General features: G+C 43.6%; 2 protein-coding genes across 9 annotated transcripts; both read left to right on the plus strand.

Moving 5' to 3' along the window:
• The first annotated feature begins 9,292 nt into the window (after positions 1–9,292).
• On the plus strand, positions 9,293–112,778 carry YIPF1 (Yip1 domain family member 1). 8 transcript variants are annotated; one of them, XM_077453295.1, is made up of 12 exons: positions 9,314–9,400; positions 17,027–17,370; positions 20,750–20,809; positions 25,373–25,527; positions 36,809–36,889; positions 38,223–38,310; positions 43,991–44,107; positions 55,171–55,311; positions 59,829–59,995; positions 103,011–103,193; positions 104,506–104,604; positions 110,621–112,778. In XM_077453295.1, the coding sequence occupies exons 3-11, from the start codon at positions 20,779–20,781 to the stop codon at positions 104,596–104,598; spliced, it is 1,056 nt and encodes a 351-aa protein (XP_077309421.1). In that variant the 5' UTR covers positions 9,314–9,400; positions 17,027–17,370; positions 20,750–20,778; the 3' UTR covers positions 104,599–104,604; positions 110,621–112,778. The 8 variants fall into 8 exon arrangements, with proteins under 8 accessions (XP_077309419.1, XP_077309422.1, XP_077309423.1 ...); XM_077453293.1 differs by lacking the exon at positions 17,027–17,370 and having other exon boundaries at positions 9,293–9,400; XM_077453296.1 differs by lacking the exon at positions 17,027–17,370 and having other exon boundaries at positions 9,293–9,400; positions 59,829–59,914.
• Positions 112,779–126,278: 13,500 nt separating this feature from the next.
• LOC143928382 (uncharacterized) lies at positions 126,279–127,720 on the plus strand. The gene has a single exon (XM_077453302.1). The coding sequence runs from the start codon at positions 126,377–126,379 to the stop codon at positions 127,127–127,129; it is 753 nt and encodes a 250-aa protein (XP_077309428.1). The 5' UTR covers positions 126,279–126,376; the 3' UTR covers positions 127,130–127,720.
• The last annotated feature ends 16,459 nt before the right edge of the window (positions 127,721–144,179 follow it).

Consider the following 144,179-nt stretch of genomic DNA (forward strand, 5'->3'; position numbering starts at 1 on the left):
TTATGCCCAGGCTTATCCAACAAGAGATCAACGAGCTGTCACAGTCGCCAAAGTGTTAGTGGAGAAATTCTTTGCTCATTATGGATTACCTCAGAGAATTCACTCTGACCAAGGAAGAGACTTTGAAAGCAGGCTCATTAAACAGCTATTGGATCTTCTGAGTATCAAAAAATCGAGAACGACACCTTACCACCCTCAAGGGGATCCTCAGCCAGAGAGGTTTAATCGTACCCTCCTTGACATGCTTGGAACCCTTCCATCTGACAGAAAACAGCATTGGAGCAGGCACATTTCCGCTGTGGTTCATGCCTATAACAGTACTGAAAATGACGCAACGGGTTACTCACCATATAGACTGATGTTTGGAAGAGAAGCACGTCTGCCAGTGGACTTGGCCTTCGGTGTCTCAATAGACAGAACTTCCACTACATCCTACAGGGGCTATGTGGATAGGCTCAGAAAGAACCTAAAGACAGCCTATGAGAAGGCACAAGAAGCTTCTGGTGTTAGAGGTCAGCGGAACAGTAAGAATTATGATTTGAAAGTTAGGATTCATGATTTACAGCAGGGTGACAAGGTGTTGCTGAGGAATCTGGGTCTTTCTGGAAAGCATAAGTTAGCTGACCGTTGGAGTTCTCAACAATATGTTGTCTGCAAGCAACTGCCTGGTCTTCCTGTATACCAAATTCGGCCTGATGGAAAAACGGGTCCCCTGAAGACCTGGCATCGAAATCATTTACTACCTCTGAGTGAAACCGTCAGGGTACCTGTGAGAACAGAGAAGTCATTACCCAAACCATCTTCTTTCAGGCAAGTTCCAGTTACTAGGTCTCAACCTCTACTGCCAGATGAGGCCACAACAATAGAGGATGACAGTGATGATGAGCTTGAGGTAGGATGGTTGTGGCCATCTGAGCCCATGGATGCCACTCCCTCCACATCAACTGCTAATCAGCCTTCAAGTGTTCTCCGGCCTGATGCATCAGAATTTGTGCCCCAGGTGCAAGGAAATTCAGAGCTAGTAGAGCAAGCTTACCAGTTAGTCCATAAACCCGATGAAGGGTTTCCGGATGGGAGTTCCTCTGAACTTGCAGAAAAACTGTTTGAGGAAAGCCACCTTGAACCGGATGGAGAATCCAGTGCAGAGACTAGTCTTCAGCCCAAAGAACAGAGAGCTAAGAGAACAGTGAGACCCCCACTTAGATTAACATATGATACCCCTGGAACAAGCTCAGAAGAAGCTATTCCCACTGTTCACAGACTTCCTGATTCTCAGGCACATTCTATGGTGGTACCAGTGACCGATGTCCCCAACCCATCGCCTAACACACTTTGGTGGCAGGTCTCATTACCTAATGCATTTGTTAGGAAATGTCATGAAATCAGCCTAAGATCATAGGCCTAATTTGTTGGTCCATGTGTAAGGTTACTGTAAAAATGCTATGTTATTATTAACTGCACTCATCTCTCTCTTTGGGGGACCAAAGATTTTTTTAGAAGGGGGTGGATGTAGTATTGCCTCTGTAATATATGCAGAATATTGCTTTCTGAAACATTGCATTGCATTTTCTGGCTAAGCTGATTGGGTCCTGCTGTAGCTAAGAAAGAAGCCCACCCCTAACAACAAAAACAATGAAAGACAGGATTGGATAGCTACTCAGGAGAGCTGTGATTGGGGGAGAAGGAGAAGGACACAGGAGGAGAGACAGACTGGCATGGTGGCAGGCAGACAGAAGAAAGTATCCCATGTGTTTATCTCTTGAACACTTGCAGAGCCTGTGACTCTCATAAGGAAGGTGCACACTTGAGAGGGGAGTTTGCAGTGTGTTATTCTGCCTGATTACTGAAGATGTGCTAACAGTGCAGAGAAATCTAGAGACCAGTTTCAGTGCTGCAGCAATTATCATCATTATCCTGTTTGGAGGTTTCTGTGCCATGTGATGCTCACATCACCATCCAGTCAACTGAGACAGCAATCAATCTACCAATTGCTGGAAGGAAGATATATCAAGTGCATCTAATGGTGAGAGATATTCTGCCACCCTTGTGTATGTGGATCTAGCTGCTAGGTCCTATTTACTGTTAATGCAGCTTTATCTGAAGGTGGATCTCCACATCTGTTAATCTTTGTGACACTTTGTGAAGATACCCTTTTCCATTCTGTGGATTACAAATTTACTTCACAAAAGTCTGAGTACTCAAACACAGGATTTAAAGGGCCCCAACGCTGGCAGACTCTGTGTGTGTGTTTGTGTGAATAGAATTCCCACTGGCCAGTGGTTAGCTAGAACCTACAAGACTTAGGTAGGATCTTATAGTCAGTAATATCACTTTTGGGAAATTATTGAACGTTATTCTTTGTATTGTGTTGTACAGTTTGTTCACCACTTGTTCAGTGCATTTCAGGCAAGGCCTCCCACTGGCGGTTAAAGTGAATGAACACAAATCCTGTTTTCCTTTACTGAGAAGTTGTAGTATATTATTGCACTTAATATTTGTATTCTGTTAATCAGTTTATCTCTTTTCAGGGCTTTTTGCTAGTTCTAATAAAGCCCAGCTAAAAGTTTAACCACTTCCCGACCAGCGCACGACGATGTACGTCGACAGAATGGCACGGGCAGGCATATTGGCGTACAGGTACGTCCAATATTCGATGCCGCCCTGCCATCGGGAGCGCGGCGCCGGCGGCGCGCTCCCGCGCTGGTCGGGACCCCCGTGAGTCCGGTCGCGGGACCCGCGGACTCGATCGCCGCGGGCATCCCCGCGATCGTCTCACGGAGCGGCCGAATGGAGGAAATGCTGTATAAACAACATTTTTCCATTCTGCCTAGCAACTAGTGACGCTGATCTCTGCTCCATGTGATTGGAGCAGAGATCAGTGTACACTAAATGAAAGCCCAACCCCCCCACAGTTAGTAACACACCCCTAGGAACACTTAACCCCTACACTGCCACCCACTGGTTAACCCTTTCACTGCCAGTGTCATTTACACAGGAATCACTGCATTTATATAGCAGTGATTACTGTATAAATGACAATGGTCCCAAAAATGTGTCAAAAATGTCCGATGGGTCCCCGACAATGTCGCAGTCACAATAAAAATCGCAGATCGCCGCCATTACTAGTAAAAAAAAAATAATAAAAAATTATTAATAAAAATGCTATAAAACTATCCCTATTTTGTAAACGCTATAACTTTTGCGCAAACCAATCAATAATCGCTTATTGCGATTTTTTTTACCAAAAATATGTAGAAGAATACGTATCGGCCTAAATTGAGGGAAAAAAATGTTTTTTTATATATTTTTGGGGGATATTTATTATAACAAAAAGTAAAAAATAATGCGTTTTTTTCAAAATTGTCGCTCTATTTTTGTTTATAGCGCAAGAAATAAAAACCGCAGGGGTGATCAAATACCACCAAAAGAAAGCTCTATTTGTGGGAAAAAAAGGACGTCAATTTTGTTTGGGAGCCACGTCGCACGACCGCGCAATTGTCAGTTAAAGCGACGCAGTGCCGAATCGCAAAAAGTGGTCTGGTCTTTGACCAGCAAATTGGTCCGGTCTGAAAGTGGTTAAACAGTGTTTTCGTGTTACTGAGATCCTGGGGAGGGTGAGTCATCACTGGTGTGGGACAGAAGACCCGTATATTACAGTGGCCCCTGCGGGGGTGGCGCTACATAATAATAATAATAATAATGTATATAATTGAGCACATGTACGGTATGTAGCTGAGTGTATATGTATGTATGTATCTGACTGTGTATATATCTGAGTATATATACACAGTATGTGTAGGCATTTATCTGAGTATGTATATATATATATATATATATATATATATATATCTCAAACGTGCAGTTCATGCAAGACAGCCCAAGAATTTACAGGAACTGGAGGCTTTTTGCCAAGAGAAATGGGCAGTTTTAACATCTGAGAAGATAAAGAGCCTCATTGACAAATGGCACAAAATACTTCAAGCTGTCATTGAGGTTAAAGGGGGCAATGCACGATATTAAGAACTGGCGTATGTAAACTTTTGATCAGGGTCATTTGGGTAGTTTCTGTTGCCATTATGATTTAAAAAGAGTAAACACAGTTGAGTGATAATAAATGGCTTCAGCCAAGCCCTAACCATCAGTGAAAGAAAAGTTTTTGTGTTGTCATTCATATTCTCTGAAAAATGGCCAAGAAATCATAAATTCTGCCAGGGTATGTAAACTTATGAGCACAACTGTATATCTTACACTGAAATCCTGGCATAACTGCCTCAAAAGGCTGCCACCCCTCAGGTTGAAGGAGCTTGCACCTGTTCCTGAGCAGAAAGGCCTACTTCCTGCATGCCAATCTACTCACCCTGGCAAACCAATAGAAGATGACTCGAGAACCTGACGACAAAATGAAAAGATTGTCCACTTTTCTCACGTCGTTTGACCTTTGCATGTACACTGTTAGCAACTTGTCCATGTGTAAGGAACTGAAGTCTTCCTGCTGTGTACTAATTGACTCCATGTGAATTGCTTGGAGGGACTGCCCCTAGTTTTCCTGGAAAATGGATACCACTTTAGAATTGAGCTTTGGAAATGGACGTAGTATCACTATTTCTGTTAAAAAGACACAAAAAGGATCTTTGCCTGAAAGTGCTGCAATCTCCAACATCCTTCTGTCTGAAGCAACTGCTGTCAGAGGAACTAGTTTTACCACTAAGAACTGAAATGGAAATTAAATAGGTGCACCGAATGGAGATTTTGGTGCCGAAACTGAAAATGAAGGATGCATTGCTCAAAATCTGAAAACGACAGTTTTTAAAAAATATTTATATTTTTATATATAATTATATGGTATTTTATTCAACTTTTTAATTAATATCATCAATTTAAATTAATATGAATTTATTGTTGGCCATTGATTGTTGGCCATTGACTTTTCTTGGCACCTTTAGTGCAAGAAAAGTCAAGAAAAATGCAGTCTGCATTCTCTGACCATCTCTTGTATCATGTTCTGACCATCTCTTGTATCATGTCCTCGGTCTCTGACCATCTCTTGTATCATGTCGTCAGTCTCTGACCATCTCTTGTATCATGTGCTCAGTCTCTGACCATCTCTTGTATCATGTCCTCAGTCTCTGACCATCTCTTGTATCCTGTCCTCAGTCTCTGACCATCTCTTGTATCATGTCCTCAGTCTCTTTCCATCTCCTAAATCATGTATAAAATTGCTTAAACCTAAACATATTGCTAAATAATATTAGCAACATTTTTGGTGCACCTCTATCAGACATGATACAGGAGATGGTAAGAGACTGCAGACATAGTACAGGAGATGGTTAGAGACAGCAGACATGATACAGGAGATCAATGCAGCCTCTCCAGTGCCCGTCATATGCAGCCTGCCAGTGCCCAGCAGCCTCACCAGTTTCCATCATATGCAGCCTGCCAGTGCTCAGCAGCCTCACCAGTGTCCATCATATGCAGCCTGCCAGTGCCCATCATATGCAGCCTGCCAGTGGCCAGCAGCCCCACCAGTGCCCATCATATCCAGCCTGCCAGTGCCCAGCAGCCCCACCAGTGCCTGTCATATGCAGCTTGCCAGTACCCAGCAGCCCCACCAGTGCCCGTCATATGCAGCCCGCCAGTGCCCATCATATGCAGCTTGCCATTGCCCAGCAGCCCCACCAGTGCCTGTCATATGCAGCCTGCCTGTGCCCGCATCAGCGGCCAGACAATTGAGCTCTGTGAAACATGGAGATTGCGGCGAGGAGGAGGAGGGAGTGGAGGACTGGGCACGCCAGGATGACACTCCTGCAATGGGCAGCACCCATGGCGGGGCTTTCAGTATCGGCTGTTTTTCTCTTTTGGCCTAATGAAAAAACACCTTTTTCAGACGATAATTTCCGCCAGCCGAATTTTCAGTGCATCTCTAAAATGAAGCTATTTAAGCGAAGGATGCCTGTACTTGTGCTTTCAGAACCAAACCTAAGTCCCAACAAGGATTTCCTTAGTGGTTGTATATGGATTACTGCCTGCATGAAGCATTTGTTCAATGGCTCTTCCACCAATCTTCAGCCTGAAAAAGAGCATAAAGGCAGGGACCTGTACTTTATTGGAGTTGTATGCCAGACCAACCTCAAGCACTGATTGAAAAAATGTCCAGGATATTGGCTAGAGCTGTGGACATAGGCGGGCAGAGTGGCGTGTCAGTCTGACACACTGCATCTCCGATCGTGGTAAGGAGCCTCTGACAAAACCAGGGGAAGTGCTGGTAAACGTCTTTCCTCAGTTCACGCTGACTGGGAGAGCCGACCAGGGGGGGGGGGGGGTCGGTGCTGATAATCAGCACATTGATTATCAGCACAGCCCCCATCAGATGTGCCCAACAGCTGCCAGTCAGTGCCCCTCAAAGTCTCTCAGTACCGAACAAAGTGCCAGTCAGAGCCCACCACAGTGCCCAGCAGTAACACCTGTCAGTAACTGTACCTGTCATCAGTGCTGCCTATCAGTCCCATCTATTAATGTCCATCAGTGCCATCTGTCAGTGTTGCCTATCAGTGCCCATCAATTTTACATATGAGTGGCCATCAGTGTCACCTCATCGGTGCCAGTCAGTCAAGGAGAAAACTAAATTTTATGACAGGAACTAAGAAAACCCTTTTTTTTCAAAAATTTTGGTTTGTTTAGCAAAAAATAAAAACCCGAGAGGTGATCAAATACCACCAAAAGAAAGCTCTATTTGTGGGAAGAAAATTATAAAAATGTAGTTTGAGTACAGTGTTGCATGACCGCGCAATTGTCATTCAAAGTGCGACAGTGCTGAAAGCTGAAAATTGTCCTGGGCAGGAAGGGGCGAAAGTGCCTGGTATTGAAGTGGTTAAACAAAAATCGTACGATCTGGCTTCAGGTGAACTGTCGTGATCGACTCTTGAAAGCTATGTAGTTACAATCGGATTATCATACGATCGCTTCAAAAGCGCTATTTTTTTGTCTGATTGTGTGTATGGGCCATTAGGCTTCATGCAGACATGTGTACAATGTGCAGAGCCTGGATAATGCCTCCCCCAGGACTCGCTGCCATCACCTATTCAGATGAATGGGAAGAGGCGGCTGTATGCGGTTCTACGTCAGGGTGGGCATAAAGCTCCTGCACACTATCTGCATTGGAATCATATGTCAGTGCGCATGCGGTTGCAGACATCCCAAGTCTCCCACGAGGTGTGGAAGTCTCCCACATTTCCGTGGCGGCTCCCGCACACCCGCAGGCGCCTCATGATCTCCCGGGAATGATCGGGGGGGGGGGGGGCGGGGAACAGCTGTGAACACCGATCTCCTTTGTATCGATTTTTAGCTGAAAGAACGCTCCTCCTTCTCTCCCTCCCGCGGCTGTCAGCTAAAAAGCTATACAGGGAGATCGGTGTTCATGTCCCTCCTGCTGCACCGATCATTCCCAGCTGTTCTTTGTGCTCCTCCCCCGACCCCTCCGTGTCCTTCTCTGCCCCCCTGTTCTCCTCCGGCCCACTCCATGTCCCTCTCTGTCCCCCTGTTCTACTCCGGCCCACTCCATGTCCTTCTCTGCCCCCCTGTTCTCCTCCGGCCCACTCCATGTCCTTCTCTGCCCTGCCCGTTCTCCTCCGGCCCACTCCATGTCCTTCTCTGCCCTGCCCGTTCTCCTCCGGTCCACTCCATGTCCTTCTCTGTCCCCAGTTCTCCTCCGGCTCACTCCCTGTCATTCTCTGCCCTGCCCGTTCTCCTCCGGCCCAATCTATGTCCTTCTCTGCCCTGCCCGTTGTCCTCCGGCCCACTCCATGTCCTTCTCTGTCCCCCTGTTCTCCGGCCCACTCCATGTCCTTCTCTGTCCCCCTGTTCTCCGGCCCACTCCATGTCCTTCTCTGTCCCCTTGTTCTCCTCCAGCCCACTCCATGTCCTTCTTTGTCCCCCTGTTCTCCTCCGGCCAACTCCTTGTCCTTCTCTGTCCCCCTGTTCTCCTCCGGCCCACTCCATGTCCTTCTCTTCTCTGCCCTGCCCGTTCTCCTCCGGCCCACTCCATGTCCTTCTCTGTCCCCTGTTCTCCTCTGGCCCACTCCATGTCCTTCTCTGTCCACCTGTTCTCCTCCGGCCCACTCCATGTCCTTCTCTGCCCTACCCGTTCTCCTCTGACCCCCATGTTCTCCTCTGCCCCTCCTGTCCTCCTCCTCCACCCCCCCGCAGCTGGCTCCTTTCCTATTCCACCGGCTGTGGGGGGGGGGGGGGGGGGGGGAGACTGTCAGAAATAGGACCCAGTGAGTGAGATCGCTCCTGGGTCCTGTGTTAACTGAGCAGAGTAAACTAGGTTTTCTTTGCTCAGTTTATGAATGGAGAGGAGCCTCTGTCTCCTGTTTATTCATCTTCAGTGCTGAGAAAGGGACTGGGGAATCTGTGTCCTCAGTCCCTTTGTCTGTCTCAAAGGGGAGATGTCAGGGGTGTGTTTAGACATCTCACCAAAGCCCCCCCCCCCCCCCCCCCAAAAAAAGTAAAAAAATACTGTAAAAAAATTCAAAAAAATTAAAAAGTGTAAAAAAAATTAATAAACTACTGACACCACTCTCCTCTTCCCTACCAACACTGTCCACTGCCCCAAACCCCCCCCATAAAGAATTGTGCAAAAAATAAAAATAAAAACAAATTAAAGTGTAAAAAAATAAATTAAAAATAAAAAAACGACTGACACCGTCCACTGCCATATACCACCCCCCCCCCCCCATCCCAGGAAGCACTGTGAAAAAAATATTGAAAAAGTAGGGTGGGGTTGCGGGTGCAAAATGCCACCTCCCTGAAATTAGTTTTTGCAGGTTGGGGTGTGTGCGGTTGCTGTATGCATGCCCCCGTGGGTGCTAATCCGCCTGTCCACACTCATCTCAATGGGTGGCTGTAGCAGGTTGTGAGGTAGGTATCATGCAGGCTCTGTACAGCCGTGTCCATGAAGCTGAACAGCCGGGGAATTATCATTTGTAAAGTGAGAAGCCAGCAATGGCAGCTTCCATGTTCCTCTCAGAACTGGTTTCTGATTTAGCAAAGTGGAATTCGTTTTGGTACATTGCGTCTGTTACATAAACCAGAGACACAGATTCACAGCCTGGACGTGGCTCTCAGTTTCAGATACCTTGCAGTGCCTGTGTGCTATGACTATATGACTGTACTGCTATAATCGCAGTCAGTCACACTGTGATTTATACTGAGCACACGCTGCTCTTCCCTCACTGGCCAGAACAGATTCACGTGGCGCAGATCCTGCTTCTTTCAGGATACACACCGGACCTCCCCGGAGGCGTGGTCTCAGGACCCCATTGGTCGCAGACTGTCAGACTCAGTTGAGTTCTGCTTCTACTTCCGGCAACAACTGGAGCTGATTGGTGACGTGATCCGAGCTGTAAGTGAGTGTGCGGCGCTCCCTCCAACCCGACCTAAGCCTGGCACAGAGACCCCCGCCTCCTCCCGGGTGTACAGGGCACAAGGGGTGGGAGAGCTCCATTGTTCATGTGCTCACGGCTGCTGCTATCTTCCAGTGCATTGTATACAGGGGCTCAGTCAGTGACAGACAGTGCTGATTCATTGTAGTGACATGCTCAGGAGCTGTGTGCATTATAATATGAGAGGTAGTCTTAGGTCCCTGCTTTAAAGTGTTACTAAACCCACAACAGTAAAATCAGTCTGTATATGCAGTAAAGCATGCTGGTTATACTCTCTTTGGAACCTAAACCCACTTAAAAAAAAAAATCTGAAACCTACAAGACAAAGGCAGAATGAGCTAGTATGTATAGCATACTAGCCCATTATGTAATACCTGAGAGCGAAGCCTTTGCTGCGGTACACAGCACCGGCCACCGAAATTACTTCGGCTCCAGTGATGCGATTGGCTGGAGCTGCAATGACATCACCCCTGCGCATGCCGCCGGTAATTACCAGTAACGGCACACTCATTGAAGCAACAGCACACGCGTGCCACTCCTGCAATGCGTGTGTGACTAGGGGTGCAACGGGTCACCCCGCTCGGTTCGGCACATGCCGCGATCCGCGGTCTCGGCCTTAGGAAAGGCAGCGGCTTCGGCCTAGCTCTGAAGCTGCGGCCATCTTTCTACACCCAGGCCGTTTACACTGTGATCGCTCCGACAGAGCGATCACTTGTAACAAAACCTGCGTCATGTCATGTCGCAGGTTCCTCTCTCCCCTCTCTGTACTAATCTGTACAGTGGAGGGGAGAGATCCAGAGATGGAAGCAGCCATCCCTCCATACCCTGCCAACACTCTAGCAATACCCTGCCAACACTCTAGCAATACCCTGCCAACACTCTAGCAATACCCTGCCAATACTCTAGCAATACCCTGCCAATACTCTAGCAATACCCTGCCAATACTCTAGCAATACCCTGCCAATACCCTGCCAATACTCTAGCAATACCCTGCCAATACTCTTCAATACCCTGCCAATACCCTGCCAATACTCTGCAATACCCTGCCAATACTCTAGCAATACTCTGCCTGCCAATACTCTAGCAATACCCTGCCTGCCAATACTCTAGCAATACCCTGCCAATACCCTGCCAATACTCTAGCAATACCCTGCCAATACTCTAGCAATACCCTGCCAATACTCTAGCAATACCCTGCCAATACTCTAGCAATACTCTGCCTGCCAATACTCTAGCAATACTCTGCCTGCCAATACTCTAGCAATACTCTGCCTGCCAATACTCTAGCAATACTCTGCCTGCCAATACTCTAGCAATACCCTGCCTGCCAATACTCTAGCAATACCCTGCCTGCCAATACTCTAGCAATACCCTGCCTGCCAATACTCTAGCAATACCCTGCCTGCCAATACTCTAGCAATACCCTGCCTGCCAATACTCTAGCAATACCCTGCCTGCCAATACTCTAGCAATACCCTGCCAATACTCTGCAATACCCTGCCAATACTCTAGCAATACTCTGCCTGCCAATACTCTGCGATACCCTGCCTGCCAATACTCTGCTGTACCCTGGCGATACTCTGCCGTACCCTGCGATACCCAGCCTTACCCTGCAGTACCCAGTCATACCCAGCCATACTCAGCCAATATTTCAGTGAGGGAGATGGTGGATATTACAGTGGAGACTATATGGTGGTGGAATTTTCACAGGTTTTTGCAAATTAAATTATTATTTGCTGATCTGAAAAATGATCCAATCCGTGACTCTGATTTGAGGAACGATCTGATCTGTGGGTGTTTTGATCCGTCGCACCCCTAGCACCGACTCAGTGTGAAAGCACTCGGGCTTTCACATTCGGGCAGCATGGGAGGCAGTTTTCAGGCACTATTTCTAGGGCTAAAACGCCTGAAAACTGCCCAAGTGTGAAAGGGGTCTTAGAGCGGTCATTATTGCCCAACCGCTAATGAGATTCTTGCTTTCATTCATTTTCTAATGCAGGTTTGAGTTTTCTTTACAAGTCTTTTTAAAATTAATTCATAATTTTGGAAAACAAATGAGTAAAAGGGTCAGGTCTGAGAATGTAGGCCCTTTACAAAATAATCTGGAGTGGGTGACTGGGGACAAAGAGCAGGCAAATTTATTAAATACTTTCTTCAGCTCTGTGTATACAAAGGAGCACGGGGGGAGCTCATGTCCATAATGGGGATGGTAGTGACACAGCCCCAAATGATCCATAATGGCTCAAAAGTGATATGATCCAGAGATATTTAGATTGGATAAAGTGGAATATCGCTGTTATGGCAGCAGCTAGCTGCTATAACTCCAGTATCCTCTTCTTCTTCAGCTGGCGGTCCGCTTTCCAATAAGATTGGTCTCTGCGGCGGTTTTGCTGCAAGATCACTTTTATCAGCGGTGGTGCCCTCCACTGTTTACCAGTGCAGTGGCGGAGGCGATTGGACCTTCACCCTTGCTGGGCATGGAGATGATTGAGGGGATGATGGCCCCCACCCGTCTCCATAACATTGCAGGGCGGAAGCAACGTCAAAAAGTCACTTCCGCCCATAGCTTTTAAAGGGCCATTTTAAAAAAACAAACTTATTTTTTTTTATTTATTGCATTTTAGTGCAAATATGAGATCTGAGGTCTTTTTTTTTTTACCCAGATCTCATATTTAAGATGTCCTGTCATGCTTTTTTTTCTATTACAAGGGGTGTTTTCATTCCTTGTAATAGGAATAAAAGTGACACAATTATAAAAAAACTATTTAAAAAAGTTTAAAAATAAAAGGTAAAATAAATAAGAAAAAAAGTTTTTTTAAATGTGCCCGCCCCACGAGCTCGTGTGCAGAAGCGAACGCATACATGAGTAGCGCCCGTATATGAAAAAAAGGTGTTCAAACCACACATGTGAGGTATCGCCACGATCGTTAGCGTGAGAGCAATGATTCTAGCTCTAGACCTCTTCTGTAACTTCAAGCATGCAACTTGTAGAATTTTTTTAAACGTCGCCTATGGAGATTTTTAAGGGTAAAAGTTTGTCCTCATTCCACAAGCGGGTGCAAGTTTGAAGCATGACATGTTGGGTATCAATTTACAAGGCGTAACATTATCTTTTACAATATAAGAAAAAATTGGGCTAACTTTACTCTTGTCTTATTTTTTTATTAAATTGTATTTTTTCCAAAAAAAGTGCACTTGTAAGACTGCTGCACAAATACAGTGTGACAGAAAGTATTTCAACAACCTCCATTTTATTCTCTAAGGTGTTAGAACCCCCAAACATTATACATTTTTTTTCTAAGTCATTTTCTAGCAAAAAAAAAAATGTTTTTAACTTGTAAACAACACATCTCAAAAAGAGGCTTGGTCCTTAACCCCCCTAGCGGTAATCCCGAGTCTGGCTCGGGTTAGGAATTTACTGATAGAAGCGGTAACCCCGAGCCAGACTCGGGATCGCTTCGCTGGATGCAGGGAAGGCACAGGGAGACTTACTTACCTTGTCCCCTGGATCCAGCGATGTCCCCCGCGCTGTGTGATCGAGCTGTCCTCGGCTCGATTCACAGTGCCGAATGCCGCCGAGCTCCGCTCCCTGCGACGTTACGGTGCACGGGAGCGGAGAACGGCGGCAAATTCAAAAAAGTAAAAATACACAAAACACACACAGCACTGTAATCTTACAGATTACAGTGCTGTATTAAAAAATACACACCCCCTTTGTCCCTAGTGGTCTGTGCAGTGCCCTGCATGCACTTTTATATTATAAATACTGTTTTTTTCTGCCTGGAATTTGGAGATTGCCCATAGCAACCAAAAAGTGTCCCTTTTTCAGTGTTTTTGGATTTGATTACATTATTGAATAATTTTTAGTATTCTTTATTATATTATAAACTTTATCATATCCGGGATGTCTGCTAGACTCTGGTTTGAACAGATTTAAGAGAGTTATTCCTAAGAATTACAGGACTACAAAATAAAACGCCAAATTCCCATGCAAAATAATTGTACTGCTTTCAGCGCCTAAAACCGGACTGAATCATACCGCCAGGGAGGTTAAGTGGTTAACCTTAAACTGCTCGGGGGGTTTTCACTGTCAGGGCAATAAGGATGTGTAACTCTCTTCCACAATTGGTGGTGGAAGCAGGGAGTATGGATATTTATAAAAGATTCTTGGATGTGCATCTTAAAGAACACAACATATAGGGATATGGGAAATAATTATAGACACTGACACACATAGACGCACAGGTTGAACTGAATGGACTATTATCTTTATCTTTATTCAACCTTGCTTCTATGTAACATCCTTACAGGATGTCTCCAACTTACAAGCCGACCTCATTGCACTGTTTAATTGGGTGACTATGTAGCAAATGAGGTTTAATGTTGATAAATGTAAAGTTAGGCTGAGAATATGCATGCATCATACATGCTAGGGGGAGTACAACTGGGGGGATCCATAATGGAGAAGGATCTGGGGGTTTTGGTAGATCATAAGCTTAATAATAGCATGCAATGCCAAGCTGCGGTCTCCAAACTGAGCAAAGTCCTTTCTTGTCTTAAGTGAATTATGGACTCCAGAGAGAGAGACATCATTTTGCCCCTGTACAAATCATTAGTAAGACCTCCTCTGTAATTTGCAGTTCAGTTTTGGCAGCAGTTCTCAAAAAGGATATCTGCAAACCTAGAGAAACTGCAGAGAAGGGCAACCAAACTAATAAGAGGTATGGAGGAACAAGCAGAAATTAGAGAAACTGCATTTGTTCTCTCTTGAGAAGAGGAGATTAAGGGGGGATATGATCACCATGTATAAATACATTAGGGGTGCATATAGTGAAATTGGTGTTGAGTTATTTACTTTAAGGGCATCACAGAGGACAAGGGGGCACGGTTTATGATTTCATTTCCAAATACAGAAAGGTTTCTTCACAGTAAGAGCTGTGAAAATGTGGAACAGACTCCCTCCAGACGTGGTTTTGGCCTGCTCCATAGATTGGCCTGGATTCTTTCCTAAATATACAAAATGTAAAAGTGTACTGACATTTCTTGGTAAAGTTGATCCAGGGAATATGCGATTGCCTCTCGGGGATTCAGGAAGAAATGTTTCCCTTGCTGTATTAAGTTGGATACATGATCTGCTGAGGTTTTTTTGCCTTCCTCTGGATCACCTGTGGATATAGAATTGGGTATATGGGATTGTGTTGTGTGTTTTTTTTATTTATTTTTTTAATGGTTGAACTAGATGAACTTCTCTTTTTTTCCAATCTGACAAACTATGGTTCCTTGTAAGTCTGATCGGTTTTCTAAGCCAACGACATGCCCCGAGGCAAACTCCAAAGCCCAGGAATGTCCCTGGCAAGTCTGCACCTGGCATGCTTTGGTAACTCCAAGTGTATTTCTACTTTTGCAGCCAAACTGAGATAATATCTTCTTTTATATTTGTATACTTTGTTCCCATTCTCATACAGTTCCTTGAAAAAGTATACATATGCCTTTGAAAGTTTCCACATTTTGTCATGTTACAACCAAAAATGTAAATGTATTTTATGAGATAGACCAACACAAAGTAGAACATAATTGTGGTGCGGAAAGAAAATGATAAATGGTTTACAAATAAATATCTGAAAAGTGTGGCTTGCATTTGTACTCAGCCCCCTTTACTCTGATACCCCTAACTGAAATCTAGTGGAACCAAAATAGAGTCCACCTATGTGTAATTTATTCTCAGTATTGATACGGCTGTTCTGTGAAGTCCTCCAGTGGTTTGTTAGAGAACCTTAGTAAACAAACAGCACAATGAAGGCCAAGGAACACTCCAGACAGGCCAGGGATAAAGTTGGGGAGAAATTTAAAGCAGGGTTAGGTTATAAAAAAAAAAAAAGCCCAAGCTTTGAACATCTCACCTAGCACTGGTTAATCTATAAGCTTTAAATATTCAATCCATGAATATTTAGCACTGTTCAATCCATCATGAGAAAATGGAAAGAGTATGGCACAACTGCAAACCCACCAAGACATGGCCGCCCACCTAAGCTGACAGACTGGGCAAGGAGAGCATTCATCAGAGAAGCAGACGAGGTCCATAGTAACTCTGGGGGAGCTGCAGAGATCCACAGCTCAGGTGGGAGAATCTGTCCACAGGACAACTATAAAGCCTCGTACACACACTTCGATTTTCGGACAACCGAACGTCCGTTTTTTTTGGCATGCTAGTCTCATGTCGAAAGTGCAGAGGTTACTCGCAATATGAAAATTTTCATATGACAGAATACGTCAAAAGTGATGTAATGTGTTGAATAGTTTTGTATGTATTCTTTTGTTTCTGGGCATGCGTAGTCTTGCTCTTAGGTTTTGTTTTTTTTTTGCACGAAAACCGTACTTATGAAATGAAAATCCGACGTTGAGTTCACATCTGACAAAAATGTTATAGTCTGCACATCCATCTTTTGTCTGACGAAAAAGTTGAAAGCATCGCACTAACGATCCGAAAATCGGCAGACAGCCCGTCGTACGAATTTTTCCATCCAATTTTTGTATTGTGTACAGGCCTTTAGGCCTGCATTCCACAAATCTGGCCTTTATGGTAGACTGGCAAGAAGAAAGCCATTGTTGAAAGAAAACCATAAAAAGTCCTGATTGCAGTTTGTGGTAAGTCATATGGGGACACAGCAAACACGTGGAAGAAGGTGCTCTGGTCAGATGAGACCACAATTCAACTTTTTGGTCTAAAACCAAAATGCTATGTGGTGGGGGGTAAACTAACACTGCACTTCACCCTGAACGCACCATCTCCACCGTGAAACATGGTGGTGGCAGCATCATGTTCTGGGAATGCTTTTTTTCAGCAGGGACTGGGCAGTTGGTCAGAACTGATGAAAAGATGGATGGAGCCAAATACAGGGCAATCTTAAAAAGAAAAAACCTGTTAGCGTCTGCAATAGACTTGAGACTGGGGCTTAGGTTCACCTTCTAGCTGGACAATGACCCTAAACATACAGCCAGAGCTACAATGGATTGGTTTAGATCAAAGCATATTTGTGTTAGAATGGCCCAGTCAAAGTCCAGACCTAAATCCAATTGAGAATCTGTGGCAAGACTTGAATATTACTGTTCAGACGCTCTCCATCCAATTTGACAGAGCTTGAGCTATTTTGCAAAGAAGAATGGGCAAAAATGTCACTCTCTAGATGTGCAAAGCTGGTAGAGACATCCCTAAAAAGACTTGCAGCAAAAGGTGGATCTACAAAGTATTGACTCGAGGGGCTGAGTACAAATGCAGGCCACACTTTTTCAGATATCCATTTATAAAATATTTTGAAAACCATTTATCTTTTTCCTTTAACTTCACAATTACAGTGCCTTGCAAAAGTATTCCCCCCCCCCCCTTGGCTTTTTACGTATTTTGTTACATTACAGCCTTTAGTTCAATGTTTTTTTAATCTGCAAATATTAATACATATCGGCTTAAACTGAGAAAAAAATTAGCTTTTTTTTAAAAATTGGGATATTTATTATAGCAAAAAGTACAAAATATTGTGGTTTTTATTTTTAAATTTTTTTCAAAATTGTCGTTCTTTTTTTGTTTATAGTGCAAAAAACAAAAACCGCAGAGATGATCAAATACCTCCAAAAGAAAAGGGAGAAAAGGGATGCCAATTTTTTTTGGGTGCAGCGTCGCACGACCGCTCAGTGACGAATCGCAAAAAATGGTCCAGTCATTCAGCAGCCAAACATTCGGTGCTGAAGTGGTTAAGCTGGGGACAACTAGTCCTTGAGGAAGTCTAGTCCACACTTTCACAGCTACTAGACCCCTTTCATGCGGGGCGAATCCGATTTGCTCAGTAGGGGATCTGTCCACGACGAAGGGGTCCTGCGTGGCTCTGAAGCGTTGCACTTGTCTCTGTGACCTCTCTGCAATAAACCTTTTTGGATGGTGATTGTTGATCCATGGTGTACTGCCACATACAGTGCCTTGCGAAAGTATTCGGCCCCCTTGAACTTTTCAACCTTTTGCCACATTTCAGGCTTCAAACATAAAGATATAACATTTTTATTTTTTGTGAAGAATCACCAACAAGTGGGACACAATTGTGAAGTGGAATGAAATCTATTGGATTTTTGAAACTTTTTTAACTAATAAAAAAAGAAAAGTGGGGCGTGCAAAATTATTCGGCCCCCTTGCGTTAATACTTTGTAAAGCCACCTTTTGCTGCGATTACAGCTGAAAGTCACTTGGGGTATGTCTCTATCAGTTTTGCACATCGAGAGACTGAAATTCTTGCCCATTCTTCCTTGCAAAGCAGCTCGAGCTCAGTGAGGTTGGATGGAGAGCGTTTGTGAACAGCAGTTTTCAGCTCTTTCCACAGATTCTCGATTGGATTCAGGTCTGGACTTTGACTTGGCCATTCTAACACCTGGATACGTTTATTTGTGAACCATTCCTTTGTAGATTTTGCTGTATGTTTGGGATCATTGTCTTGTTGGAAGATAAATCTCCATCCCAGTTTCAGGTCTTTTGCAGACTCCAACAGGTTTTCATCCAGAATGGTCCTGTATTTGGCTGCATCCATCTTCCCCTCAATTTTAACCATCTTCCCTGTCCCTGCTGAAGAAAAGCAGGCCCAAACCATGATGCTGCCACCACCATGTTTGACAGTGGGGATGGGGTGTTGAGGGTGATGAGCTGTGTTGCTTTTACGCCAAACATATCGTTTTGCATTGTGGGCAAAAAGTTTGATTTTGGTTTCATCTGACCAGAGCACCTTCTTCCACATGTTTGGTGTGTCTCCCAGGTGGCTTGTGGCAAACTTTAGACAAGACTTTTTATGGATATCTTTTAAGAAATGGCTTTCTTCTTGCCACTCTTCCATAAAGGCCAGATTTGTGCAGTGTACGACTGATTGTTGTCCTATGGACAGACTCTCCCACCTCAGCTGTAGTTCTCTGCAGTTCATCCAGAGTGATCATGGGCCTCTTGGCTGCATCTCTGATCAGTCTTCTCCTTGTCTGAGCTGAAAGTTTAGAGGGACGGCCAGGTCTTGGTAGATTTGCAGTGGTCTGATACTCCTTCCATTTCAAAATGATCGCTTGCACAGTGCTCCTTGGGATGTTTAAAGCTTGGGAAATCTTTTTGTATCCAAATCCGGCTTTAAACTTCTCCACAACAGTATTATGGACCTGCCTGGTGTGTTCCTTGGTCTTCATGATGCTCTCTGCACTTTCAACAGAACCCTGAGACTATCACAGAGCAGGTGCATTTATACAGAGACTTGATTACACACAGGTGGATTCTATTTATCACCATCAGTCATTTAGGACAACATTGGATCATTCAGAGATCCTCGCTGAACTTCTGGAGTGAGTTTGCTGCACTGAAAGTAAAGGGCCCGAATAATTTTGCACGCACTACTTTTCAGTTTTTTATTTGCTAAAAAAGTTTAAAATATCCAATAGATTTCGTTCCACTTCACAATTGTGTCCCACTTGTTGGTGATTCTTCACAAAAAATAAAATTTTTATATCTTTATGCTTGAAGCCTGAAATGTGGAAAAAGGTTGAAAAGTTCAAGGGGGCCGAATACTTTCGCAAGGCACTGTATGTACACTTGTTTGATATTTCCAGGATCCAGCTGGTAATCGCTGCAACACCCACCACTTTATGAGCCTTATTTGCTAGGAATGTGTGTGATAGGAATATAGATAAGACTTCTCTATGGGCAGTCTGGTGTAAACGGACTGGCTGTCTGTGTACACCCGCTATAACACTGATCCAATCTACCTACACAGAGAGGAGACACCCTGTTACATTTGTAGCGGACCGGATTGGAGGTCCGTTTACACTCGCTGGTCCATAGAAATGCATGGACCATCCATCCGGTCTGCTTGAAAAACCTGACAGGTGAACCTGATCGGATCACTTATGTAAAAGAGGCCTTACTGTGAAGAAGCCTTTCCATATGCAGATGTTAAATCTTTTTTTCCCCTCTCTAATGGCCTGAAACTGAAAACTCAACACCAAGTTCACTTTAACCACTTCCCGACCAGCGCACGGCGATGTACGTCGACAGAATGGCACGGGCAGGCATATTGGCGTACATGTACGTCCAATATTCGTTGCCGCCGTGCCATCGGGAGCGCGCCGCCGGCGGCGCGCTCCCGCGCTGGTCGGGACCCCCGTGAGTCCGGTCGCGGGACCCGCGGACTCGATCGCCGCGGGCACCCCCGCGATCGTCTCACGGAGCGGCCGAATGGAGGAAATGCTGTATAAACAAAATTTTTCCATTCTGCCTAGCAACTAGTGACGCTGATCTCTGCTCCATGTGATTGGAGCAGAGATCAGTGTACACTAAATGAAAGCCCAACCCCCCCACAGTTAGTAACACACCCCTAGGAACACTTAACCCCTACACTGCCACCCACTGGTTAACCCTTTCACTGCCAGTGTCATTTACACAGGAATCACTGCATTTATATAGCAGTGATTACTGTATAAATGACAATGGTGTCAAAAATGTCCGATGGGTCCCCCACAATGTCGCAGTCACAATAAAAATCGCAGATCGCCGCCATTACTAGTAAAAAAAAAAATAATAAAAAATTATTAATAAAAATGCTATAAAACTATCCCTATTTTGTAAACGCTATAACTTTTGCGCAAACCAATCAATAATCGCTTATTGCGATTTTTTTACCAAAAATATGTAGAAGAATACGTATCGGCCTAAACTGAGGGAAAAAAATGTTTTTTTATATATTTTTGGGAGATATTTATTATTACAAAAAGTAAAAAATAATGCGTTTTTTTCAAAATTATCGCTCTATTTTTGTTTATAGCGCAAAAAATAAAAACCGCAGGGGTGATCAAATACCACCAAAAGAAAGCTCTATTTGTGGGAAAAAAAGGACGTTAATTTTGTTTGGGAGCCACGTCGCACGACCGCGCAATTGTCAGTTAAAGCGACGCAGTGCCGAATCGCAAAAAGTGGTCTGGTCTTTGACCAGAAAATTGGTCCGGTCTGAAAGTGGTTAAGGACCACTTATGTATTTATACATGGTGATCATACCCCCCTTAATATCCTCTTTATGGGGGAAATCCATACATTTACCGTGGCTTCTAATTGAGTTACTTGCGATTTATTAGTCTGGACAGTCTCTGTTCTCTGTACCTGGCAATCTTTTGTAATATTGAGTATGGCAGCTTTTAGGTAGGGTTGTGGGTCAGGTTGAGGTCTCTTATTTGCAGCTTCTTCTTAAATCATCTGTATGTATAGTGGATGGTAAGATTTGCTAAATGATATTTTGTGTATTTTGCAGCAAAAACTGGACACCACCGAACTGGGTTAATGGCAGGCACCAATGACCTTACATTTCAAGGTAAATCCTAAGCTTCATATCAGTTTTGTTCAATCTCTATTATAGTATAAAGACTGTATATTACACAGGTAACTGTGTGAAGATCACACTTGGCTTGATACTATTGAGACCTCTTCCCTGGAATGAATAAAGTGTCATAGATAATCTTTAGATATCTGTCTAGCGGTAGTGGGACAAATGGCAGAGCTTGTGACAGATTCATGTACATGTTAATAAGATGTACAGGAGGTCCCCGAGTTACAAACCTCCGTCTTGCGAATGACTCCTACTTACGAACAGGAGGTGGCGTGATGTTCTGCGCATGTGCGACCACTTTTCGATGGCGGGCACATCGGAAAACGTTGTTTGCACATGCGCGGTTACTTGTAATTTTCCAATGTTTTCCGATGTTCTGTCAAGTAGCCGTGCATGCGCAAATGTCGTTTTCCGATGTTTTCCAATGTTCTGTCATCTCTGCTGTTCTGCGCAAGTGCTTTCGACTTGCGTACAAATCCGACTTAAGAACAAACCGGCAGTCCCTAACCCTTTGTAACTCGAGAACTGCCTGTGTATGAATCTGTCTCAGCTCTGACAGAACTGCCACCAGCATCTCTCTTGTGAGGTGATGGAGGTTTACAGGCAGAGAAGCTAGTTAGAGAAGTTTGGAGAGTTATGCCGCGTACACACAACAGGACTTAAGTCCGGCAGACTTTCGACGGAGTTCTGACGGAGTTCTGACAGAGTTCTGACGGACTTTCCGAATGAACGGACTTGGCCACACACAATCACACCAAAATCCGACGGATTCGAACGTGATGACGTATGACTGGACTAGAATAAGGAAGTTCATAGCCAGTAGCCAATAGCTGCCCTAGCGTCGGTTTTAGTCCGTCAGACTAGCACACACACGAGCGGATTTCTGGGTCCGGCAGAGTTCTGAGGGAAAAATTTGAAGCATGTTCCATTTCTAAAGTCTGTCAGACTTTTGCGAAAAGTCCGTTGCAGCCCACACACGATCGAATAGTCTGCCGGAATCATTCCGTCAGACTTTTGATGTTGAAAAGTCCGGTCGTGTGTACGGGGCATTAGGGAAACGTATGAGAGGATCTAAAAGAGATTTTTTTTTTTTCTCAGTGAAAAATAATTGCACATGCCACACAAAATGCGCAATTTACTTCAACATGGAAGAAGTCTTATTTACCTCCCCTTTCCTTCCTACTGACATGGCATTATTTCTGTATAAATTTGTCAGAACAGTAGCACCATATAGTAAAAGCACCATAAATAAGAACTATCAACACATGCGTTAATGCTTGCACTGAAAACGCTGCAGGGTTTTCATGAATTTGGTGCAATGCACATCACCAGAAATTTGTCATAATATATCACTATTGTATATTCATTTTTCATCCAGATGCTTCTGTTTAGCATAAGGCTCTCCCATGCTGATGATGAAACAACAAAGTCCTTTGCACTATGGACAGTCCACCCATCAAGCAGTTAGGACTTGTTCACATGTGCTTTGATCTCTGAAGAGGGATCCCCACTGCCTGCTTTAACCCCTAGAACTCCGCACTAGCGCCATGTAACCATGTGCACTGCACGCAGTTTTGGGGTGCTTGCAGAGTGGCCACATTCACTTAAATGGGTCGTGCTTGGTGATATACCCCACCAAACGTGACAGGGGGTATATTTCCTGCCATGGCCATTAAGCAAAACGGCATGAGTGTGGCATGTGTACAGCCACTGCCTCTGCAGTTAAAGGGGACAGTAAAAAAAATTACCGCCCCTCAACCGCTAGCATGAATGAACGAAACAATATAATGTAGCGCTAAAAAAGTGCCGTTAGAGTACGTGTAACAAGCGCTTTAACAGAAAAAGGAAGACTAATAAAGTCCAAATATTAAGTAAATACAATAGTCCTTGAAGTTCACGTGGGACACAGAATGTGGTGTTTCACACGGTGTAAAAACTAGAAAGTGGTCTTGGAGACATCTCACATCAGTGACATCTAGGTAGGTAAAAAGAAGATGGGTACTCTTACCGAAACCACCGGACCTGTGTATATACACAAGGTCATGCATGCATATATTTATAGATGAATCCCCGCAGGTCTATCTGCCACTGGAATTGCTGTGGGTCCTCTGGTCAAAGAAGGAGTAGTCTGTATCATCCACGAAATTCCAATTCCTCAAAGGTCCCGATGGAATGGACGAGAAGGACCAACTCCAACCCAAAAAACGGGGTAACAAACGAGGCCAAACTGTTGTACTCAGCTACTGGGAAAAGATTTAAAGGGTTGCGCCACACCTTGCACTCTGACAAAGCTTGCCTGCTGGTTTCGCTGCCTGTAGTGTTGGAAAAGAAACCATCTGCAGAGACTCCTGGATCGATTCCTCCCATCAGCAGCCGTAAATGGTTTACCGACACTTGCTCAATGAAAGATGTTCCGTATTTCCGGACGTAACACCACTCAAAAATCAGTATTATTCCAGATATCAGGGATGATGCGCCAGTAAGAGCAACATAGAACTTTTGAGTCAATGTACTGCTAAAAGCAGACACGGCCAGCATGGTCTCGTACAGGCGGAGCGGCGGTCGGAAATGGTAGAGAAGAAGCAGACCCGCCAGCAACAGCAACAGCCACACGTGTGAATGAGCTGTGCCAGACTTGCACATATCTGTATGAGTCTATATATCTATAGATTGTCCTTTTTTTAAAGCTATTTCATTGTAATGGTGAAAAGTAGTAGCAGTTTTTATAAACTGGAAATAAACCTTTTATTTTTTATTTTTTTGTGTAACGAAATCTGTTTAGCCACATCCTACAGTGGTGCCATGATTATTTTACTGCATATACTTTAACCACTTCAGCTCCGGAAGGTTTTACCCACTTCCTGACCAGGCCATTTTTTGTGATGCGGCATTGCGTTACTTTAACTGACAATTGCGCGGTTGTGCGACGCTGTACTCAAATAAAATTGATGTCCTTTTTTCCCCACAAATAGAGCTCTCTTTTGGTGGTGTTTTATCACCTCTGTGTTTTTTTTTTTTGTTTTTTGCGCTATAAAAAAAAAAAAAAGGTCGATCATTTTGACAATTTTGAATAATATATAACAATATTTTTTACTTTCTGCTATAAAACATTGGCAATAAAAAATTTTTAAAAATCAAATTTCTTCATTAATTTAGGGCAATATGTATACTTCTACATATTTTTGGTGAAAAAAAATACCAATAAGCGTATATTGATTGGTTTGTGCAAAAGTTATAGCGTCAAAAAACTATGGGATAGTTTTAGGAACTAATTTTTTTATTTTTTATTGTTTTTACTAATAATGGTGGTGATCATCGATTTTTTTTTTTTTTTTTTTTAGCAGGAATGCAACATTGTGGTGGACAAATTTGACACTTTTTGGGGACCAGTGACAGCAGTACAGTTATAAGTGCTATAAAAATGCACTGTCACTGTATAAATTACACTGGCAGGGAAGGGGTTAACACCAGTAGCACTCTGTGTGCCTGGGAGGTGATTTCTAACTGTATGGGGGATGGATGCACTGGAAGAAAAGAGAGATCGTGTTTCATCTTAGCTGAAACACTAAGATCTCTCCTTTGCTCCCTTACAGATCAGCAGTTTGCCTAGTTACATAGGCACACCGCTGACCCATCTCTCCACAGAACGATTGGCTCCCGCTGTGTCCAATCACAGTGGGAGCGCCGCTCCAGCAGGACACGTGCATGCCCCCTACACCGAATGCACAAAATCACATACAGATACGTGATTTCGCACACCCGGGTATGATTTTGCCACAGTATATGTATGTGTGGTGGTCCAGAAGCGGATAAAAATGAAGAACAGGATAAGAAAAAAAATGAACACACATTCTCACCTATGTGGAGAAAGCATTGATCCACTGCTGCAGTTGTCCCCTGCCAGCTCTACAGCGAGGATTGAGCAATCAAAGACCGCTGATCACTCTTGGGTCAGTTCTTGGGTCCAATCTGAGATAAGGGCTTTGACTGTCGGTCACCGTTTTGTGCAACGCCCCTCCAATGCTCAGTGGAGCACCGGACTGTGGAGCAGGCCGGAGCAGCTAGCTCAACCTCTCGGTGGCAAGTTGAGAGGCTAAGCCAGCTCCCAGTCAAGAATCTGGGTGGATCCTGACATTTATTCTCGGGAGCCCTGCAGAACTTGGGCCAGCTCTGTGGCATTAGCCCGCTGTTGGCTGAATCCAGGTCACAGGATTACAGGTCAAAGTGCTCTTTTGTGACCCACGGGAAGTATGGCAAAATAGAAATATAGTGGTTCCTATTATTGCCCTTGTAATAAAAATGATAATTGCCTCACTGTTATAAAGTATTAAAGTCACTAGATACCTATAGGTCATTGTTTTGCAACACGTTTGCATGTCTGGACTTATTGTTTCACTTGATGTATGCTTGTACTGATTCCGAATTAGCCCTTTCAGAAGATGGTCAGCAATGGCACCCATGTATTCCTTTTATAACATGTTTTCTGTTTTATTTATGTCATTGGCTATGGGGTTTGCAAAGTGATTTTGCTTTTGTACTGCTTGACAGAGTTTGATGATGCAGCCAATTTATTAGCTGCCAACCCTGATGCCACTACTGTGAATATCGGAGATCCTGAAGATAGCAGTGGGAGGAAGAAAGGGTTGCAATCCAGAGAAGAGGAGGATGACTTGCTGGGAAATGAAGATTCTGCTAACACAGAGGTGAAATACAGGGAAAGTCACGGAGATTACATTGGGCCTCGTTTATCAAGCTAACTGGACTTATAAATGTAGCATTAAAATGACAGCCAACAAATTAACATTTTCAGAAGGAAAGGTCAGGGATGGCAGCCTCCAATATTTCTGTCATGACAGGTTTTTGACTTTGATCTTTGAGTATTATAGGAAAGGGCTATTATTTCACTCCATGGAGATCAGCACTCTGAGAAACCAAATGCTGAATGTCTTTTTTTACTGGAGCTTTAAGATCATGTATATCAGTAGTTGTAACTTTAAAACCTGATTCATAAACATTTTATGTAGAGGCTGATGAGAAAATTTGTTTGACTATTAGGGAAGAGTTCAAAGTATTTGGACTGAACTTTGGCTGTTCAACATTCATCCAAACTCTGGATTATTTTACTTGTTTGGCAGGAGCCGAATGTCCTGAATAGTAACAGTTTCTACCACTAATGTATATGACAGCTTCCTTCCAGTTAACCACTTGACCACTGGGCACTTAAACACCCTTAACCACTTCAATACAGGGCACTTAAACACCTTCCTGCCCAGGCCAATTTTGAGCTTTCAGCGCTGTCGCACTTTGAATGACAATTGCGCGGTCATGCTACACTGTACCCAAATGAAATTTTTAGCATTTTTTTCCCACAAATAGAGCTTTCTTTTGGTGGTATTTGATCACGTCTACGGTTTTTATTTTTTGCGCTACAAAGAAAAAAATACTGAAAATTTTGAAAAAAATAATGTTTTTTTTTGTTTCAAAACTTTGTAAATAAGTACGTTTTCTCCTTCACTGATGGGCACTCATAAGGCGGCACTAATGGGCACCAATGATGTGGCACCAATGAAGTGGCACTGATGAGGTGGCATTGATGGACACTGATATGTTGCACTGATAGGCGGCACGGATGGGCGACACGGATGGACACTGATAGGTGGCACAAATTGGCACTGATAGCTGGCACGGATTGGCATGGATGGGCGGCACAGATGGGCATGGATAGGCGGCACAGATGGGCATGGATAGGCGGCACAGATGGGCACGGGTGGGCACTGATAGGCGGCACAGGTGGGCACTGATAGGCGGCACAGGTGGGCACGCATAGGCGGCATTGGTGTTATACTGTACTAATGGATGCCAATCAGTGCCAAACAAAAATGCATGCCAATCAGTGATGCCCATTGTGGGCACTGATTGGCATCCATTATGGGCACTGATTGGCATCCATTGTGCTTACTGGCATCCCTGGTGGTCTAGGGAGGATTACCTTTTCCCTGGTGATCTGGTGGCGTCCCTGGTGGTCTGGTGGCGTCCCTGGTAGTCCAGTGTGGGCATCCTCAGGGGGGCTGTGCTGATAATCGATCAGCACAGACCCCCCCTGTCAGAGGAGCAGCCGATCGGCTCTCCTCTACTCGCGTCTGACAGACGCGAGTGAGGAAAAGCCGATCACCGGCTCTTCCTATTTACACTGTGATCAGCCGTGATTGGACACGGCTGATCACGTGGTAAAGAGTCTTCGTCGGAGACTCTTTACCAAGATCGTAGTTGCCGGGTGTCAGACTGACACCCCGCAACAACGATCGCCGCGATGCGCGCCCCCGGGGGCGCGCAGTGGCTCATAATCCTGATCCCGTCATATGACGTCCGATCAGGATTATGAAACCACTTTGCCACCGTCAATTTGTAATAGGGCGGGCGGCAAGTGGTTAATAACCAGACCAATTTTCAGCTTTCGGTGCTCTCACATTTTGAATGACAATTACTCAGTCATGCAACACTGGACCTATATGAAATGTTTGTCCTTTTTTTCACACAAATAGAGATTTCTTTTGGTGGTATTTAATCACCATTTTTTGTGCTATAAAATAAAAAAGACCGAAAATTCTGTAAAAAAATGAATTTTTCATTGTTTTTGTTATAAAATTTAGCAGATTAGTAATTTTTCTTCATAAATTTGGGCCAAAATTTATACTACTACATATCTTTGGTAAAAATAAGTGCAAATTGGTGGATATTATTTGGTCTTTGTGAAAGTTATAGAGTCCACAAGCTATGGTGCCAATATCTGAAAATTGATCACACCTGAGGTACTGACGGCCTATTTCAATTCTTGAGACCCTAACATGCCAGAAAAGTACAAATACCCCCCAAATGACCCCTTTTTGGAAAGGAGACATTCCAAGGTATTTAGTAATAGGCATGATGAGTTTTTTGAAGTTGTCATTTCTTCCCACAATTCTTTGCAAAATCAAGATTTTTTTTTACTTTTTTTTTTTTCACAAAATTGTCATATTATCAGTTTATTTCTCACACACAGCATATGCATACCACAAATTACACCCCAAAACACATTCTGATATTACTCCCGAGTACGGTGATACCACATGTGTGAGACTTTTACACAGTGTCGCCACATACAGAGGCCCAACATGCAGGGAGCGCCATCAGGCGTTCTGGAGAATCCAGGCCAATTCTGACATTTCTCTCCTACATGTAAAAATCATAATTTATTTGCTAGAAAATTACATAGAATCCCAAAATATTATATATGTTTTTTTAGCAAACACCCTGGAGAATACAATGGTGGTCGTTGCAACTTTTTATCTCGCACGGTATTTGCGCAGCAATTTTTCGAATGCTTTTTTTTGGGAAAAAAAACAATTTTGTGCTTAAAAAAAAAAAAAAAAACAGTAATGTTAGCCCAATTTTTGCATAATGTGAAAGATGAAGTTACGCCGAGTAAATGGATACCTAACATGTCACTCTTCAAAATTGCACATGCTCGTAGAATGGCACCAAATGTCGCTACTTAAAAATCCCCATAGGCGACGCTTTCAATTTTTTTTTTACTGGTAACATGTTTTGAGTTACAGAGGAGGTCTAGGGCTAGAATTATAGCTCTCGCTCTAACGTTCGCAGCGATACCTCACTTGTGTGGTTTGAACACCGTTTTCATATGTGGGCGGGACTTACATATGCGTTCGCTTCTGCATGCGACCACATGGGGACAGGGGCGCTTTAAAAAAAAAAAAAAATTCTTATTGTTCATTTTACTTTATTTATTTTAGTTTGACATTTTTTCCCCCAAAATACATATTTTGATCACTTTTATTCCTATTACAAGGAATGTAAACATCCCTTGGCATGACAGGTCCTCTTTACAGTGAGATATGAGGTCAATAAGACCCCGCATCTCACCTCTAAGCTGGGAAGCCTGAAATAAAAAGAAAAAAAAAAAAAGATTCTGGCTTTGATCATATTGGCGAGTCGGTAGAAGCACCGGAGGGCGGCTGGAGGTGGGGGGGGGGGGGGATGTCTATGGCTGGGTATTGCAGGGTATCACCGAGTATGGCTGGGTATTGCAGGGTATGGCAATTTATGGCAGGGTATTGGCAGGGTATTGCAGAGTATTGGCAGGCATTGCAGAGTATTGGCAGGGAATTGAGGGGTTAATTTTCGGTGAGCAGCGATGTGGGCACTGTAGATGCAGCCCACAGCGCTGCTGACACCGATCTCTTCCCCCTCCGCTGTACCGATCGGTACAAAGAGGGGAGGGAGGAACCGGCGTCATAACATGACGCCGGTTTGTTTACAAGTGATCGCTCCGTCATTTGACGGAGCGATCACGTGGTAAACGGCCGCCAGGGGGCGTGCGAGAGCGGAATTCTGGGAGGACGTCATATGACGGCCTCCCAGAGTTAAACAACTGCCCTGTAGCCATCATTCGGCTATGGGCCGGTTGTTAAGTGGTTAATTGTTGCTAAGAAAGCAGTGCATGCTGGCACCCAGCATATCCTTAGCAACCAGTGACATCACCCAGCCCCATTCATTTATTTGCTAGGAATCACTGGTCATGTAAATAGTCAGTCGATGACATTGACTAAATATGGCTGTGGTCATATTTGCTTAATTACATCACTCGAGAAGCACACCCCTTTATTTGCCTTTAGCAGTGGGACCTGGAAGCTATCATTTGATATTAGCTGGTTCTTTTGGCAGCAGTCATTCATTATAATTGAGGTGGTTCTGTATCACTGCACAACATGATTAACAATGTTGAACAACATAAAGGGTTCTTGCTCATTCACATGGGGAGACGGTATCACGGGGCCCCTATCATTGTTGAAAGAGGCTTTCAGATTCCTATTACAAGGAATGTAAACATCCCTTGGCATGACAGGTCCTCTTTACAGTGAGATATGAGGTCAATAAGACCCCGCATCTCACCTCTAAGCTGGGAAGCCTGAAATAAAAAGAAAAAAAAAAAAAAGATTCTGGCTTTGATCATATTGGCGAGTCGGTAGAAGCACCGGAGGGCGGCTGGAGGTGGGGGGGGGGGGGGATGTCTATGGCTGGGTATTGCAGGGTATCACCGAGTATGGCTAGGTATCACCGGGTATGGCAATTTATGGCAGGGTATTGGCAGGGTATTGCAGAGTATTGGCAGGCATTGCAGAGTATTGGCAGGGAATTGAGGGGTTAATTTTCGGTGAGCAGCGATGTGGGCACTGTAGATGCAGCCCACAGCGCTGCTGACACCGATCTCTTCCCCCTCCGCTGTACCGATCGGTACAAAGAGGGGAGGGAGGAACCGGCGTCATAACATGACGCCGGTTTGTTTACAAGTGATCGCTCCGTCATTTGACGGAGCGATCACGTGGTAAACGGCCGCCAGGGGGCGCGCGAGAGCGGAATTCTGGGAGGACGTCATATGACGGCCTCCCAGAGTTAAACAACTGCCCTGTAGCCATCATTCGGCTATGGGCCGGTTGTTAAGTGGTTAATTGTTGCTAAGAAAGCAGTGCATGCTGGCACCCAGCATATCCTTAGCAACCAGTGACATCACCCAGCCCCATTCATTTATTTGCTAGGAATCACTGGTCATGTAAATAGTCAGTCGATGACATTGACTAAATATGGCTGTGGTCATATTTGCTTAATTACATCACTCGAGAAGCACACCCCTTTATTTGCCTTTAGCAGTGGGACCTGGAAGCTATCATTTGATATTAGCTGGTTCTTTTGGCAGCAGTCATTCATTATAATTGAGGTGGTTCTGTATCACTGCACAACATGATTAACAATGTTGAACAACATAAAGGGTTCTTGCTCATTCACACGGGGAGACGGTATCAGGGGGCCCCTATCATTGTTGAAAGAGGCTTTCAGATTCCAATAAGCTCCCTCCCCCCCACCTGCAGACCCCTACAGCCACTGAGCCAAGGGTATAATATGATTTTCTCAAATCGCCTTTCAGGACAACCCCGGAGAGAGTGTAGCTCCACCTTGTCATTAGGAAACACATGCCCACTTTAAAAACACCTCCTCTTCCTCCATGGCTTCAGTTATTGTGTTTCCTCCATGGAGGAAGCATGTGCCTGAACCAGGGGAGAGCTACACTCTCTACAGGAGAGTAAGGCTTACCTTAGGTACTGGTTGTTTTTTCTTTTGACCCCCAGCAGCATCTCCAGTGGGAGAGGACTCCTGGAGCGCCTGGTCCCGCCATCTCAGGGGAGTAAAGACCCTCGGAGTGCCGGCGTCGGGTGCCCGGTGTCCGCTGGACTAGCGCAGGGAGGGCTCTGTCGCTGGCGGAGGTCGCTGCAGGTCAGCGGCGTGGCTCCGTTTTCCGCGTCAGGTCCCGGGCGGCGACAGCGTCGTTTACGGTGACGCGCGGGCGCTCTGAGGGGGCGTGGCGCCATGGTTCAAGCGCCTGGAACGCAGGGATCATGGGGCGGGTCAGGTGACCGCGTGCTTCCGCTTCCGGCCGGCCCTGATGACGCGCCGGCCTGGGAAAATTTAAAAAAATGGGCGGAGCTGTTTGTGAATGCTGCCTTACTCGGCGATGGAGGAATGTAAGCCAACTATGGCGGAGACAGGCGCCCCAAGCACCGGTCCAGCCCAGGTATGTAAGGTGCAGTGGCACCCTCTGCTTCACTATTGGGCTATGTCTTTGTCTGTTCCCCCCTCTTGGGGGCCTGTCGCTGCAGGTCAGAGGTGACTTCGCTCTGACCCTTTGCAGCCTAGTTCTGGGGTCTCACTAGTGGTCTGTTTGGTGGTGGGTCTCTGCACTGGCTTGGAGTTAAGCAACTGGTTGTTGAGAGCTTTTAGTGAGTTAAGCCTGCATGTCGTTTCAGGAAAAATCACTAGGAAAAGCTAGACCAGGTCAGAGAAAATGTCCTTCTTGCAAGACCCCCTTTAGAGATTCATAGCAGAAGGCAATGTGCAGAAATTGTATCAGGAATTTGTGGAAGAGGAAACATCCCAGCAGTATAAGGATTTGTTTTTCTTCGGTTAAAGAGCTGACAAACTCCTTGAGTTCAGTCAGGTCCATCCTGATACAAAACCCTCCCGCACAGACCAAGCCTCAGAACTTGCCGCCCAGCCCCAGGGCGTCGTCATCCAGACAGGTGGAGACCGAGGATTCTGGAGACGAAGGGGGTAGTACTCTCATCTCCTTCAGGGACTCTGAGGAGGAGGAAGAGGAAGAAGATAGCAGGGGTTCTAAGTACAAGCTATCACTAGAGGAAGTAGATGACATTCTTAAAGCAATCTACACTACTCTAGAAATTCAAGAAGAAAAAGTACAGCTGTCAATTCATGACAAAATGTACCAAACAAAACGGAGAGATTTTCCAGTCCACAGGGTCCTCTCAGATTCGGTGAGAAAGGAGTGGAAGGACCCAGAAAAAGCCCCTTTCTTCTCTAAAGCTCTCAAGAGAAGGTTTCCCTTCGAAGATAAAGACTCAGAGGTTTGGAACAAAAAACCCAGAGTCGATGCAGCTTTCTCGCAGGTATCCAGACGAACGGATCTAGCCTTTGAGGATATGGGGATCCTTAAAGACCCAATGGACAAAAAAGCTGACTCCATCCTTAAAAAGGCTTGGGATGCTGCGTCAGTCAGTCATAAGCCAGCTATGGCAGCTACGGTAGTGACCAGGAACCTGAAATGTTGGGTAGAGAAACTGAAGAGCCATATTGAAGCAGGGACACCCGCAAGGATCTCTTATGCCCCGTACACACGAGAGGACTTATGTCCGACAGACTTCCAAAGGAGTTCCGCCGGAGTTCTGCCGGAGTTCCGACGGAGTTCTGACAGACTTTTCGGCCGAACGGACTTGGCCACACACGATCACACTAAACTCAGACGGATTCGAACGTGATGACGTACGACCTGACTCGAATAAGGAAGTTCATAGCCAGTAGCCAATAGCTGCCCTAGCGTCGGTTTCAGTCCGTCGGAGTAGCATACACACGAGCGGAGTTTTCGAAGGGGACCGGGTCCGGCGGAGTTCCTTCGGGAAAATTTGAAGCATGCTTCATTTCTAAAGTCCGTCAGACTTTGGCGAATCAAAAGTCCGTTGCAGCCCACACACGATCGGATAGTCTGACGGACTCGGTCCTTCGGACTTTGGATGTTGAAAAGTCCGCTCGTGTGTACGGGGCATTAGAGTCCTTTCCACTGATCCTGAATGCTGTCAAATATATGGCAGATGCATCAGCTGAATCGGTCAAACTGGCCGCCAGGTCTTCGGCTCTTGTAAATTCAGCCAGGAGAGCAGTTTGGCTGAAAACATGGTCTGGAGACACGGCCTCTAAGGTCAAACTATGTGGTCTGCCCTTCTCGCGTGACTTGCTCTTTGGACCCGATTTAGAGTCTGTGCTGGATAGGACGGCTGATAAAAAGAAGGCTTTTCCAGCTAAGAAAAAGCAGGTTGCCAAAAATAATTTTCGTGCTTTTCAGCAGTCCCATAAAAAAAGACCAGGATCGCAAGAGCAGATGGGGTTCGCAGAAGGGCAAAGGCAAGGGTGGAGTCCTCTTTAGATCTCCCCCAGAGCAGACCCCCAAGAACAAGTGACATTCTCTCCCCAGTGGGGGGGGAGACTGTCAGCCTTTCGTGAACAATGGGACAGGCTGTCTCCAAATCTGTTCGTGAAGAGCATTGTCGATCAGGGGTACAGGTTGGAATTTTCAGAACCACCCCCGAGCAGGTTTTATGTGACAACATTGCCAAGGGATCAGGAGAAGGCCTCTGCAATTAAGCTTTTATTACAGGAGCTGATACAGCAAGAGGTTCTAATTCAAGTCCCAATAAACCAGCAGGGCAGGGGTTTTTACTCACATATTTTTCTAGTGAAAAAACCCCCAGGGAAGTACCGTTTAATCCTGAATCTGAAAGTTCTGAACAGGTTCATTCGGTACAAACATTTCAGGATGGATACAATTTTTTTCCATCACAAAGTTGTTGACCCCAGAATGCTTCATGGCATCCCTGGATCTAAGGGATGCCTACCTTCATATACCCATTCATCAGGCATCGCAGCAGTTCCTGCGCCTGACATTGAAGGTGGGGAGTTCGGTATGGCACCTCCAATTCAGGGCTCTGCCATTTGGACTCTCGTCCTCTCCCAGGGTCTTTACAAAGATTATGGCAGAGGCTCTGGAGCCCCTGAAGTTGAAGGGGATTTAAGTTGTCCCTTATCTGGACGATCTTTTTTGTTTTTTGCAGACTCCAGGGAGCAGGTCCTAGTCAATCTCCAGAGGGCCCAGTCTCACCTCGAGGGCCTGGGGTGGCTTCTAAATCTAGAGAAGTCGAACCTGATCCCCTCACAGGAAATGAAATTTCTGGGGTATACGTTAAACTCGATTCTCCAGAAAGTTTTCCTGCCGCTGGAAAAACAGGAAAAGTTGCAGCTAGCTGTGCAGCGCATACAGAGCAACCAGGCAGTCTTGGTCAGGGCGGCTGTGGCAGTTCTGGGCCTGCTTACGGCAGCAATCCCGGCTGTTCAGTGGGCCAGGTTCCATTCCAGATCCCTTCAGAGAGAGGTTCTATCAAGCTGGTCCTATTGGGATCCTTTGGAAAAGCTGTTAAGAATTTCGTCAAGGACGAAAAGGGCTCTTTGGTGGTGGAGAGACCAGGTAAACCTCTCAAGGGGTCTGACGTGGACTTTTCCCTTGGACAGGCGTCTAACAACAGACGCAAGTGCCTGGGGCTGGGGGGCCCACCTGGATGGTCAAACATCTCAGGGGGTTTGGTCCAAGCAGGAAGCTCAAAGATCATCCAACTGGAGGGAGTTGAAGGTGATCTTTCTGGGTTTGGTGGCCTTTCAGCAGAATTTGTGAGGTCACCATGTCCAGGTGTTGTCAGACAACACAACAGCGGTTACCTACATAATGAAACAAGGGGGAACCAGGAGCAGGAGCTTGATGGAGTTGGCCAATCCGTTGTTAGCCTGGGCAGAGCAGAACACAGCCTCACTATCGGCAGTGCATCTGAAGGGCTCTCAGAATTTGTTTGCGGACCTCCTAAGCAGGCGGAAATTGCTAGAGTCAGAATGGAGCCTGAATGAGGAGGTGTTCCTGATGATCTCCGAGGCTTGGGGGGTTCCACAGGTAGACCTTTTTGCCAGCCAGCAGAACTCAAAGGTGGACAGATTCTTTTCTCTTCACCGAGGAGATGCAGCAATAGGGCTGGATGCATTTGCTCACCCCTGGCACTACCAGCTGTGCTACGCCTTTCCCCCCTTTCCTCTAATTCCACTAGTGCTGAGGAAATTCAGGGAAGAAGGGACGGACTTAATACTAGTCACTCCTTTTTGGCCAAAAAGGCCTTGGTTCGCGGGTCTTCGAAGCCTAGCCTCGAAGCCCCCATGGAGGTTACCACTCAGAAAAGATTTGTTATCCCAGGGGACAGTAAATCATCCAGAGGTGGAACTTCTACAGCTAACCGCCTGGTTTCTGAGGAGGACCTCTTAAAAGCCAAAGGTCTCTCAGATAAAGTAGTAAAGACCCTGCTGTCTAGCAGGAAGGCAGTTACACAGGCAATTTACATGAAGGTCTGGAAGAAGTTCAACTCCTGGTGTAGTTCTAGAGAGCTCAAGGTCAAGAGCACGGTGTCCGTCTTGGAGTTTCTCCATGAAGGAATGCAGAAGGGTCTAGCAGCCAGTACCCAGAAGACTCAGGTGGCTGCCTTATCAGTTTTCTTTGAAAAGTCTTGAATTTCTAGATTTTTTTAGGGCTCTTGCTCGAAGTAGACCAGTAGCCCTTAAAGACTTTCCCAGTTGGGATTTGTCTACAGTTTTGCAGGGTCTCTCGGGAGCACCGTTTGAACCCTTACAAGAAGCTTCTTTACAGAAGGTGGTTTTAAAAACAATCTTTTTGGTGGCCATCACCTCGGCCAGGAGGGTCAGCGAGCTCCAAGCTCTAGCTATTACAGAACCCTTACTTAGAGTTTATCCGGACAGAGTAGTACTGAGGACGGATCCAGCATTCCTACCGAAAGTATCCTCAGCTTTTCATTGATCGCAGGAAATAGTGTTACCTACATTCTCTGCAACCCCAGGTAATGCAGGAGAGGAAGTTTTTCACACATTGGATGTGAGAAGATGCTTATTGCACTTTCTGAAGATGACTAAAGACTTTAGAAGATCAAACGCCCTTTTTGTGATATTTTCTGGGTCACGCAAGGGGGAGAAAGCTTCTAAGAGTACGCTGGGTAGGTGGCTTAAGCTGGCTATAACAGAAACCTATAAAGCAAAAGGAGAAATACCTCCCTCAGGTATTGCTGCTCACTCTACTAGATCCACGGCAGTTTCCTGGGCTGAAAGGGCCGGTGCAACGCCTGAACAAATCTGCAAGGCTGCCACTTGGTCCAGTTATTCGACATTTCTCCGGCACTACTGGTTAGATCTACTGTCTGCAGCAGATCAGGCCTTCGGCAGGAAGGTACTGCAGGCAATAGTGCCGCCCTAGGGTAAGTTTCTCGGTTATCCTTTCCGGGGTTGTCCTGAAAGGCGATTTGAGAAAGACTAAGTTAGACTTACCGGTGACGGTATTTCTAAGAGCCTTTCAGGACAACTGTTACTTCCCTCCCTAGGTTATGCTTAGTAAATGTATTAAGTTCTACCATGGTGTTGTGCTTTCTGTGCTTTGTTTTCCAGTGTCGGAAGGCCACAATAACTGAAGCCATGGAGGAAGAGGAGGTGTTTTTAAAGTGGGCATGTGTTTCCTAATGACAAGGTGGAGCTACACTCTCTCCGGGGTTGTCCTGAAGGGCTCTTAGAAATAGAGGTAAGTCTAACTTAGTCTTTTTTTGGCAGACCCTATGCTTTTTTTTTTTTTTTATTATTTTTAAGTTATTTTATGTAGGGTACCCCCCCTATAAAATACATACCATACATCAAGAATAAATATCGCTCTGGTGTATATTTTTAGAGGAAAGGCCTTTGGCTGGTTTGTATAGCAAATATCTTTTTACTTTTCAGCTTCTTGCTGGACAGAAGAAACTTGCCCCCTTCTGGACGTTTGAATATTACCAGACTTTCTTTGATGTTGACACTTACCAGGTAAGAGAAATGGCCAGAGTATGTAATGTAAATATAATATGGAGTACTGTACTCATATTGGTGTGTATATATAAGGCAAAATATAGTATATTTTCAATGAGCACATATTTTGTGGTTGCAATGTGAAATCCAAAAATCTAAAATTACACCAATGAAGGTAGTTATGGTATGTATTCTGTAAAAAAAAAAATATATATAATAAATATATATATATATATATATATATTTTAAATGCAGCTAGTGTAGAAACTAAATTTGACTTGCTATCAGTACATATGTGGACAAGGAATATGATGGAGGAGAGAGCAGAGTGAGTAGAGAAATAAAGAGCTCTTTCACATGTGCAGACCGATCCGGTCCGCCTGTCAGTTTTACAGGCAGACCCTTCAGTCTCCTCCATGGAACAGTGGTTGTCAACGGACAGGGAGGTTAATTTGCTTAAGGCAAATATACTGTGCACTGCAAGTGCTTTTTGAAGTGCATTTGCTCTAGATCTGAGGGAAAGCTCTGCTGGTTTCTATATTCCAATTGTGTGCAAACAAAAATGCTGTTTCTGATTTTCCTTGCATGTTATTGAGTATTCTTTATAAAGTGAAATTTTACCTCATTTACTAAGCTCAGGAGCAACTGGACTTGCAGTGCGCAGTATATTTGCCTTTAGCAAATCAACCCCATAGTGTAATAGTTATAGCTAATAGTAGATTAGTCACTAAAGAGAGAGTAGATGGGCCTCACAGTTGAGATAAGATCTCAGCCACACAGGGAGGGAATTGACAGACCTATACAATTGCATTGTGAGAAGAACACTAAAGGCGGGTACACACTATTGATTTATTTTCGTGCAACCCCCCCCCCCAGCCAGAACACTCCGATCAGCACTCTCTGCTATTGGCTGGGAGCGCTGATCGGCAGTCGATCAGCTGCTGGTTTTCTTGCATGAACATCCCTCAGAAGCCGCCCGAAAAGACAGACATACACAGGGGCAGAATGTCAGCGATTTTTTTTTTTTTTATTAATTTTTTTTTTTTTTTTTTGAACCGGCAAATCTCTCCTGATATTCTGCCCATTTTGTATGGGGCTTTAAACACAACCAGTGTTCCTGGGAGAACAAGCCAACCCTAGGAACATAATGAGTCAGTATGGCTGCCCCTTTGTATGTCAGCTTACAATATACATAATTACAAACTAAACACAGAAAAAAAGTAATAATAAAATGAAAACACATTGATAACTCTATTTACATTAAGCTGATCTTTGTATAACTAAAAACACAGAAAATTCCATATGTTGCCTTTTAACAAAAACTGAATGTTTTGCTTTCACAATGCCACAGGTTCTGGATAGGATAAAAGGTTCTGTCTTACCAATACCAGGAAGAAATTTTGTAAGATTGTATGTCAGAAGCAATCCAGATCTTTATGGTGAGTTTTAATTTTGCTATTGTAGCCCTCTGTGCCGAAAACTTCCCAAAGTAGGAGTAGACTTTAACCACTTGAGGTCCAGGCCATAGCCGAATGACGGCTACAGTGCGGACCTCAATTTCCAGCAAGCTGTCATAGGACGTCCTCCCCTGTGCATGCTCCCTGCACGCGCCATGATCACTGAGTCACTGAGACTTGGGTGATCACTGATCCAAGTAAGGAGCCGGTCCCAGCCCCTTACCATTTGATCAGCTGTCACATGATGTAAACAAAAGCTCAGTAATCTTTTTTTTTTTTTTTTTCTGCTGTCAGCGTGAGGGGAAAAAAAAGCCGATCACTGGCTTATGTTAACCAGTTGCCGACCGCCGCACGCCGATGTACGTCGGTAGAATGGCACGGGCAGGCATAAGGACATACATGTACGTCCCTTGCCTCCCGCGGGTCGGGGGCCCGATCGGGCCCCCGCCCGGTGCCTGCGGCGGTCGGTTTTCGTCCGGGAGCGATCCGGGACGAGGGGGCGGCCATTCATTCATGGCCACCCCCTCGCGATCGCTCCCGACGAATAGAAATCCCCGGTGACATCACTTCCTCTCCTGTAATGTAAACACAGGAGAGGAAGTGATGTATTCTCTCCTCCGTGTCGGTATTTTTCGTTCTGACACGGAGGAGAGCGGATCGGTGAGTTGCACCAACACTCTACACACACAGTAGAACATGCCAGGCACACTCACACCCCCCCTTTACCCCCCGATCACCCCCCCAATTACCCCTGCCCCCCAGTCACAGTGACACCAATGTCATTTTTTTTTTTTTTTTTTTTTTTTGCATTGGTGTCATTTGTGACTGTAATAACTGTTAGGGCAGTTAGAGTTAGCCCCCTTTAGTTCTAATGTACCCCCCTAACCCCCCCAATAAAGGTTTAACCCCGTGATCACCCCCCGTCGCCAGTGTCACTAAGGCTGGGTTCACATTGCAGCGGTTTATGAGAACGAATGTGATTCGCACCGCACTGCAGTGCAAATCACATCCGATCTCTGTGCGATTCGAGTTCAGCCATTCGCCACACCCGCCGCAAATTCGCACGGGACCCTTTTTTTGGCCCGCAGCAGAATCGGATCGCATGGGTGTTCACACCATGCGATCCGAGTTTGCAGATCGCACTGCGATATGCGAACTGATCTGGGGGTGTCAGTAACATTTCACTGACACTCCCAGCAGTTCGCATAGGGCAGTGTGAACTGCCGCCGGGAGGCATGCGATGCGGGAACCCGCCGCGGATTCGCGGCGTTTCCGCATCGCTCCAGTGTGAACCCAGCCTAATAAGCGATCATTTTTCTGATCGCCGTATTAGTGTCACAGGTGACGCTAGTTAGGCAGGTAGGTATTTAGGTTCGCCGCAGCTTTTTATAGCGCCAGGGACCCCCATATACTACCGCATAAAGCCCCCTGATTGCCCCCTAGTTAACCCTTTCACCAGTGATCACCATATAACTGTTACAGGTGACGCTGGTTGGTTAGTTATTTTTTTATAGTTTCAGGGCACCCGCCATTTATTACCTAATAAAGGTTTAACCCCCTGATCACCCGGCGGGTGTCATTTGTGACTAATAACTGTTAGGGCAGTTAGGGTTAGCCCCCTTTAGTTCTAAGGTACCCCCCTAACCCCCCCAATAAAGGTTTAACCCCGTGATCACCCCTCCGTCGCCAGTGTCACTAAGGCTGGGTTCACATTGCAGCGGTTTATGAGAACGGATGTGATTCGCACCGCACTGCAGTGCAAATCACATCCGATCTCTGTGCGATTCGAGTTCAGCCATTCGCCGCACCCGCAGCAAATTCGCACGGGACCCTTTTTTTGGCCCGCAGCAGAATCGGATCGCATGGGTGTTCACACCATGCGATCCGAGTTTGCAGATCGCACTGCGATATGCGAACTGATCTGGGGGTGTCAGTAACATTTCACTGACACTCCCAGCAGTTCGCATAGGGCAGTGTGAACTGCCGCCGGGAGGCATGCGATGCGGGAACCCGCCGCACATTCGTGGCGTTCCCGCATCGCTCCAGTGTGAACCCAGCCTAATAAGCGATCATTTTTCTGATCGCTGTATTAGTGTCACAGGTGACGCTAGTTAGGCAGGTAGGTATTTAGGTTCGCTGCAGCTTTTTATAGCGCCAGGGACCCCCATATACTACCGCATAAAGCCCCCTAATTGCCCCCTAGTTAACCCTTTCACCAGTGATCACCATATAACTGTTACAGGTGACGCTGGTTGGTTAGTTATTTTTTTATAGTTTCAGGGCACCCGCCATTTATTACCTAGTCTCACTAGTGTACCCCTAAATTTAGGGGTGTCTACTTTCCAAAATGGGGTCATTTGGGGGGGGTTTGTGCCATCTTGGCATTTTATGGCCTTCAAAACTGTAACGCCCTTAGAAAGCCTGAAGGCGGTGCTTGGTTTTCGGGGCCCCGTACGCGGCTAGGCTCCCAAAAAGTCCCACATATGTGGTATCCCCGTACTCAGGAGAAGCAGCAGAATTTATTTTGGGGTGTCATTTCACATATGCCCATGGCATGCGTGAGCAATATATCATTTAGTGACAACTTTGTGAGAAAAAAAAAAGTTTGTAATTTTCCCGCAACTTGTGGCAAAATATAAAATATTCCATGGACTCAACATGCCTCTCAGCAAATAGCTTGGGGTGTCTACTTTCTAAAATGGGGTCATTTGTGGGGGTTTTGTGCCATCTTGGCATTTTATGGCCTTCAAAACTGTAATAGGTAGTGAGAAGTGAACTCAAAAATTTACGCCCTTAGAAAGCCTGAAGGCGGTGCTTGGTTTTCGGGGCCCCGTACGCGGCTAGGCTCCCAAAAAGTCCCACATATGTGGTATCCCCATACTCAGGAGAAGCAGCAGAATTTATTTTGGGGTGTCATTTCACATACGCCCATAGCATGTGTGAGCAATATATCATTTAGTGACAACTTTGTGTAAAAAAAAAAAAAAAATTTTTTTTTGTCATTATTCAATCGCTTGAGGCAAAAAAATAAAATATTCAATGGGCTCAACATGCCTCTTATCAATTTCCTTAGGGGGTCTACTTTCCAAAATGGGGTCATTTGGGGGGGTTTTGTACTGCCCTGCCATTTTAGCACCTCAAGAAATGAGATAGGCAGTCGTAAACTAAAAGCTGCGTAAATTCCAGAAAACGTACCTTAGTTTGTAGATGTGACAACTTTTGCGCAAACCAATAAATATACAATTATTGACTTTTTTTTTACCAAAGACATGTGGCTGAATACATTTTGGCCTAAATGTATGACTAAAATTGAGTTTATTGGATTTTTCTAATAACAAAAAGTAGAAAATATCATTTTTTTTCAAAATTTGCGGTCTTTTTACGTTTATATCGCAAAAAATAAAAATCGCAGAGGCAATCAAATACCATCAAAAGAAAGCTCTATTTGTGGGAAGAAAAGGACGCAAATTTTGTTTGGGTACAACATTGCATGACCGCGCAATTACCAGTTAAAGCAGCGCAGTGCCAAAGTGTAAAAAGACCTCTGGTCATTTACCAGCAAAATGGTCCGGTCTGAAAGTGGTTAAAGGGACATCGGTCCCGAAGATTAAGGAACACAGGCAACTCATCTGTGCCAATCACTACCCCCTGTCAGTGCCACCTGTTATTGCCACCTGCCAGTGCCAACAGTGCGCACAAGTGCCACCTATCAATGCCCACCAGTGGTGCCAATCGGTGCCACCTATCAGTGTAAGCAATCAGTGCCCGTTATTGCCGCCCATCACTGCCACCTATCGATGCCCATCACTGCCGCCTCATCAGTGTACATCAATGAAGGAGAAAAATTACCTGTTTGCAAAATTTTATGACAAATGATAAGAAAAAATATATCTTTTTTAATTTGGTCTTTTTCAATTTTTTTTCATTTGGGTACAGTGTTGTATGGCCGCGCAATTGTCATTCAAAGTGCATCAGCGCTGATAGCTGAAAATTGGTCTGGGCAGGAGGAAGGTTTAAGTGCACAGTTATCAAGTGGTTAAAGAGACAGTGTAACCTCCCTGCCCTCTTTTCAGGGTTAAGTGACTCATGGATCCATGATCCCGAGCACTGTAACGTGGGAGGCCACATACATCCCCACAAGCCCCACTCCATTAACCACTTGCTTACTGGGCACTTAAACTCCCCTCAGTCCCAGACCAATTTTCAGCTTTCAGCGCTGATGCACTTTGAATGACAATTGTGCGGGCATACAACACTGTACCCAAATGAAATTTTTATCTTTTTTTTCCCCACAAATAGAGCTTTCTTTTGGTGGTATTTAATCACAGCTGGGAGTTTTATTTTTTGCTAAACAAACAAAAAAAAGATGCAAAAAAAAAAAAATCATGTTTAATAGTTTGTTATAAAATTTTGCAAACAGGTAATTTTTCTCCTTCATTGAAGTGCGCTGATGAGGCGGCACTGATAGGCTGCACTGGTGGGCACTGATAGGCTGCACTGGTGGGCACTGATAGGCTGCATTGGTGGGCACTGATAGGCTGCACTGGTGGGCACTGATAGGCATAGTTAAGGCGGCACCGATGGGCACAGATAAGGCGGCACCGATGGGCACAGATAAGGCGGCACTGATGGGCAAAGACGGGCACAGATAAGATGGCACGGATGGGTGGCACAGATGGGTGGCACTAAGGGGCACTGATAGGTACCACTGATAGATGGGACTGATGGGCACTGATAGGTAGCACTGATAGGTAGCACTGATAGGTGGCTCTGATAGGTGGCACTGATGGGCGGCACTGCTGGGCGGCACTGCTGGGCACGGATATGTGGCACTGGGGTGCAGCACCTTTGTTGAGGCAGACTGTGGGCACTGCTGGGTGGCACTGTGGGCACTGCTGGGTGGCACTGTGGGCACTGCTGGGTGGCACTGTGGGCACTGCTGGGTGGCACTGTGGGCACTCCTGGGTGGCACTGACGGAGGGACACATTTTTTATTCAGGCAGGCAAAGCAGGGGGCAGGTGGGCACTGGCAGGGGGCAGGTGGGCACTGGCAGGGCTGGCCGTGATCGGGACTGATGTCCCGATCACGGCCGCCGGTGATCGGCTTTTTTTTTTCTCCTCGCGCTGTCAGCGCGAGGAGGAATAATAGCCGATTACCGGCTCCGTTATATCACATGATCAGCTGTCATTGGCTGACAGCTGATCACGTGATAAGGGGTCGGGATCGACCCCTTGCACGGATCGGTGATCAGGCGAGTCTCGTAGACTCGCCGATCACAGAGCGCGCCACGCGCGCACGGGACTACGTCAATAGACGTAGTCCCGGAAAAGGAGATCCACGCTGTAGCCGTCATTCGGCTATAGCGCGGGTCTCAAGTGGTTAAAGAGGCAGAGCATGGGCTCAGAGAGATCAGCTGATTATACTTTGCTGGGGGCTATCAGGAGGTAATATTAATTTGTCTGGTAAGAGTGACTTTTTTTATTATCCACTCTCTTGGAAAGCTTGACTTGACAGATCCCTTTACATTTTCCTTGTTATAAACAATTCCATTTTAATGTAATTTTTTACACTAGCTATTCCATCAAATGATTGGCTTTTTCTTTCATTTACTATGTATTACATGTCAAAATGTAGAGAGTAACATTTATTTCCTTTTAAAAGGTCCTATCTGGATATGTGCCACCCTGATTTTCACCATAACCATAAGTGGGAATCTTTCCAACTTCCTGCTGCACAAGGGAGAGCCACAATACCACTATGTGCCTGAATTTAGAAAAGGTTAGTGATTGATGTATTTTTTTATTTACCTAGACTGGCATTCCTTATTGGATGTTGACATAGAGTGTTGACTAACTTGGGCTTTGTAGATTTCCCTGGGGTTGGCAGTAGTTATATACAGTGCCTTGAAAAAGTTTTCATACCCCTTGACATTTTCCACATTTTGTCATGTTACAACCAAAGATATGTATTTTATTGGGATTTTATGTGATAGACCAACACAAAGTGTCATGTAATTGTGAAGTGTAAGGAAAATGATAAATTGTTTTAATTTTTTTTTTTTTTTTACAAATAAATATCTGAAAAGTGTGGCGTGCATTTGTATTCCGACCCCTTTACATTGATAACCCTAACTAAAATCTAGTAAACCCAAATCTAGTGGAACCTTCAGAAGTCGCCTAATTAGTAAATAGGGTCCAGCTGGTTATAATTGACTCTCTGTATAAATACAGCTGTTCTGTGAAGCCCTCAGAGGTTTGTTAGAGAACCTTGGTGAACAAACCGCATTATGAAGGCCAAGGAACACACCAGACAGTTCAGTGATTGGGGAGAAGTTTTAAAGCAGGGTTAGGTTATAAAAAAATATAACAAGCTTTGAACATCTCACAGAGCACTGTTCAATCCATTATCTGAAAATAGAAAGAGAGTGGCACAACTGCAAACCTATGAAGACATGGCTGTCCACCTAAACTGACAGGCTGGGCAAGGAGAGCTTTAATCAGAAAAGCAGCCAAGAGGCCCATGGTAACTCTGGAGGAGCTGCAGAGATCCACAGCTCAGGCCAAATCTGGCCTTTATGGAATAGTGGCAAGAAGAAAGCCTTTGTTGGAAGAAAGCCATAAGAAGTCCTGTTTGCGAGAAGCCATGTGGAGGACACAGCAAACTTGTGGAAGAAGGTGCTCTGGTCAGATAAGGCCAAAATTTAACTTTTTGGCCTTAAAGCAAAAACACTATGTGTGTGGCGGAAAACTAACACTATGCATCACCCTGATCACACCATCCTCACCGTGAAACATGATGGTGGCAGCATCATGTTGTGGGGATGCTTATCTTCAGCAGGGACAGGGAAGCTGGTCAGAGTTGACGGAAAGATGGATGAAGCCAAATACAGGGAAATCCTGTTAGTCTGCAAAGACTTGAGACTGGGGTGAAGGTTCACCTTCCAGCAGGACAATGACCCTAAACATACAGCCAGATCTACAATGGAATGGTTTAGATCAAAGCATATTCACGTGTTAGAATGGCCCAGTCAAAGGCCAGACCTAAATCTAATTGAGAATCTGTGACAGAGCTTGAGGTGTTTTGCAAAGAGGAATGGGCAAAAATGTCACTCTAGATGTGCAAAGAGAGAGATATCCCCAAAAAGACTTGCAGCTGTAATTGCAGTGGAAGGTGGTTCTACAAAGTATTGACTGTGGGGGGCTGAATAAAAATGCATACCACACTTTTCAGATATTTATTTTGTAAAAAAATGATTTTCCTTCCACTGCACAATTATGTGCCACTTTTTGTTTGTCTATCATATAAAATACATTTTACGTTTTTGGTTGTAACATGGCAAAATGTGGAAAATTTCAAGGGTGTGAATACTTTTTCAAGGTACTATATCAGCATATTCTCAGCAATAACTTTGAAGGCCATACCTGGCCCCCGCTGGACTGATGTCCTTTGGGCACTGATCTCTGCAATTTTCAGACCTTTGTGTACTGTGTTGGTTAGCCGTAGAAACGCTTTCTGGGTCCAGTCTCAGGTGTGACCCTGTTTCTGGAGTATCACATTGTGAGTTGGCTGGTCAAGACAAACAGGCCTCTTCAGCAGGCAGCTCCTGGAACTGGAGAAGTGATCCCTACACCCAGAGGTGTTCCAAGACGTGTCACAGTTGGGGTATGCTGCTGAATGTAGAAAAGTGATGGTGCAGCGCTAGTAATAATTTGAAATTTTAAATGGGTGATCTAAAGTGCATAGATAACCTGATACACATCTAAATGTATCAAAGTTAGAATAATTGTGAAGATATCAAACTAACAGTATACATGTGCAATATTGAAATAATGATATCAGGTGATTAAACCAATGTATACCATACATATAAAATACCGTGAACAACTTATTATAAACTTGCGACAGACCTAGCCGGGACCGAGGCTGTTGGAGGGGACAGAATGCGAGCCTCTTGCCTTGCGATTATGGCATTTGGGGGAACGGTGCTCTTTGTGAGCTGCATACCTGGGGACCCCTGTTACTTGGATTCAGATCCATGCCCCCCCCCCCAAGACACACAGACTCTGGATATGTATTTGCCATATTAGCACTAGACTGAATCACACTGTTGGGACACAAAATGTTAGATGCTAATATCATCAACTCCAGCCACCTGTCTGTTGTGTAAATGAGTCTAGTCTGGCTTGTAAGAGTATTCCACGAATTGTTGTTTGTGCTAATTAAACCTGTTTATGTTTATGGTAATGTATATTGAATAGTCAATCAGTGAGCTAGGAGACAAAGTCTTACCCTGAAAAGTCCTATCTCTCAGACAACTAGTCTGGGTCAATGATTCTTTTATAACCAAGTTTATTATGTCAAAGAAAAATAAAACAAGAAAAAGTGCATACATATTATTACATACAGCCAAAGTGTCACTGATATCAGAAGGGTGTACAGTAAGTAGAGTACAGCCGGTTCAAAACCGGTGTCATGAATAACAAACATTTGTAAAAAGGATCAAAAACAGGGAGAGAGCAATAGTTGGTCCCGACCATGTGGGTCAGCTAGACCTAAACCAAAACACACAGTAAGGGGCAAACCATCTAACTAGCAACATAGATTCAAAATGCCTTACGTACAAGTATCAGAGTCTTGTGACCAACGATCCCATATTCTATTGTATTTGGCCGGGCATTCCCTGTTAATATACTTAACCTTTTTATATGGTAAATTATTATTGACCTCTGCCTTCCACTCCACCAGCCCAGGGGGTGCGGGCCGCATCCACTTCCGGGCAATCACCTTCCTCACCGAGATCAAGGTCTCATGCAGGAACGTCTTGGTGTATTTGTCTATAGTATCTGGAAGCACCCCAAGTAGGCATTGTTTTGGGTCTAATGTGTCCGGAGAGCCCATGTGATCGTGTAGGAATGTTAGAACTTGCGCCCACAGGCCTTGTATTTTAGGACATGACCAGATTAAGTGAAAGAACGTACCCACCTCACTCCCACACATCTGACAAAGGGTAGATTGAGTGCTTCTATATCTGGCAACCCGAAGGGGGGGTGAGATATGCCTGGTGGATAAAAAACAATTAGTGTATAAAGTACCTCTGCGCCAACCACCTTGACAAGGGGAATAGAGGGATGCTGCAAACACTGAAGGGGGCTTCACCTACTCCCTGAGCAATATCAATTAAGTGGTTTTAGTGTTGCGCAAATAGGGGAATACAAGAAAGGAGGGGAGAGGGAGGGGGGGGGGAGGGGGGAGAAAGAGAGGGAAGGAGAAAAGAAAAATGGGAAGGGGAAGAAAGGGCAGGGAGGGGGAAGGGGAACAGATGAGTATGCAGGTAAAGGATAAAAGGGTAAAGGTCAAAAAGCGCTAGTGTAAAATTATATGTGTCTGGGTGTGCACAAATCCTTGTTCGGTACGTGCTAAACTAAAATAAATGTTAGAGAGTGGCAATCAAATATAGATTCTGATAGAGTGCCATACAAATAAAAACTCACAGTAATGGATGAATGCCTGAAACAATAGACATACAAATCGTGGGTGCTGTGCAAAACTGCAATAAAATATGCTGACAATAAATGAATATATAACTTAAGGCGATAGTCCAAAATATATGACTAAAAGTGTACAGTGAGAATAATCACATAAGCACAATCCCATGTGACATGCCAAGTGGAAAAAACACAGATATCAATCAATCCAATATAACAAAATGCATGTTCCATGCTGTGTTTATAAAGTGCAAATAGTGCTAGCAGTAAAAAAACGTTACAACACAGGTGAAATGATAAACACATAAAAATAAGGTGCTGGTAATCAGTCTGGGATATTCAGTCCTGTGGACGTGCTGTGTTCTAAGGGGAAGCACTAGCTTTGAACTTCAGTGATCCATGCAGGCATACATGTGCAGTGACTTAATCCTCCTATTTATCCAATACATGGATGGATGTGCCCTTACCTCACGGCTGTGAGGTTACAGCCTTAATAGTATAGGTGGGTAACTGGCTCCTGTTCCTGGGATAGGTATGCCTCACGGCTGTGAGGTTACAGCCTTAATAGTATAGGTGGGTAACTGGCTCCTGTTCCTGGGATAGGTATGCCTCACAAGATAAAGAGATAATGTCCCATAGTGTAGTAGTTTCAACCAATTGAATTTTATTTAAGTATAGTGACAGGGTACTCACATTCTGAGTGAATAAAAACTGCAGTAATAGAGCAACAAGCAGAGTAACGAACGGTGCGTTCCAATGTCCTTCCTAGTGTCTCTCTCACTTCCTTCCTTGCGCATTCGTCATCGTCGCGTGACTTCTTCAGGGAAATGTGTTTTTTCCACTTGGCATGTCACATGGGATTGTGCTTATGTGATTATTCTCACTGTACACTTTTAGTCATATATTTTGGACTATCACCTTAAGTTATATATTAATTTATTGTCAGCATATTTTATTGCAGTTTTGGACAGCACCCACGATTTGTATGTCTATTGTTTCAGGCATTCATCCATTACTGTGAGTTTTTATTTGTATGGCACTCTATCAGAATCTATATTTGATTGCCACTCTCTAACATTTATTTTAGTTTAGCACGTACCGAACAAGGATTTGTGCACACCCAGACACATATAATTTTACACTAGCACTTTTTGACCTTTACCCTTTTATCCTTTACCTGCATACTCATCTGTTCCCCTTCCCCCCTCCCTGCCCTTTCTTCCCCTTCCCCTTTTTCTTTTCTCCTTCCCTCTCTTTCTCCCCCCTTCCCCCCCCCCCCCCTCCCTCTCCCCTCCTTTCTTGTATTCCCCCATTTGCGCAACACTAAAACCACTTAATTGATGCCTGGTGGATAATATAAATTTGGGTCAGTCTGTCGGCAAGTTTGGGTGAGACAGCCTTGCAGGATTCCAAAGCCTCCTCCCATTCCCCATCCTCCAAAGGGCCTATCGCTCTCTCCCACCGGGGCCTGAGATTATGTGCCAGTTTGGTGGAAACGGGGGTAGTGAGCATGTCATAGAAGAACGAAGTTAAATTGTGGCGGTCAGTACTCTTGATTATGGTCATTAGTGCATAAGCAGCTGACTGTGGGGTGGATTCCGAAAACTGAGCCCGGGCCGCGTGTCTCGCCTGTAAAAATCGGAAGAGCATGTATCTGGGGAGTGAAAATTCTTCTCTAAGCTTGGCAAAGGTTTTAAGGGTTCCGTCAACAAACAATTGATGCATATAGAGAATACCATGTGTAGACCAGAGGTCTGCATCGGGAAGTTGTAAAAATTCTGACAGTTTTATTATGCCATAATGGGGTGTAATCATTATAGAGTGGTATCCCTAACTTGACAGAAGCTAAGTCCCATATGCGTCTGTAATGGTATAACAAAGTCTGTCTGTTGTCCCCCAGGCCCGCCCCGCTAAGGCCCATCGTCAGTGCGTAAATTGAATCTTCGTGCATCGAGCCCACCTCGGGCATAGCAATTGGAGAAACCGCCCTCTGTCCGTTTTGTCTATATTGTACAGTTGGGATAATTTTGCCGCAATGTAATAGAGATTGAAATCGGGAAGGGCCATGCCCCCCAGGTTCGTGGGGTTTTTAAGCGCCTGCCAAACTAATTTGTGTCTGTTGTTTCCCCATACAAAGAGTCTGGGTCAATGATTAGATAATTAGCTCATGCTAATTAGGTTAGGTTTTAGTCATCCTACTGTATATATTTGTGGGAGATCTCAAATAAAAGTCTATTTCTGGTGTACTTCAAGACTGGTGTTGTCTAGTTCTTGGGGGTTCCTATAGCCAGATCCATTGGACTTGTGGTCCAGGACTTAGGAAGCGGTATACTGACGGAAGCACTCAAGTGGAGTGTGGGGGACGTTCCGTCACAAAACTCAAAAGCAATAATAGAAAAAATGAATAAAGGAAAAAGTCCACTGAGTGAGAGTGTTTGATGAAATGGAAATGTCCAAAACATATGTATCTTGACGCCCCACCAAAAATAGTAGAGCCCGGATGGATATAGGCGTTGATACAATTTGGATAAAATAATCTTCTCACAAGGACCACCGTTCAACAAGAAAGGAAGCTCCAAGCTATATAAAACGTCATGTGGATTCAAACATATAGGGCCAAAAAGGAATAAAAACCGCACATAGCATGAATCCGCATAACACAAAATTTATTATTAAGAATTAAAGATTTACACTCACATTTTGGAAGAGGTAAAACAAGCGCTTGTTAATCGATAAAATGGCGCAATGGGAACAGCAGGCTTGACCCTATGCGTTTCATCCACGAAGATATCGCCTGGGTCCTCAGACGATATCTTTGTGGATGAATCGCGTTGGGTTGAGCCTGCTGTTCCCGTTTTGCCATTTTATCGATTTAACAAGCGCTTGTTTTACCTCTTCTTTGGCTCTATATGTTTGAATCCACATGACGTTTTATATATCTTAGAGCTTCCTTTCTTGTTGACTGGTGGTCCTTGTGAGAAGATTATTTTATCCAATTGTATCAACGCCTATATCCATCCGGGCTCTACTATTTTTGGTGAAGAATCGCCGACAAGTCTGTTTGATTCATAGGGCGTATGTCCTACTGAATCCATACTTTCCGGTAAGCCTCGGTGTTATTGGTGGCGGTGCTCCATCTCCCCTTTTCATGTATGTTCAGAGGTGGCTTGCAAATTACCATTTGGGATGTCAAGATACATATGTTTTGGACATTTCCATTTTTTTATAAATTTTTTTCTATTATTGCTTTTGAGTTTATAATACGTTGTTCACTGCATTGTATGTGTATGGTATACATTGGTTTAATCACCTGATATCATTATTTCAATATTGCACATGTATACTGTTTGATATCTTCACAATTATTTTAACTTTGATACATTTAGATGTGTATCAGGTTATCTATATGCACTTTAGATCACCCATTTAAATTTCAAATTGTTACTTGCGGTGCACCATCACTTTTTCACTTTTACTGTTTTTGCAATTTTTCATTTGCGGTGCTGACAGCTACCAAACCCACCCCGCCCCCCTTTTTTTTTTTTTTTTTTTGGACAGCGTGATATTTAGCACATTTTTTTGCACATGCTGCTGGATGTAGACCTCCTGGGCTCTAGATTAAACTGCAAAATGGGCAGGTTTTTCTCCAGATGCAGAGATCTCTGATGGAAACAGTGGATGTGTTAGTGGCTCCATGGGGTTAGTACAGCCTGATGCATGCCTTTTTTTCCTTTTTAAACCCCTTCCTCATCTGCTGCAATTGATTGGGATGAAGGATATTCCAGTGATTTTCATAGCTCCAGACAGGCCCAGATAGATGAAGTACTCCAAGCCAATCAGACTCCTGGCAGATGCTTCAAGGACTCTTTCAGATTGTCCAGATTTTCTGTCTCAAGGAGCAGTTTACCAGCATTACTTTTATAGGTCAGGGACAGGAGCATCTATGAATCAATGATTTTCATGATGCTGAAAGCGAGGAAATCCACTTTCCACAAGGTCTATCATCACATGTGGAAGGAATACTTTGGTGCAATGAGAGAAACTTTTCGCTCAGAAAATTCTCAGTGGGGCCTGGATCAATATATGGCACTGAGTACCATCAAGGACCAGATCTTTTCGCTTATAGTCTTGTTTCAAAGACCACTACCTTCCCATTCCTTGATTTAAGATGGTAATTCGAGGTGGCTCTCCATGTGTCTCCTCCTGTGAACTTCTCAGTGACCTGCGTGCGTTTTGAATTTGATTCAGGCTCAGAACTTCTGTAAGGTGTTTTCATTCTTTCACCTTAACCAGGACATTGTTCTTCCATCCATCTGTCTGGCATCAATTCATCAGGAGATCTCCCTTAATTGCCTGGATGTAGTTTTTAATGCTTTCACTATAAAGACTGACTTTTTTTCTTTGTCGTTCTGCATGATCCCCATGAAGGGGAAGCTGCCTGTCTTTCCACCATTACTCAGTGGTTTAGAAAAATCTTAATTTAAGCCTATAGGCTTTAGGATTAGGTTTCCCCCTTTTGCTGTCAAGGTGCACTAAGTAGATCTGTGAGAACTTTGCTGGCTTTTTGGCATCCGGCTACTCTTTCCCGGATTTTCAAGGCTGCTACTTGGTCCTCTGTTCACATGTTCTCCAAGTTTTACCAGGTGGATGTTTTGGTTCTAGAATTTTTATTCATGTAATACCAAGTAACAGGAAAAAGCACATAATTCGCCCACGCAGGGGCTAGAACTAGCAACATGAGTATAGGCAGGCCTACGTGGTGCTAGCAAAAAGGGAGAAGTAACCTCCACAATCGATCATAATAGACATGAATACAAAACAGGAAAAGTCCATGGAAGATCCCCTTAGTTGGTGGTTCAAACCTGGACATATGAAATTCCAGCCAACGGTGCAGTATGTTCTGGATGCATATAAATACCGGAAGAGGGCACAGAGTACCGTCAAGAAAGGAAGATCAAAGGAAAGTGAAACAAGAAAGAGGAGAGAAAGCAAGGCCAAGTGGAGGAAGGGGAGGCAGGGGCTCGGGATCTTCAAGGGCGCCAGTCAAAGCTGGCCCACACTAGTCAGGGGGAGAGTAGGAAAGGCATGCGCCAACCATGGTTCCCAAATCTTAAGGAACTTGGCATAGGACTCCTTAAGGATCTGTCCACTGCCCGCTATAATACTGATGCCACTGATCGCTTGTTACTAATGGCTCCCTAAGCCGAGAGCTGGTGATGGTCAGTCACCACTATCTGCTCTGGCCCCCCTCCCCCCGCGCTCACTGGAACGCTGAGCTGTGGAGGATATGGGAGCGAGTGGCCTGCTGAGAGGCTGAGCTGGGTGCCGGTCTAGGCATGTGGGCAGGACCCGACTTCATTGTCGCAATTTTGCCTGAGCCTGGACCGGCTTCAATCCCCGCTGTCTGCTGAAAACTGGTCACAGGAGTGCAGACCGAACTGCACTCCTATGATCCACATGAGATGTACAGCCAGGCGAGATGTACAGATGTACAGCCTTTGACTGTACTTCTCTTTTAACCACTTGCTTACTGGGCACTTAAACCCCCCTCAGTCCCAGAGCAATTTTCAGCTTTCAGCACTGATGCACTTTGAATGACAATTGCGCGGTCATACAACACTGTACCCAAATGAAATTTTTATCATTTTTTTTCCCACAAATAGAGCTTTCTTTTGGTGGTATTTAATTACAGCTCGGAGTTTTATTTTTTGCTAAACAAACAAAAAAAGATGCAAAAAAAAAATCATGTTTAAAAGTTTGTTATAAAATTTTGCAAACGGGTCATTTTTCTCCTTCATTGAAGTGCGCTGATGAGGCGGCACTGATAGGCTGCACTGGTGGGCACTGATGGGCTGCACTGGTGGGCACTGATGGGCTGCATTGGTGGGCACTGATGGGCTGCATTGGTGGGCACTGATGGGCTGCATTGGTGGGCACTGATGGGCTGCATTGGTGGGCACTGATGGGCTGCATTGGTGGGCACTGATGGGCTGCATTGGTGGGCACTGATGGGCTGCATTGGTGGGCACTGATAGGCTGTACTGGTGGGCACTGATAGGCATAGTTAAGGCGGCACAAATAGGCACAGATAAGGCAGCACCGATGGGCACAGATAAGGCGGCACTGATGGGCAAAGATGGGCACATAAGATGGCACGGATGGGTGGCACGGATGGGTGGCACGGATGGGTGGCATGGATAGGTGGCACGGATGGGCACTGATAGGTACCACTGATAGATGGGACTGATGGGCTCTGATAGGTGGCTCTGATAGGTGGCTCTGATAGGTGGCTCTGATAGGTGGCACTGCTGGGCACTGATGGGCGGCACTGCTGGGCACTGGTAGATGACACTGATGGGCACGGATATGTGGCACGGGTGCAGCACCTTTGTTAAGGCAGATTGTGGGCACTGCTGGGTGGCACTGTGGGCACTGCTGGGTGGCACTCCTGGGTGGCACTGTGGGCACTGCTGGGTGGCACTGTGGGCACTGCTGGGTGGCACTGACGGGGGGCACTTACTTTTTTTATTGTTGCACTGACAGGGTTGCAGGTGGGCACTAGCAGTGCTGGCCATGATCAGGACTGATGTCCCGATCACGGCCGCCGGTGATCGGCTTTTTTTTTTTCTCCTCGCGCTGACAGCGCGAGGAGGAATAATAGCCGATTACCGGCTCCGTTATATCACATGATCAGCTGTCATTGGCTGACAGCTGATCACGTGATAAGGGGTCGGGATCGACCCCTTGCACGGATCGGTGATCAGGCGAGTCTCGTAGACTCGCCGATCACAGAGCGCGCCGCGCGCGCCCCTCAGGGGGCGCGCAGGCCGCTTGTGCACGGGACTACGTCAATAGACGTAGTCCCGGAAAAGGAGATCCGCGCTGTAGCCGTCAATTGACTATAGCGCGGATCTCAAGTGGTTAAGTGTTTAAGCCTTTTTGTTGTTCTGTGATTTTTATTTTATTTTTTTTGTCCATCCCTGCAGGGCTGTTAACATAGGTTTTTGAGGATTTTGTGTATAGGTCCACTTAATACTATGTAGTGTACATACAAACGATACATAATTGAGATACAGTGGGGAAAATAATTATTTTATCCCCTGCAGATTTGAAGGGGCTATCCTTTTTATCATAGGTGTATTAGAGGCAGAATATCAACCAAAAATCCAGAAAAAATCACATGATACAAATGTTATAAATTGAGTTACAGTTCAGTAAAATAAGTAGTTGATCCCCTACCAGCCAAAAATAAGTCTGGCTCCCACAGACTGGCTACAGTATGTGCTCATGTGGTACACAGAATAGTCCTGTCAATTTTAAGAAGATGCTCCTAACGACAACTCATTATGTGTATAGGACACCTGTCAACAGAATCTTTCTTCCATTCAAACTTCGCTATCGCGGGGAAGACCAAAGAGCTGTCAAAGAACATCAGGGACAAGATTGTAGACCTGCACAAGGCTGGAATGGGCTACACAACCATCAGCAAGAAGCTTGGTAAGGAGACAACTTCTGGATAATTATTTGCAAATGGAATAAATACAAAATAACCATCCATCGCCCTCGGTCTGGAGCTCCATACAAGAATTTGCCTCATGAAGTAAGGATGATCATGAGAAAAGTGAGGGATCAACCCTACACGGGAGGAGCTTGTGAATGATCTCAAGGCAGTTGGGACCACAGTCACCAAACAAACCTTTGGTAACACAATACACCGCCGTGAATTGAAATGCTGCAGCACCCGCGAGGTCCCCCTCCTCAAAAAGGCACATGTATGGGCCTTCCTGAAGGTTGCCAATGAATATCTAAATGATTCAGAGAAGGATTGGGAGAAAGTGCTGTGGTCAGATGAGACCAAAATTGAGCTCTTTGGCATTAATGCAACCAGCTGTGCTTGGAGGAAGAAAAATGCTGACTATGACCCTAAAAACACCATCCTTCCAGTCAAGCACGGAGGTGGAAACATTATGCTTTGGGGCTGTTTCTCTGCTAAAGGTACAGGCCTACTTTGCTGAATTGAGGGGCCATGTATTGTAAAATCTTGGATGAGAACCTTCTTCCCTCAGCCAGAACACTGAAGATAGTTCATGGATAGGTCTTCCAGCATGACAATGACCCAAAACATACTGTACCACCAAGGCAACAAAGGAGTGGCTCAAGAGTAGCACATTAACCCCCCTGACGGTATTCCCGAGTCTGACTCGGGGTGGATTTTTTATACCAAAAGCGGTATCCCCGAGTCAGACTCGGGACTGCATCGCTGGATCCAGGAGGAGGTTTACTTACCTTCTCCCTCAGATCCAGCGTTGTCTCCCCGCTGTACGAGCGAGCCGTGTCTCGCTCAATGCATTACATCGCCGATCTCCGTGCCCTGCGAGCGTTGCGACGCACGGGCATGGAGATCGGCGCCAAATTCAAAAAGTGAAACAAATAGTAAACATACAGTATAATGTAATCTTACAGATTACATTGCTGTATGTAAATATTTCACATCCCCGATGTCCCTAGTGGTCTGCCCAGTGTCCTGCATGCAGTTTTATGTAATAAAAACTGTTCTTTATGCCTGGAAACTGGAGATTGCCCATAGCAACCAAACTGTCACTGTACATCAAAAATGATTTTAGACCAGCTAGAAAACAGCGATAATAAATTAGAATCACTCGCAGAATTAAGCGATAGCGATTTGTGGGGAGATCCGTCATCAAATACTGAAAAGTAATGACAGTGACAATTCTGCAACTGAGCAAATTTCAGTGTTTTTGATTTGATTACATTATTGAATAATTTTTATTATTGTTATATTATTATTTGGTACAATTATTTATAATTATTTATTATATTATAATTTATGATTTAATTTTTCAAACTTTATCATACTCGGGATGTCTGCTAGACTCTGGTTTGGACAGATTTAAGAGAGTTATTCCTAAGAATTGCAGGACTACAATATAAAACGCCAAATTTTCATGCAAAATAATGGTACCGCTTTTAGCACCTAAAATCCGAAATAATCGTACCGCCAGGGAGGTTAAGGTCATAAAGTGGCCTAGCCAGTCTCCAGACCCTAATCCTATAGGGAGCTGAAACTTCAAGTTGCCAAGCGACGGCCAAGAAATGGTAAGGATTTAAAGAAGATCTATAAAGAAGAGTGGACCAAAATCCTCCCTGTGATGTGTGCAAACCTGGTAACCGACTACAAGAAACGTCTTATCTCTGTGCTTGCTCTGTGTTTGCACCGCTTTTCGGCCGATAGCGGGGCGCTCTTAACCCCATAAAAGGGTATACAGCGCTCTCAACGCGTCACAAAGATACTGCTTGTAGGACTTTTTTTCCTGTCCCGCAAGCGCCCCTGTGTAAAAAGACACACTGAAATGAATGTGTAGCACTAAAGTGCCTGAAAACTGCCCCAATGTGAAAGGGGTCTAAGTCATGTTTTGCTTATGCCGCGTACACACGGGCGGACTGTATGGCCTACTTAGTCCGCCGAAACACATTTCAGCGGACAGTCCGCTCGTGTGTGGGCTTCAGCGGACTTTTTCAGCGTGCAGTCCGGCGTACTAAGTATTTCGTATTTTTCGAAATACTGTCCGTCGTACTCGCATTTCGGCGGACAATCCGCCTGTGTGTATGCCAGTCCGCCGTACTTTTGAAATGAGCGGACTTTTCCCGCCCGGAGAAAAGTCCGCTCATTTCGAGCGGGTATCCAGGTAGGCGGGGCCCGCGAAGGAGACGTCGCTGGCCCCGCCGCCTGGTATGGACTTAAAGGGGAACCCCAACGCCGAAAAAAATCGGCGTGGGGGTCCCCCCCAAGTCCACAACAGACCCTTGTCCGAGCACGCTACCCGGCCGGCCAGGAAAGGGGGGCGAGCGAGCGCCCCCCCCCTCCTGAGCCGTACCAGGCCGCGTGCCCTCAACATGGGGGGGTGCCTTGGGGAAGGGGGGGGGCCGCGCCCCCCACCCCAAAGCACCTTGTCCCCATGTTGATGAGGACAAGGGCCTCTTCCCGACAACCCTAGCCGTTGGTTGTCGGGGTCTGCGGGCGGGGGGCTTATCGGAATCCGGGAGCCCCCTTTAATAAGGGGGCCCCCGGATACCGGCCCCCCACCCTATGTGAATGAGTATGGGGTACAATGTACCCCTACCCATTCACCTGTAAAATAAAAGTACAAAAAAAACACAACACACGAGATAAAATACTTTATTGCACAGCTCCGGGGGTCTTCCGTCTTCGGGGGTCTTCTCGCCGGACTCCTCCGCTATCTTCTTGTAGCTCTTTTGCTAGCGGAGGAGTCCGGCTTTCTTCCTCGCCGCCGGCCTCTTCTCCCGACTTCAGGGGTCTTGTCCCCCTCTTCGGTTCTTCTGCCGGGCCACCGCGCCTTCTTATAGCTCTTTTACAGGCGGTGGCCCGGTCTTCTGTCGCCGCCGCCGCCGCCTTCCGTTCTTCTTCTTCTTCTACTTCTTCTTCTTCTTCTTCTCCAGGAGATGTTGCCTCGACGATCTCTCCAGCTGGAATGCCAGGGATGCACTGCGCGGCCACTTATATAGGGATAAGGGGCGGTGTCACATGGCTTTATGTCACATGGGTTGGTGTCACATGGTGACCCCGCTCCCTTACGATGTCATAGTCCCCATGTGACATCAACCCATGTGACCAACCCATGTGACATAAAGCCATGTGACACCGCCCCTTGTCCCTATATAAGTGGCCGCGCAGTGCGTCCCTGGCATTCCGGCCGGAGAGATCGTCGAGGCAACATCTCCTGGAGAAGAAGAAGAAGAAAAACGGAAGGCGGCGGCGGCGGCGACAGAAGACCGGGCCACCGCCTGTAAAAGAGCTATAAGAAGGCGCGCTCGCCCCCCTTTCCTGGCCGGCCGGGTAGCGTGCTCGGACAAGGGTCTGTTGTGGACTTGGGGGGGACCCCCACGCCGATTTTTTTCGGCGTTGGGGTTCCCCTTTAAGTCCATACCAGGTGGCCGGGCCAGCGACGTCTCCTTCGCGGGCCCCGCCTACCTGGAGACGCGCTCGAAATGAGCGGACTTTCCTCCGCGTGTGTGGGCGAGTCCGTTCATTTCAAAAGACTTAGTACGCCGTATTAGTCCGCTCAAAAAGTGGTGTGTGTGGTCAAGTCCGTTCATTCGAAAGTATGACGGACTGTCCGTCGGATTGTATGACGGACTAAGTAGGCCATACAGTCCGCCCGTGTGTACGCGGCTTTAGGGATCAAATACGTATTTTACTCGCTGAACTGCAAGTCAATTTATAACATTTGTATCGTGTTTTTTTTTTTTCTTTGTGAGTTTTTGGTTGATATTCTGTCTATATCATTTAAAATACACCTATGATAAAAAATTATAGACCCTTAATTTCTTTGTAAATGGGCAAACTTGCAAAACCTGCAGGGGATCAAATAATTATTTTCCCCACTGTAACTATCACATTGTAATTAATATGTTGTATACTAAATATATACCAGTGTATATATGACTGTGTTTTCCTAGTTTGTATTTATTGAATGCCCTTTTGAACTTCTTGATGATTTAAAACATAAAATCTCCATGCTATACAGATGTCACATTCCAATGCAATCACTCCCTGGAGTTGGGACCCTCCTGTTTTATATTTGTTTTACAAAGTATTGGGTGGACAGGTCAACCAACATCTCTTATGTCTTCAATTTGAGAGTTTTATTGGATTAAAGAACTCTGTGGTTCTGCTTGCACTTCCTAGACACAGACTGGGACCCGGCTGTCCCTGCAGTTTCCATTTGCACAGAGGCAAAGGCAAGTGAGGAGAGACAGAGCAAGGTACACCCTTTAATGAGCATATCTAGTATGCTCAGGGTATGAAGCTGGTTAAAGGCTAAGCTCACTAAGAACTGATACAAATTACTAGTGTCTGTTCCACATAGATCACAGCTAATTTTGCTCTCCAGGACCCCAGTGGCAAATTGTCCCGTAATCATTTTTCCTCTGTCCATATCCATTTACCATTTGTGTGTTTTTGTTTCTTGCAGTTTCCATTGCTGCCACTGCCATTTATGCATATGCCTGGTTGGTACCTCTGGCTCTCTGGGGATTCCTATCGTGGAGACACAGCAAAGTAATGAGTATGGTGTCCTACTCTTTTTTGGAAATAGTGTGTGTTTATGGATACTCGCTGTTCATTTACATCCCCACTTCTGTAAGTCCATCCGACACCCATTCGTGAACATGTTAACCTGTTCTTGTTCTTATAAGCATTAATTATAGAAACAAGGAGCTTCATTTAGACACAGTACACCTAAAATATGCAGTAACCTTTTGCCATAGAGAAGGAAGCACATGATATGGTAAATTCTTGTCTGCCAGCACAAATGCCAGGCTCTGCCAAAGTACAGAACATTCCTGTTTACATAAAGAAGGAAATATTTGTTAACAATAAACATAAGGAAATATTCTGAGCCCAAAATTTTCCATTAGTATATTATATAGAGTCCTTTTGTTTGTTTCTTTAACCTTTTCAGCTCCAGAAGATTTACACCCCCCCCCTCCTGACCAGGCCATGTTTTGCGATGCGGCACTTCGTTACTTTAACTGACAATTGCGCAGCTGTGCAACGCTGTACCCAAATAAGGTGTATGTCCTTTTTTATCAAAGCGTCTTTCAGGACAGCACCCGGAGAGAGCGTAGCTCCACTCAACTTCCCAGGAAACACTGCAAATAAAACCTTTGAAGGCAACCCACTTCCACCATGGCCCCAGTTGTTGTAGTGTTTCCTCCGCCATGGTGGAATTGCTGCGAGGAACTGTGGGTGGGCTGCGCTCTCTAGGCAGAGGTACTGAGTGTGGTGCATGGCTCACCTTTATTATTTTTTTTTATTTTTTTACTTTGGACTTTGTGATCCTTTTAGGCCATCCCAGCATCCTCCCAGATGTGTTGGGAATGCTCTCAAGCCCCCCCTTCTTCCCTGCTTAGCGAGAGCTTGGGCCGGCCGGGAGAGTGCATCCCATTCTTGGAGCATGGAGTCAGGGGCTTCCCGGGTCTCAGTTCGTTCCAGGTCTGGATGGTGGGTGACATTATTTCTGGAAGGGGGGCGGAACTTCCGGTCGGGCACGTGGCTTCCGGGTTCCGGGCTGTGGAACGCAGGAAGGCAGGAGGGTGGGCCCTGTATGGCGTAGACTTCCGGGAGGCCAGTAGTTTTGAAAAAAAAGGACAGGGAGCTGCTACCCCCGCAGCATGGAGTTGGCAGAGCTGCCAGCAATGGTGGGAACAGAAGCCACAAGCGCCAGCCTAGCCCAGGCAAGCTGGGGCAGAGGCTCCAGATCTTTTACCTTGGGGTTTTACTTCTCCCTCCACCCTTCCCCTGGTGCGAAGGTAATTGGGGAAGGGCAGGAACCTATTCCATGCTCCTTCAGTTACCCCTTGAGGGGGGCATGGGTTGGGGTTCTCCCCCTTTTCTTTCTTTTTTCTTGGGGGTGTTGGGTAATTTAGTCGGGGGGGGGGGGGGGGTTAGGGATAACGCTTGGGTCCTAATTGGGTGCTTTTCTGTTTATAATTAAAGAAGGCAAGGGAGAAGACAAAGCATATCCCTTCCTCGTGTAAGAAAAGGTTCCCTTCTAGCAAAGTGTCCCTTAGGGAGAGCTGGACCAAGATCCTGTGCAAGAACAGTATAGCTGACCAAGTAAAGCAGCCGCAAAGCTCAGATCTTTTTGTCTCCTTTTCAAATGGAACTTATGGATACGTTCCAATCATTCCGCTCCTTTTTGGACAAGCCCCCGGCACTCCATTCAGGGAGTCAAGCTAGATCATCCAGAGAAGATATTGCCTCTGGAGGAGGAGGAGGCCGCAAGCAAGGCCAGTTCACCTCAAGCCTTACGGGATGAGGATAAGGAGATGTCAGATTAAACATCATCTAGATACAAGTTATCCTTGGACGAGGTGGATGAGTTGATTTAAGTGATTTAAGACCATTAATTGGACGCTTGGCATTCAGAAGATAAAGTTGATCTGTCCCTGCATGATAAGATGTTTGAGGGCCTGGGTGAAACTAAAGTTTTTCCAGTGCACAAGGTTCCTCTTAGAGGCTGTCAATCGAAAATGGAAGGAACCAGAAAGGGCTCCGTTTATCTCGAAATCTCTTAAGCGTAGGTTTCCTTTTTGAGAAAGATGAATTGCATGTGTTGAACAAAAGGCCAAAATTATTTGCGGCCTTTTCCCAGGTTTCTTGCAATACTGACTTGGTCTTTGAGGACATAGGATGCCATAGATAGCTGTGCCGTTTTCCTTCTAAAAAAAGCATGGGACTCGTCTATGGCAAATTTCAAGCTGGCCATGGCCTCAACTGTGGTAGCCAGAAACTTGGAGCATTGGCTAGAACAGTGGAGGAAGCACATCAAAGGAGATGCTTCCCGAGAGGATCTGTTGGATACCGTTCCAGTTCTGATAAAAGCAGTGGTATATTTAGCGGATGCCTCGGCAGAGTCAATCAGAATGTCCGCTAGGACTTCAGCCCTGGTGAATTTGAGCGTAGGATGCTATGGTTAAAGACTTTGACAGGGGACCCCGCTTCTAAAGTGAAGCTCTGTGGTCTCCCTTTTTAATGGGGATCTGCTTTTTGGTCCAGACTTAGAGGCCATTTTGAATAGCACCGCAGATAAGAAAAAGGCTTTTCCGGCAAAGAAAAAGAAGACACCCTTAGTCAAAAATAATTTTTGTCCTCTTCAGCAAACTGACTCCCAAGGAAATGGGTCATAAGAAACCCTGGGGTGCACAGAGGGGGCGAGGTGGGGCTGCTGTTCTCTTCAGACGTCCCGAAACGCTAGCTAAAAGCCAGTGAACGGTGGTCCTGCTGTGAGAGGGAGACTTCTATCCTTCCTCCCTCAATAAAGGGCAGTAACATCCAGTGCATTTGTCCTTAATGTAATCTCCCAGGGATATGGACTGGAGTTTTAGGAGAAACCTCCAAACCGTTTTTTTGTGACTTAGATACCCAGAGCACAGGAAAAGGTCCTAGCTTTAATATCCCTGTTAGAGGATCTGAGTTGGCCTAGGGTTTTATTCTCACAGTTTCCGAATTAAAGAAACCCTCAGTGAAATGTTGCTTAATTTTAAACCTAAAACTCCTGAATCGGTCCATTCGCTACAAGAAGTTCTGCATGGATACGATCTACTCTGTAAAGGAAACTGCTTATGTGGGGGTGTTTTTATGGCCTCCATTGATCTCAGTAATACTTACCTTCATATCCCAATAGCGATAGCATCCCAAAGGTTTTTGCGTCTGCTAGTCAACTCAAAAGGCAGGATATTCCATCTGCAGTTCAGAACCTTGCCCTTCGGTTTGTCCGCAGCTCCGAGGATCTTCACCAAGGTCATGGTGGAACCCTTGGCGCCTCTGAGGATCCAGGGAATCATGATAGTTCTGTATCTGGATGATCTGCTTCTGTTCGCCAGCTCAGAAAATCAGCTGCTGGAACATCTGAACAGAATAAAATGCCAGGTTGGATCCTGAACGAGGAGAAATCATACCTAATCCCTTCCCAAGAGATAAGATTTTTAGGGTACAGCATTGACTCTATCCAACAAAAGATCTTCTTGCCGGAAGAGAAAAAGGACAAGATCCTGGGGGCGATAAAACTGATCCCGGTAAGCTCGCTAGTAACGGTATGGTCAGCGATGTCGATATTGGGTCTCCTAAAATCCTTCATTCCGGCCATTCAATGGGCCTGCCTCCACTCAAGGGATCTGCAGCAAGTAATTCTCCAAAATTGGAGGCACGAACAGTCCTTAGAGAAACGGTTCGCGATTCCCGTGCAAGTGAGAAAATTATGGTGGTGGAGGAACAAGTTAAACCTAAGTGAATGCCTACTGTGGGTATTCCCTGTATCAAAAAGGCTAACGACAGATGCAAGCTCCTGGAGATGGGGGCACATATGGGAGATCGTTTTACCCAAGGAATCCGGACAAGCTCAGACACAAAGAGATCATCCAATTGGAGAGAACTGAAAGCAATTTGGATGGGCCTCTCTTGGTTTCAGGAGGAGATCAGGGGCCAACACGTTCAGATCCTGTGCTACAGTGCCACGGCAGTCGCCTACGTGGCAAAGCAGGGAGGTACCAAAAGCAGGGCTCTCCTGTCCTTGGCTCGGGAGATCTTAATCTGGGCAGAGAAAAATCTTGGGTTCCCTGTCGGTAATACACCTGAAGGGCAGTTTGAATTGGGTAGCCAACTTCCTGAGCAGGAAGGCAATTTCCGAATTGGAGTGGAGTCTAAATTCAGAAGTTATCTAGATGGTGATAAACAGGTGGGGCAGTCCTTAGGTTGACCTGTTTGCGACCCTCTCAAACACAAAGCTCCTGACTTACTTTTCTGAACAGAAGGGTTCAGGCAAGAGGCTTGGATGCTCTGGCTCACCCGTGGGACTCCCATTTGTGTTTATGCTTTTCCCCCCTTCTAGTTAATACTGTCGGCCCTTTCAGGAAGTCCACAAATCTAATACTAGTGGCTCCCTATTGGCCCAGAAGGATATGGCTCCCAACGCTTCTGGCGGCAGAACCCCATTGGATGTTACCCCTTCAGGATGATCTACTGAGTGGGAGACCCATACGGCATTCAAACATAAGCCAGCTCAAGTTAGCAGTCTGGTTTCTGAGGAGCAGATTCTAAAGAAAAGGAGTCTATCAGACAAATTTGTTTCTATGCTGCTAAACAGCAGGAAAAAGTCACAATAGATGTTTATTTCAAGGTTTGGAAATGCTACAACTCCTGGTGCGGGACAAAGAAGTATTTTCTGCAGGAGACGATTTCTATCCTGGAATTTCTTCATAATGGAATGGAGAAGAGGTTAGCAGTTAGCACCTTGAAGACACAGGTGGCAGCGTTATCAATTTTTTGGAAGTAAAATTATCAAAAGATCCATTAGTTATTAGATTCTTTAAGGCAGGTATCACTAAATGGCGGACCGCGGTCGGGTTCATGCCCTTGTGTGAATAAGGTAGGGCTCTGTGGGGAGGGGGGAGTGCTGGACAGGACAGGAGTCTACTATCGAGGGGGGGTCTGTAATGGGGGGGGTCAGTCTCGTGGGGGTGGAGGGAGGGGGGGACGCACAGGCAAATATTTGGCGAGGCTGCGGTCCGGGTTGTATGGCTACTGGGGCCGGAACCAGACCACAGTCAGCCATTTAGTGATGCCTGGAATATAAGATGTTGGATTAAATCCCAGCTCCAGACAAAACTGTATTAGTTGTGGTCATAATGGTAAAAGACTAGGACATCTGTGAGGTTTTAAATGTTGTCTGTCTCTCTGTTAAGAATACTTCCCTTCCTGTTCTGATATCCATCACAGGACAGTAAGTCAGGTGAAACTTCCTTGGTCAGATACAGTCGGCAATGAAAACTTGACAAACAGCAAGTTCCTGCAGTGCTAGAAACTGTCAGTCATATGTGGAGATATGTGGATAAAACTGATACCTAGTGCAGCTGCCAACCACTGGAGAAATGGGGAGCAAGAATCAAAAGACCGGTTTTAATTTTAATGTAATACAGTTGCATTGCTATATGCTTTTTATTATCTGCTGCAGATAATAATTATTGTACCAGCACCAACAGCCTTTGTAATTTGCTGAGTAACTGTCTACAGTGCAATAAACTAAGTCAGAATCCAGTCCATGGTTCATATACGGTACATATATCTGTCCTGCAAATGTGCAAACCACAAGTTGAATGAAAAAAAATTGATCGGTTCATGGTGGACTTAACGTCACTATTGGAACACCACCTCCTCCTTTCTTTTATATTTTTATTTTATAGATTTAGAGTGGGGAAGGGTCAGAAAATGACCTACACTTTTTGCACTTATTATTTGACACAATTGATCAAACAAGAAATTGAGGGAGAAATTTCCCCAAGAGGTACAGTAAAAATAGGTTAATCCTGGCGTTATTAGGCTTTAACACATCATGCACTGCTTTTTCCTCTGTAGATAATGTAAAATAATTTGGCAGAAAGAACTTTGTTTGGATCAGCTGGATCAGCCCGCTATGTTCTGATGGCAATCCTAATGCAAAACTTGTGATATTTGAGCAGTGTTCTGCCCAAGTTCTAATTGCCCACCCTAGCAGGGATGCTTTCTGGGGCAGACAATATAAACCAGTTCTCTGTGGAACATAAAAGCATCAGCTCAGTACAGTCTTTGTTTGCACTGAGTGCTTGGAGGTTGTTTGGCAGGAATTGGCGTTTAACCGTTCCAGATCGTAGCCTAAGGCTTGTTGGGCATGGTTTTTTGGCTAGTCCTGATATATTTGTTTAATTTTGTAGGGAGCATTGCTGTTCAAAAGGCTTGAAATGTTTTTTTTATTAAAGGTAACTTTTATTTTACAGTGTATAAAATATACACGTATACATAGAAAACAAAGACAAAAACAAAAAGAGAATTGAGCAGTCGCAGCTCAAGTATCGCCATACAATGCAAACCAGATGTCCACTTAATACACTGATAATATATAATGGAAGGACAGTTATACAACATTAGTTCAGCAACTGAAATAAATATGAGGTGGTTTATATAACTTGTCTAGTCCTATAGTCAGCTAGTCTATCAAAGCTCTGATAAAGTTAATGGTGATGGTACAACAACAATGCTAGCTATAAAATGAACACTGCTTAAATAAGCTAATTTATTATAAAGAAAGTAGAAACGCTAACTTAAAATAACTAAGAAAAATATTACAGAGCATATAAAACAAAAGAACATAGATGATACTTTTCGTAAGGACATCCTCTGTATTCGGTATCTCAGCTGGGCTCAATGGGCAAGAGCCAAGAGAGAGAACTTTAGGCTGATCATTACTTTTAAAGCCCACTCAGACACCACCCACACTACACCCACTGTCCACCTATCTATCCATTGAAAAGTCCATAAAAGGCAGTCCTTCCTAATCTCTTCCTCTGCCCATCCTCCAGGAAGCATGCTGTAGGGGCAGCATTCGTCCATGAATCACTGCTATTTGATCCGGAGTTTCATCAGATTAGGCGACCCATCAGACTTTGTAACAGAAGTGACGTTTCGTCGTTGCCATCTTGCTACACCCTGCACTCCTACACGGTAGGGATACAGTGAGAAAGCGGCAAGTGGACATCTTGTTACACCCACCGACTTGTTGCATTTCACACTTATTTTTAACAGTAAACTGAGCTTTTATTGTCAAATTGACTATTTTGAAAATCATCTGACTTTTTTCATGTTGATCTTTCAAAGCAGCGGTGTGCTGTCAGATCCGCAAACCTGTGAGATCTGCAGGCTCGCCACTTCTTTTAAAATTCAACATCTAAACAGTCAGACGGATTTCAAAATACTTCATTTGACTATATAAGCTCTGTATACTGTTAAAAGTAAGTGTGAAATGCAAAACTCCGGTGGGTGTAACAAGATGTCTGCTTGCTGCCTTCTCACTGTATACTAACTGTGCAAGAGTGTGGGGGTGCAGCAAGATGGCAGCAATGAAACGTCACTTCCATTACATATTATGACGGGTCGCCTAATCTGACGAAACACCGGGTCATCCTTCAGTAACAGCTGGTCTTTCATGCTTTGTAGTCATGGTAATAAGGCACTTCAATCTTCATTACACCAGGTGGTTTGAAGCCAAGTTCTTCTAACCCATACTCCCCCGCCAGGGAATCGACAATAGAAAGAAGGATCCACCGCTACAGGCTGATCCACCAGGAAACTGGCCGCTCCAAACAGATAGGGGTCCCAGGTGCAGGCTGATTGCACTAGTCAAATGGAAGAAACTAAAAAACTGTGGATAGCCACACTCCGGATCAGGTAAAATAGATTGTGCCTTTATTAATTCCACTAAAAAACCTTCACATCAGCTATGAGTAAGCGCTAATTTCAGCGTGAAACGCGTCAGTATTTCCTGTTCTACATTCCCTTTGCTGTTGTGACTCGTATGATGTGAAGGTTTTTTAGTGGAAGTAATAAAGGCACAATCTATTTTACCTGATCCGGAGTGTGGCTATCCAGAGTTTTTTCGTTTCTTCCACTCCCCCGCCAGGGGTTATGCGTGACTCCTTTCTTCCAGATGAAGGTTCTGATAAGCATTCTTCGGTTACATAGCCCTGTTGGGTAAACCTGCTGTACTGGCATTCCAAGAGGACAAATTCTAACTTGGGCCAAATGGCGATATCAACCAGGCAGTAAAACTCCAGAAATATGATATTAAACCATGTTGCCTTACAACATCGAATAAAAGAAGCAGCCGGAAACTCCATAACATCAAGCGTATTTTTTTTCAAGCCTTCACAGTGAGTACAGTTCAGCAGCAGACTAGTTTCGGTGATAAGCCTTGTTCACAGCACTGTGCTGTGAACAAGGCTTATCGCCGAAACTAGTCTGCTGCTGAACTGTACCCACTGTGAAGACTTGAAAATATATACGCTTGATGTTATGGAGTTTCCGGCTGCTTCTTTTATTCCATGACCGTTTGTCTATTGGTGTGTGGGAGGACACCTCAGCTTGGACACCCTGACTGCAAACTTCCAAAGTAAGACTTTGTTTCCCACTGCTCTGAGCCATACAAGCTTTGATAAAAGCCTTCCAACATCAACAAACAATTTATATAGGCAGCAGAATAATTTTAAAGCAAGTAAACCCTAGGTCCAATTGGCAATCAACCCACAACAGTAAAATCAGTTTGTATATGCAGTAAAGCATGCTGGTTATACTCGCTGTGGAACCTAAGGGGTTAATCCTCTGCATTGTGTAAAAAGGCTTTTTGCTCTTGTATGCACAGATCCACCCCTCCCTGCAGTGCCTGCACTGTCCCCTTGGACAAGTCTGGATAAAACAGCGTCTTTGGGGTTAGGCTGCACATGCTCAGTTTGGTGGGTATTGCTAGAGAGTTTTTTTTTTCTTGGGAGAGTGCATGTGATCAGCACAGGGACAATCAGCACTGCCAAGACAGAGAGTCAGAGGTCCTGCAGCCTTATAGAACAGCTCAGTGCAGTTTGGAAACTCCACCTACAAGCTTCACCAGGAACTGATAGAAACCACAAGACTGCTATATACTGCTGATGAGAAAAAGGTATTTAGCTGCTGATATTTACTAAAAATAATTGCATTTCCATGTTCTGTGTACTGTGGGAGACCAGATATAGTGAATGCAGAGTCCTGGGTTTAGTAACACTTTAAGTATCACCTGACGTATCCGGTGGTATAGTGCAGCTTGAGGTCACCCAAGGGTCCCAAATTTTATTAAAATTTTCTGGGGCAACAGGCTTGCAAGCCATGGTGCATTTGAGTGGCTTCTGTGCAGATTGTCCGAGGTGTTGGTCACGAGTAAAGATGTGCTGTGCTGAGCTCCACTGGAGAAATCCTTGCTGGGGCTAGCCATGCAGCGGGATCCATTCAAAGTGTTTTTTTGGCCGAATTGAATGGTACCCGGGCCTCATGTCCGAAGAAACAAGGTTTTGCCTGTAAACGCTTCTTTTTTTAGAGAGCTGGACCCCAGGATCCAGTACTTTTGGTATTAAGGCCATAAAGTTTTACTAGCGGTGGTACTATTACAGGTCCAAGATCGTGGGTTTCACCAAGGGTCCCCAGCTCCTGAAGGTTTGTTAACGGAACCCACCATGAAGGGTGAAGATTGGGTCTGTCAGTTTTACCACAGAAAATCCTGTGTAGGTAGATATGGCGCTCCCCTCTAGACCCCAGAACAATATATGCTTGAAAAACTATATGTTGAGAGAGGGAAAAGGGTCAATTATACCATAAGATTAAACCAATCCTGTTGAAAAATCAGTTACATCAAAATGTGAGTGGTGTCCTGTCCACCAGAAAGTTTATATCCTAATTACTTAGTGAACTGTATGAAACTTATGCGACCACATAAAATGAAAATAAAAATATATGTACTTAATTTGGGTGTTAGAACCCCTGTATAATATTAATTCCACTAGATTATACTGAAAAAAAACTGTGAATTCAGGCGGTGTCAATATAAAACACCATATATACTTGTGAGAAAAAAAATAAAAATAAAATTTAAGTGAAAGTGACTAGTGCCCAACAAAGATAGATACAATTCATTTATCCACAAATATAACCCAAAACCAAAGTGTGTAGTACTTGTGATAGTGATAATAAATAAAAATGTCCATAAAAAACATTAATAATGTCTGGCACGGGGGTGGGAATTTTATACCAAAAGTGGTAGCCCCGAGCCAGACTCAGGACCACATCGCTGAATCCAGGGGGAGTTTACTTACCTTGTCCCCTGGATCCAGCGATGTCCCCCCCACTGTACGAAGCCGTGCTCCGCTTGATCGAGCGTTTCGACGCACGGGGACAGAGAACGGCGCCAAATTCAAAAAGTGAAACACACACATTACATACAGTATAATGTAATCTTACAGATTACATTGCTGTATGTAATTATTTCACATCCCCTTTGTCCCTAGTGGTTTGCCCAGTGTCCTGCATGCAGTTTTATAATATAAAAACTGTTCTTTATGCCTGGAAACTGGAGATTGTCCATAGCAACCAAAACTGTCCCTTTACATCAAAAATGATTTTAGACTAGCTAGAAAACAGCGATAATAAATTGGAATCACTCACAGAATTGAGGGATAGCGATTTGTGGGGAGATCCGTCATCAAATACTGAAAAGTAATGACAGTGACAATTCTGCAACTGAGCAAATTTCAGTGTTTTTGATTTGATTACATTATTGAATAATTTTTATTATGGTTATATTATTATTTGGTATAGTTATTTATGATATTATAATTTATGATTTAATTTTTCAAACTTTCATACCCGGTATGTCTGCTAGACTCCTAGACTGGTTTGGACAGATTTAAGTGAGTTATTCCTAAGAATTACAGGACTACAATATAAAACGCCAAATTTCCATTCAAAATAATTGTACCGCTTTCAGCACCTAAAGTCTGAAATAATCAGGGAGGTTAATTTAGTGAATGTTGTCATGCCTAATGTGTCACTGCTGGGGGCTGTATAGAGCTCATACCTTCTCATGCTTCCTCAGAGAGCTCATGTTGTGTCCGGAACAGCAGCTTCCTTCCAGCCAGCAGCAGACCTCCGGTAAGTCTGGGGGGGGGGGGGGTTTCCTCCCCACCAGACGCCCCCCCCACCTTTGCTGTTTTCTCCCCCTCTTCATGATGAAGAAGTGCCAGGAGAAAAAAAAAAATAAAAAAAGTCACGCCGCCCTACTTTGCCATTTTTCCCCCTCACTGTACGATCCCATAGGATCAGAGGCCTGCACTGGCATGGGAAAGCACTTTTTTAAAAAAGAGCGGTGGGGAGAGTAAGCAGAGGGGGCGGGGCTTAGCGCGGCGTTGGCGTCCTCCAACGCCCAGCGCAGAAAAGTGTGTTTTTAAAAGCACCATTGTTACTGCTGCATGCTGCGTGGGGACACAAGCAAGAGGGGGTATGAAAGGGGTTTGGTGACACAGGCATTCCCTTTGACACATTGCATCAGGCTGAGCATATTAATAGCAGCGGCAGGGCTCAAGCGGTGGATGCGGTCCTTTTGGTAGTACCTCTACTTTGTACATCGGGCTTTGGTCGGAAGGGGGGTAAAAGCACCTCAAAAAAGGGCTCTAGAAAGACTTCTACAACCACTAGGAAGCCTAAAACCATCTCTAAGAAAATGGCATCCTCCCCTGAGAGTGTTTCGGCCGGTCAGAGTGAGCCACCAGGGATGTCGGGTGTTACAGTTGATTTTAGTACTGCAGCCCCTATATATATTAATGAAGAGGTTTTTTTTCCTCAACCATTTTAGGCTTGGAACAAAAAATTGATGCCTTAATCGCATCCCACTAAACATAACAGGTCTTCGTCCATTATACAGGACCCTCAAACTAAGGAACAGGGGGTGAGAGATGACGCTTTTCTCTCAGGGAACCAGGAAGAGGCTGATGACTCTTAACAGAGTCAGTCGATGAGCCCACTTCTTGTTTGAGTTCGCTAAAGCCTCCCCAAGCTATTCATGCTTTTCCTATCCATTCGTTACTGAAAAAGCTTATGTATTCAGAGTGGGAGCACCCAGATAAACAGTTTTTTCCTCCAAAAAAGTTTTCAACACTTTATCCAATGGAGGAAGAAATGGAGGATTCCAGCAATTTAAGCTGCTCTATCCTCTGCAAACAAGAGCTTGACTTGTCCTATAGACAATGCTCAAATGCTGAAGGATCCAACAGATAAGAAGTTGAAATTCTTTTTTAAAAACAATATTTCTCTGGCAGGTTCAGCGGTTCAGCCTGCGCTGGCAGCGCTCAGAGTATGTCTGTCCAGGCAATCATGACCGCCTCCACTGTCAAGTTCAAGAGGTAAAGCTCATGGTCAACCCCAGGGTCAAAAGAGGACCCTGGGGGAGAAAGCCCGCTTAACAAAATACTAAAACCGCCTTATGAAGGGGCGCCCCTGCTCGCTCGAGTGGGGTGAAGACTTCTGCAGTTCTCAAGGGTCTGGCAGGAACAGTGTCGAGACAAATGGGTGGCTTCCTTAATATCTCTAGGTTACAGACTAGAGTTCAGAGAGTTTACGTCTCCTCGTTTTCTCAGATCAAACGTTCCCAGAGACCCAGGAAAAAAAGTCTCTCTTTCTGACTTTGGATCTCTCTTGTCTCAAAAAATGATATCAGGGGTCCCCATGGAAGAGCGAGGATTAGGGTTTTATTAAAACCTTTTCATGGCACCAAAACCAAATGGTGATGTCAGACCCATTTTAGATCTCAAATATCTAAATTGGATTTTGAATATCCCTCTTTTCGCATGAAGTCAATCCGATCAGTGGTCTCCATTCTACAAGGTGGAAAACTGCTAGTGTCAATCGACATCAAGGATGCTTATCTACATGTACCTATTTTCCCCGCTCACCAGAAATATCTATGCTTTGAGATAGAAAATCTTCATTTTCAGTTTGTAGTGCTGCCTTTTTTGGTCTAGCTAGGCAGCTTGAGGCATTGCAGAGAAAGGAGAGATGCCACATATACTGACACGATCACAAATATATGGCGAATGCATGAAGACATGGATTGTCTGGTGTTGCCCGCTGATTTTGGAGCTTCGTTGAAGGCTTGGGCTAGCTCCCGTCCCGACCATCTGCGGAGCATATAACTTCCACACTCAACCGCTGGAACTCAGTTGCTGCTGCCCATCTGTTATTAACCACTTCAATACAGGGCATTTATACAGCTTCCTTACCAGAACAATTTTTAGCTTTCAGCGCTCTCACATTTTGAATGCCAGTTACTCAGTCATGCAACACTGTACCCAAACAAAATTTTTATCATTTTTTTTTCATACAAATAGAGCTTTCTTTTGGTGGTATTTTTTTTTCCAAAAAAAAGGTTTATTGAGAAGCACAGAATACAAGCATAGTATGTACAGGTACCAAAGTACAACAGTAATGATAGGAAGATCACAAGAACATACATCTCCATTTCCATCAATTGAAGAGTAAAAAAGCAATCAAGGGAACAATTTGAGTGGAGAAGGCCACTATAGATAAACAAATATTTAGAACAAATACATTGAACAGAGATACCTGAGCAAAGAACAATTCAATAGTTTTGGATCCCAACGAATCTCCTGTGCAGCCATCCACCCCATATGGGATCACACTGTGGGTGGTTGAGAGGTGTTAACTTCATGGTGCGATATGAGAGGAGACTCAATCAGGGTCATTAAAGAAATCTCATTGTATACGTTATATGAAATATAATCAAAGGTGAGTAGTAAGGAAGTAAGGGGGGGGGGGGGGGGGGTCAGCACTGGAGTGCCTCCAGGTGCAGAAGGGAGGGGGGCAAACAAGGGTTAGAAGGGGGGATACAAGTTGTAGGGAGAAGAAGGGTGAAATAGGTAGGATATAGTGTAATCAATCATGTTTTCCCAGGGGGGAAAGTGGGGTATAAATGCAGAGGAAGGGTTAGCATATATCATCCAAAGGGAGACGGTCCAGCAATAAATGGTGTCCTAACCTTAAATAAATCACATTAGGTATGAGTGGTGGCTTTGGTAAGGGATTTAGAGGCACGGAAATGTATCCAGCATGCCCATTTATGGGAAAATTGTTCATGTCTATCATACGCTTGATGAATTAGTCTTTCCATTTCTTCTATTTTATCCATCTGTTGAAACCATTCCTCTATAGATGGAGGTGTCACTGAGCGCCAATGACGTGGAATGCATTGGGTGGCTGCATTAATCAAATGTGGGACTATCGGAATCTTATATGTTTTGTTTGAGAGCGGTGTGTGGTGTAACAGGTATTGTGCCGTGGAGAATTCTGGCTGATAGGTAGTGATTTTAATTATTGTTTCGTGGATTCCCTTCCAAAAGGGCTGGAGTATGGGGCATTCCCACCATATATGTAAGAAGTTGCCAGTTGGAGCATTGCAACGCCAGCAGGATGGGGGGACATCTGGGAAGAATTTGGGAATTTTATCAGGTGTGCGGTACCACCTAGAGTAGATTTTGTATCGATTTTCTTGTGCTGACACATTAACAGACCATTTGTGAATGTCTTCATATATCAAAGGCCATTGTTGTGTGGTCAATGTAGCCTGTAAATCTGATTCCCACTGTTGTAGAATGGATTTCTGTGGGGCGAGGTCGGAGCTGAGCAGCTTTACAATAATTGAAATCGCATGTTTTTGTGGTTCCGAGCTGGTGCATAGGGATTCAAAGGGAGTAAGGGCTGTAGTCCAGTGTGATAATGGTCCCGTTGATGTGAAGAAGTGTCGGATTTGAAGAAATGTAAAAAATGGGAGGCGTAGTTCAGGGAATTTTTCGACCATAGCAGGGAATGTTAACATCTTCCCCGGGTCGAAAAATTTATAAGCTCTGTAGATGTTTTCTTGAAGAACGTCACCGGATCCAGGCACGGTAAGGCCCGGAGGAAAGTCTGGGTTCGAGGAAAGAGGAGTTAGTGGGCCATGAGGCGCATTAATGTGAAGAGATCTGCACGTTTGTCTGAAAGCTCTAATGGTAGAGCCTATTAAAGGATGTTGGGAGCAAGATAAAGGAATGGCCTGTTTTGTGATCCAAGGTAGATGGGATATAGGGAACAGGGCAAACACGTTTTCCAATGGTATCCACGCTTTCTCGTTTTGGTGTATATGCCAATCAACTACTCTGGCAATAAGAGTCGCATTATAATAGGTATGGAGATCAGGTACTCCCAGGCCTCAACATAGCTTGGGGAGGATTAGTTTGGCCCAACTTAATCGGGGGGGACCAGTGAGACCAAAGAAAGTTTCTACATATTGTTTTGCATGAGCGAAAAAAAGATTTGGGAATTGTTATAGGGATGGCCTGCAGTAGATATAATAATTTAGGGAGGACATTCATTTTCAGAATGGCTACTCTGCCAAACCAGGAGAAGGGGCCTCCATGCCATTTTTGGAGATCTGTTTGAAGCCGAAGGAGTGCAGGGGCAAAGTTGAGTTCATACAACCATGACAGATTGGAGGGGATTTTAATACCTAAGTAAGTTAGCGCATCATTCTCCCAGCAAAAGGGGACTTTTGGTGGTATTTAACCACTTTCAGACCGGACCAATTTGCTGGTCAGACCAGACCACTTTTTGCGATTTGGCACTGCGTCGCTTTAACTGACAATTGCGCGGTCCTGCGACGTGGCTCCCAAACAAAATTGACGTCCTTTTTTTCCCACAAATAGAGCTTTCTTTTGGTGGTATTTGATCACCCCTGCGGTTTTTATTTTTTGCGCTATAAACAAAAATAGAGCGACAATTTTGAAAAAAACGCATTATTTTTTACTTTTTGTTATAATAAATATCCCTCAAAAATATATAAAAAAACATTTTTTTCCCTCAGTTTAGGCCGATACGTATTGTTCTACATATTTTTGATTGGTTTGCGCAAAAGTTATAGCGTTTACAAAATAGGGATAGTTTTATAGCATTTTTAAATAATAATTTTTTATTATTTTTTTTTACTAGTAATGGCAGCGATCAGCGATTTTTATTGTGACTGCGACATTGTGGGGGACCCATCGGACATTTTTGACACATTTTTGGGACCATTGTCATTTATACAGTAATCACTGCTATATAAATGCAGTGATTCCTGTGTAAATGACACTGGCAGTGAAGGGGTTAACCAGTGGGTGGCAGTGTAGGGGTTAAGTGTTCCTAGGGGCGTGTTACTAACTGTGGGGGGGTTGGGCTTTCATTTAGTGAACACTGATCTCTGCTCCAATCACATGGAGCAGAGATCAGCGTCACTAGTTGCTAGGCAGAATGGAGAAATGTTGTTTACAACGGCACTTCTCCATTTGGCCGCTCCGTGAGACGATCGCAGGGATGCCCGCTGCGATCGAGTCCGCGGGTCCCGCGACCGGACTCACGGGGGTCCCGACCAGCGCGGGAGAGCACCGCCGGAGGCGCGCTCCCGATGGCAGGGCGGCAAATTTAAAGGGACGTACATGTACGCCCATTTGCCTGCCCGTGCCATTCTGTCGACATACATCGTCGTGCGCTGGTCGGCAAGTGGTTAATCACCACACGATTTTTTATTTTTTGCAGCATGTGAAAAAAGAGCGAAAATTTAGAAAAAAAACACTTTTTTAGTTTCTATGATAAAATTTTGCAAATAAGTCATTTTTGTTCATAAATTTGGGCCAAAATTTATACGGCTACATCTCTTTGGTAAAAATCAAATTAGTGGATATTATTTAGTCTCTTTGAAAGTTATAGAGTCTACAAGCTATGGTGCAAATCATTGAAAATTCAGATCACACCTGATGCACTGACGGCCTATCTCATTTCTTGAGGCTCTGAAATGTCAGGAAAGTACAAATACCCCCAAATGACCCCTTTTTGAAAAGTAGACCGTCCAATGTATTTAGTAAGAGGCATGGTGAGTTTTTCGAAGTTATAATTTTTTTCCCACAATTCTTGGGGAAAAAGAAGGTTTTTTTTTTTTTTTTTACAAAATTGTCATAATAACAAGTTATTTCTCATACACAGCATATGCATACTTCCAATTACACCCCAAAATACATTCTGCAACATTCTGCGATACCACATGTGTGGGACTTTTACACAGGCTGGCCACACAGAGAAGTCCAAAATGCAGGGAGCACCGTAAGGGGTTCTAGGAGCATAAATGATACCTCTAATTTCCTAACAACCTATTACATTTGTGAAGGCCCTGGAGCACCAGGACAGTAGAATTACCCACAAAATGACCCCAATTTGGAAAGCAAACACCCCAACGTATATTGTATGCGGCATAATGAGTCTTTTGAGCGGTTAATTTTTTTCCACAAGTCTTCGTAAAACGTGGAAAGAAAATGAAAACATATTTTTTTTAAACACAAAGTGGTCAGTTTATAAGATATTTCTAACACATAGCATGTATATAGCAAAAATTACACCCAAAAACACATTCTGCTACTCTTCCTGAGTAATGCGATACCACATGTGTGAGACTTTTACACAGCCTGGCCATATACAGAGGTCCAACATGGAAGTGGTACCTTCAGGCGTTCTAGGAGCATAAATTACACATCTCATTTCGTTCCTACCTATCACACTTTTGAAGGTCCTGGAGCACCAGGACAATGGAATTAACCACAAAATGACCCCATTTTGGAAAGCAAACACCCCAATGTGTATTCTATGAGGCATGGGCTGCAAATAGGTACTCGGATACTCCGACGGGCTGGTGACAGGTACTCGGGTACTCCAGACTGGTGACAGGTACTCGGGTACTCCGGGCTGGTGACAGGTACTCGGGTACTCCGGGCTGGTGACAGGTACTCGGGTACTCCGGGCTGGTGACAGGTACTCGGGTACTCCGGGCTGGTGACAGGTACTCGGGTACTCCGATGGGCTGGTGACAGGTACTCGAGTACTCCGAAGGGCTGGTGACAGGTACTCGGGTACTCCAGGCTGGTGACAGGCATTCGGGTACTCAGATGAACTGTGACAAGTACTCGGGTACTCAGATGAACTGTGACAGGTACTCAGATGGGCTGGGACAGGTACTCGGGTACTCAGATGGGCTGGGACAGGTACTCGGGTACTCAGATGGGCTGGGACAGGTACTCGGGTACTCAGATGGGCTGGGACAGGTACTCGGGTACTCCGATGGGCTGACAGGTGCTCAGGTTCTCGGATACTCGGATGGACTGTGACAGGTACTCGGGTACTTAGATGGGCTGTGACAGGTACTCGGGTACTTAGATGGGCTGTGACAGGTACTCGGGTACTCAGATGGGCTGTGACAGGTACTCGGGTACTCAGATGGGCTGTGACAGGTACTCGGGTACTCAGATGGGCTGTGCCAGGTACTCCGGAACTCAGATGGGCTGTGACAGGTACTCGGATACTCAGATGGGCTGACAGGTACTCGGGTACTCAGATGGGCTGTGACAGGTACTCGGGTACTCAGATGGGCTGTGACAGGTACTCGGATACTCAGATGGGCTGACAGGTACTCGGGTACTCAGATGGGCTGTGACAGGTACTCGGGTGCTCAGATGGGCTGACAGGTACTCAGATGGGCTGGGACAGGTACTCAGGTACTCGGGTACTCAGATGGGCTAGGACAGGTACTCAGGTACTCGGGTACTCAGATGGGCTGGGACAGGTACTCAGGTACTTAGATGGGCTGGGACAGGTACTCAGGTACTTAGATGGGCTGGGACAGGTACTCAGATGGGCTGGGACAGGTACTTAGGTACTCAGGTGCTCAGATGGGCTGGGACAGGTACTCGGGTACTCAGATGGGCTGGGACAGGTACTCGGGTACTCAGATGGGCTGGGACAGGTACTCGGGTACTCAGATGGGCTGGGACAGGTACTCGGGTACTCAGATGGGCTGGGACAGGTACTCGGGTACACAGATGGGCTGACAGATACTCGGGTACTCAGATGGGCTGGGACAGGTCCTCAGGTGGGCTGGGACAGGTACTCGGGTACTCAGATGGGCTGGGACAGGTACTCAAATGGGCTGGGACAGGTACTTAGGTACTCGGGTACTCAGATGGGCTGGGACAGGTACTCGGGTACTCAGATGGGCTGTGACAGGTACTCGTTTACTCAGATGGGCTGTGACAGGTACTCGTTTACTCAGATGGGCTGTGACAGGTACTCGGGTACTCAAATGGGCTGTGACAGGTACTCGGGTACTCAGATGGGCTGTGACAGGTACTCGGGTACTTAGATGGGCTGACAGGTACTCGGGTACTTAGATGGGCTGACAGGTACTCGGGTACTCAGATGGGCTGACAGGTACTCGGGTACTCAGATGGGCTGACAGGTACTCAGGTACTCAGATGGACTGGGACAGGTACTCAGGTACTCAGATGGGCTGGGACAGGTACTCGGCTACTCATATGGGCTGGGACAGGTACTCGGGTACTCAGATGGGCTGGGACAGGTACTCGGGTACTCAGATGGGCTGTGGCAGGTACTCAGGTGGGCTGGGACAGGTACTCAGGTACTCAGATGGGCTGTGACAGGTACTCGGGTACTCAGATGGGCTGACAGGTACTCGGGTACTCAGATGGGCTGACAGGTACTCGGGTACTCAGATGGGCTGACAGGTACTCGGGTACTCAGATGAGCTGACAGGTACTCGGGTACTCAGATGGGCTGACAGGTACTCGGGTACTCAGATGGGCTGACAGGTACTCGGGTACACAGATGGGCTGACAGGTACTCGGGTACACAGATGGGCTGACAGGTACTCGGGTACTCAGATGGGCTGACAGGTACTCGGGTACTCAGATGGGCTGACAGGTACTCGGGTACTCAGATGGGTTGACAGGTACTCGGGTACTCGGGTACTCAGATGGGTTGACAGGTACTCGGGTACTCAGATGGGTTGACAGGTACTCGGGTACTCAGATGGGTTGACAGGTACTCGGGTACTCAGATGGGCTGACAGGTACTCGGGTACTCAGATGGGCTGACAGGTACTCGGGTACTCCGACGGGCTGGTGACAGGTACTTGGCTACTCCGGGCTGGTGACAGGCATTCGGGTACTCAGATGAACTGTGACAGGTACTTGGGTACTCAGATGGACTTTGACAGGTACTCAGATGGGCTGTGACAGGTACTCGGGTGCTCAGATGGGCTGGGACAGGTACTCGGGTACTCAGATGGGCTGTGACAGGTACTCGGGTACTTAGATGGGCTGACAGGTACTCGGGTACTTAGATGGGCTGACAGGTACTCGGGTACTCAGATGGGCTGACAGGTACTCGGGTACTCAGATGGGCTGACAGGTACTCAGGTACTCAGATGGACTGGGACAGGTACTCAGGTACTCAGATGGGCTGGGACAGGTACTCGGCTACTCATATGGGCTGGGACAGGTACTCGGGTACTCAGATGGGCTGGGACAGGTACTCGGGTACTCAGATGGGCTGTGGCAGGTACTCAGGTGGGCTGGGACAGGTACTCAGGTACTCAGATGGGCTGTGACAGGTACTCGGGTACTCAGATGGGCTGACAGGTACTCGGGTACTCAGATGGGCTGACAGGTACTCGGGTACTCAGATGGGCTGACAGGTACTCGGGTACTCAGATGAGCTGACAGGTACTCGGGTACTCAGATGGGCTGACAGGTACTCGGGTACTCAGATGGGCTGACAGGTACTCGGGTACACAGATGGGCTGACAGGTACTCGGGTACACAGATGGGCTGACAGGTACTCGGGTACTCAGATGGGCTGACAGGTACTCGGGTACTCAGATGGGCTGACAGGTACTCGGGTACTCAGATGGGTTGACAGGTACTCGGGTACTCGGGTACTCAGATGGGTTGACAGGTACTCGGGTACTCAGATGGGTTGACAGGTACTCGGGTACTCAGATGGGTTGACAGGTACTCGGGTACTCAGATGGGCTGACAGGTACTCGGGTACTCAGATGGGCTGACAGGTACTCGGGTACTCCGACGGGCTGGTGACAGGTACTTGGCTACTCCGGGCTGGTGACAGGCATTCGGGTACTCAGATGAACTGTGACAGGTACTTGGGTACTCAGATGGACTTTGACAGGTACTCAGATGGGCTGTGACAGGTACTCGGGTGCTCAGATGGGCTGGGACAGGTACTCGGGTACTCAGATGGGCTGGGACAGGTACTCGGGTACTCAGATGGGCTGGGACAGGTACTCGGGTACTCAGATGGGCTGGGACAGGTACTCGGGTACTCAGATGGGCTGGGACAGGTACTCGGGTACACAGATGGGCTGACAGATACTCGGGTACTCAGATGGGCTGGGACAGGTACTCAGGTGGAATGGGACAGGTACTCAGGTACTCGGGTACTCAGATGGGCTGTGACAGGTACTCGTTTACTCAGATGGGCTGTGACAGGTACTCGGGTACTCAGATGGGCTGACAGGTACTCGGGTACTCAGATGGGCTGACAGGTACTCGTTTACTCAGATGGGCTGGGACAGGTACTCGGGTACTCAGATGGGCTGGGACAGGTACTCGGGTACTCAGATGGGCTGGGACAGGTACTCGGGTACTCAGATGGGCTGGGACAGGTACTCGGGTACTCAGATGGGCTGGGACAGGTACTCGGGTACACAGATGGGCTGACAGATACTCGGGTACTCAGATGGGCTGGGACAGGTACTCAGGTGGAATGGGACAGGTACTCAGGTACTCGGGTACTCAGATGGGCTGTGACAGGTACTCGTTTACTCAGATGGGCTGTGACAGGTACTCGGGTACTCAGATGGGCTGACAGGTACTCGGGTACTCAGATGGGCTGACAGGTACTCGTTTACTCAGATGGGCTGGGACAGGTACTCGGGTACTCAGATGGGCTGGGACAGGTACTCGGGTACTCAGATGGGCTGGGACAGGTACTCAGGTACTCAGATGGGCTGTGACAGGTACTCGTTTACTCAGATGGGCTGTGACAGGTACTCGTTTACTCAGATGGGCTGTGACAGGTACTCGGGTACTCAAATGGGCTGTGACAGGTACTCAGATGGGCTGTGACAGGTACTCGGGTACTCAGATGGGCTGACAGGTACTCGGGTACTCAGATGGGCTGACAGGTACTCGGGTACTCAGATGGGCTGACAGGTACTCGGGTACTCAGATGGGCTGACAGGTACTCGGGTACTCAGATAGGCTGTGACAGGTACTCGGGTACTCAGATAGGCTGTGACAGGTACTCGGGTACTCAGATGGTCTGACAGGTACTCGGGTACTCAGATGGGCTGACAGGTACTCGGGTACTCAGATGGGCTGACAGGTACTTGGGTACTCCGACGGGCTGGTGACAGGTACTTGGGTACTCCGGGCTGGTGACAGGCATTCGGGTACTCAGATGAACTGTGACAGGTACTTGGGTACTCAGATGGACTTTGACAGGTACTCAGATGGGCTGTGACAGGTACTCGGGTGCTCAGATGGGCTGGGACAGGTACTCGGGTGCTCAGATGGGCTGGGACAGGTACTCGGGTGCTCAGATGGGCTGGGACAGGTACTCGGGTGCTCAGATGGGCTGGGACAGGTACTCAGGTACTCAGATGGGCTGGGACAGGTACTCGGGTACACAGATGGGCTGACAGATACTCGGGTACTCAGATGGGCTGGGACAGGTACTCAGGTGGGCTGGGACAGGTACTCAGGTACTCGGGTACTCAGATGGTCTGTGACAGGTACTCGTTTACTCAGATGGGCTGTGACATGTACTCGGGTACTCAAATGGGCTGTGACAGGTACTCGGGTACTCAGATGGGCTGACAGGTACTCGGGTACTCAGATGGGCTGACAGGTACTCGGGTACTCAGATGGGCTGACAGGTACTCGGGTACTCAGATGGGCTGACAGGTACTCGGGTACTCAGATGGGCTGACAGGTACTCGGGTACTCAGATGGGCTGACAGGTACTCGGGTACTCAGATGGGCTGACAGGTACTCGGGTACTCAGATGGGCTGACAGGTACTCGGGTACTCAGATGGGCTGACAGGTACTCGGGTACTCAGATGGGCTGACAGGTACTCGGGTACTCAGATGGGCTGACAGGTACTCGGTACTCAGATGGGCTGACAGGTACTCAGGTACTCAGATGGGCTGACAGGTACTCAGGTACTCAGATGGGCTGGGACAGGTACTCAGGTACTCGGGTACTCAGATGGGCTGGGACAGGTACTCGGGTACTCAGATGGGCTGGGACAGGTACTCGGGTACTCAGATGGGCTGGGACAGGTACTCGGGTACTCAGATGGGCTGGGACAGGTACTCGGGTACTCAGATGGGCTGGGACAGGTACTCGGGTACTCAGATAGGCTGTGATGGGTGGTGACAGGTACTTTGGGTGGTGACAGGTCCTCTTTATTGGGGGGGGTAATCAGTGTGTGTTGGTGTACACTGAGCGGTAACGAGATGTTACCGCAATCTCCTCCTCACACACCATCTCGTTACCGTGGTTTGTTTACATTCTGTGACCGGCTGTGATTGGACACAGCCGGTCACGTGGTAAAGAGCCAATTTCATTGGCTCTTTACTGCAATCGGGGGTTGGACTGTGTCAGGGTGACAAGCCGCATCCCCGGTCGGCGCTCTGCACGTGCCCTAGGCGCGTGCATGAGCGCTGTAATGGCCTAGTACATGTGATCGGCTGTGATTGGACACGGCCGGTCACATGTATCGGATGGGGGGGGTCGATGGAGAGGAAAATCCCATAGTTCGGGATGGGCTGTGTCCGAGGGACACAGCTCATCCGCGATGGCCACGCTGCGGGCCCCCGGGGGCCCGCAGGAGCGGCGCAGTACCGAGGTCGTCATATGATGTCCACCCAGGATGGGAGATCCCATCTGTGGCCGTCATTTGACTATGGCCGGTATTGAAGTGGTTAAACAGATCTGGGAACTCATTATCCCAAGCCCATATTGACCTTGGGCTGGCGTTTATCTGCACCCCCCCCCCCCCCCCCCCCTGACATTTGCCTCATCTGCTCTCGACATGGAATCACTCCGATTGAGTTAAACTATTTATGACCGCACTTATCTCTACTCTTTACCCCTGACAAAAGTGTTAAACTGGAAACGTGTTCGGTACCAGGGATTACCATCCACTGGAGAGTACTAGTGTAATTTTATATGTACTGTTGTGTCTTGCTTTTTGTCATGTTTGTCACATGTATACAGTAATAGACGCTAGACATTTTTTAATGTTTCGTCATTTGTTTGATCTGGAGTAATCTTTTTTATGTAACAAATCCTTTTTCTACGTACTTCAGTGTCTGTGACCTTTAAAGTCCCATTTAAGGGGGAATATTCTTTTTGTTCGGTCTAGCTACTGCACCTCAAGTGTTTACAAAAGTTCCGCCCCCCCTTTAGCCAGATTAAGGACTTGGGGGATAACGATTCTGGCTTATTTAGATGATCTACTCTTGATAGATCGGATTTTCAACCTAGATAAATCATCCTTAAAACCATCAAGGAGATTGCAATACTTGGCGCCTGGTCATAGATACAGCTCAGAAGAGGGTGTTCTTACCCTAGGCAAAGATCAGTAGAAGAATCCTTCTATTCGACCTTGCATGAGATTGTTGGTAAAGATGGTAGCTTAATTCAAGGCCATTTCTTATGTACAGTTTCATTTGAGACTGCTGCAAAACAGTATCCTGTCAACTTGGAACAAAAAGATCCAAGCTCTAGACTTCCTAATGCGTTTATCCCCCAAAGTGCTTCAAAGCCTCAGTTGATGGTTGATATCCAAGAATCTTAATTAAGGAAAGTCCTTCCTACCAGTTACTTGGAAGGTGGTGGACAACAGATGCCAGCCTTCTGGGCTGGGGAGCAGTCCTGAAAGAAGCATCTGTCCAAGGAAAATGGTCCAAAACAGAAATGACCTTGCCCATCAATATTCTAGAGATTTGGACAGCATGCCTGGCCCTAGAGGCCTGAATGCTCAGATTACAGAATTGTCCGGTCAGGGTCCAATCCGACAATGCCACAACAGTGGCCTATATCAATCACCAAGGGGGCACGAGGAGTCGTGTGGTTCAGAGAGAGGTGAATCATATCCTATCCTGGGCAGAAGACAACATTCCTTGCCTATCGGCAGTCTTCATTCTGGGAATAAAGAATTGACAGGCAGACTAGTTGTCGCCAACAGTTGTTCCCGGGAGAATGGTCTCGTCACCCCAACATCTTTCTGTCAATATGTGAAAAATGGGGAATTCCGGACGTGGATGTGTTCGTGTCCAGGTTCAACAGAAAGATTGACAACTTTGTGTCAAGGACAAAGGATCCGCTGGCATGCGGAACAGATGCCTTCATTTTTCCGTGGGATCAGTTTTCACTGATCTATGCGTTTCCTCCTGTTCTGCTGCTTCCGCACATTATTCGCAGGATCAAGCAGGAAGGGAAGGCGGTGATTCTTGTGGCCCAGGAGATCTTGGTATGCAGAGATCATAAAGATGGCGGTTGGGAACCCGAGGACCCTACCACCAAGGCCAGACCTTCTCTCGCTCCGGTATTCCATCCTACCTTACAAACGCTAACGTTAACGGTTTGGCTATTGAGACCCACATTCTGAAAGACCAGGGGCTGTTAGGTTCAGTAGTTTCTATTTTGATTAATGCTGGGAAGCCGGTCTCCAGAGTCATCTGGTGTGAATACAGGGGTTAGCACTCTAGGAAATATGTAATAGGTAGGATCCTTGAATTTCTACAGATGGGATTAGAAATGAAGCTGGCCTTGAGTACTATCACAGGCCAGGTGTCGGCCTTATCAGTGTTTTTTCAATGACCACTTGCTTCACACCCTCTGGTTCGTAGCTTTATTCAGGGGATAACGGCGATTAATCCTCCAGTTAGGTCTCCCCTGAACCCTTGGTACTTTAATTTAGTCCTGTCAGCATTACAGAAACAGCCTTTTGAGCCGATACGAGATATTCCCTTTTGATAAGGAAATTGTTTTTTCTTGTTGCCATTACTTCTGCAAGAAGAGTATCAGAGTTGGCTGCTCTTTCTTATAGAGAGCCATATTTGATTATTAATAAGGATAAGGTTGTATTGTGTCCTCATCTTAATTTCCTTCCGAAGGTAGTGTCAGGTTTTCATTTAAACCAGGATATTGTTCTGCCTTCATTTTTTACAGAACCTCGTTCTGCGGAAGAAAGTTCTCTTGGTGTGTGTAAAGAACGATAGCAAGATAGACTCCATTTTGTAATAGATTTTATGTGTTACATGACAACTCTTGAATTCAGATATGAGTTTAAGTTGAAACTCACACATGTTTAAAGTGTTATCTATAGAAATGTTCTCGAGGTCGTTTTTACATATATAGTAAGACTGTGGCGTTTGACTTAGCTCAGGCTTACGTTTGTTTTAGATAAGATAACGACATCTGTTCAAGAATACATATATTTTGTAGTAAAGATGATGTAAAAATTTGGCTCATGGCATCAGCTAGTAAGTAAAATATTGACTGAAGCTATTTCTTCTGTATACGTGTAACACTTCAGAAACTCCTCCTTTGTTATCTCAAGACTGCATAAAAGTACCATTTTGGCCTGGTCTAAAGCCAGATAATCAATAAAGTGAACGGTTGCACACCGGTCTCCTGTGTCACTTATTGATATCTCCGGGCCTGGGGCTCTACGGAAGTCTTCCTGCATTACCTGAACCTATCTGGGTGGTCCTAGAAGCTGAATTTCCCTACAGTGTGGTGAGAGCAGTCAAGGTCTATTTGAAGGTGACTGCTCTGATTCGTAAAACAGATGTTTTGTTTGTGTTGCCAGAAGGTCCTAAGAGAGGACAGGCAGCATCGAAGTCTACTATTTCTAAATGGATTTGTCAAGTGATTGTTCAAGCTTATGGCTTAAAGAGGGAAATTCCATCTTTTTCATATTAAAGCGTGCTCCACCAGGGCTCTTAGTGCTTCCTGGGCAGTGCATCGCAAGGCCTCCATGGCTCAAATCTGCAAGGCCGCAACTTGGTCTTCAGTCCATACATTTACCAGATTCTATCAAATAAATGTAAAAGGTCATGAGGATATCGCATTTGGGTGCAGTGTACTGCAGGCTCTAGTCCTCTAGTCTTAGTGCCCTACTTTTGTGTCTCCCTCACTTCAGTTGGCATTGCTATGGGACATCCCACATAGTAACTACTATGGCTCTGTGTCCTGTGATGTATGATAAGAAAATAGGATTTTTAAAACAGCTTACCTGTAAAATCCTTTTCTTTGAAGTACATCACAGGACACAGAGGTCCCTCCCTTCTTTTGATATACACGTGTATTGCTTTGCTACAAAACTGAGGTGCTCCCAATAGTGGGAGGGGTTATTTAGGGAGTGGACTTTTTGTCTTGGGGCATGCCAGTGTCCATCACCTGAAGGTGGCCTATAACCCACATAATAATAACTACTATGGCTCTGTGTCCCGTGATTTACTTCAAAGAAAATAATTTTACAGGTAAGCTGTTTTACAGATAATATTTTTTTGTGCAACCCAGTGGGCTGCACAAAAAAAAACTGACTTCTCTGGTCAGAACAGCTGTCCTAACCATGCAAGGTTAGTTCAGTGATCTCCACAGCTGAGCTGTTGTGTTCTAACAGGGGGATGACCATTGGCTAAAGTGCTGATTGGGAGTGGGTCGGATCCTGATTTTCCAGCATGCACGTCCGACAGAAGTTGGCCGAACGGGCCGAATGTCAGGCGTTTTTTTTTGTTTTTTTAACTGCACTTTGTCTCCTGACACAAAAAAACATTAGTCACAGTTGATCCATAGTATAAAAATCTGCTCTCATGTCTCCTTAGTTTGGCTTAACACTGAGACGAGTGAGACTACACTACTGATGTAGTGTATCGCTGCTCTATCGCTATATTGGGCTACAATATGCCGGGCGTAGATATAATGGATATAAAGGACATAAAGGAATCTGAATAGCTTACTTACAATGTGTACAACATTGAACCTGCTTGGTGGTTTGAGGCTGAGCAGAAGGCTATTTTTTTTTCTGTGTACCGTGGCCGGAGTGAAGGAGGTGGAGAGCCCAAGACGTATCCAACCCGTAACCTGCTGGGAAAGTACAGAGAGCGCCCTGACTCGGTGGAGATTCGGTGGAGAGACAGCCGGAGTAGGAGGAAGTGGGGAGTGGATCCAGAGTGTCAGGTCGTCTCTATCTGAGGAGGCGGACTCGGCAAGGGACCCTCACCTCGGCAGCTAATGGCGGCGTCAGCGGTAAGGGGAGTCAGATGGTGTGCGGAGGAGCATCGGGACCCTTCGGGATTTTCCGGATTGCTTCGAGAACGCTCGGGAGGAATCGGTGATCTCCGGAAAGTTCAGAGGATCTCCGGAAAGTTACGGATACGAACGGGGCAAGGAGCTAAGATACAGAACGGAGAATAGAAGCGAACTGAGAAAAACAGCCCTACTGCAGTAAAGCACCAGGGAGAAGTTTCCTGTGAAGGCACAGAAATAACACATACTCACAGTGGACACTGAGCTATATAAAGGAGCAGGATATTCGTGAGTACTACAAGGAGCAAAAAAGTAAAGATGCTGTCAATGTCTATACCTATGTATATGTATATATGCCCAGCATAAGTAAAATCCCTATAGATGCAAGGGTGAAGAAGTGACCGTAATCTTTTCTCTTTTTCTTTGCATTATCTTTGCATTTTTTATGGGACCTATGCATACGCATTAAAAAAGCATAGTGAGCTGTAGGAGAGGAAAGAGAAGAGGATTTATATTTTTATATTATTGAAAAGACTGTTTTTGTTTTTTTTGATTTTTTGTATGGTTTAATACGGTTAAGCTATATTGTATATATTTATAAGAGAACTTAGAAGCCCAATAAATATTGCATATTGTTAAAGGTGATCACGAATAACTATGGTGCCTAAAAAGGGAAATAAATCATCTGGTTCCGGAGGGAATAAAAAGGAGAGCAAAAGTAAATTTAGCTCTGAGGCTCACGTTCAAACTACTGATATTAAGGAATTTTTCCAGCAATTGCAGCCTCAAATACAGATGCAAACATCGCAGATAACACATATATCCCAGGAGGTATTGAATTCTGTAGAATCATCTTTGGTCTCAGGAGTTTCTGGAATATCAGGAGAAGAAATGTTAACACAGCCTAGAAATAGCTCTCCAATAGACACATTGGATATAGAAGTGGAAGGTAAAAAGGAGAAAGAGAAAGAAAGATGGGACATTAAATCATATATAACCTCCCTACCCACAAGGGCGGACATGGATCACTATATCCAAAGATTGGAGAATGTATATAAAACAGAAATTCAAGAGATAAAGGCAATTACTTTAGAGGCGCAAGAGAAAATAGAAAATGTGAATATAAAGATGGAAAGCTTGGAAAAAGATCTAATTCAAGTAAAGAGAAAAATGCAAGAACAGGAAACAGAGTTAAAACAATTGGTAAACATTATTGATGAGCAAGAAAATAGGAGCAGAAGATGTAATATAAGAATAAGAGGATTAAAAGAAAGTGTGCCTTTAGAAAAACTCGCTGAAGTGGTTCAAAAATTTTTTAAGGATATAATACAGGACCTATCAAAAACTGATATAATAATTGATAGGATACACAGAGCTGCGGGCCCAAGGGGATCAGAGGAAAATAAACCTAGGGATGTAATCTGTAAACTCCATTATATTCAAACTAAGGAGAGAATTATGGCGGCAGTGCGCAAAAACAATCATATATTATATGAAGGATCAAATCTGCTTTTCTTCCAGGACTTGTCTAAGCTAACGTTAGATAAAAGAAGAGCTTTAAAACCCCTCTTGGAACAATTAAGAAAAAAGAATGTGCAATATAGATGGAGGTTCCCTTTTCAATTGCAAGTCCAGCATGAGGGCCAAACTGTCATTTATAGAGACCTAAGTGATTTGCATGATTTTCAGAAGACCTTGCATCTCTCGGAAGTGAATTTACCAGATTGGCCCAAGGACTTTGGGAGGAGGAGATAGGGGGACTGAGGGTGGGGGGAGGGGAGGGGGGATGGGTGGAGGATGGGGGGGGATGGGAGGTGGTGGAGAGGGGGTGACAATAAGTTTTTGTGTTAAAAGAATTATAGGATAAATAATATCACAAAACAGAAGTGATGATAAATTATAGTAATGATATGCACAATATGGAACAATAATGATATGATGTATTTATATGTGATATAACACTGGATGCACTTAAATATGCACATAATGGGGGGGGGGGGGGAGGGGGATTGAGAGATGGGATATTAGGAGACAGGATAACAAACAGGATAAAATAAGAGGGTATGAATAGGGGAAAGGTATATTAGTTAATAATCTACTTTTTATCACTTTTCTTTTTTGTTTTTGGTACGGATTTCATTTTAATATAAACACTAATAACTCCCCACCCCCCGCCCCCCCGTCCCTTTTTTTTTCCGGATCTTTATCTTCCTACGGATTTAGATACTTTTCCAGCAATGATAGGATGATTAAAATTAAAGATAGGGACAAACTAGAAAAGATATAAACAGAGGGATAGTAAGGAGATGGAGTGCGAAAAAGTGGAGAAGAATGTGAATAGCTTGCATAGGCCAAATGGGAGTATATCTGGATCAGCAGTTTAAATACCCCCTCGATAGGGACCTCACCTTTGGTGAGTTCGACTAATATAGTCAAATTATAGGGGAAAAGAGGTGTCATAAGGGTGGGTGTAGAAGGGTGGGAGATAATTGAGTGTGTACGTGTTAATGGGCATAGGGAGGGTGGGAAAATAGATCGAGGTAATTCTAAGTGAGATTATTGTTTATTGGAATTTTTTTTTTTTTTTATGGGTAGTGTGAAGTTCTGTTCTTTTAATGTAAGAGGTATTAATTCCCCCGCTAAAAGAAATCAAATTCTAAATTTCCTACACAAGCAGAAAATGGACATTGTGCTATTTCAGGAAACACATTTTCGCTCAGATCATATACCTAAAATCAATAATAGAAATTATAGTACATGGTTACATGACACATTTTCATATTCCAAATCAAAAGGGGTATCAATTGCGTTCCATAGGGACTTGTCGGTCCACATATTACAAAAATATGAAGGCAAAGATGGGAGATCTTTAATAATAAAGTTTATGTTATATGGAAAAAAATTCACTATAGTTAATTTGTATCTCCCTAATTATGGACAAATAGAGAATGGTACGAAAGCCCTATCGGACGCAATGAAGAAGGCGGAAGGAGTGGTAATAGTGGGTGGTGATATAAACTTTTTAATGGATGTAAAGAAAGATACTACAAATATTCAATTACAAAAAAAAAACAATAACAACAATAGAATAAAGGAACTTAACCAGTTGCCGACCGCCGCACGCCGATGTACGTCGGTACAATGGCACGGGCAGGCATAAGGACATACATGTACGTCCCTTGCCTCCCGCGGGTCGGGGGCCCGATCGGGCCCCCGCCCGGTGCCTGCGGCGGTCGGTATTCGTTCGGGAGCGATCCCGGACGAGGGGACGGCCATTCATTCATGGCCACCCCCTCGCGATCGCTCCCGACGAATAGAAATCCCCGGTGACATCACTTCCTCTCCTGTAATGTAAACACAGGAGAGGAAGTGATGTATTCTCTCCTCCGTGTCGGTATTTTTCGTTCCGACACGGAGGAGAGCGGATCAGTAAGTTGCACCAACACTCTACACACACAGTAGAACATGCCAGGCACACTCACACCCCCCCTTTACCCCCCGATCACCCCCCCAATTACCCCTGCCCCCCAGTCACAGTGACACCAATGTCATTTTTTTTTTTTTTTTTTTTTTTTTTTGCATTGGTGTCATTTGTGACTGTAATAACTGTTAGGGCAGTTAGAGTTAGCCCCCTTTAGTTCTAATGTACCCCCCTAACCCCCCCAATAAAGGTTTAACCCCGTGATCACCCCCCGTCGCCAGTGTCACTAAGGCTGGGTTCACATTGCAGCGGTTTATGAGAACGAATGTGATTCGCACCGCACTGCAGTGCAAATCACATCCGATCTCTGTGCGATTCGAGTTCAGCCATTCGCCGCACCCGCCGCACCCGCCACACCCGCCGCACCCGCCGCAAATTCGCACGGGACCCTTTTTTTGGCCCGCAGCAGAATCGGATCGCATGGGTGTTCACACCATGCGATCCGAGTTTGCAGATCGCACTGCGATATGCGAACTGATCTGGGGGTGTCAGTAACATTTCACTGACACTCCCAGCAGTTCGCATAGGGCAGTGTGAACTGCCGCCGGGAGGCATGCGATGCGGGAACCCGCCGCGGATTCGCGGCGTTTCCGCATCGCTCCAGTGTGAACCCAGCCTAATAAGCGATCATTTTTCTGATCGCCGTATTAGTGTCACAGGTGACGCTAGTTAGGCAGGTAGGTATTTAGGTTCGCCGCAGCTTTTTATAGCGCCAGGGACCCCCATATACTACCGCATAAAGCCCCCTGATTGCCCCCTAGTTAACCCTTTCACCTGTGATCACCATATAACTGTTACAGGTGACGCTGGTTGGTTAGTTATTTTTTTATAGTTTCAGGGCACCCGCCATTTATTACCTAATAAAGGTTTAACCCCCTGATCACCCGGCGGGTGTCATTTGTGACTAATAACTGTTAGGGCAGTTAGGGTTAGCCCCCTTTAGTTCTAAGGTACCCCCCTAACCCCCCAATAAAGGTTTAACCCTGTGATCACCCCCCGTCGCCAGTGTCACTAAGGCTGGGTTCACATTGCAGCGGTTTGAGAACGGATGTGATTCGCACCGCACTGCAGTGCAAATCACATCCGATCTCTGTGCGATTCGAGTTCAGCCATTCGCCGCACCCGCCACACCCGCCGCACCCGCCGCAAATTCGCACGGGACCCTTTTTTTGGCCCGCAGCAGAATCGGATCGCATGGGTGTTCACACCATGCGATCCGAGTTTGCAGATCGCACTGCGATATGCGAACTGATCTGGGGGTGTCAGTAACATTTCACTGACACTCCCAGCAGTTCGCATAGGGCAGTGTGAACTGCCGCCGGGAGGCATGCGATGCGGGAACCCGCCGCGCATTCGTGGCGTTCCCGCATCGCTCCAGTGTGAACCCAGCCTAATAAGCGATCGTTTTTCTGATCGCTGTATTAGTGTCACAGGTGACGCTAGTTAGGCAGGTAGGTATTTAGGTTCGCCGCAGCTTTTTATAGCGCCAGGGACCCCCATATACTACCGCATAAAGCCCCCTGATTGCCCCCTAGTTAACCCTTTCACCAGTGATCACCATATAACTGTTACAGGTGACGCTGGTTGGTTAGTTATTTTTTTATAGTTTCAGGGCACCCGCCATTTATTACCTAGTCTCACTAGTGTACCCCTAAATTTAGGGGTGTCTACTTTCCAAAATGGGGTCATTTGGGGGGGGTTTGTGCCATCTTGGCATTTTATGGCCTTCAAAACTGTAACGCCCTTAGAAAGCCTGAAGGCGGTGCTTGGTTTTCGGGGCCCCGTACGCGGCTAGGCTCCCAAAAAGTCCCACATATGTGGTATCCCCGTACTCAGGAGAAGCAGCAGAATTTATTTTGGGGTGTCATTTCACATATGCCCATGGCATGCGTGAGCAATATATCATTTAGTGACAACTTTGTGAAAAAAAAAAAAAAAAAAAAAAAGTTTGTAATTTTCCCGCAACTTGTGGCAAAATATAAAATATTCCATGGACTCAACATGCCTCTCAGCAAATAGCTTGGGGTGTCTACTTTCTAAAATGGGGTCATTTGTGGGGGTTTTGTGCCATCTTGGCATTTTATGGCCTTCAAAACTGTAATAGGTAGTGAGAAGTGAACTCAAAAATTTACGCCCTTAGAAAGCCTGAAGGCGGTGCTTGGTTTTCGGGGCCCCGTACGCGGCTAGGCTCCCAAAAAGTCCCACATATGTGGTATCCCCGTACTCAGGAGAAGCAGCAGAATTTATTTTGGGGTGTCATTTCACATATGCCCATGGCATGTGTGAGCAATATATCATTTAGTGACAACTTTGTGAAAAAAAAAAAAAAAAAAAAAAAAGTTTGTAATTTTCCCGCAACTTGTGGCAAAATATAAAATATTCCATGAACTCAACATGCCTCTCAGCAAATAGCTTGGGGTGTCTACTTTCTAAAATGGGGTCATTTGTGGGGGTTTTGTGCCATCTTGGCATTTTATGGCCTTCAAAACTGTAATAGGTAGTGAGAAGTGAACTCAAAAATGTACGCCCTTAGAAAGCCTGAAGGCGGTGCTTGGTTTTCGGGGCCCCGTACGCGGCTAGGCTCCCAAAAAGTCCCACATATGTGGTATCCCCGTACTCAGGAGAAGCAGCAGAATTTATTTTGGGGTGTCATTTCACATACGCCCATAGCATGTGTGAGCAATATATCATTTAGTGACAACTTTGTGTAAAAAAAAAAAAAAAATTTTTTTTTTGTCATTATTCAATCGCTTGAGGCAAAAAAATAAAATATTCAATGGGCTCAACATGCCTCTTATCAATTTCCTTAGGGGGTCTACTTTCCAAAATGGGGTCATTTGGGGGGGTTTTGTACTGCCCTGCCATTTTAGCACCTCAAGAAATGAGATAGGCAGTCGTAAACTAAAAGCTGCGTAAATTCCAGAAAACGTACCTTAGTTTGTAGATGTGACAACTTTTGCGCAAACCAATAAATATACAATTATTGACTTTTTTTTTACCAAAGACATGTGGCTGAATACATTTTGGCCTAAATGTATGACTAAAATTGAGTTTATTGGATTTTTCTAATAACAAAAAGTAGAAAATATCATTTTTTTTCAAAATTTGCGGTCTTTTTACGTTTATATCGCAAAAAATAAAAATCGCAGAGGCAATCAAATACCATCAAAAGAAAGCTCTATTTGTGGGAAGAAAAGGACGCAAATTTTGTTTGGGTACAACATTGCATGACCGCGCAATTACCAGTTAAAGCAGCGCAGTGCCAAAGTGTAAAAAGACCTCTGGTCATTTACCAGCAAAATGGTCCGGTCTGAAAGTGGTTAAGGATATACTGAGAAAATACCAATTAACAGATATATGGAGGGCTCAACACCAAAAGGAAAAAAACTACACATATTATTCAAATATACACAATTCATATCATAGATTAGATTTTTTTTTTTTATAAATAAAGAGGGTTTAATGATGAAATCAGTAACAGAAATAGGGGGATTCCTCTGGTCGGACCATGCCCCAATATATGTAGAAATCTCAGCGATTGAAACGAAGAAAAGGAATGGGATATGGAGATTGAATGATAATCTAATTAAAGATGGGAAATGTGAGGCAGAAATACTACAAGTTATAAAAGAATTTTTGATAATTCATGAAAGGGATGAAACCTCACCTCCAACTCAATAGGAAACATTAAAATGTGTTATGAGGGGAATATTCATCAAGCACGGAGCAAGAATAAAAAAAGAAAAAACACAAAAAATATGTCAATTGGAAAGTGAGATCAAAGAACTAGAAGAACTGCATAAAGCAAGTAGGAAATTGTGTGATGGAGCTAGATTAAAGGTAAAACAATTCGAATTACAATCAGTGCTTGATGAAGATTCCCTTCGGATAAGAGATAAGGATAGAGCGCAGTGGTACAAATTTGGAAATAAACCTGGGAAAATATTAGCCCGAGCATTAAGAAAACAACAACCCCCAAGTTATATAGAGAAAATTGTAAAGCCAAATGGGGAAATTACATATGATCCAGAGGAAATATCTGAAACCTTCCATACATATTACTCTAAATTATATAATATAAAAGATGGTCAGGAACATAAGGAAGGAGAAGACAAAGGGGAGAACATACAAAAATATGTAAAGGAAATGGCTATATTTAACCGCTTAAAAGAAAAGATGGAGGGGTTGGAGGAAGAAATTACAACAGAAGAAATTCAACAGACTATTAAAGAACTCGCTCTGGGAAAAAGTCCAGGGCCAGATGGATATACCGCTAGATTCTATAAGTCATTTAAGGATCAAATAATACCCATACTTAAGGAAACATTTAACTCTATATCTTTAAATCAGCCATTTGCGATACAAGGTACAGAAGCTCATATAGTATTAATATTAAAACCGGAAAAAGATCAATCACTATGTAAAAATTATGAACCTATATCTTTGACTAATTTAGATATAAGAATATTTTCAAAGATTTTATCCAAACGAATAACGGCCATTATCTCAAATAATATAAGCCTGGAACAAACGTGGTTTATGAAAGGGAGGGAGACAAGAGATAATATCATTAAAACATGCACGTTGATTGAATACGCTCAGAGAACTGCCATCCCTACCTGCCTACTGGCTATAGATGCCGAAAAGGCATTCGATAGGGTGGGATGGCAGTTCTTAGAGGAAGTATTGAAGCAAACAGCAATGGGACCTAAGATGTTAGGAAGGATTATGGCCCTATATAAAAATTCAAGGGCTAAAGTGAGAACAAATGGGATATTATCAGAATATATAAAGATTTTAAATGGAACCCGACAAGGGTGTCCTTTATCACCACTTTTATATATTATGATGATGGAACATCTCATGGAGGCTATAAGAATAAACAAAGATATTATGGGGATAAAGGTCAAAGACAAAGAATATAAGATGGCTGCTTATGCAGATGATCTTTTATTATATATAACTAATCCTATAATTACTATACCAAATTTAATAAAAGAGCTTGAGAGATTCGGTGAAATTAGTAATTTTAAAGTAAATTATGATAAATCTGAATTAATGAATATTACATTAGAAGAGAGAGTTCAAACTGTTTTACAAAAGAACTTTCCGTTTAAATGGAAGCAAGATGCGATAAAATATTTGGGAGTATATATTCCAAGAGATTTAAAACTCTTGCAAGATATGAACTACAACTTGGCAGTTCAGAAGGTAAAGAAACTTCTAGGTAAATATGATAAAATAACTCACTCATGGTTTGGGAGAATAAATATTGTAAAGATGGAGATCTTACCAATTATGCTGTAGATCTTTCAAACGGTACCCATTATACCATCAAAAAAAATTATGAAAGATCTGAAAGAAATGGTAGAAGGCTTTGTATGGGCACATAAGACCCCTAGAGTAGGTAGAGAGGTATTAATTAGAACGAAAAATAATGGAGGATTAGCATTGCCTGACTTTTTTAAATATTCTCAAGCAGCCTCTTTAATGAGAATAATCGATTGGCAACATAATGAAAAAGACAAGCAATGGATAAAATTTGAGGAAGATATATTAGGGGCTAAAATAAAACATCAGCCATGGATAAAACCTAAGTCAAGACCAGAGAAGAAGGAAATGCCTATCTTTGTAAGAACAACTTTAAAAATCTGGGATGATATGATAAAGAAAAAACAACTATCATCTTCAATAGGCCCTATGACCCCTTTATTTGCCAATCCCGAATTTAGACCAGCTGTAAAGGATAACACATTTTTGAAATGGAATATGGAAGAACATGAGCGGATAATACAAATCCTAAATGATGGAAATAGTCCAACATTTCAGGAATTGGGGCAAGAATATAAAAATAAATGGTTTCAGTATTTACAGCTGAGGGCATTTATTGATCCAATAAAGATAATGATTAATAGACCACCAACCATATTTGAACAAATAGCAATGAATAAGGATAAAGCAAATAAGAAATTAGCTAAGATATATAACCTATTACTTCCTAGTGGGGATATTAACCACTACAATACAGGGCACTTTCGCCCCCTTCCTTCCCTGCCCAATTTTCAGCTTTCAGCGCTCTAGCGCTTTCAGTGACAATTGCGCGGTCATGCTAAACTGTACCCAAATGAAATTGTTATCATTTTGTTCGCACAAATAGAGCTTTATTTTGGTGTTATTTATTCACGACTCCGTTTTTTTTTTTTTGCGATATAAGCGCAAAAATAGCGGAAATTTGGAAAAAAAACAATATTTTCTTTTTTCTATTTGAAAAGAAATCCAATAAAATCAAATTTTGTCATAAATTTAAGCCAAAATGTATTCTGCTACATGTTTTTGGTAAAAAAAATTCCGTTAAGTGTATAATAATTGGTTTGTGTGATCACGGACATATGTACGCAAATGATCATGTACATATGTGTGCAGGTGATCACATACATATGTGTGCAGATAATCATTGGGACATGTGATTTTAGTGGGACATATGTGGGGGACATGTTTTTATTATTGGGGACATGTGTTTTTATTATTTGGGGACATGTATGTTTTGGGGACATGTGTGTTTTGGGGACATATGTGGGGACTGTGTTTGTACTGTGTGGTGTGTTGTGTGTTTACACTACACTGATGATCAGTGAGTAAAAAGCTGTAAAAAGCAGCCCATACTCACTGATCATCAGCCGGCTGCAGCGTTCTGCTCTCCTCTCCTCAGCGGTGACTTCCGTGTGAGGAGAGGAGAGCCGATTGCCTAGCAACCGGCTGTTTGTTTACATCACATGACGGCCGTGATTGGACACGGCCGTCATGTGATCAGGAGGGCCAATCACAGAGCCCTCCTGTCGATCTGAGATGTGCCGTGTCCGGGTGACACAAGCACATCGGGATCGCGCCGCTGCGCGAGCGCGCGCGATCCCGCTACTCCTGAAGGACGTTCCTGAACGGCCTGTCAGGAGTAGACGGCTCCCACCCGGCCGTATATATGCATTGGCCGGGTGGGAAGTGGTTAAAAAAATAGCAGGAATAAAAAAATGGGAGGAAGAAATAGGGCAGGAGTTGACAGAGAAAGAATGGGAAGAGGTATTTGAAGGAATATATAAAAGACCCTTAGCTATTAAATATCAAGAAAAAAATTATAAAATTCTATTAAGATGGTATAGAAGTTCAGTGGTTATGAATAAAATAAATAAACGGAACTCTGAATTATGTTGGAGATGTAAGAAGGAGAAGGGTACTTTAGAGCATATTTGGTACATATAAAACATATATATAAAAATATTTTGGGGTAAGATAATAAAATTATATCAGGAACTGACAGGTATAAAAATAAATCTTGATATAAAGACAGTATTATTCTCCCATACATCTGAAAAATTAAAACGAAAAGAGATGGGATTTTTGTACCAAATAACTACAGTAGCTAAAACCGTAATAGCACGGAAATGGAAAAAGGAAGTAGCTCCAACAATAATGGAGTGGAATTATGAGATGAGCGAAGTGTGCTTCATGGAGAAACAAATTAGACAAGAGGGATATGTAGAGAAACAGATTTCAAACTATTGGAAAAAATGGAGGAATTGAGTACCTCAGGAAAAATGTGGGAATTTATGTAAGGGAGGGGGATTGAATGGGATAGTATTGATAAGTTGTGTTTTTTTTTTTTTTTTATGTATGGGAAATGTTTTATAATGATGTGAAATTTGAATGGAAAATTTTGAATGTATGTTTTATAATATAAATAAAGAGAAATTTGAAACAAAGCAATAAAAGTGACTCAGCAGAAGAGCAAGATATTTATTGCCTCTGAGTGAGATATAACCCAATGATGGTAAGGTTTTTCTCTAAGGTTCATTCTCAGGAAAATCTTTCTTTTTAATACCAAGAGATGAAAGAATACATTTCTATACCCACTCAGTTTGCCTTCAATTTATTGTAGAGTCTTGAGGCTTTTCACCTTAATGCATTAAGGTGAAAAATCTTCTTTGCTGCAGCTTCCCCCAGAGCCCCCTTTTTCCTTACCTGAGCCTGATCCGATCCAGCGATGTGCACAAGCCCAATGGCTCCAGGCGCTGTCTCTGTCCTCATTGGGCAGATTGACAGCAGCAGAAGCCATTGGCTCCTGCTGCTCTCAATCAAATCCAGTGACATGGGAGCAGGGGGCAGGGCCGAGTCCCACTGTCTGTGTCAATGGATACAGCAGCAGGCACGGGTGCTCCCATGGAAAGCGGCTTTCCGTGGGGGGCACTCAATGAAGAGGAGGAGCCAGGAGTGCATGCGGGGCACCCCCGAAGAGGAGGATCGGGGCTGCTCTGTGCAAAAGCCTTGCACAGAGCAGTTAATTAGAAAAAATAAATTATTTATTTAAAAAAAAAAACCTTTTATAATCACTTTAATCTTGAGTATTGCACTGTAGAAAAAATCCCTTGAGCACTTCACAGAGTCCCGACAGTTGTACTTCCTAAATTCTTTGCTACTCCATCTTCCTCTCTACTTCCTGTGTCATCAGTCACACTTAAACTTTTTAAGACAGATTGGAACTTGAAAAATCTCTTAGTTCTGATATTTTAACAAATGGCTTCTGTATACAAAAAATAGCAAGGAGTTTGCAGTGAGCGAATTAGGGAAAGTTCTCTTGTTTTATATCATAACAGTGGCGTAGTGGTTATCACTTTAGCCTAGCAGCAAAAGGGTCGCTGGTTCGAATCACAACCGCAATTCTACTTGCCTGGAGTTTGCATGTTCTCTGCCTGCATGGGTTTCCTCCTGGTAATCCGATTTCCTCCTACAGTCTAAAAACATGCTGGTAGGTTATTTGGATCGAGTTCAAATCGGCCCTGGTATGTGTATGTATGAATGTGGGTTCGGGATATTAGACTGTAAGCTCCTTGAGGGCAGTTACTTTTGTGAATGTACAATGTACAGTGCCTTGCGAAAGTATTCGGCCCCCTTGAACTTTTCAACCTTTTGACACATTTCAGGCTTCAAACATAAAGATATAAAATTTTTATTTTTTGTGAAGAATCACCAACAAGTGGAACACAGTTGTGAAGTGGAACGAAATCTATTGGATTTTTGAAACTTTTTTTTAACTAATAAAAAAATGAAAAGCGGGGCGTGCAAAATTATTCGGCCCCCTTGCGTTAATACTTTGTAGAGCCACCTTTTTCTTCGATTATAGCTGCAAGTCGCTTGGGGTATGTCTCTATCAGTTTTGCACATCGAGAGACTGAAATTCTTGCCCATTCTTCCTTGCAAAACAGCTCAAGCTCAGTGAGGTTGGATGGAGAGCGTTTGTGAACAGCAGTTTTCTGCTCTTTCCACAGATTCTCGATTGGATTCAGGTCTGGACTTTGGCTTGGCCATTCTAACATTTGGATATGTTTATTTCTGAACCATTCCTTTGTAGATTTTGCTGTATGTTTGGGATCATTGTCTTGTTGGAAGATAAATCTCCGTCCCAGTTTCAGGTCTTTTGCAGACTCCAACAGGTTTTCATCCAGAATGGTCCTGTATTTGGATGCATCCATCTTGCCCTCAATTTTAACCATCTTCCCTGTCCCTGCTGAAGAAAAGCAGGCCCAAACCATGATGCTGCCACCACCATGTTTGACAGTGGGGATGGTGTGTTGAGGGTGGTGAGCTGTGTGGCTTTGACGCCAAATATATTGTTTTGCATTGTGGGCAAAAAGTTTGATTTTGGTTTCATCTGACCAGAGCACCTTCTTCCACATGTTTGGTGTGTCTCCCAGGTGGCTTGTGGCAAACTTTAGACGAGACTTTTTATGGATATCTTTGAGAAATGGCTTTCTTCTTGCCACTCCTCCATAAAGGCCAGATTTGTGCAGTGTACGACTGATTGTTGTCCTATGGACAGACTCTCCCACCTCAGCTGTAGTTCTCTGCAGTTCATCCAGAGTGATCATGGGCCTCTTGGCTGCATCTCTGATCAGTCTTCTTGTCTGAGCTGAAAGTTTAGAGGGACGGCCAGGTCTTGGTAGATTTGCAGTGGTCTGATACTCCTTCCATTTCAAAATGATCGCTTGCACAGTGCTCCTTGGGATGGTTAAAGCTTGGGAAATCTTTTTGTATCCAAATCCGGCTTTAAACTTCTCCACAACAGTATTACGGACCTGCCTGGTGTGTTCCTTGGTCTTCATGATGCTCTCTGCGCTTTCAACAGAACCCTGAGACTATCACAGAGCAGGTGCATTTATACAGAGACTTGATTACACACAGGTGGATTCTATTTATCACCATCAGTCATTTAGGACAACATTGGATCATTCAGAGATCCTCGCTGAACTTCTGGAGTGCGTTTGCTGCACTGAAAGTAAAGGGGCTGAATAATTTTGCACGCACCACTTTTCAGTTTTTTATTTGGTAAAAAAGTTTAAATTATCCAATAGATTTCGTTCCACTTCACAATTGTGTCCCACTTGTTGGTGATTCTTCACAAAAAAAATTAAATTTTATATCTTTATGTTTGAAGCCTGAAATGCGGCAAAAGGTTGAAAAGTTCAAGGGGGCCGAATACTTTCGCAAGGCACTGTATATGTAAAGCACTACGTAAATTGATGGCGCTATACCTGAAACCTGAAATAAATCGTAAGGCTAACATAAAAAATCAGAAGGGTGGACTGGAACAGTGCAACAATGCCTGGATGAAAAATGGAGTATTGTGTAGGTAGATAGGCTTTGTGCCTTGTATAAGGCCTCGTTCACACCATGGTGCAGACGTGACCGTTTTTCTGCATGTGTTCTGCAAGGGCATTCATTATGTGCCCTATTCATACCACAACGTGCAGATTTTTTATGAGCAGGAATCTGCAATGGAAACAAAACTGACGTGACATCAACATTGATGTGAACAGGGCGCATAAAAACTGAATGGAACATGTATGAAAACTGATGTATCTGCAAGTGAAATCTGCTCAGTTTACCTATCGGTTTTCATGCTGAATTGTGTGATCGAGCCCTTAGGCCTGGTTTACACCTATGCATTTTTTTCAGTTTTGCAGAAACACACTGCAGTCCATTTAACATGGTTATCTATGGATGTAGTTCACATCTGTGCTTTTATGGAAAGGGCCAGGGACTTTTTTCTGGTTTTTGGTTCCATAGACTTCAATGGATCAAAAACGTGTATTGAAAATTGGAAAATGCACCTGGAATATGCAAAGTGCAACTTGCAAAGGTGTGAATCAGGCCTAAATGTTATGGTTTATTTTTAGTGCAGTTTTTATCCATAAGGCTGCACATAAAAACATAAAGATAAAGATGTCATTGGGTTTTTTGTATCTCTGTTTGCCCTACAGTTGAGATTAGTCCTTTTTATATAGCTGATCAAGCTAGAGTTTTCAGTTGACCAACTAGAAAATCGGCAAATGCCCAATAATGAGCTAGGACTTGTATTCATATATCCATATTACTAAATCTCATTAAGCTGTGATATATAAAAGCCTGTGTTCTGTGTTTCCCACTTCATGTCATTCTCTGTTCGAATTGCTTTCTCTTTACAGGTCCTGTGGATCATTCACTCAGAAATCCTGCGCTGGGTCCTCATGTCTTTAGCCATGTCTTTGTCTGGAGCTGTGCTCATGCTCACATTTTGGCCAGCTGTACGGGAAGATAACAGGAAAGTTGCCATCTCCACTCTAGTGGCGATAATGGTGCTTCATATTCTGCTGGCAGTTGGTTGTGGGGTAAGATAACACCATACTGTTCTAAGGCAAAAGAGCTGAATTAGATGCAAGGGAAGGATGATGCATGATTATGCAGAGGCATAATAGGCAGGTGTGTGACTCTCCAACCCTAGTCCATTTATTGGGACCTATAAAACAGCTGTAGCATGATATTGTTATAATTTCCACCCACATTTTTTTTCAAACTTTTTTTCCATTTTTTTTTGCTAAATTCTGTTGCTGTGTAGAAAACTCATTCTGAGGTCATACTGCCTGCCATGGTGAACAGGTAGCCTGGAGTTCAGCTTCTAGATAAGCATAGCTGCTAACAGCTAAATAACCAGTTGGAAGGGGACCTAATCTTTCTCTGCCATAATTTCACTTTCACTTTTCACAGCTCTCCTTTCTGCCCGTTGGTTGATGGTGATGGGAGAATCAGCACACTGATAAAGTAATATCTATGCTCACTCCATCTATCTGCATGCTTTTTGCACAAGTTTGCTTTGAAGTTCCTGTACCCTGAATTAAACCTTTGACTTTGCCATCTGATACGGGATGAATCACTGATGTCTGATGACTAAGGCTCAAATCGCACTACTGCGAGGAGATTTTGATGCAATTTTCAGTGCAATTATGTAGTGCATCTCAAATTCTATGGAGCCAAATTTCACTGTAAATGTCATCAAAATAGCACAGGAACCTTTTCCAATATCGAACCGCACAGAGTCTCATTGATGTGATTTTCCCATGTCTTGAAATTCTGTGAAATTCAAGTCACTTCTGAAATAGTGCTATTGTGAACCAAGCCACATTCAGTTATTTAAACAATGGGCTTCTTTCAGAACACACAGGAATTCTGCAATACTTTGCCAATCAAAGGGGGGTTAGAACTCCACCAGCTGGCTAGTTGAAATAATATTCATTCTTCTTTTTTATTACCACACTTTGCCAGGTTTAGGTTACAACACAGTGTTGGGATTTAGAAACAGTTGGTTTGGTGCAGAACCTATGACTTGTTCATTGTTAGGAATTCTACTGCCAAACATTCAATAGGTTCTTTCTTTAGAAAAGACCAGCAATCATAACCTTGTAGAATTCAAACAAACTTTGAAAATAATTCTGTGCAAGGAAACCAGATAGGATCACACAGATAACACAGAGCCACTCTTATAAAGTAGAACTCTCTTGGGGTGGGGTTTTGCAGATGGAACCACTGCTAACCAGATTGTAAATATCGCTGTGAAAATGATTTATAAATTCTAAAATATCACCAATGCTGGAGCCATTTTTGTATGAAAAGTGTAATTTCTATTTTTTTTCTTCCTATTTAAAGGAATATTTCTTTGATCAACCACAAATTGATCTCACTGCGCACCCTGTCACGTCTATAATCGGCACAACAACTGGTGAAGTGCAGAGTCATTGATAAGAGGTAATGGTTCTGTCTAATAAAAAAAAAAAAATCACAAAGCACTATTTGTTTCTAAACTGATTACAAACCATAATTGCAATCAAATTTCAGAAAAGCGATAAAAACATTTTCCGTAACAAAATTCTTACTGGTAATGGGGTCTAAGAATCTCTAATAGGCACCAATATGGTCACTCCTCTTGTCGTAGCTAATAGGTCTCATCCACAGGCTACATGGAAATGTTAACAGGCAATGACAGTTAAGAGAGGAAAAGGTTTCTTTTTTTTTTTATAAGTTTCACTGCTATGAAAGTCACAGACAAGGCCATCCATACCATAGGGCATTTTTGTCTTAAGTTTTGGTCTGTAAAGGTGGCATGAGACCTATTACTCTCTTTGCATAATTGTCTGTCAGCTGAAACAAAAAAAAAGTGTAGCGCAACCAAACAATTATTGATGTACTTATTATCAGTATAGTGCAAATCTATACCTCAACACATACAAAAATATATTACAATTAATAAGTGCATACATATACAAAAAGAGTGCATATATCTCATAGTCAACCTCTGTGCACTCTATTAACATCCACGTGATGCTATGGCAAATCGCAGTCCACTCCTGGTATAATCTTCTGTTTCACTATGTTCAATATACACACACACACACACACGCAATCTCTTATGCCACGTACACACGACCGGACTTTTCGAGGGACTAGGTCCAACGGTCTTTCCAATGGACTTTTGGTGGAGTTTCGACGGACTTTCCGAATGAACGGACTTGGCCACACACAATCACACCAAAGTCCGACAGATTCGAACGTGATGATGTACGACTGGACTAGAATAAGGAAGTTCATAGCCAGTAGCCAATAGCTGCCCTAGCGTCGGTTTTTGTCCGTCGGACTAGCATACACACGAATGGATTTCTCGGTCCGGCGGATTTCTGGTGGAAAAATTTAAAACATGTTCCGATTCTAAAGTCTGCTGGATTTTTGACAAGCAAAGGTCCGATGGAGCCCACACAAGATCGAATTGTCCGATGGACTCGTTCCGTCGGACCATTGCTGTCAAAAAGTCCGGTCGTGTGTACGCGGCATTAGAGTGAAGTGCCTAATAGTGATTACCTCCGTGCTCCTCCACCTATTCAAGCGGCCTCTCTACTGCATCTGGCGACCCCCATATAAGGAAGGTCATCACAAGCCTTCCCAGTTCACTGGGGTGTAATCATTGCAGAAACACTCCAGGAGATAGTTAACTGACCTGAGGTTTAGGTTACATGAAACTTCTCACTCGTAGTCTCCAAAGCTTAGCCAGGGATAGAACCAATAAAAACCATCATGGTGTAGTATATCAAAATAAAGAACTGCTTTATTTTAAATACAGTTGTAAAGTATTTACAAGGAGAGTGCACTCTCCAATTCAGTGCACTGAATACAGCAGACAGGTTTCACAATATCCAGAAATATCCTTTTACATGAAAATATTCATCCAGTGGAGAATATACAATGGCCCCTTGCCTTCTGTCGGGCGTGCTGACATCACGTGGCTCTGCTCTGACGTGTTTCGTACACATGACACAGTGACTTCTTTATAGGGATTATTCTCCCTTATCTTGTGGACTTATGAAAAAAAGAAAACAAAAATACAACCTAGCAGCCTGATAAATTACTAAGCATGAGGGTGCCTCCATATATAATGGTAGGGTGTGTTCACAAGAAGCATAACATCACAAAAAAAGAAAAGATATTGATGTGCACACCCAGGGGTTTTCTCCTCGTTCCAATTTATTAAAAGTAGTAAAACGGCATTACAAAAATCTCTTCAAAAATCATCAATGCCCCCCTCCCCAAGTGTATAAGACACCTCTCCCTCCTAAATGGCACCTGGGTGGCAACCAATGGTATGATCAAACAGAGCACCCTTATCTCATATAGAGACTTCATTCATCCCTGAACTGTCAGCTTCAACTTCTATCCCTCAATGCATTCTTCCTGACAGGATCACTGACCATTCCATTATTAGTCCTTTTGTGGTTGGGCACTGTCACACTATTAGGTATTCTCTTACGAGTTTTACCCAGCAGTCATACAGTCTTTCAGTGCCTCCTGTATAGGTTAGGCTACTGAATTTGCCCAATGTGGCTTTAAGGTGTGGAGCCTCTCATTCAGGGCACTGGGAGCTGCCTGGCTTGATTACATCTCTGGGTAATTTGCATACAGGTATTACCATCTTGTTTTTATAGGGGGCGTATACAGTTCTTGGTTCCAGCTCCAAAGGGGAGGTGAATATTGATCCCTTTTTCTGAAGGGGAAGTGGGGGTTGGGTTTGTTATAGTGGGTCCCTGCCATTTAGGAGGGAGGGGTGTCTTATTCTCTTTGGGGGGGGGGGGGGCGGTGAGGCATTGTGGGGGAGGTTAGAAGATTTTTTGGAGAGATTTTTGTAATGCTAGTTTACTACTTTTAATAAATTGGAATAAGGGTGAAAACCCCTGGGTGTGCACATCAATATTTTTTTCTTTTCTTTTTGTGATGTTATCTTGTGAACACTAAAGCCAGACATAGATGGATCAAATCTCAGCTGGACCCGCCGAGATTCAATCCATGTATGGGCAGGCTGGTTGTACTGAAGTCTATCCACCAATCCACTTCAGTACCACCAGCTGGGAATGCTGACTGTATTGATGAGGGAATTGAGCAATTTTCTTTCCTGCAGCCAAAATCGCATGCAACTATGAATTGCCCAAGGTTGTCTACAGATATCTTTATGAGCACAATGGCAGGCAGATATCTGGTTGTTCTCTCAAGTGTCACATGAGTGCCAGGACCTGTCTCTCTTTTACTTTAGAAATTTTTGGATCCTTTTGTCTTCTCTAACGATCCTCATGTTTTGGAATATGTTGGTGTGAAATACCCCTCCGAGGTTTGCCTTTTTGTCCGCTAATACATTAGAAATGAGCCAGTAATTGCAAGCATTACTTTTGTTTTTGTTTTTTTATTAGAATTTTATTTTTGAAAGTTTTTTTTGTTGTAAATTTTTACAACAAAAACTAAGGCAGAAAGAAAAAAAAAACTGCCATGCCGGGCAGTACAGCTGGTAACAAGAGCGGCAAATACAAAGGAAAACCCGTTGTGCACCACAACCTCTCCACCTCATAATTGCAAGCATTACTTGCTTTTATTGAGCTGTTTGTTTGTAGAAGCCTTAGGAGAAGTGAGCAGGGATGAAACATTTTATCTGTGTGCTGTAAAGTGGCTGATGAGATCATAGGTGACATCTTTTTAGTGCCTTCTCAGGTGGCACAATGATAGAAATGGAACTGCTTCCAAACAGATCACTTTGTCACACAATAGGATGCACTCAAGAAAGTCTGACCACAGCTTAAGTAGATTGCCATCACAATAACTCTCTTCTATAGCAGCTTTTAATAGTAATTGGAGAATACAAAGGCTATAAATTCAAAGCAAAAGTGTGCTTTATTGGGCAAATAAGTATGTATAAACAAAAAAGTATATACTGTTTTTTCAAAGAGTGCTATAGACACATGCTTAAGTTTGCCTTAGATGTATATACATAACAGTGTGGATAGATGAATCTTCTGCTGCGGGTTATTGTATTCTAACAGCCAGCACTATCAATAAATGGTGTATTACATGCTCTTCATACTCACTCAGTCACTAGGAGATTCGTTTTCTGTATTACGCAAAACACCTCATTGTTCCTGCTGTTCTCTGTCTCTACCTTCTGTTCATGTCCCCAATTCAGCTAGGGATTTTGCAGAGCAGTGTTGGCACATGCTCTCTGCACATGCTCAGTTTTTAGTGAGTTTTTATGCGGAGCATTTCCTCCCTATCACATCTGAGTAATCCATGTGACTATAGAGTCGCACATGTGGGCGTAATCTATGGTAAATGACAGCCCACTCCCTCCCTCCTCCTCCATGCCCATACAATGGGGGTGGGATATTACATATAGATTGATGGAGGCTTCAGCTCCCTCTTATTCTAAGACACAGGCTGGAGGGAAGTGACACAGCCTGTGACTAGCAGAAATCCGCACACACCATGTTATTTTCACAAAACAAAAAAGATTTGATTTCAAATGTTTATTTGTATACCAATTTAAAATAGTTTATTGATTAATTATTTTTACTCTTTAATACAATGGCTTTTTTTTTTAACATGTGGCCAGCAGCAGAGGACTAGAAGCTCCTTCTGTTTATGTGTTTTCCTGCAGACAGGCTGGGAGAGAGCTGGGCCATGTGACAGCTGTATATTGATTAGGAAAAAGGTACTTGGAATTTTTTTTTAATTAAAATAATTGCAGTGCCATAATTCATATACAGAAATAGAAGGGACAATAGAAATTAAACCTTGTGCGTTTACTGTTTAGTATCACAAGCCAGTATGAGCATTGGAAACAGGTCAAACAGGTTTAACAACTTTCTCTCAATATGCTGACTGTAGAGAAGGCAATTAGAAGCAGGCTTAAGCAACCTCTGGAAACTATGGGGTTGATTTACTAAAGGCAAATCCACTTTGCACTACAAGTGCACTTGGAAGTGCAGTTGCTGTAAATCTGAGGGGAGGATCTGAAATGAGGGGAAGCTCTGCTGATTTTATCATCCAGTCATGTACAAGCAAAAATGCTGTTTTTTATTTTCCTTACATGTCCCTTTCGGATCTACAGCAGCTGCTCTTTCAAGTGCACTTGTAGTGCAAAGTGGATTTGCTTTTAGTAAATAAACCCCAATGTGTGGCACATCAGCCAGTTGTAAACGCTCACGCTCTTCCCTGTGATGGTTGTCAAAACAATGCAGTGCACTTTTGCTTTGTGTATATGGGCTCTTGCACAGGGGCCAACTGAGCCTGTTCAGCATAACTGTAGCTGTATTTACTGCAGCCTCTGATTAATGAATGGCTGTGCATGGCTATATCCTTGTATACGGCAGAGCTAGCAGGGGTCAAGTCCTGGGGAAAAAAGTGTGGGAACTCCCACCCAAGATCCACTCCCCCCCCAAAAAAAAAAAAAAAAATGATACGCTCATATGCACGAACACTTCAAAAGTGGTATTTTTCATCCAATTTTCATATTGTGTGTATGAAGCTTAACTGTTAGTACATAAAAAAAAAACAATGCTCAATAAACATAAATACGGTAATTCTCTGAACAATCAGCATTCATTCAATTGTGCTTCCATGCAAATGTGAACATCATGTTCTGATCTTTATTGGGGAATTTTATTTTGTATATAGAGTGTTTATGTAGTGAGTTTACATTTTTCATTGAACAGAGTTTGGATAACACAGGGTTAAACGAAAAAGTCATAAATTAACTGCACGTTATCTGGACAGAATGCTTGGGGAGATAGTGATGTGTTCCTGCTTAGGAGATGTATGTTAGCTTGGGGGGGGGGGGGGGCTGCAAACTCTGCAGGGCTCCAACACACGCTCGCTGCTATTCCAACCCTTCACATATTTCCACATAAACTTCCCTCCGGGCATTAAACTTTGCCAGGTATTGTGCTCAGCTTACCACCCCAAACTGATGTTCCTCCCCCTCAGCTTAGCTCTCTCCCTGCATGTCCCATGAGCAGAATAGCTGATCTACCCGTCAGCTAGACCTAGACCTGATTTACCCATCAGCTAGCTGGGATTGACAGGTAGATCGAAGCGGAAACTGTCATGGGGCCCCCTACTGGCAATGCCTGAATGGTCAGGTGTGCAGCACTTATTATTGCGAGCTCTGTTGGCAACTGCTGGTGTAGCACCTGCCACACAGCTCGCATACTTCAAAGTCTTGCTAACGGGAACTGAGTTCCTGTTGTGGAAAAAGTACAGGAACTCCGTTCCCATGCGTTCCCGCAGGACTTGAGCCCTGAGTGCTAGTATATGATTTTTTCTAAATTAAATATAATCCTGTCCATTCTATCCATGCACAGAGTTTGGCCAAATATACTCCAGATTACAAATATGTAATTCCATTTGCTAAACTGAAATTGTATAATATTTTTAATTCCCTGTTCCTGTTTTACAGTTGTCCTGGACCTATTTTGTTTATGGAGAGTAGAGCTGGACGCTTATACTGGATTGGTGAATTGGACACTAGATGTCAGCTGTGCCTCATAAACTGCTTTGTAAAAATCTTTCCTTCTTCTCCTTTTTTTTTTTTTGTTACTGTCTAAAATATTTATTGGTGGCTCTATTTTTGTTATGCAATATTCTGGGTGAAAACTGGGAATTGCTCAGAAGCAGCAGAAGGGAAAACACTACTATATTGCTAGATTATCTATGCGAATAGACTATAAAAGGAGTAATCTCTTTTTTTTTTTTTTTTTAATAAAACACTATGCCTAAAAGACCCACTAAGAACATCCTCAACCACATTACAGTATGTAACAGTATATGAAAAAGGAGATAACTTACTATGTGTGTGTGTGTGTGTATATATATATATATATATATATATATATATATATATATATATATATATATATACACACACATTTTGTACACTATCTCTGCAGCTAAGGGCATTTTTGAAAATTATCTTTTTACTACCTATCTTCAGTTTTCTGTTCTGTGTAGCTCCAACCAAAACTCCTCTCTTCTCATTTGTAAAATTTTTGTGGACTGTCGTTCTCACTTCCTGTCCTGTCCTGGTGACCTCCATCAATGCAATGCAAACTTCACTCTTTTTGTATTTTCCATACACCCTGTTCATACAGGAGGTTAAATGGGGTGACACATAGTTCTCACTGCCAAGCATCCCCCCCCCCCAAATGCCTGATCTATTAGGACCTATTAAATCAAATTGTGGAGTACACGTTTGTAAGGCAATGCTGTTCAGTGTAGCAATCTAAAGGTTGCATGCAACGTTCGGAACAAGCCTTGAGTGCCTATTTATCAGAATTGATTCTGATAGTAGAGTAATGCCCTGTACACACGATAGGATTTTCCAACAACAAATGTTCGATGTGAGCTTGTAGTTGGAAAGTCCGACCGTGTGTATGCTCCATGGAACATTTGTTGACGGAATTTCCGCCAACAAATGTTTGAGAGCAGGTTCTCAAATTTTCCGACAACAAGACTTGTCGGAAATTCCAAGCGTGTGTACATAATTCCGATGCACAAAAGTCCACGCATGCTTGAAATCAAGCAGAAGAGCCCCACTGGCTATTGAACTTAATTTTTCTCGGCTCGTCTTACATGTTGTACATCACCGCGTTCTTAAAATTCGGAATTTCCGACAACATTTGTGTGACCGTGTGTATGCAAGACAAGTTTGAGCCAACATCCTTCAGAAAAAAATCCACGGTTTTGTTGTCGGAAAATCCTATCGTGTGTACATAACATAAGTTTACTGCAGTTGGAAGGAAGCACCACATCAACACCTAGGGAATCTCTTCTGTGATCAGAGCCCCAAGCACAGGGAGTGAGGTGAATTCAACTGTTTTATAAAAGGTTTGGAGATTAAACAGTAACTTCACCTCTTCATTTTAATGTTAACCACTTTTTTACCTGGTCAGATGGATTGAGCTAAAATAACATACTCGTCCACCCAGTGAATCAAGTATTGTCCCATCATTGCACGCCGAGTGCCATGCCACAATCTTCTGGTGGCATCATTAAAAGGCCAGCTGTCTTTCCTGGATCCTAGCAGCCAGACTCCTAATGACACTACACAGTGCATGCATAGTGGGTTCTGCACAGCTCCGAAACCTCCTGGGATGTGTGATGAGGCTATCCCAGGTGGCTTTGGGTGGTAAGAATGTAATTTTCATCTAGGTGTGGAAGCACTGGAAAAGCTCTGTTGAAAATAGGTATCATCTAGCTCTCCCACCCCCCGCCCCTCAAAAAAAAATGTTTTCCTTGCAAATAAGGAAAGGAGGAGGTACTAGTAAGCAACTTAAGTTAAAAAAGCGAATTAAGGTTTGCTTTAAAGCAGATAAAAATGTTGCACATTTTGTTTTTCTTTGCAGGTACAATGAATTTCTATGTTACAGTTTAAATGAATTGCACTGAATGTCATGTAACTGACTATACAATGCATTGAGTAATAATATGTGGCCTAAATCTCTGACATATATTGGAGGACGGTATAGCCATAGCTACATTGTGGTAATCGTGGTTAAGTAAGTCTTTTATACACTGGAACCAATGTACCATTTTAATTAAAAGCTACCTACTCCTAATCAGATTTTGTGTTTATTTGTCCATTATTATTGATGATTAAAAACTAAAGATACTTATCTCAACAGACAAAGGGGCTAATTTAATAAAATCAGGTGCAGCTCTGCATAGAAATTTTGGTCAAAACCTAATTGAACAAGCTAAAATTAGAATCTGATTGACTGCCATGCAGAGCTGAACCAGATTTAGCACTTTCCAGTTTTAGTAAATCAACCCCAAAGTCTATTATTTACCACCTCCCGCCCACTGTATTGTGAAATTATGGGCGCAAGGTGGTTCTCTTGTTCTGGGACAACGTCATATGATGTCGTCCCACTTGCACAGGCGTGGGGAATAAGTGGTGGGCTCTGTCCCTGGGACACGCCGCATCACTGACTCAGTAAAGAGCCCATGGCAAAGCACTTTACCTATGTGATCAGCTGTGTCAAATCACATAAACAATGAAATGCCAGTTATCAGCATTCCTCTCCTCACACTGACAGCTTGTGAGGATAACCAATCAGAGGCATTTCCTCACACTGCCCTGATTAGCGCAGCCCCAGAAGTGGTACCCATCAGTGATGCCAGTCCACGCTGCCTTTCAGTGCCTGCCTATCAGTACCCATCAGTGCTATCTCATCAGTGCAGCCTCATCAGAGCACATCAGTGAAGGTAAAAATTACTTATATACTAAATGTTATCACAGAAACTAAAACTTTTATTTTTTCTGTTTAATTTTGTCCCTTTTTTTTGTTTTTTTTAGCTAAACTTAAAAAAAAAAAAAAAAGTGGAGATTAAATGCAACCAAAAGAAAGCTCTATCTGTCTCAAAAAAATTATAACATTTTTGTTTGGGTGCAGCATTGCATGATCACGCAATTGTCATTCAAAGAGCGACAGCGCTGAAAGCTGAATTGGTGGTAACAGGATTAGCCTATATCCGAGACAGAGCATGCTGTAAGATGCAAGCGGAAGTTTTATAAATTACAAAAAAAGACAAAAGATGGGGCTTCTGGACTTTTTAGGTGCCTAAAAAGTCCAGAAGCCCCATCTTTTGTCTTTTTTTGTAAAATATTAATTGGGACGTGGCACTTGCTGTACTTCTGTATATCCACAGCACCACTCTGTGTGAGATGCATTTTTTGATTAGCAAAGTTTTATAAATGGTGTAAACAACATTAAACCAATTGTAAAACTTTACCTTGGCTTTTTATTCCACTTCATACTTCGTTTTTCTGGTCATTTATCAAAAAGCGAAGTTGAAGCCAGTAAAGTGATACAGTGAAAAAAAGGAAAGATGACCAAAGGGGTATATAAAGCCCAGGGTGGCGAGGGGGATGGAAACAAAAAACGTTTGGTCGGTTTTCTACTGAATTCAATTCACTACCTTGCCAGGGGCTGATAAATTCGTATGCCGCAAACACACAATCGGACTTTCCGATGCGAAATGTTGGATGTGAGCTTGTTGGCTGAAAGTCTGACCGTGTGTATGCTCCATCGAACATTTGTTGTCAGACTTTCCGCCAACAAATGTTGGCTAGCAGGTTCTCAAATTTTTCACCAACAAAACTTTGTTGTCAGACTTTCCGATCGTGTGTACACAAGTCCGTTGCACAAAAGTTCACGCATGCTCGGAATTAAGTACGAGCCAGAAGCGCTCGGTCTTGTAAAACTAGCATTTGTAATGGAAATATCACATACGTCTTGTACATCACTACATTTGTAATTGTTGGCCAACATTTGTGTGACCGTGTGTATACAAGACAAGTTGGAGCCAACATCCTTCGAACAAAAATCCACGGTTTTAAGAACAAGTGAAATGTGGCAGTGTATTTAAACTGGTGGTTAGATTTTTTTTTGATTTTTTATTTTTTTTTTATATATTTGATAACCCAGTAAAAAAAAATGTAATGCTAAATTGTTTACTTGCAATGAAAAACCAACATGAGCGGTATATTTTTGGTGGCCATGCAGCTACTGAAGAAGCTAACAATGAACAGTCTAGAGGTCACTAGTTCAGTTAAGGTGGCAAATAACTTTAAATAGTTTTATTAAAAATCAATATAATACACAGGAAAAAAAAACATCTTAAACTTGATATAAATCAAATAATGATATTGTTTATATTCTTTTAAAAAAAGCTTGGAATGACTGAAAAAAAAACTTTAATACTACAAAATGTTTAAATCTTAACTTGTTCCCTTGCAATGAAGAACTAGCACCAAGCTTTTCATTATTGGTGACGTGCAGCTACTGAGATCTCTGTATGGCCTAGTTGAATTAAGGTGGCAAACAATTTTTTAGTTTTGTTAAAAAAAAATTCAACTTAATGTAGATGTATACCAAATCATTCAAGTGTTATATATTCATATATATATAAAAAAAACAATATTCTTTAACATGTTCATGTTATTTTCAAAGTCATTTTCAATATTTTTAAATCTGCAGCTTTCATTAAACAATATCTGATAAAACCACCATGAAATTCATTATTCAGGTCCTTCCTGTAAAGTGACAAGAGTATTTATTTATTGTTCCATACGCAAATAGATTTGTATATTTATTTTGTACAGGTATTTATATAGTGCCCACAATTTTATACAGTGCTTTACATATTGTAAATTCATGTCAGCCCTTGCCCTCAAGGAGCTTACAATCTAACAAGAGAAAAACTCACCCAGGCTCAACCGCTATATGGTATAGTTGGTGTGTAGAGTAGTCGGTGCTCTGGCTAATTGAGCTAACAAAAGATCCATAGAAGGTACAGGCTGTCGAGGTGCTGGCCTGTACTTTCTATCTAGCTTACAATCTAAGGTCGTTATTTCCCATACAGATATTAAGACCTATTTAGATGGGAACCAATTAACCTACCGGCATGTCTCTGGAGCATGGGAGGAAACCGGAGCACCTGGAAGGAGACTATGCAAACTCCATACATATAGGGTGCTGTCTGGAATTTGAAGGGCCCTAGTGCTGCAAGACAAAAGTGCTGACCACTAAGTCAACTTGCAGCAAGTTATTCCAAGATGGTTATACAGTATATTATGATCTGCTAATCATATTTTCAGTCTGAATTGTGCAGGTTGGTGACAGGTTTCATTTTAAGGGATATACAGTAGGTCATGGTGTCTGATGGCAGTAGAGTCAGCAGTGATGAATCACCATCCGTTCTATATTAGGATGTTATTATCAGAGACTGGATTCTGGTAACTGTAGGATGTAGTCTAGGGCTGACATCGGAGTGTAATCATGCATCAGTTAGTGTTATGCCAGTAACCAGGCAAGATTCTCTTTACTTAATGACAGTAACTCTACACAACCACTGTAAGTGATGCTTTCAGCCCAGATGAGGTTTCCTTAGCTGGGTGCTTCAGGTGTAATTATTGTTTCCGCCATCGCCCTTCAGTACTTGCAGCCAGGACAGAAGATTGCTCTATGCTCCCGTGATATGACTTCAGAGGCTGGCAGGTAAGAGGTGCTTATTTGTACAGCTGTCAGTGAACAGCTATCATCCAAGCTTCATCTGGATGCTACTAATGAGCTACATTGGCTTGTATACAGCATTGACCATTTAGAAAATCCCTGTGATAAGCAGACTATACTAAAATCCATGAGTTCCAAGTACAAGCCTTATAGCAATATGCAAATATTTGCAAATATTTTAAACTAAAGGATTTATTACTTTGTCTACCAGAATCCAGAGTTCTAAATGTGGGCAGTCTTTTGCTTTCCCAGCATTTTGTAGGAAATAATTCATTCTTGCAGCGATAAATGCATTAGTTTCCTAGCCTTCAAGTATCTATTGGATAGAGTGTAGAAGGTTTAGCCCCCCCCATCAAGATTTATTGCTCTCTGTTCTAATTGAGAAGATCTCCCTCAATTTCTACTTGTGACCTTATTATTGAAAAATAAAGGAAGGAAATCCCAATTTATTGCCTTTTTCCCCAGACAAGGGGTTAGGCGAAATCACACAATAGGGACACCTTATCTCGGGAAAACTGTCTAAGAGGGGAATTCCCCTTATTTTAGGAGATTTCCTGTGTCTCTGGGACAGGAAGTGAAGATTTCCCCAATGTTACGTAGACCGCAAAAAAAAAAAAAACCCAGCAGTGCTTTAACCCTTCTCTATCCAATACAATTTTTTTTTAGCTATACGTTCACTTTAAGGCACTTATACGTATACATATACGGTGGTTTGGAAGATGCAAAAGCCACACAGTTGTTTTGTAGAACATATATGACATAAGAATGGATGACCATACCGGCTGAGCACAGGTGTTCCTGCACTCTGCAGGCAACTGCAGCATCAATTTCATCTCTGGGTAACAATAGAGATTATTCAAAAGTGTTTCCTACCAGTATGGGGGTGACTGCATGGGTTTGAGGGGCTCACTTACATACCATTATCCACCTGCAACAACCATTTTGCCTGGATTGGGTGATAGATATCTTATGTCTGTGGTTATGCAAAGACGCATCCAAAGCAATCTCATCTAAAGTATAGATGTGCCTTGAAATATAATTGATCAAATGAGTTGGAAATGTTATCCCTTGAATATATTTTGTAATGTTAGTGTTGTAATTGTACAATTCTTTGATATCTTCTCTGTCAAGGTTTTAATTTTCCCAACTAATTTAGCTCTCAGCCTATGTGTAAGTGTGTTGCTCCTGACGGTCAGCTTCTTGGACCAAGAGCAGTTCCATGCACATGATGTGATCCAGTTCAGTAACCCATTCAAGAAAAATGGGAACCTCTGAGCACCGATGATGAACTTGGGCAGCATTTGGAACAGTAATGTCAGTGACCCTGGTATAGATTGCAAGGATATTATCCCAGAGTGCATTAAAAAGCGTGAAAGTCCACCAAATATGCATTGGTTTGGGGGGGGGGAGTCACTTGCATACCATTATCGCACACAACAACCATTTTGCCTGGATTGGGTAATTATCTTATGTCTGTGGTTATGTGAAGGCACATACAAAGCAATCTCGTCTAAAATTGTGGCTTTAAATTTAATTGATCAAATAAGTTGGACATTTTACTCTTTAAATCCAAATATTTTATAATGTTAGTATTATAACTGTACACATTCTTTAGATAGCTTCTCTGTCAGTGGATTTGTGCGTGATAATCTTTCTATTGCTTAGACATGTGCTTGGTTAATTAAAAGTCAAAAAGCTTAGACATTCGACTCTTAAGCCACCCATACATGTTCATGTTTGTGATCTCCCCAGAGTGGCTCAATGATGTTAAGGTCAGGAGACTGAGATGGCCACTCCAAAACCTTCACTTTATTCTGCTGTAGTCAATGACAGGTGAACTTGGCCTTGTGTTTTGGATTATTGTCATGTTGGAATGTCCAAGTACTTCCCATGCACAGCTTCTTGGCTGATGAATGCAATGTTTCCTCCAGTATTTTTTGATAACATGCTGCATTCATCTTGCCATCAAATTTCCTGCGCCTTTTTGTAACTCTCACATCCCCAAAACGGCTATCCACCTGTGTTTCACAATAGGAATTGTGTACCTTTCATCATAGGCCTTGTTGACTCCTCTCCAAATGTAGTGTTTGTTTATGGTTGTGGCCAAAAAGCTCAATTTTGGTTTCATCACTCCAAATGACTTTGTGCCAGAAGGTTTGAGGCTTGTCTCTGTTGTGTTTGGCGTATTGTAAGCGGTATACTTTGTGGTATTTGCGTAGTAATGGCTTTCTTCTGGTGACTCGACCATTGCCACCCATCTTTCTTCAAGTGCCTCCTTATTGTGCTTTTTGAAACAGCCACACCACATGTTTTCAGAGAGTCCTGTATTTCACCTAAAGTTATTTGTGGGGTTTTCTTTTGCACCCCGAACAATTTCCTGGCAGTTGTGGCTGCAATTTTTGTTGGTCTACCTGACAGTGGTTTGGTTTCAACAGAACCCCTCATTTTCCACTTCTTGATTAGAGTTTGAACACTGCTGATTGGTATTCCAAATTCCTTGGATATCTTTTTATATCCCTTTCTTGTTTTATACAATTAAACTACCTTTTCCCGCAGATCCTTTGACAATTCTTTTGCTTTCCCCATGACTCTGAATCCAGAAACAACAGTTCAGCACTGGATGAAAGATGCAAGGGTCTGTCAGGAGTCCAGAAACTCATTGACCTTTTATACACACACACTAATTACAAGCAAACAGATCACTGGTGAGGATGGTTTCCTTTTAATAGCCATTCAAACCCCTTTGTGTCAACTTGTGTGTATGTTATCAGGCCAAAATCACCAGGGTATGTAAACTTTTGATCAGGGTCATTTGGGTAGTTTATGTTGTGATTATTATTTAGAAAGCGTAAACACCGTTGATTGATAATAAATGGCTTCAGCCAAACACTAACCGTGAGTGAAAGAAATGTTTTTTGTGTTACATTCATAGTCTCAGAAAAATGGCCAAAAAATCATAAATTCTGCCAGGGTATGTAAACTTATGAGCACAACTGTATTGACTGCTTTACAAGGGTTTTTGTTCAAGTCAACTGTAAGTGATCAGTGTGACTCTCCAGAGATACTCTGGTGTAAATTAGTATCTCTGTTGCGATCACACATTCTGTAAGTGTTGTTATACTAAAGAAGTAGAGCTTGTTCATTTTACAAAAACAATTTTTCACTTGAATTGGTGAATAAAGTAAATAAAGTTGTGTGAAAACTGACTTTGCAAAGAATACCCAATCATAATCATAATGTGACCCTTTTTTCCATCTCGCAAAGTTGTGAGGTATGAAATACCCAATTATGTATAAGCAAAAGGAAAAAAAAGAGGACATTACCAGATGAATAAAATCAGCAAAGTGTCATGGTTGAGTTAATGCCAATGAGCTAATTTTTGCTCTCATCTGACCACAGCATTTTCTCCCAATCCTTCTCTGAATCATTTAGATTGTATTGGCAAACCTCAGATGGACCTGTACATGTGCCTTCTTGAGGAAGGGGATGCAGGATTTCACTCTATGGTGGCATATTGTGTTACCATTGGGTTGTTTGGTGACTGTGGTCCCAACTGCCTTGAGATCATTCACAAGCTCCTCTTGTGTATTTCTGGGCTGATCCCTCATTTTTCTCATGATCATCCTTACCCCATGAGGCAAAATCTGCCATGGAGCTCCAGACCGAGGGCAATTGATGGTTATTTCTTCCAACAGTTGTTTCCTCCTCACCAAGCTTCTTGCTGATGGTCTTGTAGCCCATTCCAGCCTTGTGCATGTCTACAATCTTGTCCCTGATGTCCTTTGACAGCTCTTTGGCTTTCCCTATGATCGTGAGGTTTGAATGGAAGAAAGACGCATAACGAGTTGTTGTTAGGAGCACCTTCTTAAATTGACAGGACTAATCTGTGCACCACATGAGCATATACTGTAGCCAGAATTATTGTTGGTTGGGGATCAAATACTTTTTTTACTCACTGAACTGCAACTCAATTTATAACGTTCGTGTGATGTGTTTTTTCTGGATTTTTGGTTGATTATCTGTCCCTAGCATTTAAAATACACCTATGATAAAAATGATAGACCCTTAATTTCTTTGTAAGTGGGCAGTGTACACACACACACAATTGAAATTTTCTCAGCTTGTGTGATCAGGGGATTTCATAGGAACATGGATCAAGGTAAAGCCCAATTCCAGACAAAACCCTTTTCTTTCAGGTTTGGAGATTTCTCCTCACTTTTGTGTTCTGGTTACAGTGTTTACATAGACAGGAAATTTGGGGAAATCCTTTTAAAGGGCACAAAGACCGCAAGAACGTGAAGAGTAACGTGGCTGGTTTCTGAAATATAAAAAAAATAGTCTAACTAAAAAGCGCTGAAAAAAAAAGATTTTGGTGTCTGTTGAATATGTTCCAGACACGATATACAGCAACATTTCATATCATTTTATTTGTAACAAAGTTCTACCCTAGTGTGTTTGGCTTTTATATTGCCCATTTATTAAACGTCAAAGGAGTCATCAGCTTCTCAGGAGTAAAAAATAAAACAAAAAGACATATTCCAAATACAGAACATTTCAGATACATCATCTAGGTCATTGGATCAACACAAACCATCTCAACATTTCATACTCTGACAAGTGAGCAATTATATACTGTATTGAAAGTATTTTCACCATATTACACCCTAAAATCAGGTGTAAATAGTAATAACATCACCATTGACAAGTATTAAGTGGCTATTGAAAAATGTATTGTATTAAAGGTTTGTGCATATAGCTTACCTTTTAAAGTGTATCTAAATCCAAAATCTAAAATGTAATATATTGCAGCTCACCAGTTCCTTGATGTAGAGGCTGTATTAGTTTCCCCTTTTCAAGTTTTTTTTTTGTTTGAGATATGAGTTCACTGCACAGGAAGTGACACGAACACTGGAATTCTGGCAGAGATAACATTTATTTTTCTGTACTTGCAGAAAATGTACTTAGCCTGAAAAAAAGAAAACCGCAGCCACCACATCTGAGGACTGGTAAGCTGCAATATATTAAATGTTTTTTCTTGAGTTTGCATGTAGTTTAAATTATAACTGAAAGCAAGAACCTTTTGTTCCTCATTTTTTTTTAGGTTTTGAATAAATTGGAGAGGGATTAGAACAGCTGTCAGTTTTTTATTTTATTTACTGTGTCGCCATTAGGAAGATTCACCCTCTCTATTTGTCTTGTTAATATTCGCTATTGTCTTCCTGTTTCTCCTCCCGGCCAACCAGGAAGCAGGTCCTGAGACCCATCACCTGAATGGCTGAGAGGAGAAGCAATGATATTGGCTTACTGAGGAGGAGGGAGGAGAGGCAGGGGAAGCAGCCATGAAGCACATGAGGCGGAAACACAGGGTGAAGCCGCCGCCCGGAGAAATAGCTGCCCGTAGCCTATATGGGGTAAGTGCGGGACTGGTGACCGACGGGGGGGGGGGGGGTTGGTGCCTGTGACCTGACCGACAACGAAGGGGGGGTGTGGCAACGGGTGGATTGTTTGCCACCCCCCCCCCCCAAAAAAAAGTATACCACCAGCCACCACTGCCCATGCTAATATTGATACCTTATGCATTGGGGGAGGGGGGGAGTAGGGTAAGGAAGGGAAGTGGGGAAGTTGACCAGGGAAAGAAACAGTCTCCTTAAATATTATCAGCCTAAAGCAAGGTTTGATTTGCTCAACGTGTAAACAACAAATATTCTGCACAGATAGACTAAAAACTTATTATTACAATAAAATGGAGGAATGCAAGCTGACACTTAACCGGTTCCCGACCAGCGCATGTATGTCGGCAGAATGACACGGGCAGGCATAGTGGCATACAGGTATGTCCAATCTTCAATGCTGCCCTGCCATCGCGAGCGCGCCAGCGGCGGTGCGTTCTCGTGCCGGTCGGGACTCCCGTGAGTCCGGTCGCGGGTCCCGCGGACTCGATCGCCGCAGGCATACCCGCGATCGTCTCACGGGACGGCTGAATGGAGGAAATGCCGCGTAAACAGCATTTCTCCATTCTGCCTAGCAACTAGTGATGCTGATCTCTGCTCCATGTGATTGGAGCAGAGATCAGTGTTCACTAAATGAAAGCCCAACCCCCCCACAGTTAGCAACACACCCCTAGGAACACTTAACCCCTACACTGCCAACCACTGGTTAACCCCTTCACTGCCAGTGTCATTTACACAGGAATCACTGCATTTATATAGCAGTGATTACTGTAGAAATGACAATGGTCCCAAAAATGTCCAATGTGTCCGCCACAATGTCGCAGTCACAATAAAAATCGCTGATCACCGCCATTACTAGTTAAAAAAAAAAAATAATAAAAAATTATTAATAAAAATGCCATAAAACTATCCCTATTTTATAAACGCTATAACTTTTGCGCAAACCAATCAATAATCGCTTATTGCGATTTTTTTTTTACCAAAAATATGTATAAGAATACATATCGGCCTAAACTGAGCCAAAACAATTTTTTTTTTATATATTTTTTGGGGGATATTTATTATAACAAAAAGTAAAAAATAATGCGTTTTTTTCAAAATTTACGCTCTATTTTTGTTTATAGCGCAAAAAATAAAAACCGCAGAGGTGATCAAATACCACCAAAAGAAAGCTCTATTTGTGGGAAAAAAAGGATGTAAATTTTGTTTGGGAGCCACGTCGCATGACCGCGCAATTGTCAGTTAAAGCGACGCAGTGCCGAATCGCAAAAAGGGGTCTGGTCTTTGACCAGCAAAATGGTCCGGTCTGTAAGTGGTTAAGGATAATTAAAAACGCCTCAATCAGATTTACAATGAATACAGTGCAGCGCAGTGAGATTAAGCAAAACATTGCATATGATCATCTAATTGATGGTAAACAGTCCTGTCAGTAAATGAATATGAATAGCCTCCTAAGGTGCAATGATGAATACAGACAATAAAGCAGTGATTGTAGCCCCTCCACCACATATACTCCAGCCTCTCATCTCATAGACTCGACCTAAAAAAAGGTCATACATCATTTGACCCACACCTGGGGTACCGATCGCTTAGGATCCAGCCGATGGTCACATCATGCATAAGAACGAAAGAGAAGAGTATAATGTAGTGCTCTCCGTTTAAAAGTTTAATTATAAAATGAAATCCACTTACAAATACAGTACTCCGGCCAAGTCCTAGCAAACAAGCATGTAGTTAATACAACTGGCTTTAAACCAATTGATTTGCCCAATGGCTTTAGCTCTGAAGAAGAGATTTGAATTCTTGAGATTCTCTCAACACCTTTCAAGCAGGCTATGTGTATCTGTCTAGCAGATTTTTATTTTATTCCACCCAGTGGACTGAACGAATAAAAACTGAAGAGCTTAGGAGGAGTAGCTGTATTACCGTATATACTCGAGTATAGGCCGACCCGAATATAAGCCGAGGCCCCCAATTTACCCCCAAAAAAACTGGCAAACTTATTGACTCGTGTATAAGCCGAGGGTGAGACATGCCTGTCCATCCCTGTGTGTGTGTCCGTCCATCCCTGTGTGTCCGTCCATCCCTGTGTGTCCGTCCATCCCTGTGTGTCCGTCCATCCATCCCTGTGTGTGTGTGTGTCCATCCATCCATCCATCCCTGTGTGTGTGTGTGTCCATCCATCCATCCATCCCTGTGTGTGTGTGTGTCCATCCATCCATCCATCCCTGTGTGTGTGTGTCTCCATCCATCCATCCATCCCTGTGTGTGTGTGTCTCCATCCATCCATCCATCCCTGTGTGTGTGTGTCTCCATCCATCCATCCCTGTGTGTGTGTGTCTCCATCCATCCATCCATCCCTGTGTGTGTGTGTGTGTGTGTGTGTGTGTGTCCATGTGTGTGTGTGTGTGTGTGTGTGTGTGTCCAGCCTACCTGTGTCCCGAGCCTCCGTCCCGTGCCTTGCCTCCTTGCCTCCGTCCCGTGCCTTGCCTCCTTGCCTCCGTCCCGTGCCGTGCCTTGCCTCCGTCCCGTGTCGTGCCTTGCCTCCGTCCCGTCCCGTGCCGTGCCTTGCCTTGCCTTGCCTCCGTCCCGTGCCTTGCCAGGATCGCCGCTCTTCGTCGGCGCCTCGGCGGCCATTCTAGGATTCAAAAGCCGCGCCTCCGCCTCCGCCTTCGCCTGTGATAGGCGGAACACTGAATTTCCCAGCAGCCTGTGTTCCGCCTATCACGGACATCGTCTCATCCTCGTCCGTAGTACGAGGATGAGACGATGTCCGTGATAGGCGGAACACAGGCTGCTGGGAAATTCAGTGTTCCGCCTATCACAGGCGAAGGCGGAGGCGCGGCGTTTGAATCCTAGAATGGCCGCTGTCTGTCTGCTCGACACGCTGATCGAGCAGGCAGACAGCGATGACTCGAGTATAAGCCGAGGGGGGCACTTTCAGCCTCAAAAAAGAGGCTGAAAATCTCGGCTTATACTCGAGTATATACGGTAACTATACAATATTAGTACAGCGATCTCCCCCTTGCCAGAACACACAGGTCAGCCCTCTGAGCCAATGGCTGAGAGAGCTGATCGGATGCCGATTGTCAGACCTTTTTTGGTCATGCCACTTTGACAGAAGCCAGACTGGCTGCTGCACACGAGGGCCAAATGTCAGCCGGTTTCTGTTGAACTGGCCAATACCGCCTGGTATTCGGCCCGTGTGTATAGGACTTTACTGGCAAGAGGTACTTGGTTAGTTAAAAAGAAGACCTTATTGCACTCCTCTGGGGAGAGAGAGGTGCCTAGTACTGTTGCCCTTGAATCTGTAGTTTGGTAGACTAGGGTGAATGCAAGACAAACTGATATTGTAAATGAAAGCAAAAACATGATCTATGATAGGAGGGGAAATTTGGGGGTGGGGGGGGGGGAATTTGAGATAAAAGGAAGGATTTGTGCTAGGAAAGCTAATTTGGGCAGAATGGGGGGGGGGGTAGTTGGGTGGGAGGGACGGGAGGCTAGTTTGGGCAATGAGGAGTGATTTGGGTGGTTGAGGGGAAGGTTTTATACTAGGAAGGGTCATTTGGGGGGTAGGAAGTGCCAGGAGGGGAATGCTGGGCAGATGATTTGTGTGCTAGGAGATGGGATTGGCAGAAGAGTTTGTGCTAGGAGAGGTGACCCTGGGGTAGGATTTATGCTAGGAGAGGGGATTTGGGAAGTTAGTATTTATGCTAGGAGGGGGGATAATTTCTGTTGGAGGTTTGTGCTTTATATTTACAATAAAATATTGAAACTGAAAGAGCAGTCCTTAGGCTCTAGACAAGTCAGATGATTTTCTCAGTCTAATGCAGGTAGGATGAACCATTTCCTCATCTTCCTTTCCCCAGTAGTCACTGTAACATTATAGCTTTCTAGCAAGTCACGAGGTAAGAGGCTGCAGCAGAGGCTGACCTGTGACAGACGTTTCTGAATACATCTAAAAACTAAACCGAAACCAGGATTTACATGATTGTGTTATCCTTGAGCCAGCATCTTTATCCCGGAAGAATATATTGACCCTGAATAGTGCCTAAACAAGGAAGGTGCTATCCTTGTTTAGAAAAGCAAAATAAAAAAAATTAAAAAAGGGCTAATTAAAGGAGATGTTTGGGGTATATAAAATTACAAACGCACATACTTACACACTCATACTGTGATGATGCAGCTGTCCCACTTCAGCACCAACCCGAGAACTGAACACAATCGTATAACCACTGATCACTTAGTTCTCAGTCTGCTGTGGAGAGCAATGACTGTCAGTCACCACTCTCTGCTCTGCTCCTCCAGCACTCACTGGAGCACTGGGGTTGAGAGGGGGCAGGTGCAGCTGGCTTCGTCTCTTAGCCTTATGCTGAGAGGCAGAGCCAGCTGTCAATCAGTCTTCTAGGTTGATCCCAACAATATTGACAATAGCCCGAAATCGGCAGAATCTGTGTCACAGGAGTGCAGAAGTGCATTTCTTTTTTAATAGCTCTGAGTGTTACACTTACACATAAGTGTAAGTTAAGCATGCATGCATAATAAATCAGATGTTTGGTCCACTTTAACTTACAAATATGTTGTACTGCTGTTTGTAATGCTCTTAACATATGGTGTAATTTTTATTGTAGGTCTTCCACTGACGTGAGCACTGACGGTCCTCCCAAGTGGCCTTTGGTTAGGTCCTATATGTCCTCATATGAAGTAAGTCGTTATGTGCTTAAGTGCCAGAAGGAAAGAGACGATGCCCTCCGCAGAGAGGAGTCCGCCAGGGACAAACTAAAACATCTTGAAGTTTCCACTCGTAGCCAGATCCAAGAACTAAAAAACAAAATAAAGGACCTGACCAGTGAGAATAAAAGTCTTCACAGGACTGTGAAGAAACTGCGGACAGAGGTGGGTCTGGAGGGAAATCCTAAATTCAAAGGCAAAGTGACAAAGGATATCATCAAGGAACTGCATGAAATGCAGGATCAATGCTCCCAGCTGAAGGAGGATAACCACCTGCTTTCTGTTCAGCTGCGGGAAATGGTCCCAGCCATTGCTCAGAACCAAAAGCAGAAAGCAGAGCTGCAGACCCAGCTACAGGACACTAAAAACCAAATGCAAGATCTATCAAATGAAAACGCCCATCTTTCTCAGCTTCTGCAAGAGAGTCGCAAAGAGAAAGAGGACATAGAGAGGACCTACCTCATGCTCAAAAAATCCATAGAAGATGCCAAGAAAGTTGTACACCGTTCTGTACAAACCACCACCTCTATCCCTGTAACTTTACAACCCACTTACAAGAAAGTTTCCAGAGAATCCTCTAGTTCTCAGGCATCCCAGGTTTTTATGGAGAACAAAAAAAAGACCTCTTCGGAAGCAAGTATATCTCCTCCAGTCTCTGATGGCAGCACACCAAAGCCATATTACAAAACTGTGCGAAACCAGTCCTCATAGGCAACCATTTCCCTGCCTATTTGTACTCCCTTAATGTTGAAAATTACCCTTTCCTTGTGCCACGCAGAGCAGATTGAAAGGATCCCCTAATTCTCCACCCTTCCCCAAGCATTACACACTCCTGTATTCTCACCCTCATGCTACTAATCCCGTTTTCCTGCTCCCATACCCCCCTGATCCCATGCACACATAGGATTTTAGAGGAATTTTGAGGCAGGGAAAAAATAACACTGCCAGTGTGTCCAGGAGCAGCAGAGTTTTGGCAGAGAAAAAGCTTGATGCTTCTAAATGCGTGTTAACGCTATGCATGTTTGTTTAGTGCTTGAGTGTTAATTTTAGTGGCCAGAATAAATTATTATTCTGGCTAATGAAATTAATTAAAGGATAAGTTCACCTTTATAAAAAGAAAAAAAAATGTACATCGTTTTGCGGGTAAAGAAATTTATTTGAGAGCAAGAAAAACACCACTTCAGGTACGTGGACTCCTCCCACGGGTGTACGCCTTGGCTTGCCAGCCATGTATTAGCAAATATGAAGAGAATGGCTGCGCACTGACATAACGAAAGTCCTTTTTATTATGCAATTCCAATAAAATGCATGACACAAACCACAACATCAGCAGCTGGTACAGAGGTTGATGCATTTTACACAACTACATTGTGCTTACTATGAATAAGCACAATGTAGTTGTGTGAAACGCGTCAACCTCTGTACAGGCTGCTGTTCCTGTGGTGTATTTCATGCATTTTATTGGTATTGCATAAAAAAAAGGACTTTATGACTTTATATTGCACCCATTCTCTTCATATTTTGTAAATGAATGTATTTGCAATTAAAGTATTGCACCCACGAGCTGCTTTACAGCTGTAATATATTACATGTTTGGTTTTGGCTTTAATACGGCTTTATATGTGAATGTGTTAATAAAGACAAAGGCCATCAATCATATAAAATGTTAAATCATATCAAAGGTAAGCCACATCAGGCTTCTGCAGACTGTCAGTATACCTGTCTGTCCATGCCATCTGTCCATGCTGTCTGTCCGGCTACTGAATGACAGGAAGGACCAATGAACTTCTTAAAACAGTCATCAATTCTCTCGTAGTTCATTGAGTATTGCGAGTTGTCAGCCGCAATGGCTGACAGTAGTTGACAGTAGTTGTCCCATTCATAGTAACCTGTTACTAAAGGTGAACTTATCCTTAAATGTCCAAATCAGGGAGGGGGGGGGGGGCGGCAAACAGTATGCCAACCCCCCCACCATCAGTCGGTTGCTAGGTAGGTAGCACTTACCCCATTACCGGTGGCTTCCCGTTCTCTTGGTCATCACGGCGATGGCGGCAGCTTCCGTTTCCTCCCTCCTTGGCGGCCAATCGGCAGTCTTCTCTTTTTGGCCAAAACGGGTCTCACACCTGCTTCAGATTGGCCATATTGAGAATCAGTGTTTCAACAGCAAATGTTCATTCACTGTTATAGCACACCTGCGTGGGTTCCAGATGCATCCTCTGTGACCCGAACCCACCCTATTTTGAAGCCTATTAGAGCCTATGGCTTTATTTAGGTCCTTAAAAAAAAAAACTCACCACAGTAATTTATGCACCCGGTGCCCTGAAAGGGATCGGAATGCATGAATAGCTGGTGGCTGCAGCGGCCATGCATGAATCTATCCATTATACATATAGGTGGTGGCGAGGAGAGAGGGGGCGGCGTCCGAGCGCCCCTAATGGACGGGCCACCACTGGCCCAAACACTTGACGCGGCTAAACACATTACACATTTTTACAAGCGTCAACCGTTTTTTCTGCTAAAATGCCCCACCAGGAGAAAAGACATCTAGTAGAGATATAAAAATGCCCAGTGTGCATGAGGCCTTAGAGTGCCCCCACTCTATATGAAGGAGCACAGGGGGCACATTTAAATTGTCAGTCGTGGGGGTGGGGAGTGTTAGATGTATTAGCAGATGTAAAGCAGTAGTAAACCGTGGCACTTTAGAAAAAAAAACTCCTTTAAGGCAATTGCATAATGTACTACCGGTAGTAACAAATTAAAGCCAAACTCTAGCTAATACTTTATAAGAACTTACAGCAAACAGATTTTTTTCCCTTTCGGATTAAGGTTTTGCTTAAATAAATCTGGATCACCAGATGCAAATAGAAGAAAGAATGATGATGCATGTAACTGCTTTCTTTCCCCACTATTTTTATATTCACAGTATACTATATAGTTTATGTTAAAAACAAAAGATCAAAATGTTAATGAAAAGTTTTATTTCTCCACCAAAATAAAATGAATGGCAAACTTTTAACAATACTGTAGATATAGTGGCTTGCTAGATTGTGAAAGCCAAGGAGCACCCTGACGTTGGGAATACATTACATAATTCTGACCACTGCACTTTTTGCTGAGCTGTACATTACATTCTCCTAACTACTGCACCCTGTATACTAGGCTGTATAATACATACTCCTGACTTCCGCGCTATGCAAGTTGGGCTGTACCATATATACTCCTAAGCACTGCACGCTGCAAACTGGGTTGTAAGATATATACTTCTGAGCTTTGTACTCTGGGCTGTTTGATAGATACTTCTGAATACTGCACTCTGCAAGCTGGACTGTATGAAACATACCCCTGACCACTGCACTTGGTAAGCTGGGCTCTGAATGCAGCACTCTGTACATTGTAATGTATTAGGTTGTACATTACACATTTCTGACTACTGCACCTTTGTAGACTGGGCATTACATACAGTACATGTTCATGATTGCTGCATCTCAGATAATAAGCAATTGTTCTGCAAGTTTGAAAATTACTTGCTAAGCTATTGCTAGACTTGCCAAGCTTCACCATTTTGTTGCACAATCGCAGCAAGTCTGCATTGCGTTAGTCCAGATCAACTTTCTTTGCAAACATTTTGCAAGTCTGCTGTAAGTTCTGGTTCAGGTTCAGTTGTGTTGTGCAATAGCCATCCCACCACAGGGGTCACGCCACACACCACACTTTTCCGATATCTATTTGTAAAGAATTTGGAAAAGCAATTATCATTTTCCTTTCACTTCACAATTATATGCCACTTTGTGTTGGTCTATCACATAAAATACCAATAAAATACATTTTTGTTTTTGGTTGTAAAATGACAAAATGTGGAAGATTTCAAGAGGTATGAATACTTTTTCAAGGTACTGTATGTGTGTCCAGCATTGGGATGGCCACAGACAGATTCTTTTACCAAGAACAATAGACGGTGAGATGCTTTTTTCTGCTCTCAGATATTTTCTACCTGTTCTTTTACATTGTCATGTATGGCCAGATTAGGTCAACACGCCACATGTCAACTTCTTAGATAGATGCCTTGATTAGCTTTGTTGTATGGACAATACACAGAGATCTCTGGGAATATGATACTAATCCTGGCCACACCGACTCAGTTCAAATGCAAGTACAGTATCATATGATAATGTAACGGCCTCAAGGGCCATTATTGCTTGTCCTTTGTGATTTCTATACTTCTTTCACTAGTCATATAATGATACTCCATACTTTTGGATAACTGTCCCAGTTATAACAAAGGAGTGCCTTGTGTCTCTATTACTGTGTCTATACAAGTGTTCTGCATAATGTTAAGTCGGAAATGTTGAACTTTTGACAGACTTCAGTCGGCAATTCTTCTTGACCAAAGCATGTATGAATGAATGAATGAATAAATGAATGACTTGTATAATGCTACCTATGCGAACTGAATCGCCTCAGGGCACTTTTTTCCGCCTGTATCCATGAACACGCTTACAAACATACACATACATTTTATTTCCTTTAGACAAGATCTAATTAACCTACCAGCATTTTTTTGGAGTGTGGGAGGAAACCAGAGTACCCAGAGGAAACCCACACAGGCACAGGGAGAACATGCAAACTCCAGGCAGATGGTGTCGTGGTCAGGATTTGAACCAGTGAGCCTATTGCTGCTAGGTGAAAGTGCTAACCGCTACACCAATGTACAGTGGCATGGTGACTGATGTATTTAAAATGTACTGCATGCCTTTGCTGCTATTATGCTGGGTGTCCACTGCATCCATATACCTTTAAGGAGATATGGGCTCCCTCCAGGCATACCTGCCCTTAATCTATCCATTATTATTATAAATGTGCTGCTCCAACTCAGGAGACTCAGAGTAATGCCCCGTACACACGATCAGAAAAACCGTTGAGAGATTTTGGTCAGAAAATGCGATCGTGTGTATGCTCCATTGGACTTTTGCTGGCCGAATTCCAGCCAGCAAAAGATTGAGAGCAGGTTCTCAATTTTTCTGTTGGAAAAAGTTACCGATTGGAAATTCCGATCGTCTGTATCAATTCCAACGTGCAAAATTCCTATGCATGCTCGGAAACAATTCGATGCATTCCTCGGAAGCATTGAACTTCATTTTCTCGGCTCGTCGTAGTGTTGTACGTTACCGTGTTTTTGACGGTCGAAAGTTCAGCAAAATTTTGTGTGACCGTGTATATGCAAGCCAAGCTTGAGCGGCATTCCGTCGGAAAAACCAAGTTTTTTCCGATGGAAAATCTGCTCGTGTGTATGGGGCAGACATGGGAGTAAGTCACACATGTGCAAGTCACAAGCAAGTCTCAAGTCTTAACCTTCAAATCTCAAGCAAGTTCCAAGTTACTGTGGCGAAAAGCAAGCAAGTCAAGTCGAGTCCCTGCTAGAAGTCAAGCAAGTCAAGTCAAGTCATTTATTTTGGTCAAGTCACAAATCAAGTCAAAATACTGATCTACCCCATTTCCATTTTTAAATGAGTTAAAAGTCAGTGTTCAGGAAAGGTTTTGTTTTATTTTCAACATTAACAAAACTGCTTTGTGCTTTTTTTCTTGGCATATTAAAGAAACACTTTGAATGCCCAAACAACAGACAAGGAGCCAAACACTCAGCAATTAAAAGGCCAACAAGCCTGAAAAAATGTACTCCTTGCTGAGGGGGAAAATAACTAAGTTCAAGGTTTTAATTTCAAACTAATAACAAAGTATTTTAACATCTAAATCAGTGGACACAATGCCAACATCTGGACACTTGAATGGTGATGAGAATAGCCACTTAAAATGCCAGATATGGGGGTGTGCAATGGATCAGTTTTAGGGTTTTAATATACTTTGTAAATAGCACTCTATACTTTTATAGTCCGTGGTAGTTGTATCCTCTGCATTATGCCCTGATAAAACAACATTTAATTACAGTGAAGGTCAGTGTGATAATCACTATGATTGCATCAGCTACCACTTATGTACAAGTTTCATAGAAAAACACAATTTTTAACATATGTAAGTGAACTAATGGACAATTCCGAGTGAGATTCTTTTTGAACCAAAGATGTGGGTTTTATTTTTTGATTGTGCATTGTACTACAGCAGAATAAAAAAAACATACTATATAAAAATATACTATGCATATACAATATACTAAACCTAGTATTGACAAGATATCTTCTCTATTAAAGAATATATAGCGGTGGTTGTCCATATAAAAATGGCAGGGATGAGGAACAAGGAAATTACTTCTCAGTCACTAGCATATATTTAATATATACTAATATATAATAGTGAGAAATATATATATACACACACACTAGAGAGAAGTAATATATTCTAGTGAGAAGTAATTTATATATATATATATATATATATATATATATATATATATATATATATATATACAGAACCTTGCGAAAGTATTCGGCCCCCTTGAACTTTTCAACCATTTGCCACATTTCAGGCTTCAAACATAAAGATATAACATTTTTATTTTTTGTGAAGAATCACCAACAAGTGAGACACAATTGTGAAGTGGAACGAAATCTATTGGATATTTTAAACTTTTATAGCAAATTAAAAACTGAAAAGTGGTGCGTGCAAAATTATTCGGCCCCTTTACTTTCAGTGCAGAAAACTCACTCCAGAAGTTCAGCGAGGATCTCTGAATGATCCAATGTCCTAAAGGACTGATGGTGATAAATAGAATCCACCTGTGTGTAATCAAGTCTCTGTATAAATGCACCTGCTCTGTGATAGTCTCAGGGTTCTGTTGAAAGCGCAGAGAGCATCATGAAGTCCAAGGAACACACCAGGCAGGCCCGTAATACTGTTGTGGAGAAGTTTAAAGCCGGATTTGGATACAAAAATATTTCCCAAGCTTTAAACATCTCAAGGAGCACTGTACAAGCGATCATTTTGAAATGGAAGGAGTATCAGACCACTGCAAATCTACCAAGACCTGGCTGTCCCTCTAAACTTTCAGCTCAGACAAGGAGAAGACTGATCAGAGATGCAGCCAAGAGGCCCATGATCACTCTGGATGAACTTCAGAGAACTACAGCTGAGGTGGGAGAGTCTGTCCATAGGACAACAATCAGTCGTACACTGCACAAATCTGGCCTTTATGGAAGAGTGGCAAGAAGAAAGCCATTTCTCAAAGATATCCATAAAAAGTCTCGTCTAAAGTTTGCCACAAGCCACCTGGGAGACACAGGAAACATGTGGAAGAAGGTGCTCTGGTCAGATGAAACCAAAATCAAACTTTTTGCCCACAATGCAAAACAATATGTTTGGCGTAAAAGCAACACAGCTCATCACCCTCAACACACCATCCCCACTGTCAAATATGGTGGTGGCAGCATCATGGTTTGGGCCTGCTTTTCTTCAGCAGGGACAGGGAAGATGGTTAAAATTGAGGGGAAGATGGATGCAGCCAAATACAGGACCATTCTGGATGAAAACCTGTTGGAGTCTGCAAAAGACCTGAAACTGGGACGGAGATTTATCTTCCAACAAGACAGTGATCCCAAACATACAGCAAAATCTAGAAAGGAATGGTTCACAAAGAAACGTATCCAGGTGTTAGAATGGCCAAGTCAAAGTCCAGACCTGAATCCAATCGAGAATCTGTGGAAAGAGCTGAAAACTGCTGTTCACAAACGCTCTCCATCCAACCTCACTGAGCTCGAGCTGTTTTGCAAGGAAGAATGGGCAAGAATTTTAGTCTCTCGATGTGCAAAACTGATAGAGACATACCCCAAGCGACTTGCAGCTGTAATCGCAGCAAAAGGTGGCTCTACAAAGTATTAACGCAAGGGGGCTGAATAATTTTGCACGCCCCACTTTTCATTTTTTTATTAGTTAAAAAAGTTTCAAAAATCCAATAGATTTCGTTTCACTTGACAATTGTGTCCCACTTGTTGGTGATTCTTCACAAAAAAAAAATGTTTTATATCTTTATGTTTGAAGCCTGAAATGTGGCAAAAGGTTGAAAAGTTCAAGGGGGCCGAATACTTTCGCAAGGCACTGTATATTTAATATATACTAATATATAATAGTGAGAAATATATATATATATATATATATATATATATATATATATACACACACACACACACACACACTAGAGAGAAGTAATATATTCTAGTGAGAAGTAATAAATATATATATATATATATATATATATATATATATATATATATATATATATATAGTAATTTAATATATAATATATATAAAACTAGTGAGAAGTAATTTCCTCATCCCTGCCATTTTTATATGGACAACCACCTCTACATATCCTCTTCTTTAAGAGAGAAGATATCTTGTCAATACTAGGTTTAGTATATTGTATATTCATAGTATATTTTTATATAGTATGTTTTTTAATTGTGCTGTATATAATATATTGAATATAAATTGCAGTTGCTGTACACAAGGTGTCATTCACTTAACAAATTGAAAAATAGATAAATTTAGTGCTCACAATAGTGCAAAACATATGTTAAAAATCAGATGACTAAGTGAAAACAATTAATAAATGGGTGAATGTCCATATAATAGTGAACAATGTGCTCCAACCGATAGTGTTGCAAAATTTGAGGTGCACCACACCCACTCCTATGTCCCCACTCACCGGATGCAATCGACCCCTAGCTTTTCAGCCTAGGGGTCGTTCAAGCTTAGATTGTTGGCCAGGGATGGCAAATTCACATCAGGATGCAAAGAAGATCTCCCATAATCATGACAGATATGCCTGGATATTAGTGCCCAAAATTAGATAAAAGAAGGGGACTAATAGTGAAGTATTGCTTGCCAAGATATTTATTGCACAGATTAAAAATGGGTACTTAGAAAATGTAGGTTAAAATCAAGCATGTAATAAAAAAAGAATGCAATGGGAAGCGCTATGTCTGTTATGCGTTCCACTGACAACCGGAAGTGACGCTGTTTGGATTAGAAACTGGAAATTGCACCAACATGTTTCGCCCTCCCAAAGGAAGTCATAAAGGACTTAATTTCTGGTTAGAAGAGCCGTCTTTAAATACCGAAAGATTGTCACCTACCCTTTGCTCAGCCAATAGAATAACATATGGCGGCCATTTTCTCGGTTAGACAAAAATGTCTCCTCCACCATATGATTTATTCCCAATTAAAGATATTAGGTAAATATATGTAGCACTTTTTATTAAAAATGCAGTTATAATTAAGTTAGTTAATAATGAAATATAAAATGAATATATTGAAAATAAAATGAAATTAAAAAGAATGAAATTAAAATAAAATAAAATTAAAAATAGAAAAAATTATAAATGTGAAAATAAAGATAAATATAAAATAAAACACAACGTAACTAAATGAAATGAAAAGAGACACAATTAAGATAAACATAAATGAAAAAATAAAAAAATTCTAAAACAAAATAAAATAAAAGTAAAAATTTTAAATTAAAATGTGTAGAATAGGTGTCTAAATGAAAATGATTACCAATTTGACAGGAAACAATTAAGGCCAAATTCGATGTTTAACCCCAATGGACCCATCATTCTTAAATTCCAAGATATGGCCCTCTTGAGCTTACCTCCTCTACAATTACCCTCAAATTTTGTCTATGCCATAGAATGTAAATCTACTCAGATCCCTCCCATGGTGGAATCTAAAGTGGTTAGACAAACTGTGGTGTGGCTAAAAAAGGCACTAGATGAAGATATTGACAATAAAAGGGAAGCCAGATATCTAGTGCCTGATGCCCCCAGGCTCCCTACCAATTGCCCAAGGTTCACAAGAACCCTTCCAACCCTCACAGCAGACCCATTGTCAATGGAGTTGACTCTCTTTTTGCCAGAATGGGAGAGTATTTGGATCGGTTCTTGCAGCCTTTGGCACAGAAATGTCCAGCATATTTAAAAGACAGTAGGAATCTTATGGAATTACTGCAGGAGGTTGAGGTTAATGAGGAACACTTATTGGCTAGTATCAATGTCAATTCTTTAAACACCAACAAACAGCAACATGCAATCAAAGCAGTTGTATGGGCCCTTAGTACAGTACTAATATTAAGAAGAAACAAAGATTTTCTGGTCCAGGCTTTGGACTTGGCCATGAGCCACAACTTCTTCTGGCATGATAAACAGTACTTTAGACAGAGCAAATGCGTAGCCATGGGGACTAAGTATGCCCCATCAGTGGCTAAATTGGCCACTGGGATAAACAAAAACAAACTATTTTCAACATTAACATTAATCCTATAAATGTTATATAGATTACATTATGATTATTTGTGCAGGCACTCAGGATTCATTCCTACAATTTCTTGATGAAACTGGAAACAGATATGGAATTTCCTTTACGTTCGATCGACAATACGTACATTTTTTGGATCTTGAGAATCATCAATTGTTTACCAAAACGTATTTTAAAGAAGTGGACAGCAATGGCTACATCCCATTGGGAAGTTGCCACCATCCAAGATGGCTGAGTGCAATTCCCAAAAGCCAAGCCAAGGAGAGTAAAAAGCAATTGCATCAGGGAAGAGGATTACGATATACAGGTCAATATTCTATTAGATAGATTTGAAGAAAAAGGTTACAACTCCAAAGATTTAATAAAAACAAAGTTAGCAGTTAGAGAACTGGAGAGAAGATTTGTTTAAGAAGAAAGATGTTAACAAAAGGGACTTTGGAGTTGCCTTTATGACTAGTTTCACATGTTAACATAAACAGATAGAAAAAATAATTTGAAAACATTGGCCCTTCCTGTTGAAAGATGTTGATATAAATCAAATTCTACCTGCAAGACCACAGTTCATCTATATCAAACCCCCCACCTTATGTTTAAAATTGGCACCCAATGTGATCAGGGCCAGATTAAGAACATCATGGGCCTGGTGCTGAAGATTTTGGTGGGGCCTTTTATAAACAATAAATAAATAAAAATGCAAACTATTTTTTGTGATAACAAATTAAATTAAAGAGAGAGAGGGAGGATGAGAGAGAGAGAGAGAGAGAAAGGGGGTGAAAGAGGGGTAAGGGAAGGAGGATGTGAGAGAAAGGGGGGGTGAGAGAGAGAGGATGCACATGAGCATGTGTGGGAATGACATCAACGCAGCCTGGCCAAGGCAAGTGACCGAAGGCACAGAACCCAGAAGGAAGACCGGGTGAAGATGGAAGTGCCCGGGGCCCCCGCCGGTTGATCACAGCACAGCACTGGAGGGCTCAGTCTGACAATTTAAGTGTACCCTAATGTGCTAATATGCTGTGCATACTTGTACATTATGGCATAACCTACCCCAGGGCCTCTAAAAAGTAGTAATGTTAGAAAAGTTTACTACCGCTTTAACATCACAAGCCTCTCATGGGGCCCCCTACTGACCCTGTGACCCTTGGGCAGTGCCTAAATGCATAGTTGTCAACATTTCAAAAATATTTTCAGGGACGCTTTTCTTTACAAGTGCTATATTTATAGTAGCTGACATCCCCCGTGTTCCTCTATACATCACAATAGTAATTACAAAATGAAATAAGTACTAATAATGAGGCAGAACAAATGAGGACTGTGAGGTTTCCTTTAGTTGAACTGACAAAAGTGCCCATTCTAGAGCTGGTAACATTGAATATATTCAGTATAATTTTAAAGAACAGTTTTTGTGGGTAAGAGGCATAGGGGAGGAGTATGGATGGTATACAAGTGGGAAGTATGTGCAGGTGAGGGAGAGGAATGTGGAGGGTCTAACAGTGGGCACTATGTACACGAGAGGAGTGCAGAGGGTATGGCAGAAGGCACTTTGTACAGGAGAGGAGTGTGAAGGGTATGACAGTGGGCAGTATGCACAGCAGAGGAGTGTAGAGGGTATGACATTGGGCACTATGTATAAGAGAAGAGTGTGGAGGGTATGACAGTGAACAATATGTACAGGAGTGTGGAGGGCATGACAGTGGGCACTATGTACAGGAGAGAAGTGTGGAGAGTAGGACAGTAAGCAGTAATTACAGGAGAAGAGTGTGGAGGGAGGGTATGACGTGGGCACTATGTATAGGAGAGGAGTATGGAGGGTATGACAGTGAGTAGTATGTACAGGAGAGGAGTGTGGAGAGTATGACAGTGGGCGCTATGTATAGGAGAGAAGTGTTGGAGGTATGACAGTGGGCACTATGTATAGGAGAGAAGTATGGAGGGTATGACAGTGAGTAGTATGTACAGGAGAGGAGTGCGGAGGGTATGACAGTGGGTAGTATGTACAGGAGAGGAGTGCGGAGGGTATGACAGTGGGTGCTATGCATAGGAGAGAAGTGTTGGAGGTATGACAGTGGGCACTATGTATAGGAGAGGAGTATGGAGGGTATGACAGTGAGTAGTATGTATAGGAGAGGAGTATGGAGGGTATGACAGTGGGCAATATGTACAGGAGAGAAGTGTATGACAGTGGGCACTATTTACAAGAGAGGAGGAGTGTGTAGGATATGACAGCGGGCGTTATGTATAGGAGAGGAGTGTGTAGGATATGACAGTGAGCAGTATGTACAGGAGAGAAGTGTGGAGAGTATGACAGCGGGCACTATGTACAGGAGAGACGTGTAGAGAGTATGACAGCGGGCACTATGTATAGGAGAGAAGTGTAGAGAGTATGACAGCGGGCACTATGTATAGGAGAGAAGTGTGGAGAGTATGACAGTGGGCACTATGTATAGGAGAGGAGGATGAAGTAGTCTGGGAAGGAAAAATGTAAAGGTTTGTGGAAGGATGTTTAGGGACTGCGTAGTGGTTAAGTGGGCCAGACATGGATTGAAATTACACCAATTAAAGCGGAGGTCCACCCTAAAGTGGACCTTCCGCTCATCGGAACCCTCCCCCCCTCCGGTGCCACAATCGGCACCTTTCAGGGGGGAGGGGGGTGCAGTTACCTGGATAATCCAGGTAACTGCACCCACTTCCGGGATAGCTCTCTGCGGAAAGGGGCGTAACTTACGCCCCTTTCCGCAAGTGCCCGCCCCTTCCCACAAGTGCCCCGCTGCCTGCTGGGAAACACACAGATCCCAGAGGCAGCGGGGAGCGTCCTTATTGCGCAGCGCGATTCGCGCATGCGCAGTAGTGAACCGGGAAATTAAGCCGAAAGGCTCCATTTCCTGATTCCCATACCCAAGATGGCGGCGGCAGGACCCGATAGACGACCTAGAGATCGGCTTCGGGTGCCGACATCGCAGGCGCGCTGGACAGGTAAGTGTCACTATTTTAAAAGTCAGCAGCTGCAGTATTTGTAGCTGCTGGCTTTTAAAAAAAAAAAAAAACGCGGAGTCCCGGTGGACTCCCGCTTTAAGCAGAGACCAGCCATAGTCGATCTATCTATGGGCTAGCTGGTTTTACACAAGTCAACCTATTAACCAACTTGAGTACAACCAGCCTGTCAGGTTTTCCCCAAAACAATCAGTGCTGCCAGCTATAGTTAGAAACACTAATCATTGTATTGACTGGCAGAACACAATAACACTGCGGGAATGATTGCCCCATTCACAGGTCAGCAGGTGAGAGGGTGTGTGGGGACAGGCTGGGGAGAGATACTAGTCAGTCCCTGGGTAGGCTCTGGTTAGTATCAGAGTCAGATACACACAGGTTCCATATGCCACGATTGTTAGAGCAAGAACAATAATTCTAGCACTAGACCTCCTCTGTAACTCTAAACATGTAACCTGTAAAAAATGTAAAGCAAAATCGTGCTAACTTTAGTGTTTTTTTTATGAATGAAACAGTTTCTTTCCAAAAAAAAGTTTGAAAAATTGCTGCGCAAATATCGTATAACATAAAAAGTTGCAAAGACCACCATTTTATTCCATAGGGTGTCTGCTAAAACAATATATAATGTTTGAGGGTTCTGAGTAATTTTCTAGCATAAAAAAAATGATGATTTTTACATGTAGGAGAGAAGTCTCAGAATGGGCCTGGGTGGCAAGGGGTTAATTATCATAAGTTATCTACAAATAATTATTATAAGCACTGTGAGTTCATCCTCTCCGTCTGCTGCAGAGTGTTCCAGCTTGTATTTATACTGTCGCTCTGTATGCAGCTTCTGACAGGCTGCGCAAGGAGCCCTGTATCTCCGGAACCATAGATGATAGCAGCCCCATATTTGAACCAGTGCTGGAGTGGGTTTTTAGCTACCTACCCCCCAAAGGTGGGATCTCTGTGACTCCTGATCGCCGAGCTACAATTCTCGAAGTCGATCTTTTTTTTTTTTTTTTTGGCAAATGGGCCTATCTTGAGAAAGGGGCCTGGAGCTGCAGCTCCAATAGCCCCTATGTTAATCCGGCCCTGAATGTGATGGACCCACCCAAAAAGTTTTGTACCTTCTTTGACCAAGTGGGTTTTTACAGCTGTGGAAGGTGTGTAATGTGTAGAACTTCGAGACACAGGACAATGAAGACTACATATTCACCTCTCATACCTCTGGTGAGTCACACAAAATTAGGAAGTTCATCACTTGTGGAACCACACATGTCACCTATCTTTTAACATATCCATATGGGCTACAATATGTGGGCAGAACCACCAGAAAATTAGAAGTTAGACTTTGTGAACAAGTAAATAGAATTAGGAAGGGTTTCAAACACCACAGTTCGTCTAACCACTTTAGACTCCACCATGGGAGGGATCTGGTTGGATTGACATTCTGTGACATAGGCAAAATTGTGGGTAATTGGAGAAGAGGTACCTCAAGATCTGGGGCAGATGATGCCTGCTTAGGAGAAACGCGATGGGAAGGGCTTGTTGATGCCACTGCGTTGCCAGATTTTAATTCCATGCTTGTATTTGCCTGTAATATGTGAGTACCCATTTATGCTTTTAATGTTAATAAAAGTTTTAAACGGTGTTTCACTATGAGGCTGTATTTTCTTTTTGGCCTATAATATAAGTGGAAGAATCTCTGTTCTCAGTCACCTCAAAAGGTGGATAGCCATTTCATCTATTTTTGGGTCATCTCTCTGTCTACTCTGGTACCCATGAGAAGTTACAAGTTTGCCAGCTGTTTTTTCGTGTGGATTTACATCAATAAACTCGTGTGACTCACTAGGTATATACCTAACTGGGTCCATAACATCTGGTAAGCCTCCTCTCAAGGGGTGGTGGATTTCTGCAAAGCATTCACTGAAGTCACTATAACTTCTCAAGATATTGCACTTTGTCACCATATTGTTTCACTTATGGACTTTTAACACGTTCACTTTGGTGGATATACGAATATATAAAAATTTTTTTTGTATATTTGGATATAGTGTTGTCTAAAACATAGAATCATTAATAGTGTTACCGGTAATTTATGCAGAGTTTTTTTTATCACTATTAAAGTTGATTGTATTTTATTATATATTTTTTTTACACTGGTAAAAGATTATATAGATATTGTCATATATATATAATCTAAGCGCTGCACCTTTTTTATTATTTCAACATTTTGTTTGTTGCAGTAAGTCTGCGGCGCTGGCAGCTATTATTTATTTGTTGTTTGTGGATAGCGCGGCTTTTTCTCACTTTATATGGACCTCAATTATTTCCTGTTGAATTGGTAATTTTGATTTAGACATTTAGACACCTATTCTACACAAATTTTCATTTAAAATTTTTACATTTATTTCCATTTTTTTATATATATATATTTTTTTCTTATTTATATTTTTTTTATTTTTTCATTTACCATATTTATCGGCGTATGACAAGCACTTTTTTCCCCTTAAAATCAGGAGAAAATCGTGGGTGCGTTTTATACGCTGATCCTCCACTGATTTTGAGGTTTTCTGAGGCCCTCTGCTGTTCTCGGCAGCTTTTGGCTATTTTCGGGCGTTCTCGGTCGAGAACGCCGAAAGCCGCCGAGATTGGCCGAGTGTGGCCGAAAATAGCCGAAAGCCGACGAGAACAGCCGAAAGCTACCGAGCGCCGCCGAGATACACAGGACATCCGCTCTGTATCTTGGCGGCGCCATTTTTAAACGACAATCCTGCAACAACACTGACAAGGATGTAAATGATTGAAAGGCTGTAATGCAAGGCTACAAATGACACTGACAAGGCTGCATTGATGGACATTTAAATGTAAGTTTCTTAAACTTCCCTCCTAAAAGTTTTTTTCCTTAAAATTCCCTCCTACACTTGGAGTGCGTGTTATACCGATAAATATGGTATGTTTATTTTAATTTTGTCTTTTCATTTTATTTTGTTACTTTGTACTTTTATTTTATTTTTTATTTATATTTATTTTTATATTCATATTTATTTTTAACTCTATTTTCCTATATTCACATTTATTATTTTTTTCTATTTTTAATTTAAATTATTTTCATTTATTTTTAATTGAATTTTATTTTCATTATATTCATTTATTTTATATTTAATTGCGCTGAACTAACTTAATTATATCTGCATTTTTAATTAAAGTTACTACATATATTTACCTAATATCTTTAATTATGTTTTGGATAATGATCTTAATTATGTAATGTTCCACAAAAAAAAGTTTTGGAGAAAGAGGCTATGATACCCTGGTTTTGAATAAAGCGATTGTGGAAGTAGGGCAGATACCAGATCAGTAATTTCCACATGCAATATAGAGAAGTGGAGGATATCTTTAAAAAGCATTGGAGGATATTGGGTATGGATAAAACTCTAAAAACAGAAAATTGTACCATACTTACCGTAATTTTCTTTTCCTGGTGCCTATCCATGGCAGCATACCTGTGACAAGCTCTGCCTTGGCTCCTCCCTCAGGACTAGTGAATATTATAAAAGAAAAGGTTAGTACAGCCCCCGCATTCTCGTTAATATAGAATACCGAGGGTGGGAATGTATGCTGCCATGGATAGGCACCAGGAAAAGAAAATTACGGTAAGTATGGTACAATTTTCTGTTTTCCTGGTGCCTCCATGGCAGCATACCTGTGACAAATAACTAGCTGAGACGGGTGGGATAATGCTTAGAGGTTTATTAAAGAATTTATTATTTAGAAGAGGCGAAGGCCGAAGTGACTGCCTGTCTGCCAAACTCCACTGAGGAGAGAGCTCCTGGGTCCACCCTGTAATGTTTCAGGAATGTGTGTTGGGACGACCAGGTCGCTGCCCGACAAATAGTTTCGATCGACACATTCGCTCTTGCCGCCCAAGAGGCAGAAACCGCTCTTGTGGAGTGCGCCCTGATCGCCGAAGGGGTCTCTAGTCCCTTTGTCCTGTACACCTTGTGGATGAGTTTGACGATCCATGAGGCGATCATCTGGCTGATGCCTCCTTTCCTTTGTATTTTCCCCAGGGAATTATGAACAGTCTGATGGAAGCGCAACATTGCCCCAGGAGACTTCCGTCACACCAAAAAAAATAAAACAGCAAGAAGTATCAGTTGAAAAAATACGCATCAGTCATCCAAATGTAATCAGAAGCCCAAGATATGGAAACTTCCAAAGTGTGGGATAAAACTGGACCCACTGAGGCCCACAGATGGAATCCTATCATATAAAATAGGAAGAGTAGAAAGATGGTATGTATATTGAAAAAATATATATGTATGCGATTAACCGAGTTTAACCGAGTCTTGCATCCCAATGGGGATTCATTCGGGCCCAAACATTTTACTAACTGCAAAACGCTTGGTGTAGTCTACATGCTTCTCTACGATTGTGGATGTTTCTACATTGGGAAGACCAAGCTTCAATTCGGGATTCTGTGATATAGACACATCAGGAGTATGCAGACATGCAACCCGGATTTGCCATT

This window comes from Lithobates pipiens, unplaced genomic scaffold, assembly GCF_037356315.1.
Source record: "Lithobates pipiens isolate NorthernLeopardFrog02 unplaced genomic scaffold, aLitPip1_a1.2 Scaffold_23, whole genome shotgun sequence".
NCBI classification, from domain to species: domain Eukaryota; kingdom Metazoa; phylum Chordata; class Amphibia; order Anura; family Ranidae; genus Lithobates; species Lithobates pipiens.

Coding starts and splice junctions, on each gene's coding strand:
- LOC143928382 (XM_077453302.1), top strand. CDS start 126,377: ATGTCCTCATATGAAGTAAGTCGTTATGTGCTTAAGTGCCAGAAGGAA.
- YIPF1 (XM_077453293.1), top strand. CDS start 20,779: ATGGCAGGCACCAATGACCTTACATTTCAAG. Junction 55,312..59,828: donor AACCATCAGCAAGAAGCTTG/GTAAGGAGACAA, acceptor TGTTTCTTGCAG/TTTCCATTGCTGCCACTGCC. Junction 59,996..103,010: donor TCATTTACATCCCCACTTCT/GTAAGTCCATCC, acceptor TTCTCTTTACAG/GTCCTGTGGATCATTCACTC.